Genomic DNA, 140,440 nt, shown 5'->3' with positions numbered 1-140,440 from the left:
TTAAACAAAAAGAAAATTAAGTTGATAACTTGATACTGGCATGCAGTCATGTAAAAATGGCACATATGATTTCTAGTTTTACTAGAAACCTTGTAAGCTATCCAACCATTCATACTCCATATTATTTGATCATAGCCCTGTTCTAAAATGCGGGCGACGCGGCCGCGTTTGCGGCAGTTAAACGCTCTACGTTCTTTCACCGTTGCGATTATGCTAAAATCGCTTAATTCCATGGAGCCGTTTAAAAAACTTAGCTTTTTGTTCTTTTAGAGGTCAAAATTCATTGGTATATGTCAGATCTACATGTTTGAGGTGTAAATAACTCTTTAACATAAGATATTGAAGTATTATGTGAAAGATATTAGTGGCTGCCGCTGAAAAAAATTGCAGTAATCGCTAAACCCTTAAAGAGATTCAGATGAAGAAGAAGATTAATTACCATTATGCCACTCGCCAAAAAAAGAGAGCAAAATTGAATCTTACGCTGATCAAACTTGAGATGGAATAGTCATAACAGATGTATTCAGCCACTGGACCACACTAACTCGCTTGTATTCCAATGCAAACTATCATTAATATATAAAACTAGGCGCCAATTAATCTGCGATTAATCTTCGTTTTATTCATTAGGCGCTAGGCCCGACCCGAGCGCGCGTATAACGCCTAGCGAGTTTCCGATCGAACAGGGGATCATAGTAATAAAATTGAAATGTGATATATAAAATGTGCTTTAACCGTCGTATATATACATGTTTGCGTAACAAACTGAGCGATACATATAAATACTACTCACTGAGTTTGCGTAATTCATATGGCTGAAGTGAAATTGCATCGGATGAAGACATCAAAGAGAGAAGTAACAAATAAGCAATCAACGACACCGCTCCCTTCATTTTTTTCTTCTAGTTTTGCTTTAATTCCTGTTAGAAAGCTAATATATATTTATTTTTAGAGCAACAAAACGTGTGAGCAAGTTTCAGAATGTATTATTAGTATACTACTAAGTAATAGAGCATCCAGCTATCTAATTAACCAGAAATACTTAATTAAATATCAATATCAAATAATTTTCTTTCATATCTATAAAAAATGGATCATATTATTTCAATTATCCAAAAAGGAAAAGATCAATTTTACAACTTAAAAAAATTGAAAAATACGAGCCAGCCGGCTATCAATTTGATGCTTATCATTTTTTTCAATTAAACTATAACACGTTCATACAAAAACAAATGTAAAAATATGTGACGCCGTAGACTGCATTTGGGCCTGGGCTTGAGGCGAGTCACTCCCACCCCATTGGCGATTTACTCCGAGGAGCTCCGATCTTCATTATCTTTCGAATGTGGACTGTCTTCTTCTATAAACTTTTAAATATGAAAAGATGAATTGGTGTATATAAATACTAGCAATAAGATACATGTAAAAGTAGCAAATGTTAGAATGTCTATGTGCTCGGTTTGGAACAAGAATACAAGACTCAACTCAGCCATAATGGAACTGAAGCTCTGTTGTCAAACTTGTTTAAGATTACAAATCAATGTAAATATGTTTTGATTGAAGAAAATTTTACATTCATTCAAAAAAAACAAAAAAAAGTAGCAAATGTTATCATGCTTCTTACTCTCTTTTCTATGGTTTCATTATTAGTAACCAAATTGTTGACATGAAATGATAAATAATAGGCGAAGAGAGTTCAATAGATTTCAAAAGGATTCTGGTAAAAAATATTGTTAAAGTGAACAATAACTCCGTAAACAGTAACTCCGATATCTATTTATACTAATAAAGTTGGGTTTAGTCCCTTTTTTATGCTGCCATATTATCAATATGCATAGGGCATTTTTCGCCACGTGTCACTTCATTAAATCTTCAAAGAAATCATTTTTTTCCATTCTGAAAAACATCTCGAAACCCATTATGGGCTCTACAACACGAAGACTTCTGTTTGGGCATATATCATGTTGTTTTCCTAGGGCCAGGTTTTTATGTGTGAGCTTACGATCCCTCTTCCGCTTCCTGTAATCCAAAATTAGGGTTTTTGTAATCCAAGAGCTTACCATCCCTCTTCCACTTCCTCGGCCAAGTAACGCTCGGGAGTTATGTCATTCAATGAGGAAAACCTAAAAATCCCATGAACTCGTCTTCATTGCTGCCTTTATTTGTTGTTCAGTAGATCTCTTCACCATCTATATATACTTTCGATGTGGCATTCCCGTTTCCCATAGTTTCCGCCTATTACTTTTGGACTGAATCTCTCAGACAAGATTTTCAAAAATGGCAACTTCCAACTACACCTTTCTGAGTTGAAGACACGCCAGTGAAAAGATATTGTTCAGACGAGACTTCTCCATTTTTGGACGTCTCTGAATGTGAAGAAAGGAGGTTAATTGATGAGCGTGGATATGCCACTGCTTGATGCCAAGGTATTTTGTTTAACTGAGATCTTTTTTAATTAACTACATTATTATCGAAGTTGTGTTCAAGATGTTGTTTGGGTAACTTGATTTCTTCTTGGTGACAGTGGTTCAGGGCTTCAGACATCGATAAATGTATACCGGTTGAACATCTTCTAACACTTATTGACTGAAGGGTCTGTTTATGAGCTGGGTGCTTTTGATGTAACAAGAAGCAACCGGGACGCCTTTATGGAGATATCTGAAACAGTTCAAACCAATCCCGATGGAGCACTTTAGATTTATCAGGTTAAATTTAAATTCACACTTTTAATACTTCTCAATATATTATTTTGATATAAAACTTACTAGCTTTGCGTATGTTTCTACCACAGATGTTGTTGGGCAAGTAAAGGGGACTAGAACTTCATACAATAAAAGAGACTCAGAGTACAACGCATCATGATTACCATAAGCATCAAAAGGTATAAACTCATACAGTTTTTTTTTCCTATTAAAGTTTAGCCAACTTTCTTTATCATGCAACTAGCTTCAATTCTTAAATATATAGTATGCCCATCTATACTGAAAAGTAATATTCTAGTTGTCTTCACTATTTCGTGATTTGGTATTACTATATACAAACTGCTTTTGGACCAAAGCAAATCAACATCATATCATATGTATGCTTTATGGATAAACGTGAAACCATCTCTAAATAAAACTCTTAGTCTTACGAATTCAGGTTCCAAATAATTAATGAGCATTATCTCTGTAGAACCCATACATTTGTATAGATTATACGTTCATTTCTTAATAAATAATTTGAGCTGTCATCCTAAATTATAATTTGATCTTATCTTCTCCAATGCTTCAAGCAAATGTAGAAAGCAACTAGGTCCATGTGTTGGCATGTATAAAAATTTTTGTAACTGTCGTTCCAGGAACTCAAATGTATGCATAAGTGTGTTTGAAGGATTGGCAAAAGCCCTTGATGAAATGAAAATTTCTGAGTAGGAGTATTGAACCGAAGGTGGTGGTTGCCACAAACTTCAACCCTAAATTGGGAGTAAGAAATTAACCACCATTTCTTAAGCATGATATAGCTGGTCTTAAAATGTTAATTGACTCAAGTTCTTTTTCAGGTCGGCTCTTCCTGAATACAACCTCTGCAATCCATTTCTATTTTAATAATGAGAGTGGTGCAGGTAAAAGTTATCTTGAGAGGTAATGACTTTCACCACTATTTTCTACATAAGGAGAATACCTTAATAGTCCAAACCCACTGACTGAAAGCAGTTCTTATTTAGGACATGTGGCATTGGCAAAGGCTCGACCTCCGGCCCTACAAAATATGGGGGTGTTAAGAAGATTGAGTGAATGACGGTAGCAGAGCTTAATGACCGTCATGAAATCTCCACTGCAGGTTTGCCGTTAAATCAAACATAATTTATCGTACTGCAACATATCTGACCCGTGTGTGCCTCTAATCAATCAAAATAAATTCAGTCAGAAGAATTCATTTGCACTGGCGTTGTAAGTTGAATCAACACATCAAATGGATGGTGCTACATTTCTTGTTCCAAGTGCTACCAAAAATTGCAGCGTGAGTTTACATCAGCCACATGGGCTTCCTGTAATGAGGTGAATGCTGTTGGAGTCATAAGGTAAGCCATCCTTAACGAGACCACCAATTAAAGTTCCATTTTTCAATTCTCATCCCGTATATGTTTCAAAGTAAGACACCATTCTAGGAAACTATGCTAGGTACCATATGAAAATGACTGTTTGGTGCAACCGACACTCACACATTTGTAGCTTTTGACACTGAAATAACTAAACTAACCAATATCCGGCCTGCAGACGTTTCCCACCATCAGGTTCTTATTTCTGCTGACTAGCACTTTCAGGTTCTTATTTTTTTAGGAAACGGCTACTAATATTTTCACATTCTTTCGCTTATGAAGGCCACAGGTCCACAAGACCCACAGGATTGGGACCTTCCACAATGCTTACAGGAGATTGTTGGGCGAACTTTAACCTTCTATTTAAACCTATCTCACTTCAACTTCACTGCAAAATAACAGAATTTCACTCTTGCATTCTTGACAACAAGTCAACAACCAATGCCCTCCCTAGCATAATTTTGAGGTCCAGTTGGTCAATATAACCAGCACCAAATTATTAACAATTTAAAATAATTGGTTTAATTTTCTTAGTCATTTGTACATTTAATGTTAAACTTAGATCAGTACATAAATTAATTAAAATTTTCCATAAAAAATTTCTTCACACTGAAGATATAATCTGCATATAAAAAACAAGAAAAAAATAAATGATATGGATTCATATAGATCGTTTTGAATACTGATGCAAGATCACGAATATATGTTCTCCCTCGGCCTTCGTATATTCATCATTCGAAATTAAATCAAATCAGTTAACTCATAATCTCAAAAAGTTCTACAATCAGGTGAACCCAAAACGAACAGTTGAATATATAACACATTTTTTCCAGTAAGAACAATTGACCTATTATTATTCTTCACCACACCTCGGGCACCGAGGTTTCAAAGAAACAACTTGAGCACATTAGAGATTCTCAACACCTTCTCTTTCACAACTAACATATTGCAGCTCCTCTCCGTTAAATATTATCAGCCACTTTTGTTGTGTAGGAACACCAGCTATTCCTTGGCAAATGGCAACTGGCTAAGAAGAAACCATCACAAACTGATGAACGTAACACAGAGTCTCTGGTGGGCTCAAATAAGTTAGGAAACACTCTTCGAGTAACAATAACCCAGTTTTACAATCCACTTATAACAGAACAAAGTGACCAATATAGAGCTATCTTGCTACACAGGCAATCTCTATCACAGCTTAATTGTTTTTCCTTAACACAAGTTTCATGAATAAAAAATTCCCAAAACTTCTTCAAAGTTTAAAACATCGACCACCATAGTAAAAACACACAGACTTACTCAAACATGTATGAATTACAAACAAAGAAAAAACAACTTTTACAAAAAGAAAACCAACGATCCATTAAAATAATTTCATATATAATATTTTTTCAAAAAAAAGAAAAATTCATATATAAGAACAACAACATACCACATACACAAACCAGATACCAAACACTAACAATTCTCAAAACATGAAATTTTAACTTCATAACAAATTAGCATACGCACCAACATAGATAGCAAAAACATGACCTCCACTTCAAATAACACAACAAATCAACAACAGAATTTACAAGTTTGAATATCACAAAGGTCAACAACCCGCGCGTAGCGCGGAAACACCACTAGTTTACTTATATATTAGTTTTTAGTCATCATAGTTTGTTTGATTGCTCTAGAAAAATAAACATATTTATAATCTTTTGTAGCAACCATTGTCAAGATTAAGGAAAATCATTTCCTCCTTCATAAACTCTCTCTCTCTCTCTCTCACGAATCTCTCTATTCTCTCTTTTGTTCTTCATATGTTCTTCATCTGATCTTCATGTTCTTAACCTAAATTCTCACTAAATCTCTAATTCTCACACTAATAACTTCTCATCGGACATAAATAGGAAAGAGAATGAAAAATATGAACAATACTTACGGAACTTGTATGATTGAGCTAAAACGGCTAATGAAGAAATCGTCAGATAGAAAATCAAAGCGAAAAAATCAAACATAACCTGCCCTTCATTTTTCTGGTGATACGTTCTATATATTGTGTGAGACAGATTTCAATCAAATATACAACTTCAGTTTTACATAAGCTATTAAATAAAGTTTGCGCGTCAGAAAAGTTCTATTAATTAAGAAACACATGCTACGTATATAATCATACAAGTCAAGATCAAACATTTCTGCTGAGATTAGACTATATATACATGGTATTTTGGATCAAGCAAAATTTAACTAATTTTTAATCCGTATCAAACTTTTGTAAAAGTTGACTAAGTTTTCGAATTTATTAATTATTTAATATGATAGCTTTATTCGAGCTAATTTTCAAAATATCGAACCATATAAAAAATGTTTATATAAGTCAAACAAAAAAACCTTTTTATACCCTGTTTGGACTTTTCTTGACATTAGGGTTAATAACAAATTACATAAAATATAAAAATAAGCGATGTACAATATGCCTTGGCCGGTCGTCTAGACACTTTAGCCGGCGTTTGGGGAACCTCCTTTGTTAGAGTCTGAGCCTTGGCCGGCACGCTTCGTCACACTTCGTCACACTTCTTGTCTTGTGAATATGAATCATTTCTCTTATTTCATCTTATACAAAAATCAATGTACAAAACATATAGCTTAGTAAATACCTTATTTCACTTCAGGCTATTATTATGTTTTGTAGTTTTTATCATCAACCTAAAACCTCTAGATCCTTCTAATGAACTCATGGGGTTTAAATTTGTATATATATTTCTTAATTATTGGCTCTACGAAATGTTGATAACAAAAAGCAAATCGAATGGTAAATATTTGATAGAACTCACTCATTTTGTGAAATTTATATGGCTGAGCTGAGATCGTCTCAAGTGAAAACAGCAAAGATAGAACCAAAAGTGAAGCAATAAACCACAACTTGACCTTTTTTTTTTTTGATAAATATGCGAATTTCATTAAAATGAAGCTAATTTGTACAAACAAAGAGTTATGCGGTCAAGCCTAATGATGCCAAAAAAAGATAGAAACACCAACAGACTTTAAAGTTAGGATTTAACATCGCTAACTAACAATCAAGAATGCTTTAGCCAAACTTGCATTAGTCCTCTGAATTTCCTTCGCTCTTTCCTTGCAAGGATTGAGTTCCGGATTAGCCTGTCAAGGTCTTTGAAGATCCTTTGAGGCGTAGAGGAAGCTGCGTTATGAAGACGGTTATTACGCTCTGTCCAAAGCTGGTATGTAGTTGCATGTGCAGCAAGTCGACGGAGCGTTGTGGGGCAAGTAGAATCCGATGAACTAAGCCAGTCACCAAAGGTTGTCCAGGTATGGAACAGAGTAGGCCGGTAGCCTAGACGTTTGGTTACGAGGTGCCACACTTGTTCACTGAAACTACATCTGAGAAATAAATGATCCCTTGTCTCAACACATCCACCACAAAGAAGGCAAGATGCATCAATACCTGGGTCCCAAGTAGCAAGTCTTGCACGAGTAGGCAACCTGTCCTGCTGAGTAACCCACATATGAAAGGCGTGTCGTGGAGTGTGACCCTTGAACCAGACTAGAGAAGCCCAAACAGCTTGTTCTCCTTTATGCCTTATAGCTTCCCATGTAAGACTGGTTGGAAACTTTGCTAAGTTGAGATCATTAACACACCATTTATAAATATCAGGAGCAAGGGATTAGGCCGGAAGAGGTAACGTGCAGAGTAAGATCTGAAGTTGCTCTGCTTTGGGCGATCTAGCAGGCCGTAGAAGCCAGCCTTCATTTGGACAACTTTCTCTAATCTTGGCATGAAGAAGGACACCAATATGCTGAGGACCATTATAACCAAAGAACTTGATCAATGGACCTAAGGGCAACCAGTTATCGAACCAAAAACTGGCCGAAGTTCCATTTCCCACTTCACATCTTATGAACCGTTCAGCTAAAGGTCTAAGGTGAAGGATGGATTTCCAAATCCAAGATCGCTGTTTTTCCTCATCAATACTCCAAATACTCTCGCCTTTTATCCTATTTCGTTTTGTCCAAGAAGCCCACAAGGATTCATCTTCGCAGTGGAGCAGCCATAGCAGTTTGAGAGAAAGAGTTTGGTTCCATGTAGTAAGGTCTCTCAAACCTAAGCCCCCCTCAGACTGAGGTAAGCATACTGATTTCCAAGAGATTTTAGCCTTAGACCTACCAGTAATGTTACCATTCCAAAGGAACCTTGAGCAAAGGGATTCAATTGCCTTTATGCAACCTTTAGGTAGGATGAAGCTTGAAAACCAGAAATTCAGAGTTCCAGTGATGACAGGGGAGAGAAGCTGCCTTCTTCCAGCATATGAGAGGGCTCTACTTGACCAGGAAGAAAAATGCCTCTTAAGTTGGTCCACTAGCGGTCTGTAATCGCAGATCTGGAGCTTGCGGTGCATTAATGGGAGGCCTAGGTATCGAACAGGAAGGGAGCCAAAAGAGAAGCCAAGGCTAGATAATTCTGAGGCTTCTAACGGGCTCATTCCTGCTACGTAGAGATCAGTTTTTTGACGATTCACCGAGAGGCCTGACCAAGCAGAGAAACTGTCTAGCGTTTCCGCAATCCGTTCGAGAGAGCTATGCTGACCATCAAAGAAAACCATAATATCATCGGCAAAGACAAGGTGCGTCACAGACAAATCAATAGCAAGCGGATGATACCCAATGTGCATGTTTACATAGTCCCTGTTGAGGAGATGTGCTAGGACTTCCATGGCAAGAACAAACAAATATGGGGACAGCGGATCGCCTTGGCGAAGGCTGCGTGTACCCCTAAAGTAACCTCCAAGCTCACCATTGACCGCCACTGAGAAGCGTGTCGTTGTGATGCATTGAGAGATCAGTTGAACGAAGAAGTCTGGGAACTGTAAGGCTCGTAATATAAGCAGAATAAAACTCCAATCAAGAGAATCAAATGCCTTCTTTAGATCAACCTTAAGCATAGATCGCTTAGAGATATTCTTCCAGTTGTAGCCTTGGATTAACTCTGTTGCCAAGAGGACGTTTTCTACCAGCAGTCTTCCCGGAATGAACGCAGATTGCGTGTTGGAGATTACTGATGGCAGTACCTGTTTCAACCTATTAGCGAGAATCTTTGAGATTACTTTGTACGTTGTGTTGCAGCACGATATAGGCCGAAAATCAGAGATTAAGGTAGAGTTTTGCTTCTTTGGGATGAGGGATAAGATCGTTGAATTCCATTGTTGAAGCAGCCTACCCGAAGAGAAAAACTCTTGTACTGCCATAATCTCCTCCAAAAGTTTTCCAATGAGAGGTGAAAAACTCTGCTGGATAACCGTCTGGACAAGGCGCCTTGTTCTTTGGCAGGGAAAAGAAAACTGCTTGAATATCCAGGGGAGAAACAGTGGCTAAAAGAGCTTCAGACACAGCAGGAGGGCATCTATAATCAAGAAGCTGGGAAATATCATCCATGGTGGATGTTGTTGGGGGTGAATATCTGCCAAGCAAATTCTCGTAATACTCCAGAACATGATTCATTATCCCTTCCTTGGTGTCAATGATATGACCGAGATCATCCTTGAGGAACAAAATCTGATTGATAGAATTCCTTGCTCTTACGTAACGGTGATAAAAAGGGGTGTTAGAGTCGCCCTTTTCCAACCAAGTTACATGTGATCTCTGATGGTAGAAAGACTCTTCAGCCTTGGCAAGCAGGGACCATTTTTCATAAGCTTTCCTTTCATCCAAACCGGCTTGAGGTGTAGGAGAAGAGAGTAGAACACGCTGGCAGTGAGCAAGATCATCAAAAGCTTCAGAAGCTCTTTTTTCTATCCCTGAGTAATTTTCTTTGCTGAAAGTTCTGATGATGCTCTTCATTTCTTTTAGTTTCTTAGAAACCCTTAGCATAAATGTCCCTTCAAACGGTAAGGAGTTCCAGCACTCAGAGATGATTGCCTGGAACTCTGGATTGTCATTTAGCATGGTGTAGAACTTAAACGGATGCTTGACTTTGGGCTTGGAGGCATCAAGGAAGATACAACATGGACTGTGATCTGAGATACCCGGGTCTCCAAACACACCAAGAGAATCAGGAAAGGTAGAAAGCCATACGTCATTGACCAGGATTCGATCAAGCTTTTTAGAAATGACCGTGAGACCTTGATTGTTAGACCAGGTGAACGAGTTTCCACAAAAAGGAAGGTCGGACAGAGCAGCTGAGATAGTGCAATTAAGAAAATCCCTCATACCACGAGTTGAATAAGCAGCAGAGGCAGAAGAGTTCTCAGATGAATCCAGAATCTGATTGAAGTCGCCTACCACTGCCCAAGGAGAAGAGGCAATAGGCGCTTGGGCAGATAGGTACGAGAGCTCAGACCATAATTTCCTACGCATTTTCCTACAGTTGGAGCCATAGACCAGAGTGACAGCAAGCTCTAGAGCAACAAAGGGAAGCCTTACTGAGCAAAAAATACTTTGGAGCGACTTGTGCAACACCGAGACAGTAACCGAAGGGTGCCACAGAAGCCAAATCTTTCCTAAATCTGAGAATTCGTAATTACATTCATAACGCCATCCTGGGAAAACTCTGTTTATGATAGACACTGCCTTGATACTACTGACATGTGTCTCCAACAGGCCCCCGAAAATTGGCTTATTTTTCCGCAACCATTTCCGAAAGCCGCTACGCTTTGTTTTACTATTGAAACCCCTTATGTTCCAACAAAAAATATCCATAAAGGGGTTAAAAATCAGAGGTTTAAAGGGCCTCTGCCCCTAGCATTACGCTTCGCTTGCTTCTTTGACCTTTGCGATATAACACGGATGTACTGATCATCCTCATCATCTAGATTGTCTTCGTCGATAGATAACCCTTCTGAGTCAGGATCAGGATCCTCATCTTCAGAGGTACCTTTAGAAGAGGCAATAGGTGACTCATAATTCTCAGGTCGAAGATCAACAAAGAGCTTTCCTAAAGAGACATCATGCTGCTTAAAGTTGGCTATTTGGCGTGATGACCCGATTGGAGGAGGAGTAATGAGAGAGAGATCGACTTGGTCTGAACGCTCCCAGCGTTTCGAGGCAGGAGGCTTTCCTTTTGAGAGGATTGGAACAGATCTCTTCTTATTCTGTATACACGGACCAGAAGATCCAACGATAGGGTATTGGCTGGGAATTGGAGCTTTACCATTATCCTTGCTTGAATTTGTTCTGGTACAAGCAACAGTGGAGTGCTTTACAGATCTACAAATCAAGCAACGAGGAGGAGCAGCTGGACATTTAGAGATGGTGTGCCCAACTTTGGAGCAGTGAGAGCACAGGGAAGGAAGCCAAGGACACGAGACCCCTATTCTCACCACTTCTCCGCACTCGAATTGAGCATTTACTGCCTCCGGTAGCGGCTTCCGCGGATCAATCACAGTATACACCTTGGCCACTTCTATGTTAGTGAGGTTCTTTGTAGCCGGGTGAAGGTACAGGGGATGACCCACGAGGCCTGCTATCTCCTTTAGGGCATCCTTGTTGAAGAATTGCAGAGGTACTCCATGGAAGTCAAGCCAGACCGGAACGGTTGATAAAGCTGGTTTCTCTGGAGTGACACCAGGAGCCCACTTTGCAACAAACATTGTTTGGCCGTCGACTTGCCATAGGCACTGTTTGAGTATCCTGCGCCTAGCATGCGGGCAAGGAACTCGAAAGAGAAAGGCATTTTCATCCATTTTGGATACTGAGATATTACGGCGTTGTTTACTCCACATACCGTTGACGATGGCATGAACTGCACCTCTCGCAGGTGCCTCCTCGTAGAACTGCCCAATGATGAAACTGTCCCAAGCCTTGCGGTTACGCTCGATTACTGAGTTTGGTATTTTAACGCAAGCCTCGCCTGAGTCAATCGTAAAAGGAGTACCCTCTGGATCCATCCTTCCGGAGTTGGGGCTTACTTTTTCTTTCCACAGAGTCGCTTGAGTTTTCACTCCTGACTGAGATGGGGCTGTTTGTTGAGTCGGTGTGGCTGATGGAATCTCAACATCCGACTGAACAGGTGGGTGAGGGTGCTCTCCAGTAATGTAGTTAGTGGAGGTAGCCTCAAGATCTTGATTTTCAGGTACAATTTCAACTGTAGCTGAAGCTTGCGAGTTAGGGATTTCGGCTGAATTGACGATTGGTGCCGGAGAGCCCTGAATCTGTGGCGAAGGTGAGCTAGCTGGGTTAGGGGAAGAACTAGGTTGCTGAGCTTCTTCAGTTGGGGGGGTTGAGGCATCGTCATCTACGGTTGAATTGAGATGTGTAGATGGCGAGACCGGAGCTGCTGACGAACCGGAGCGAGTGGCAGAGCCAGTGGGGCTGCTACCCGGGTAGCGATTCTTCTTCGGCTTCCTCTTCCTTGTCATGGTCGGCGGTGGGGACCGACGTCGAGCCCGACGCCGGTGGAGGGCGAACGATAGAGATCGCGTATCGTCTTTTGGGGAGATAACTTTTTGGGCGCGTGCGGCGCGTGGTAAATAAAGTTCTATCTCTTCCCCACAACTTAACCTTCATTTTTGTGTTTCTATTGTTTTGTTGATTTTTCTGTTGTGTGGTATGAATGTTATATAGAAAAGCTTTATACATATGTGTAGATGACTAGAAGTTTCAGTATGTTATTATATGAAAAAGCTTCCAGTAAATATTTTATCAATTCTCCTAGTTCAAAATGTTGACGACGCGAAGGTTCATCAATAAAATAGTTCCATTCTAAAAGCATAGATAGTACCTTGAAACTACCATTTTTTCTTTTATTTCTTCATAATATATATGGTATTCTTCTTATATAATTTATCGATGGAAACACATTTGTAGGATTGAGCGAAAACACGTATATAAGTCAGACGTATATAAGATTTATAATTTTAGGTCAAATACTTAATGTGCACTAATGCACCCATCTGATCTTTACTGCTAAATTACTGCAAACTTACCCGGACGAGCTAGCTCAACTGAGAGGTCAGGAGTTCGAGTCTCGGGCGGGGAGGAGTGTCCAGGACTGCAATGGTACAGACGCAGACTGGTTCCGGACCTAGGAGGGGATTAGGGCCGAAGGCCCGAACCCCGCCTGGTTAAAAAAAAAAAAAAAAAAAAAAAAAATACTGCGAACACATTAGCAAAAAGAAGGACTAAAAGGGAGCGAGGAGCTGTATGTTTAAATATGGGCCATTTAGGAAATCTACGAAAGCCCACTCTGACCCAGAAAGCCTGACCGGTTATCTCAATTGAACCAAAACCGGATATTTTTTGTTTTTTATTATGAAACGACGTCGTAACACGCTTCTTCTCCCTAAGTCGTCCAGATTTGAGGATCGGAGGGAGGAGGATATGAATCTGTCCTTTAGTTGGATTTGAAAACTTGATTGATCCATCAATCTCCGAGTACTGATCTCGATTCCACAGGTTCATTACTCATCTTTGAAATTCGCAGATTGTTTCGTTGAATAGTTCGATCGCGAATCACGATTGATTTCGTTTCTGTTGATTTCTCAGGTAAAGATTTGTTTCGTTGACGAAGATGATGAAGATGAGAATTGGCGTGCTGGCGCTCTTGGTGGCTCTCTCTGTGGTTGAATTTGGATTGGCTTCTCCTAACACCGTTCCTGCTTTCCTCTGGTCTCCGCATCTCCAGTTACGCCTCTCTATACTTCTCATTGTCGTTATGCAAACCCATCGCGATGAATCTTACAAATGTCTCTGCTTTCTGATGTGATCGGAGATAACTTCGATGCCCATTTGATAAAGTCTGAGACTTGTGAACTTTTTTTTATTTTTGTCTGATCTGTGTTGGAACTAACTCTGCTTGCTCCTTCCTCAACAACCCATTGCGACGAATCTTACAAATGTCTCTGCTTTTGGATGAGTTTGGAGATTATTTCGATTCCCATTTGATAAAGTCTGAGACTTGTGGACTGTTTTTGTGTGATCTGTGTTCGAGTTGTGCCGAAGATTACTGGTTTTGATTGGTTTGGTTTGGCTCTTGAAATCAGGGCTGGTAATGGTGAGTTGGATGAGGCCGTGAATTATCAGGTCATGTCTGCTAAGGATCTAGTAGGTTCTGTGTTCACTCATGGAGGATGGTCAAACTTTCTGGTATGGTGTTCTTCTTATGGTTTCGGTTTGATGTCATTTGGTTTTCTGATTTTATTGCTATCTCGTTTGTTTAGTGCTCGGAGAAGAAAGTTGAGCAGCCTGTTGATGTTGCACTTGTGTTCATTGGCAGAGAGGTAAAGATATCTTCATCTATGAGTCAATGATGTAGGAGCTTCGTTTCTTGCAATATTATAAATGGCCATTTGGATATTTCTTTTCTTGTTTTGGTATTGTGAAGAAATGAATCCTTTCTCTTATGCATCTTGTTTGCTATGCTATGAGTTCTAATATTCGCATCCTCGTTCTCCTGCAGTTATTGTCTTCTGATGTGTCTTCGAAATGGAACTCGGACCCTTCCCTTGTTAACACATTGAATGTAAGTGCAAGTTTCTCCTTTCTTCAAAACATATCTGACAATGTTGTTTTGTTTTAACCTCTGCAATCATTTGAACATCCAAATCTTTGTTTCAACAGAATCTATTTACAGCGTCGAACTTCTCATTGGCATTCCCATACATTGCTGCGCCAGAGGAAGAAAGGATGGAGAGTTTGTTGCTTTCAGGGCTTAAACAAGCTTGCCCTCACAATGTAGGAGTTAGCAATATTGTCTTCTCAGATTCTTGCCTTGTTGAGGATGGAACAATTCAAAAACTATCAGACTTGCAGTCTTTCAAAGTAATGTCCATTGCTCTTTATTTTTTTTCGTTTTCACTAGTTGCCTACTCAACAGTATAAACCCTATCGTTTAGTCCTAATATACTCTTAAAATAATTGACAGGATCATTTGCTTGCTAGAAGAGAAACAAGGAAAGAAGGAGAAACCGACTTGGTTGTGCTCTGTTCTGAGGGTTCTCAATCACATTCAGAGCGTACGTGGAAAGATCAGTATATCAAAAGAATGTTATAATTCGAGAACATTGACGTTAAACAATTTGTATACCTATTCTGCAGGTGAAAGCATCTCCGAACTTGTTAGTTCAGTAGAACAATCTGGCAGCAAATATACAGCTCTTTATGTTTCTGATCCGTACTGGTACACATCTTACAAAACCCTCCAAAGGTTTCTAGCTGAAAGTGCGACCGGAAACAGCAGCTCTGTTGGTGTTTCCACAACCTGTGATGAACTTTGCAAATTCAAGTCATCACTTTTGGAAGGCATACTAGTGGTGAGAAAGTTACTCTTTGTTACGCTTCTGGTTTCTATTTTCATTTGTTAGCAACTCATATCGGACTTACTTTGATTAATGTATAGCAAATATGATTCCATCTGTATTAGGTGATTAAAAGTCTCTTGTTTATGTCTATGCCTCGTTCTGATTTTTTTTTTTTTTTTTGCAGGGAATCGTTTTCCTTCTCATCTTGATCAGTGGACTTTGTTGTATGGCGGGTATTGATACACCAACTAGATTCGAGACTCCTCAAGATTCTTGAGCAGTTGACCCCTTAAAGAGTCATCCCCACCTTTTGCTTTGCTTTGCTTTTTTGCTTGCGACGGATCTTTTCTTCTGCATAGTGCGTACGTACGTTGAAAAGGTATTTCAATGTCGATGGTTACATTACTATATGCCATATAAAGTCCCCTTGTAACATTTATTCATCTTGTATGTGAGTCTTTCCTAAATACTATAACTTAATAATGGAGAACAAGTCAAAACCAGAGAGATCTTTGCTATTTCTTTTATACTGCAATACTACATTCTTTTATATATATACGTTGTCATTTCTTTTATGTGTCTTAATTTATCTTTAATAGCGAATATATAGTTTGTATATGTGATTTTGTACATATTTCTCATATCCAATGTATTTTGTTAATTTTTTCTCTATAATAAAAATGGAGTTTACTCGGATGTATTGTACTCTTTAGAATAAGAAGATATAGAATACTATTTTTTCTTTTTTAAAAAATAACAATTTCTATTTTTTTTTTAAGTGACAATAGATTAGAGTGGAATTATTTTTTCTTTTTGATCAAAAAATGGAATTTTTTTTTTTTTTTTTGGGCGAAAAATGGAATTACTTTTAAATGCTATTATAGAGGGAAAAAATAGCAATACGGAAATGCTCTTAGTCGTATCACATGACATGTTTACTATCTTGTGTTTTGTTTTGGCGGTTAAGAGAAAGTAAATGAGAAGAAATGGTTCAATAGAAATTAGAAATTGCATAGAAATTTTTTTGAATAGCTAATAAAATATTATTGAGTATATTATTTTATATCAAGTAAAATATATTGAAACCCTTCCTTTTGTGCTAAACACAGCTTAAATGGGATGATATAATTATTAATGAACAAAATATTTGAAATGTGAAATGCATTTTTTAAGTTTCTTTTTTGTAAAAAAAGCTTTTAAATTAAAATACTAAAAAACATACAATGTAAAGTTGAAACAACCATAAAGTTTCAGAAAATTTGATGAGACATGCTTCATATTCAACCAAACATTAGCTTACAAAAGGAAGATTTATGATTCATAAGCTTAATGAAACATGAGAAAGATGAAACTAGTAGGAAGAAGGAAGGTAGTTTCCGCGGCCTCGACGACCCTGTTACTTCTTTCTCTTACCGTTTTTCATTCCATATCTTGAAATTTTTGGAATGGTTTTATTGGTTTTCCATTTCGTGACATGTTGAGGTTTGCCGTAGCATCATTTATATATTCTCTTTCATCATCATGCTCATTACAAGCAATTTGAGTGACATGAGAGCTGCCATGTACCGAAGAGTATGGAGAGACCAATGAATTATCCGCTGAAACCAAGCTGGCCTCAAAGACAATAACCGGGGATGGAATTTTTTACGTTTCTTGGAACATCATTTGTTTCACCAAGACATACAACTTATTATATATAAAAAAAACTATTTTGTGTAAAACTACGGTCTGTTCTTTTAACTCTATGATTTGATATTTTGCAAACTCATCACATATGCTTGGGTCCTTATGGTCCCTCCGTCCCTGCATGGACCTGTTGACAAAATCATAAGATCAATCTTTCAGATTCTCTGGTTGACCTATATATCTTTATAAAGAAGAGCATTTGTAAGGAATCTAACCGAAAATGAGTGTTTTATTCATCTTTTTGACATTATCTTTTACTAATATTATATATATTTTTTACTTTACACTTTAGTAGTCGAATTCTTTATTTTTATTCAAACTTTATACTATGGCTTCTAATGGTAATTTCGAATGGTAACGATCCGAAGTGCACTGCACCACAATTAATGATAACAATTCTCTTTTACATATATATACACAAATTTTTTTGAAACAAAACATATATTACACATATATCTAAGACATTTTTGTTACTATTAATTTGCACCGCAGTTATCCGGCATGTTACCATTTAAATTCTACAAAAGTGAATAATAAAGACATTCTATTGTGGAATTAAGAAAATGTTTCATAAGCAGCATCTACTTACAAGGTTAATGCTTAAAATGATACTCCATCTGTTTCATAATAAGTGTCATTGTATCTTTTTTTTGTATACAAAAAATGTCACTTTACAATTTCAATGCAAATTATAGTTAGTTTTAGCTGAAAATTAATTGCAAAATGCATCGGTTTTATAAATAATTTTATTTATCTCAAATACTATTGGTCAGAAAGATATAATTAATAACAATTTACATATATTTCCGTTACTTTTTTAGTTTGTACGAAAAGTGTCAAAGTGACACTTATTCAGAAACGGAAAAAATACTAGTTAACAATAGTGAAGAAAGTGAAATAACAAATTTGATTCATCTCTAGTTTTTTTTCAATACGTAAATCACAGAGCGTTTTTAAATCACAGAGCGTTCTCATTTCTTCGCTTTATATTACAACTATATGTTGCTGTTAACTTATGACATGTTATCATAATAATTAAATCAATATTTTATAAGAATGAAAACTGTAAAAATGTACGGCCACGCAAGCGACATACATACTCGAGCTGGTCCTTTTTTAGCATTTCGATAACTTTAAGATTCCACGTTCTGATCTGAGTGTATAATAAATACTTGTACATACTTACATGTTTATATATTGATGCCCTTTCAAGTACCTGTCGGGTCGGGATAACTAGGGGTACTCGTAAAATGTTAAGACTCCTTTCTTCTTTCAAAAGTGTTTCCGATACTTTATTACTTTCTCTTCTTCTGTTTCATTTTAAATATTGTTTTGGATCTATTCATACAGATTAAAAAATAATTAATTTTATATATTTTTTATATAAAAATACAATTACCTATAGACCTAACTATATTTCAACCAATAGCAAAATAAATTATTGAATAAAATTAATAAATTTTGCATTAAAAGTTTAAAAGGATATTTATTTTGTAACAAAAAAATTTTTCGACGACGACACTTAATATGAAACGGAGGGAGTAAATGTGAAGATTTATTTTGCCAAGGGGTTTACAAATTTGAAAGATGTATTGATATGACTATGTATGTGTCTGGCCAATATAATACACTGGAAAACTATATCTAGTGGCACATCTATGTGTGACTTATCATAAAAAGAAAAACATGTGTGTATGCGTATTGATATGACTATGTATAGTACGTGTATGTGGCCCATATACCTCAATGGCATCTGTGAAAGCTGTAAAGCTTTCGCAGCTTAAGAAAATTAATACAACGAGGATGGAGAAACAAGGAGGAACGTTATCTCTTTTTCGAATCTCTATAATTCTGCAATCTTTATTTTATTACAACTGGTTTTACTTTATTTCATTATAATTTTAGGGTTTTGCATATCTACGGCCTTCAAGGGGGAATAAATAAAAAAGAACGCATCTCAAATCTGCTCTCTTTTTATTTATTTTTAATTCCCTCTCATCTCTCTTCACCATCTTCTATATAAATCGAGAGCGAATGAGTCTTGTAGTATTCATAATCTACCCAAAGAAAGCATATGCATATTCCTCCTCTTTCTTCTATATTGTTTAATTCAGGATAAAAAAACATAGAAAAATATGGCTGCCATATACTCATATATGCATTTCTTGGTATATTGGTTTTCATAAATACATCATACATGTGTGTATAAGAAGGCATATGTGACCAAAGTAGTGTGCAGCCAAGGATGACTTGCCGATTTGAAATATATTTTTAATACTTTACTAAGACATCTTTTCAGTTTCAAATTTGTCTTTGGAGAGGCTATGAAGAAATTACAATTTATTTCGTATTTTAAAGAAAAAATATGATCGGCAAGTTTTCCTTGGCTACATCTTTCTTTGTGTCGCGCAGAGGTGAGTGTGGTAAGATTACAAGAGCTCAAGCTGAGGAACAAAGCCGTATAACGAGGTAAGTACAGTCCACACAACATTTTTTATTTTATTTGTAATAACAACCTTAACAACTTATCTTTATGCTTATAACTGTTGAGATAATGCAATTGAACAATAGTCTCTTGTGTTAGAATGAGGATTATATTAGTGAAACAACAATTGGATCTTGTAGTTATAGTAATAGTATGTTTAATGAAATTAGGAAAGGGTTAATTAGTAACATAATACACTCACTTGTGGAAAGTATATAATTTTACATATTCAATTATAAATACATAAAACTTTGTTGAAGTGAGTTTAATTAAATAGTGTAGGGTGTAGGTAAGGGCAAGCCCTTGACGATGCCGCAAAGGTTGGTGTTGAGTGGGATGTTGTACTCGTCTCTTAGCGATTTTTCAGGTGATAGAACACTGACGTACAGTTGCTGTCCCAAGTATCTTCTCTCCCAGTTCTCTGATCTGATGTTCCACATACCGGCGTTGTCGAATGTCAAGAGGATAGCTGACCACGACTTGGGGTACACTTGCACGGTGTGTCTGCTGACCGCATCGAGCAAGTTGTAGTTCTTCCTCTTCTCTGGTGTCCATTTTCCTGGCTCCGAACTGTTGAATAAACATTAGAGAAAATGTCAGGATCTAAAAGGAATACTACAAAAAAAAACATGTCGGATGGATTCCGATAGACAAAATAAAATTTGTAGAAATTCGTCAAAAATTTAATTAAAATTTTCCGACCAAATTTCTTCAGAAATCTGTCAAAATACTTATTTCGACGATTTGAGACGGATTTAATTCTCAAATCCTACTTGTTTTCTTGTAGTGATAATGCATATTTTTTATTGAGTTTTGAACTAGAATTAAGTATAGGAATGGAGCTTACGCGACGGCGAAGAAGGAGTAACCATCCAAATGGAAGGACTGCATGCTCTTCTCGTGGTTCTCGAAGACAATTTCGACAAAGGTACGGAAAGTGATGTTGAGGACATTAGGCTCAACAGTTAGTGTTGTGACCTTGGCTGCTGGCTCATCCTCGATGACATTGTATTTAAAGACCTTCTCGGACATCTCAAAGTACTCAGCAAGCTTCAAGGGAGTCTCGGTGTCAACGTGTGATACACCGTTGAACCCGAACCTGACCTTTCCGTTCACCACACTCTTGGTGTTGGCTAGCTTGATGGTACGTGTGATGTTGATCTTTCCGTAATGGTAAGATCCTTGCGGGTTAGGTCTAGCCGCGCTTGCGGTTAAGTTCCACCTGAAGGATCTGTACTGGTTAAGAGACCAAGCCCAGCCCACTGGAGCCTTGGGGAGTTCACTTGAAGGCTGAACATTGCTTCCCTCGTAGCTCATCACACCAACAGTGCTCACTTCCTTCTTGAGGAACCTAGTGGATGCAACCATGTAGTAGTTCTTAGCCGCTTGGTCAGCGGTGACAAGAACAGCAAAGCACTGTCCGACGTGGACGTCTAGTGAGTCGTAGTCGTTTTGGAGAACGTGGGAGCCTTCCATCTCAACAAGCTTCATCTTGTGTCCTTGGATCCTGAAGTTAAGAGTGGACTTGAATCCAACGTTACAGATTCTGTACTTGTAAGTCTTTCCTGGCTTCATGGTGAAGAGTGGCTTGTCCTGTCCTCCGACTTTGCCGGACTTACCGTTGATGAGAACGCCGTCAGGGGAGCCAAGAGTACGGCCACTGTCGAGGAAGTTCTTGAGAGCGGTGTGGCTCTTGGTGTACCAGTCGTTGATGAGGACGGTGTAGTCGTCTTCGGGGTCAGCGTAAGGGACGGGGATGAGGAGACGGCTGTTGACACGGAGGCCACCGAAACCACCGGAGAAACGGTGAAGAGCGGTGGATGGGTAGTAGAAGTAACTACCGATTTGGTCCTTTGGCTGGAAGTGGTAAGTGAAGTTGGTGCCAGCTGGGATTGGGCATGAGGTCCCAGTCACACCATCTTGCCATGAGTTCTTCCTGTGCTGGAGACCACTCCTGCCATGTCACCGAACCCATATATAGTCAGGACTCAATATCCAAAGTTACAATGAAAACTAGTCATAAATAGTTGTGGCATAAAACCAAACCTAATGCATAACTGAACCAAATGTGTTTGAAAGTCTTTTTGTTTGTATTATTTTAGTTTTAACCAATTTAATAAAATTAATTAAAATATTAAGTTTTATTCGTAATATAGATGTCATTATGTCAAATTGATATACTTTGTTGTTTCAATTTTCTTAAAAAATCTGAATGGACACCTTAACAGACTTTTCTCAAACCAATTAATTTTAGTAATCCAAAAAGTTGTCGATTTTAATTTGATTATGATTTTCAAACAAAAAAAATATGAAACAAATAAACAAACTAAGACCTATTTTTCATTTTTTTCTAACGAACCTACAACTTTAAAGATTCGAAAAAAATTCATTGTAAATTGCAAAAAGAAAACAACGATTTGAGAACTTGCATTTGGCGTTTGACCTTGGTAAAAATGTATTAAAACATTAATATGTGAAAAGCCTTTTGTCAAAAAAAAAAACATGAAAAATGTGTTTCGTACGTTAAAAATATGTTTTGTTTTGATTAAAAACAATATTCTCATGTAAAACGCCTTCTCCATTTAAAACAATAGAGATATATCAAGAGAACAAAATAAACAAGAAAGTAGAGGAAATGATTACGAACCAGGTCAAGAGGAAAGGCTCGTCAAGGTTGTTAAAGACATTGATGACGACATTGTTGTTAGATGTAGAGTTTAGGTTAGGACCAGGGAACTGTCCGTTGATGAGAATCACCTGTTGAGGGATTCCGAGAGGCGAGGCGGTTCCGTACGTCACGTTCCACGTGTAGTAGAAGTAAGGATCGCCGGCGTTCACCAGCGCCACCGTCGAGACAAGGCACACAAACACCGTTAAAAGCTTACCACCCTGCATTATCTCTTTTCTACTTCTTTTTATATATTTTTATTGATAAATTAACCCTTTCCTACATAAAAATTATTTTTTTTCTCAAAAGCAAGAAGAGACTATGTTCCCTTGCTCTTGACGAGTTTTTTTTGGTGATGTCGTGATTAACTATTTATGCAAGTGAAAGTACCTTGGTTTGCACGGAATCGTTGCCTAATCTTACGCTTCATCTCTAATTCTTTGTTCCTTTTTTGTTTTTGTTTTTTTACTATATGTGTAAGTTCTATTTTTGAATCTCTTTCTTTGGTTCTCATGGATTTGAACGTTTTGAACAAACACACAACTCGGGTCATATTCTAATAATGGAAATATTCTCAAACGATCGATGCTAAATTAACTAACTCACAAAGTGTGTCATGGAGTTATTTTGTTTGTTTTAACATGCTTTAGCTACTGTATACACACGGAAAAATGTTGTGGTCTCCTAACAAAACTACATAAGTTACTACACTTTGTAAGTTTAAGATTAAGGACTCGCATTTTTATTCTTGATATATATATATAATTTTTTTAAAAATAGCTAATGTATTCTAGGAACATTGCGTAGAGACATGTCTCTTCATTCCTACTAGTAATTGGTCTAATTCACATCCAAAATTTAACTCGAAAATAAAAGACTGTCACATTACTTAAATATTATCCAAATCTTCGTTATCCAAACAATGTGAGACATTTAATAGGCCCTATTGAGATCTGAGTTGAAAATGTCTAATGAAAACATGTCAAACCCAACATTTCGGATTACCACAACAGACCACTTATACATGATCCATAAGTAGAAAAATGTTTATATGAGAAATGTCAATAACTCCACATCAGGCTGAACGGCAAGGTGAACTTCCTCCAGTCATGTATTATCATCCGTTGGTATATCACTATATATATGTAAAGATGATCTCCAACACGAGCTATATGTACAAAGTTTAGATGAAAATAAATATATACAAAGTGATATATGTATTTTATCGCTGAATTTCTGTTGGTTTTAAGTACTTAGTTTTTTTACACATTGCACCCTCTGAATAGTATCCGATATCTGTAAATATACTAGTCGAGAACTTATGAATTTGACGGGATTTACCGTCCACTTGGATGCTTTCCATTCACTTCCTGGCTTGGATCAGCCGTTATCTTTTGTGAGAGTAAAATGATCAGTATACTATGATGAATTGATGATAGGTCAACATTAAAAAAAAAACTAAATAAAGATCTCTACTGATCCTAGGTGGTCTATAAAGAGTTATTCTTGGGTTCACGAACCAATAGAATTTCATTGTTTCAAATTCGATATCTTTTAAAAATGAAAACAAAATATTGTCAAGTTATATTATGTTTTTAAAATAAGAAAAAGTAAAAAAAAAATAGTAGTTACAGAAAAAAGAATTAAAAAAAAATATTTTTAACGTCGTCAGCAAAAACCTTAAATCATAATCCCTAAACCCTAAACTCTTAGGTAAACCCTAAACCCTTGGATAAATCATAAACTTTAAATAAAAAACACTAAACACTAAAATCCTAAACCCTAAACCCTTGAGTGTTTCAATGTTTAGTGATTTTGATTTAGAGTTTAGGATTTATCCTACAGTTCAAGCTTTACCCAAGGGTTTATGATTTAGGGTTTAGGGATTAGGATTTAAGATTTAATGTTTTGCTGACGACGTTAAAAATATTTTTTTTGTAATTACTACTGTTTTTTTATTTATTTGTTTTTACCTTTCAATTTAAAAAATATAATATAATTTGACAATATTTTATTTCTTTTTTTAAAAGATATCAAATATGAAATAAGACAATCTTAGAACATCCCCATTAGTGAACTTATGGGGGGTTCACACAGACTCCCAAAAAAAATATTAAAATAATGAACAGTGATGAACCTGTCCCTTCTCAGTTCTCCCCAGTGAACCTGCGTCCGGCGAGTTCATCACTGTTTCGCGGATCCCACGACACTTGGCGACCCGCGATTGGTTCGATTTTTTTTTTAAATCAAACAAAAAAATTAATAATAAAAAATTATAAATTTGAACCCCAAGAAAGGATTCACTAATGAGGATGCTCTTATTGGTTGGTTAACCTATAGGTTCATACTAGGCGGTGAAACCGTCGTCTGTAAACCCGTGGTCATGCAGGTTATGGTGAACGTGCAATCTAACTAGAGATCTCTACGGAAATTGAAAGCTTAAGTGTATACTTGTTTTTATTTATCATTTTAGTATGTGTCAACTTTTATTCAGACTGCTCATCAACTTGCATGTAATATTTATCTCTAGCTAATTGCTTTTTGTTTTGTAAAACTATGATACTGTTATTGGAGGTCTTGGAACAGGGAATTGGCTGTTGATTAGAATGACTTGTATATATATATATAGACTTTTTCTTGGGTTCACCCTCTAGGGTGAACCTTTAGGTTCAACAACCAATAGAAAGTTGTCATTTTAGATCTAGTATCTTTTAATTAAGGAAACAAAATAACTTGTCAAATTATATTATGCTTTTAAAATAAAAAATAAAAAATTAAATAAATAAAAATAACAATAGTTCTAAGAAAAGATTATTTAAAAAAAATATTTATTTTTAAGATTTAGAGTTTTGTATTTAAGATTTATAATTTAGAATTTATCCAAATGTTTAGGGTTTACCCAAAGGTTTAGGGTTTACCCAAGGGTTTAGGGTTTACCCAAGGGTTTAAGATTTTCCCAAGGGTTTAGGGTTTAGGATTAGAGTTTAGGGTTTAGTGTTTTGTTGACAACATGTTTAGTGTTTTTCCAAGGGTTTAGGGGTTTATCCAAGGATTAGGGTTTACCCAAGGATTTAGGGTTTACCCAAGGATTTAGGGTTTAGGATTTGAGTTTAGGGTTTAGTATTAGAGTTTAGGGTTTAGTGTTTTGTTGACAACATTATTTTTTTTTTGAATTCGTTTTTTATATATTATTTTTATTTATTTTTAAATTTTATTTTGAAAAAATAATATAATTTGCCAAGTTATTTGGTTTCCTTAATTAAAAGATACTATATTTAAAATGACAATTTTCTATTGGTTGGTGAACCTAAAGGTTCACCCTAGGGGGTGAACCCAAGAATAACTCATATATATATATATATCTATAACTTTTAAGCTTCATCACATGACTAAAGTTTGTCTCTCTCATAATTTCTTAAAAAAATCCAAAACAGAAAAAGTTTCAAAGACATGGAAACCAAAGCCAAACATAGAAAGAAAAAAAACTAAGAAAAATTTAACACCATAAATAGGGAGAGGTTGACCTTCAATATCCCAAATATGGACAAAAAATAGCGAAATGAGAGGAGACCCAAAGAAGACCAGAAAAACCAGGAGAAAATTCGTCTTACAATCCCTATAAAAATGCTCTCAAACATTTCCTCAACTCGAAATTCAAACCTCAAAGCATAATCAAATAACAGTAAACAATTAATACCCTCCACGAAAAAACATAAAAATTGTATATGCGAGGGGTTAAACTCTTAGCCGCGTGTCTCTACTTGGCCGCAGCTGCAACGGTGGTGGTCCGAGCAGAAGACCCTTACTTCCACCATGTATGGAACGTGACCTATGGAACCGCCTCTCCTCTAGGCGTTCCACAACAAGTCATTCTAATCAACGGCCAGTTCCCTGGTCCTAACATCAACTCTACCTCCAACAACAATGTCATCATCAATGTCTTCAATAACCTAGACGAACCCTTCCTCCTCACTTGGTATATAACCATTAATTTAACCAAAATAATATCTACAAATAGTATTTCTCGATTTATATACATGTGTTTTAATCATTGTTAAGATAATTAAATGTTCTATAGATAATTAGTGCCAAACATTTAAACCGATTTTTTAAACTGATTTAGCTTCCGATCTGATCCTTAGAAAATTTATTATTTTGTTATATGGCGCTAAACCTATTTGTAGAACACTGATTTTAATAATATTTATCTTGCCATGTTTTAGGAATGGGATCCAACACAGGAAGAACTGTTGGCAAGATGGGACACAAGGGACTATGTGTCCGATCATGCCCGGCACCAACTACACATACCATTTCCAGCCTAAGGATCAGATCGGAAGCTATTTCTATTACCCGACCACTGGTATGCACCGTGCTGCTGGTGGATACGGTGGTCTCCGTGTCAACAGCCGTCTCCTCATCCCAGTCCCTTATGCTGATCCAGAAGATGACTACACTGTCCTCATCGGTGACTGGTTCACTAAGAGCCACACTCAGGTAAAGAAATTCCTTGACGGTGGTCGTACTATTGGTCGTCCAGACGGTATTGTCATCAACGGAAAGTCCGGGAAAGGCGATGGATCAGACGCACCACTCTTCACCTTGAAACCTGGAAAGACTTACAGGGTTAGGATCTGTAACGTGGGTATCAAGACATCTCTCAACTTTAGGATTCAGAATCACAAAATGAAGCTCGTTGAAATGGAAGGATCTCACGTTCTTCAAAACGATTACGACTCTTTGGACGTTCACGTTGGCCAGTGCTATGGTACCATCGTTTCTGCTAATCAAGAACCTAAAGATTACTACATGGTTGCTTCCTCTAGGTTCTTGAAGAAGGTTATTACAACAACGGGACTTCTCCGCTACGAAGGAGGCAAAGGACCCGCCTCTTCACAGCTTCCAGCTGGTCCTGTTGGATGGGCTTGGTCGTTGAACCAGTTCCGATCATTCAGGTGGAACTTGACCGCAAGTGCAGCTAGGCCTAACCCTCAGGGATCCTACCACTATGGAAAGATCAACATCACACGCACAATCAAGCTCGTGAACACTCAGGGAAAAATCGATGGTAAGCTTAGGTACGCATTGAACGGAGTCTCCCACACAGAGCCCGAAACTCCGTTGAAGCTCGCCGAGTACTTTGGTATTACCGACAAGGTCTTTAAGTACGATATCATCACCGATGACCCGACCCCGGAACAGATCAAGAACATCAAGATCGAGCCAAACGTTCTTAACATCACTCACCGTACCTTCGTTGAGGTGGTGTTCGAGAATCACGAGAAGAGTGTTCAGTCTTGGCACTTGGATGGTTACTCTTTCTTCGCCGTCGCGTAAGTGAAACAATTAAACAAATACTAACTTGCGTCACAAGTAACATCTCGTTTTAACCTAATTGTTATTTTATAAAGTGTTGAGCCAGGGACTTGGACTCCAGAGAAGAGAAAGAACTACAACCTCTTGGACGCAGTGAGCAGACACACAGTCCAAGTCTACCCGAAGTGTTGGGCAGCGATCTTGCTCACATTTGATAACTGTGGAATGTGGAACATTCGATCTGAGAACAGCGAGAGGCGTTACTTAGGACAGCAGCTTTACGCTAGTATCTTGTCTCCAGAGAAATCACTTAGAGATGAATACAACATGCCTGAGACAAGCCTCCAATGTGGTCTCGTCAAAAACACACCTAAACCTGTCAACCCTTACGCTGGAGCCTAAGTTAACTTTTACAAAACAATGCAACAAAAGAGTTTCGATTATTCTGTTCATTTGATCGATGAGAGGCATTTGCACGATTTACTTTCCTGTTATTTCATTATTTTTACTTTTATCAAATTGATTTTTAAATAGTATCTGGTTTATTCGTATATACATGAAATTGAAATGTATGTACGTCTAGACCTTAAGTAATTTTGTTCTTCTTCATTTAAAAGACGCATTTATCTTTCGTTTTTTGTTCCTCACATTTTGTAACACCTATAAAATTTTATCTAAAATCTTGAATGAAATAAGCACATAGATTTATCTAATTTCCAAACTCCAAAATTCACCAGCTAAAGAGCATCATTATTGATGAATTCATCAAAATGAATTTTAAGCATTAAGATATTAACACACTGAAATAAATTAATCATGTTTAGTAAAATTCGTTTTTTTTTGAAAAAATATACCAATTGAAGAGAGAGAAGTTGTTTTCGAGTTTTTCCTTTTCTTTTTCTCTCATATCTCTTATTTAAAAAAAAAAACTTTGTCAAAACTATTAAATGTTTGATGTCCTAAGAGCATTTTTATCCTACAAACCCATAATGAGTCTCTTAATTGTTTTTTTATAGTATTTAAGGAATAAAATTGATTAAGAAACTTGAGTTTTTTATGTCTCTATTGCAAGTCTTTTATTTTTGGGTTCTTAAAAATAAAATAATATTAAACATATTTAATTAAAATTAAAATTGTTTTATTACATAAAACATAATAAAAGATAACATTTTAAACATAGACTTTTAAATAAAAATATGAAAACAAAGATTATTACAATAAACGAGAATTATTTGAAAGAAGCATAGGAGATCAGTTGTTGTCTTCATCTTCTGAGCCGTCGAGTAGACACCATCGTCGAGTCCGGCTAGGAGAGCCGATCGTCGATTCCTTTCAATTCCGCCGAGAGAGAATCACCGTCGATGCTTTCGAGAGAGATCGAGAAATCGAAGAGGCGGAATGAGAACGAGGAAAGAGAGAGGAAGAGAGAATGAGCAGTATGCCAACACGTGTCTCACAAGACACGGTTCTTGTGTCCCTTAATTAAGGGACTTCTTTTATTAATTACTCAATTTTCATTTAATTTTAAAATCTAAAAACCTTAAAGACCCATTTAACATCCCACGATAAGGATGCTCTAACGCTGTTCCATACAATTGTATTCTAGTCATACGAAGTTCTTAATAAAAATGAACCAAAGGAACAAAAAAACTTCCAAGGAAATTAAAACTACTTAAACGGGCTTGAAAAGAACTTAATAGGCTTAATGGCCCAATATATTGGGATCATAATATAAAATTTGTCTCCCAATACAATTCCGACAACATGTTCTAATCCAGATCGGTCGGCCAGCTGTGCGCAGTGGGTTTATGTCATGTGGATCCCATGTTTGATATTCCTGTAATAATTTTAACTAAACCTCAATAATGTCGGCGGCTTTCTCCGTCGCATGACCATTGATTCTCAAAAGTCTTTTAGCTTCTTCTGTCAACTCTCAAAGGGAAGCCTTCTTTTGTTCAAAGTGGTACGCTCTTCCGCTTTATCCAATTGCATTTTTTTTTTTGTTGCAAGTTTCTGGATGATCGTTGAACTGGAATTGACGTTATATGCCTTTAGGAATGAATCATTCAGTCCCTGAATCTGTGGAAGGTATTGGATCACCTCAACGATCCAACAGCGTTGATAGTTTAAAGGCTGAAACACCGACGAGAAAAGGATTCGGTTTGAAGAAATGGAGAAGGATCAAAAGAGATGGTCCTGTGAAGGCCGAGGCTACTACTACACCTGCTGATGATGAAGGTAGTAAATTGCTGAAGCGTGGGTTGACTGGTTTGGTGAATCCTCCTTTGAAACATGTGGACTTGTCTTCTGTTGAAGCGAGGCAGAGTAGTGAAGGCTCTGTTGGATCTGTGAATATGGCTGTGCATCATCATCATCATCTTCAAGGTGTGGCAAATGGGTTTAGTCCAGATCCGAGTTTTATGTTTAGTGTAGGCCAAGGTTTTGAGAAGAGTGAAGAGGGTAGCGGTAACTCCGTAGCTGCAAAGAATGTTGTAGGAGGGAAGATTGTTTCAGGTAGTGAAGGGAAGATCTGGAGGGATACCATCAAGAATGCAAGCCAGAAGCCTTGTTCAAGCATGGATTCTGACTTGAGAAGTAGTGATTTTGTGTTCTCGAGTGGTGCAGTTTCTGCTGCGAATAACCACGGAGGGAATGATGAGAGGAAGGAAGTCCAAACACATAGCAGAAGCGAGAACGGGGAACAAGATGAAGATGAAGATGGAGATGGTGAGTGTAAGGAGGAAAACCATTACTGGGCAGACAAGGATCAAATTGCAGATTCTATCAGAAACCTTGCAGCTTTGCATGATGCTCTTTGGAAAGGTTTGGCACACAAACCATAATTGCTGATGTTGCATGTCTTATAGGACACATGTTATGCTGTTATATGATGTTTCTAATCTAACTATGTGAGTGAAACATGTGCAGAGCTTAAAAGCTTCCAGGAGCTTGGTAAGGAATCTCTACCATTACCTTCGGACAAGCCAAGAAACGAAAATTGTAGAGAAGAGAAGTCAACCTCCTCAGGATCACAGGTACTGATCTTGAAGCAGAAGGTAAAACATCTCCAACACAAACTCGAGGAAGCCAGAGCTGATCTCAACGAAAAGGAAGCGAGGATCCAAGAACTTGAATACTCAAAGATTGAATCTGAGCTTGAAGGCGTTTTCCGGAGAAGGATGGAAGCTGAAATTAAGCACTTGGTGCTCACAAGATCTCTGAGTTCATCACTACAAGTACTCGAAGAACAACCGAGCAAGGTGCTTTCTCTGACAGAAGATCCTGAACCAAACCGTGGAAACCTCTTGGGGAAAACATGCAAGTCAAGTTTCTATTTCTTGACACAGTTGATCTTGCTCGTCTTCATACTTCGTTTACTGGTCCTCCAATGCTCTCCTGCTTCACGTTTAGTTATACCAACTTGAAAACAATAGATTTCATCGTTCATGTTGTGTCGTCAAAATCATTTTTGTTTTTTTTTTTCATATTTTCAATCAAGTATTCAGAACATATACCATAAGAAACAGTATCGAAATATACATTTCATTTCACTATTGCTATTTACGAGAGAGAGAAAACTTACTACTATTATTAATTTATTAAGGTGTTTCTCGAATTATAAAGGACAAGAGATTCCATAGTAGAGTTAAAGCATCTCCCACATTCTAAACTCAGAACCAGCTCAAAAGGATCTTTAACACTCGAGTTTCTACAACAATCACAAATACAAGAAGAGAAAAGACTCACAAGCGACCAAACAGAGGACCAGGGTCCAGATTCAGCAACATCATCTAGTCTTTGCCACCAAAGAGCCAGCTCTTTCTGTACACATCTTGAACGAGTTTGAAGCTTTAGAAGACCAGACATAAGTATACAACACATCAGCCGGTAAAGTACACAAAAAGACACTAACTACTAGCACTTGCACAACACATCTATGGTTTGCCTCTGTTGTGTTCACCGGTTGCTGTATGAGCTCTCTTTTATTCATTGACTGTATACTTTTCTTCTCGCTTAAAGAAACGAATCAAGATAGGAATAGTTCCTGCGCCGATGATACTCAAGGAGGCTACCGTAAGTGCGGTCCCATACTCCAATGAAGAGCGCCTCTGTGTCAGGGCTGAACGATATTCCGGAGATCTCCCCAAAGAAGTCGATTTCCTGCTCTGTTTCATAACCCTTTGAGACGTCATAGACGTGGACGAAGTCGGCTGGTTCGGCCATGGCCATGTATTTCCCATCGGATGTGTAGCGGATTGACCGGATTGCTCCAAGGTTACCCTTCAAGACAGCAACGGATTGAGATAGGTTACGGATATCCCATACACGGCAGGTCTTGTCCTGGTTTCCAGTTGAGAAAGTGAATCCATCAGGATGCCACGCCGAGGCAAAGGAATAGTCCACATGTCCTGATAGTGTTTCCAGCGTCTGTAGAGTACATTCCAAAGATTTGAGCCATTATCAATCACGTGGTGACCAACCATTTGAGACTAGTTTACACACTTTGAACCAGGATGTACCTTTCCCGTGTTGGGGTCTACTATAAGGCCCTCTGGATTGTCCCCAACAATAGCCAGTAATTTACCATTAGGACTCAAGGATGCGTGCTGTACCAACAAACAGGAAACAAAACAATGTTAGATGATTCAGTTCACATACATTTTATCACTTGGATTTGGTAACTCAAATTATATGTCCTAAGTATAAGAGATCAGAGCTATGCTAATCACAAGCAAAACCATGAAAGAAGCAAGGACTTTACATTCACTGGCCAAGGAAAACGGAAATGCTTAACAAGCTGGTATCTCTCCATGTCGAAATCTCTAACTCCACAGTCATTATTCGAGGCAGTAAAATGAAGGGCGCCACTGTGAAAAGAAGACAAAAACAAAGTTAGAAACAGTGACTCGAATGATTTTATGTGGACCCTCAAGCAAAAAGACGAGCAAAAACCTGGGTTTGTTGTAAATCTCAATAGCATTGGTAATAGCATTATCATCATAAGTCGTACGAGAGCAGAAGCTGACGCCCGGTCTATCAAGATGCTGAAACCAATGTCGAAAGTGGGAACAGATGTAGCTCGTCAATGAGAATGCCCGCAGCCAGTGTGACTAATCCGTAATCAATAAACCTAGAGTCTTACCTTGCAAATAAGTTCTCCTTGAAATCCACCAGCAACTAGAAAGTCGTCTTTTACTGCAAGTGTGCTCACTTGAGTCTGCGTAAATCCTTCCAACAAACTTCCAGGATGTTTCTAATTGCAAGAATCAAGAAAAAGAAGAAAAGCAAATCAGAATCCAAATTATAATAATGTAGTTACATCTATGTGGAACTTCACATTCTGACAAGAACGAACCTCAGATGGTGCAACATGACCGCGAACATTGAGAACTTCCTTCTTTCCGGACGTTAGAGAAGAATAATGTGTCAGCAGGAAATTGGACATCAGATACACGTCGTGCTTGGAAGTTGCCCACACCAGATTCCTCAACTATGAAACACACAGATTGTTGATCAGATGGAACTATTTAACTAGTAGATAAATATAATGTCCTCAACCATGTAAAAGAACAAGACAATCAACTAGTACAAAAAGGCTAAAGAACTCTGAGCACAAAAAAGAAAACCTGGAAATGAAGTATGGTGGATTTAATAGATCTTGAATTCCGCCAAAAGTCATAGAACTGTCCCCCTTTCTGTGTGACCTTGCAAACCTGAATCCATGCGAAAAAACAATGATGCATTAAGTAGCTGTGCTAACAAAAGAAAGTGGAGGATGAGAGAATTAAAAATCCTTACTTTTTCGGATGCTTCCCCGGAATTGGGGACATTTTCATAGTTCTTATACTGCTCTAACCTAGTTTGTCTGTATTTCTCTCTAGAAATACTAAGCCTGTCCCAAGGAATCCCCTGAATATCTTTCCCTTTCCGAGCTTGTTCCGCCGAGGTATCAGCTATTTTATTATTCTGAAAAAAAAAAACACAAAATCAGAAGCTGAAACAGAGACGATAAGGGAGCATAGCCAACCAATTAGATAAGTAACATACAGAGTAGTCAAACTCCTCGACATCAGAATCAGAAGCAGCGAGATCATCATCATCATCGGCACGGAACTCCTCATCCATATCATCTCCCACATCTTCCATCTCATCATCCACGTCTTCGATGTACTCAGCCGGAGCATCCCCTTGGTAATTAGACATTTTCCTTTTAGCAGAGTAGTAAACAAAAGCACCTACGTATATCAAACACATTAGTAAAAATCTCCAATAGAAGAAACCACCATACCAATAAAAAAAAAACTCTACATTCCTAAAATCCAAAACTAGGCATAAAGATACAGACTTTGCACATCAAAGAGTAGTAAACTTTGGCATGTTAACTAAAACAAAAATATTGGATTAAACATGCAACTAATCAATCCTCAATATCTAAAACCTAACCTACAAAATTGAAAAAAAAAATTACATCTGAAACAATTGGATTCGCCCAGTTCATGCGCAATAACACAAACCCCTAACAAAATCACACCATCCAATTTTAGACATACGAGGACGATTCAAGCCTTAATACAGTAACAGCAGATCAAAGAGGGACAAACCCTAGGAGGATTGGGAGGAATCAAATCTAGAACGAATTGTTCAGTTCTTCGAATCGATCTACGGCGACGAGACGGGATCGGCCGCCGGAGAACAGCCCAAGATGGAAACGCGACGAGAGAGAGAGAGAGAGAGAGAGAGAGAGAGAGAGAGCGAGAGCGAGATGAGATTTATCTTCCTTGCTTAATTTTTTATTATTTTATTTTTAATTTTAAAAAGTTATCTGAAATCTAGTGATTGTTCGGGTTAATTAATTAAACCATATCTACAATTTTGATAAGTCTTTTTTTTGGTAAAACAATTTGATAAGTTGATAATAGGATTTGGTTTGAAAATATGTTGTTATGACGCATTCACCCTTGCTTATATCCGGCTACAAGTTTAACAAAAATGTAAATTTGACTTAGATTATGAGGATAGGTATGTCTTTGTTCAAGATATTTTTTGGGTTAACATTATCTTTGGGACATTTATACTGTACACTTGCTTTATATAATCAGCAGAAAAAAAAATCACGTCGTGTTATGGTCCCATCCACTACAATATTCGGGTTTTTTTTCATATGTTTACTCTCAGACAACTCACTATTCCATGTACATTCAATCTCGTTTGAAGACTGCAAACTTTTATGTTGATGCAGCTCCGACAATATCAAATCAACTGCAATAAGATTGATTTGACTATTTAAACAAAACTATCTTATTTTCCGCACATATATACAAACATTCCCACTCGAACCAAACGAAAATAACTCAACACGGCTTGGTTATATTTCACGTTTAGATTCGAAAATGCATAAAGTAGTAAACAAGGCTAATGAAAACCGGTTCTTTCACTGTTGTAGACTCTGACACTGTACGAGTTCCGAAATTTAGCAAAAAAAAAAAAAAAAAACACTTTGAACGAGTTGGGACGTGGCTAGCCGCTAGCCTAACATTTCTGTTGGATTTTTAAAAGCTCTTTTGGTTCATTCTTCCCTGATGTCCCTGGACTTTTTGGATTTATTGGGCATGGGTCACATACATGGGCTTTGAGACTTCAAAACGGCCCAAATCCAGAAAAAAAAGAATGCGCCGTTGCCGGGATCGAACCCGGGTCACCCGCGTGACAGGCGGGAATACTTACCACTATACTACAACGACTTTGCTGTTTTCTTAAGCCATTCAAAATATAAAACGCTCTCTGGAATATAGTGCAGTATCTACTTTCATACATTCTGTTGGATGTTGGCTTTCAATTTTCTATCATCAAACTGTTTTTCTTTGTCAATATCAAGTCCCAATCTAACACAAATAGAAACTGCAATGTGAAATTATGAATGCCATAAATCGTCATCACGAATATATACATGCTTACATGCATCATGGACATGGTAAAATTGTGGAATATGTTAAGTTTGATGAACAATATCGCTGCCCATAAATATCCACCTTTTGACAAAACAAATACTCATCTACGCGTGCATGTCTCCCAGCACGGCCAGAATTAAATTCGAAATTTATTGGGCGCAGTTACTTGGTGCGGATAGTACAACTGACTAGTTTCTCCGCTACCACCCGCAAACGCAGCTTTTGCGGTTGTTGGCGTTTTGCAACAATCGCTCAAACCGCTCCAAACCGCTTCAAATCGCTCTAAACCTCATAAATTCAAAAGCTGGTTTCAGCTAGCGTTTGCGGTTGCGGGCGGTTGCGGACAATTGCGGACGGTTGCGGGAGGATAATTATTTTTCTTTTTTCTTAAACACAATATACAAATACAAAAATAAAAATATTCAATAAAATTTTATATTAGAATTATAAAAATACTAATATATATCTATTATATTTCAATTAATATTATAAAAATTTTAAATAAAATATTTTCTATAATTTTTAAAAAATTTAAACTATAACTTTCTAAATATAATTTTTATATTTATTATAATGTTATGATTTTTGATATTTTTATAATTATATAAAATATAAATATTGTTAATTTATTATTTAACCGATGCTGCATTTGGTAGTTAAACCAGTCATAAGTATCCCGCAAACACAAAAATTTCTAACCGCAGAATCAATCGCACAAATCTCTTAAAATCGCTAGAAACCGCATCCGTAAACTTCCGCAGCCGCAACCGCAACCGCAACGTTTGAACCAGTCAGGCTCTAAATCATTTCGATTTGTAAAAATGACAATGTGACACACATTTCAAAACATATGGGTGCAAATTGAAATACAGGCAAGATTTAAAGGGTCAACAAGAAATATCATTAGTCGGTTCGAGGGAGTGGTATACCTGCCGCGCCAGTTGCCGGTAGCCAGTCAACGCTTAAAGTCAATACAATATATATTATTTCCTTAAAAAAAATGAAAAAAGGAAGCCAAGTTGTTTTCAATCTTTTCTTTGGCTTTTTCCTCCTGTGAGATTTTTCTTGCTTGAAAAGAAAACTAGAGAGAAAAAAAAAAAAATCTAAAATGCAGCTTTAAATTCATCGTCCCAGAAGAAGAAGAGGAAGGAAGAAAATTGAGACGAAGAAGAAGAAGGGATGCATCTGTTCAATGGATGGCTACCGCCGCCTGTAGCGGAGGAGACGAAGAAGGAGAAGGAGTCGTTCGCGCGAGTCGTGAGATGCGTCAAGGAGCTTCACCGACCTGATGATCCAGAGTCTGTTTACGCCACTCTCAAGTGGATCTCCGTTATCGAGCTGTGAGTCTCCTCGATTCGATCGCTAAAACCTCGTGGAGATTTTAGTGTTTTTATCTTAGAGGCTCTATTCCTCGTTTTCGAATTGCGATTTGAATACGTAGATGATGAAATGAAATCAAATCAACAGACGATTAGCTCATTCCCAATGAATCGCAGGGTTTTTTTGAGTGTTCGTGGTTCAGTATGTGTAGACGACTAGGACTGATGTGAAATTTTCAAATGTTGGACTAAGGATTCATACTAAAATCATTATACAAACTGGTTTAACTGGATTGATTGGATTGTAATTTGCTTCTTGTAGATTTTTAGCTTTGTATGTTGGTTCTTATTATGATGCGCTTGGCTATTTTCTGTGGCTGTTTATGGTCTAATGACGCTTTTTCTTTTTTTTCCCTTTGCAGCTATGTTAGAGCGAAAAGTGATTTGTCTGTGGAAGATGTTACTGAACTTGTGGAGATTGGCTTGCAGATTTTTCATTCATCTCAGGATAAGTTGTATGCACAGGTTCGGAAACTAATACCATAATGAGCTCTATATTCCCTTGCCTTTTTACCTTTTTTTTATGCTTACCGTTTGAATGATTGGGTTTTGGTGAAATAGGTTAGATGGGGTAATGTTTTAGTCAGGCTGATGAACAAATACCGTAAGAAGCTGTCTTTGAAAGTTGAGTGGAGGCCCTTGTATGATACCTTGATTCATGCACACTTCAGCAGGTGAGTCCTTTTTGAACACTTGGCGGGGATAGGCATGTGGTGGGTCCATTTTCTTAGATACTCTTGAAAGGGAAATTTTTGCTAGCTTTGTTTTAAACCTCTTGGTTTTTTTTGTTCATGCTAAAATATTTTCGAGCTTTCACTCTTTGTAGGAGCCCGGGCCCTGAAGGTTGGAGGTTAAGACAACGACACTTCGAGGCTGTTACTTCCCTCACTCGTTCCTGTAGGAGATTTTTTCCACAAGGGGCTGCGTCGGATATATGGTCTGAATTCATGTAAGTTGTTAGCATGAGATGTTGAGATGGTAGTAGTGCTCTTTAAGATGTTATGTGTAGCTAAATTGCTCACTGTGATTAGAGACTATTAGGTGCTATTGCTCTATCACCTTTTTTTAATCTTCTTCAACCCACGTTCAGGTCTCTTTTGGAAAATCCTTGGCATAATTCCTCGTTTGAGGGCTCTGGCTTTGTGAGATTATTCCTTCCCACAAACCCCGAAAATCAAGATTTCTTCTCCGAGTAAGGACATATGTTTATTGGTGATCAGTGATACCCCTTGTTCTCTCACATTCGAATGAATCTAAACTCTTTAATATCTTTTCTTCTGACCTTGTAGAAAATGGATAAACAACTGTTTAGAGCTCTGGGATTCAATACCAAATTGTCAATTTTGGAACAGTCAATGGGCAGCTGTGCTAGCTCGTGTGATAAGAAAATGCAGCTCTATCGACTGGGAGTCCTACTTGCCCATGCTTTTTAGTAGATTCTTGAATATGTTCGAGGTGAGTGAAGTTTTCCTAGTGTTGCTAATGGTTAAGTCTTTGGATTTCCAGCCTGAATGACGAGAGATCTTGTGTGGGTTTTACTGTCTAAAAAAAAATATAAATTTTTGCTTTCACAAAATGTATGGAATTTGTTGGAAGGGAAGATATAAAAATTGTTATGCTTCAAAAGGCCACTGGAAATGTAAAGATAACGGAAACTAAATGAGATTGAGATGTGTGTTCCAGATTGGTCTATTCTCTTTTTCTCCATACACAGGATTCTAATTCAATTCAGTTTTTAGGTTCCTGTCGCAAATGGAAGTGGATCATATCCTTTTTCAGTTGATGTTCCCAGAAACACGAGGTTTCTGTTTCCTAATAGGACTATGACTCCATCAAAGTCAATTGCACAGTCTATCGTAAGTTCATTTTAGTACTTCATTTTACTTTTTTCTTCTGCTCTAATAAATCTTTATGGGTTGAGATTCCTGGATTTTGTTTCAGGTATACTTTCTGAAACCTGGAAGTTCGGCACATGAGCAGTTCAAGAAACTTGTCAACCTTTTAGAACAGTTTGTTTTCTTAGATAGTGACCCCTATTGTTTATTTTTTCCTCTTAACTGCAAGGTTTCAACCGTCGTAATTACTATTCTCTATTTGTTTCGTATATAGGTATTATCATCCTTCTAATGGTGGCCGTTGGACTTATTCCTTGGAACGGTTTTTGCTCCACCTGGTAGTAGCATTCCAAAAGCGTTTACAGCGAGAGCAGCAGTAAGAAAATCTATGCACTACTTTTTTTGTATTTAATCATATTGGCATGTGGTAGGCTCTTGCTTAGATCCTATTCCTACAGGAATCCAGATAGTCTATCAAAGGTCTGTTTAGGAAAGCCGGAAAGGATAGCTTTTGTTGAGGTGGTGTTGAAGTTGATCGATCGTGGTCAATATAGCAAGAACGAACATCTTTCGGAGACCGTTGCTGCGGCCACATCCATTCTGTCTTATGTGGAACCCTCTTTGGTCCTTCCTTTTGTGGCGTCTCGGTTCCATTTGGCTTTGGAAACGGTTTGTAGTTTTTATTCACTTCTTTTATATTGCCTGACTTTTTCATCCCTATTTTAGTCTATTTGATTTCCCCGTCAAAGAAAAGTTCTCGTCTATCAGTCTACTCACTTCATAGTAAATGTTTGTGTGTATCAGACGACTGCCACCCACCAGTTAAAAACTGCTATGATGTCTGTTGCATTTGCTGGCCGGTCAATCCTGCAGTCTTACATGTCAACTGCTAAACAAGAGCTTGGTGGTGATATGGACGATAGAATGTTTCTTGATCTTATTGGGATTTCTCTATCTAATGCATTGCTTGGAATGGATGCCAATGACCCCCCTAAAACCTTGGCAACTATGCAGCTGATTGGATCCATTTTTTCCAATGTACGCTCCTTTAACCTTGAAAATCTCCCAAACATTAATTGTTCAAAAAGATTTGTTTTTTTTAATCGGGTTTTATTCTTGTATTCTGTAGGTGGCTGTCTTGGATGATAGTTCTGATGACATATCAATCATGACTATGGCTTCCTTCTCTGAGTGGCTAGATGAGTTTTTGTGCCGTTTGATCGCTTTGTTACAGCACTTGGAACCCAACAGTGTTATGTGAGTAATGCATCAGAGTCAGGATTACTTACAATTCTGCTTCATGATTGTGGTCTTTTCTTCTTTGTTATATAGCATTTGATTTTGACCTCTCGTCTATTATCAGTTACATAAAAGACTTTCTGTTGGTGCAGAAATGAAGGCCTAAGTTCATCTGCAACATCTGGAACGTTTTTGGTTGAGGATGGTCCTTATTACTATTGCATGCTTGAAATCCTACTAGGAAGGCTGTCTGGTTCTCTATATAGTCAGGTTGGTTTGTCGTTGTTACTTTGGAAAACCCGTAATACTTTTCCATGGAAGAGAAGTTTGATTGCTCTATTGCTTTAATCTCTAACTGTCTAACAGGCATTGAAAAAGATATCAAAGTTTGTTCGGACAAATATCCTTCCTGGTGCAATTGCCGAGGTTGGGCTGCTTTGTTGTGCATGTGTTCATTCGAACCCCGAAGAAGCAGTTGTTCAAATTGTTGAACCAATGATCCTCGCTGTTATATCTTCTCTGAAAGACACCCCTGTCACTGGGTTTGGAGGAAAAGGAAGTGCAGACACCCTTGGATCCAATAAGGTATTTCTGCTTGTCAATAGTTTCTGGTCGAAGTTTATGCGTTCTCTTCAGTTTGTAAATTAAAAATATCCCTTCTCTTTTTATCACCCTTTTCAGAAAGACAAACAGACACTTTCTCCAGCGCTTGAGGCAGCTATAGATTATCAGCTGAAAGTATTGTCAGTTGCCATCACTTATGGAGGCAGCTCACTTCTTCGGTATAAAGATCATTTCATCGAAGCTATCTCTTCTGCATTTAATTCCTCATCTTGGAAGGTATTATTTACGGACAAGACATCTCTGGAGTCAAATTTGTCCAATGTGTGCCATTTTTGGTGATGTATACTTTATCTCGCTTGTCTGATGATTTGATGGGTTCCTTTAGGTTAATGGAGCTGGGGATCATCTTCTTCGATCTCTCCTTGGAAGTCTTATTCTTTACTATCCTATGGATCAGTACAAGTGCGTAATAACTCAAGAACGCTTGTCATTAACATCTTGATGTGTGTGGTTTTTGTCTCTTCATATAACAGAATGTTTCTATCCTTGTTAGATGTTTGTCTCGTCACCCTGCTGCTCCTGCTTTGGAGGAATGGATAAGCACCAAAGCTTCTTCTAAGGATGAGCAGGTGGTGCATTCCAGGTGGCATGTTCCCACCAAAGAGGAAATTCAGTTTGCCAATGAGCTCATAGACCTTCATCTTCAGTCAGCATTAGATGATCTTTTGAGAATTTGCCAATCAAACATTCACTCTGATGCAGGTAATTTCAGTCATTCCTTTGTGTGATTCATTCTTACATCAATGATATTTGCATATTTGCAATCGTATGCCGATCTGCTTGGCATGTTTCATGTTAGACTTAAAGGCTTACATTTATATATTGCATTTGTAATATTAACGCAGAATGTATGGTATCATACTTGTTTTCTCCAAAATTTTATACGTGTGCCTGATTGATGCTGTTTGTGGTGCAGGAGATGAAAAAACACACCTAAAAGTGACTCTTTTGCGCATAGATTCTACATTGCAAGGTGTTTTGTCTTGCCTCCCTGATTTCAGGCCATCACCTAAACACGATATGGTCGAAGAGCTGCCGTTCTTTATAGCTGGAGCATCAGGTTCCTCTGTTGGCAGTGCTGAAATACGAGAAAGAACTGCTGAGACCATCCATGCAGCCTGCAAGTAATATGTTTTCAGTAGCTGTTTTACTTGCTTCTCTCCAAAAAGCATATGCGTTCAACTGAAAATATTGTTGTGATGTTTACAGATACTTATTAGAGAAAAAATCAGATGACAGCATCTTGCTGGTATTAATAATCCGCATAATGGACGCTTTAGGAAACTATGGTATTGCAGAAAGCCTTTGGCGCGCTTCCTTTCTGAAGTTGACTAGTTACATGTTTTTCTCTTGATATAACACTTTACTTTGAGTGCTTGCAGGCAGTCTGGAGTATGATGAATGGTATAATCACAGGCAGGCTTGGAAACTGGAATCTGCTGCTATTGTGGAGCCCCCAGCGAACTTTATTACTGAGTTTCATTCTAAGGGCAAGAGAAGGTAATTCTCCCTTTGTCCTAATTGAAAACCTACACGTCATGATTTTAATTTCATGTAAATCTTTTTGTCTCCCAGGCCTAGATGGGCGCTCATTGACAAGGCGTACATGCACAACACATGGAGATCATCACAATCGTCCTATCATCTGTTTCGTACAGATGGGAACTTCTCTCCACCAGCATCCTTGGCACTTTTGGTTGATGATCTTTTGACCCTCTGCCTGCACAATTATGAGACTGTTCGAGTGTGAGTACTTTTGTCCCATCTGTGGTTCAAATATGTAAATAAATAATTGGTTATAGGCTTAAGTTTGGGAAAGGATTTCGTCTGTAAATTTCTTCAACCAGAATTTCGTCTGTATTTTTTTCTACAAGGGCCTTCCTTCAATGCATTAATTGACTAGGCTTTGCATTATTGTGGTATTCAGGATTGCTGGAAAATCTTTGTTGAAGCTGTTAAAGAGATGGCCGCCATTGCTTTCAAAGTGTGTTGGGTCCCTTAGTGAGAACTTGCGAAATCCTGATGCACCAGAGAATGTAGTCCTTGGTTCTTGTGGCATTCTCTCTTCACAGAGTGTTCTCAAGCATTTGACGACGGTAGACATTTAGTGTTAGTTGTTTTTGCTCTATTTTCAATGGTAAAATCTTATGTTTGTTCTGCTACTCCAGGATCCAAAATCATTTTCCTCTTTTCTTCTTGGGATTCTTTCAAGGTAACCTTCTTACATCTCCTAGATCAGTTACTTATATCTCTTGGCAAGGACAAATATGCTTGTAATGTTGGTGTTAAGATTTATTTTCAATCTTTTGTAGTTCTCATCACGAATCTATGAAATCCCAAAAAGCAATTATTGAGGTAAGAGCTCACTCTTTGTTACTAGGGTAAATGCCTTTTTCTTTCTTTGAGTTTTTGCCTGAAGGTTTTTATGCTTGCAGCTTTTTGTCAAATATAACATTCACTTTGCGGGACTGTCTAGAAACATACTTCGCTCGTTGGATAGCCATGTTGAGGGCTCTACTTCCGGAGATCTTGTTTCTCAGATCAGCTCCATGAGTTTTGATTCTTCTAGCTTGCATTGGAGGTAATTCTACTCTACCATTGATAAATTTGTCATTGGAAATAATTTTCATAAACCTATTTAAACTTTGAGTTCCCCATCTCTCAGATTCATAATTTTGAAGGTATGAAATCATTATGCTTTTTTTGTCTTTTTTCTTGTGTCAGGTACAACTTGATGGCTAACAGAGTGCTCCTTCTGTTAGCTATGTCCTGTAGGATGGACCCAGCCTTCTCCTTCAAAATCCTTAATGAAACTGCTGGTACATATATTAGTTGGTCGTAGATATGGGAAGTATTTTCTTCATGTTATTTGAGCTTCTCCTTCTTAACTAAGGTTATGTTTATTATTCCCAGGACACTTCTTGAAAAACTTAAAGAGTCAACTTCCTCAGACGAGAATACTGGCAATTTCAGCTTTAAATACGCTGCTTAAAGAATCACCTCATAAGATGCAAGGGAAGGATCAACCTCCTGTGTCTTCCCAAGAAAATGCCAACTCGTCCCTTGATTTAGCATTGAGCCAAATTTTCCAAGAGGAAGGATTCTTCAAGGAGACTTTCGAAAGTCTTTCTCATATTCATATCACTGACACTGATAGTTCCTCTAGATGTAATCACGGAAGTTCATCCTTCCAGAGCATGGCGGACAAGTCAATCACTCGTTTCTATTTTGAATTTTCGGCTTCATGGCCCAGAACTCCTAGCTGGATATCTTTGTTAGGAAGTGATATATTCTACCCAAGTTTTGCTCGAATCTTCAAGCGTTTAGCACAGGAATGTGGAGTGCCTGTGTTGCTGGCACTTAAAAGTCCCTTAGAGGAGTTTTGTAACGCCAAGGAGAGGCCAAAACAGTGTGTTGCTGCTGAAACATTAGCAGGTTTACTGCACTCTGATGTTAATGGTCTTCAAAGTGAGTGGGATAGCTGGATAATGGTTCAGTTGCAGAATGTTATTCTTGGCCAATCAGTAGAATCCATACCGGAGTGGGCTACTTGCATACGTTATGCTGTCACGGGGAAAGGGAAACAAGGAACGAAAATTCCTATGATGAGACAACAAATTTTAGACTGTATTGTGGCACCATTGCCACCAACTGCAACCACCACTGTTGTTTCAAAGCGGTATGCTTTTCTTTCGGCTGCATTGATAGAACTATCTCCACCAAAGATGCCTGTATCAGAAGTAAAGCTACATATTGCGCTTCTTGATGAATTGATCCGTAATATGTCCCATTCCTCAGCACAAGTAAGACTTCTCACATTCATTTATTCATCTCTGCCCCTCGTTTTCATGCTGAATCATGCATTTGAGTGTTTTTTGACAATCGAAAAGGTGTCAAAATAAAATTCTGAAAGGTCTGTTACTTTTGTGTGACTATGAATAGATAAGGGAAGCTATCGGTGTAATTCTTTCAGTTTTATGCTCCAACATTCGGCTGCGGATGTCATATCAACAAAAACATCCATCTGAAGAAGGTAGAACAGATGTTGATAGCCAACTTAAGGAGGAAAATTGGTTCAAGTTGATTAGTGCAAGAGCGTCTGAAGCTGTTACGAACATTCAACAAGCTAGCATATCAGATAGTATGGACACTTCAGCAGATGTAGATATGGAAAATGGCGATTCTCTAGATGATGTTAAATGGATGGAAACGGTATTGGCTGTCTTAATATCCGGGAGAATTTTCTTTTTCTTCCTTTTAATAAGAAATTTTGATACTAATCTCTCTCTTTTTTTTAATCCTATATATAGCTCTTCCATTTCATCATCTCATCTTTCAAATCTGGGAGGTCTTCATATCTAGGAGATGTAATTGCGGGATTCCTCTATCCGGTGATATCCTTACAGGTATAACCGTTATATTTGTATTACTTTCTTTCTTCTAAGTTTCATTTCCTTGGCTGGGAATCATGGAGTATTTATTTCAAACTATTGAAGGAAACATCGCATAAAGATCTGTCCACATTAGCTAAGGCAGCCTTTGAGCTGCTGAAATGGCGGGTTTTCCCAGGATCTCATCTACAGAAAGTCATTGAAGTTATTCTTTCTTCTGCTGATGACTCTAACTGGCGGATAAGATCTTCAACGTTGACATATCTGAGAACGTTTATGTACAGGTAATATAATTATATGTGATCTATATAGCAAGGTGACAAAAAAAGCGCTGTTGATTAACAAAGCTTATCTACTTTAACCTTTCTTGCTAGGCATACTTTCATACTCGCCCATGAGGAGAAACAGAAGATATGGAAAACAGTGGAAAAGCTCCTTGTTGATAGCCAAGTAGAGGCAAGCTCTAGTTTTGCTTTTCTCCACAAATCTTGTGAATTATACTTGTATCTGGTTAGTTTAAGCGCTTAGGGATTGAAAATAATGAAATCATATAATCTGGTCTTCAGGTACGAGAACATGCTGCAGCAGTTCTAGCAGGTCTAATGAAAGGAGGAGATGAAGATTTTGCTGCAGATTTTCGTGATAGATCCTATGCAGAGGCAAACTCGATCCAAAAGAAAAGAAACCGAAGGTTTCCCTTTATTCCCTCTTAAGCATTTTCATCTTTAAGTTCTCCTCGATTTTGTTTAAGCATATGATCGAAGAAACAAATGGGTGTGTTACAGGAAATCAAGTTCAACTCAGTCCATAGCGACGGTGCATGGAGCCGTTCTTGGTTTGGTAGCTTCAGTTCTGTCTGTTCCTTATGACATGCCCAGGTTCAAACATTTTTCTACATTAAATTGTGTGATGCAGAGCTTAAAAGCTTGGGATACTCTGTGAATAATCTGAAACATCTTGACAAATGTTTCAGCTGGTTACCGGATCATGTGACTTTACTGGCTCGTTTCGCTGGTGAACCTACGCCTGTAAAATCCACTGTGACTAAAGCTGTGGCTGAGTTCCGGCGAACCCATGCAGATACGTGGAACATCCAAAAAGACTCCTTCACTGAAGAACAACTTGAGGTAATGAGTTCGGCATTCGCATTTTTGTCCTTGATTAAATAAATGTATAAACCAGGAAACTTCCACATAATTACTTCACACTATCAAATAAATTTAGATTGAAGAAAATAATGTGATAATCTGTCCCAACATTTGCAGGTCTTGGCTGATACATCATCCTCGTCATCGTACTTTGCTTGATTTATGTTGGAGAAAACTCAGTTTCGTTCAAAAGACTTAAGAATAATACACTTAAGGAGAGACAGTTACACCTTTGTACTCTTATACTTGTGTTATATACTATTTTTCATTTTATGCCCAACAGATGTAATGAATGACCTTTAAAATTAAAACCTTGGTTTCGGTTTATATACTTCAGAACGAATATCAACCAAATGTGTTATAGAACGTACAACGTAAACATGGTGGCTTGTTGGGGTCATAACAGATCAGAGCGGCAAGAACACGAGAAACAAATCTTCAATCTTCTTATAACAGCGTCGCAAATAATCAAAAACGTGCAACCTTCTAAGTGGCTAAGAAGAGTATACATTTTTTTATGGGGGGGGGGGGGAATGCCAAAAGAAATAAGTATATGGAAACCATATTAGAATCAGTTTTACAGCTCTCCTCAAAACTTCGTGTTCGTGAAATCATCAGCTTGTAATGAAGACCCAGCTTGCTTCACACCAGACTCTTCCATAGTATTTATATACCATCTAACCAATACAAAAATAAATAAAAATGAACAAGAGATCAGCATGAAAGATTTCATCACACTGTTCGTGTTAGATGCAATGAAGAGAATGAAAAAATGCTAATGATTGCACACTAAACACTAAATGAACAAACTAACCTTGATGAGGATCTTCGTGTACAAAGAAACTGGCAGCAACTATCAAGTAACAAAGAATGAGCATCAATCCTTTGAAGTAATTCGATGTCCCTTCCTGTGTACATATACATAATCAGTCATTGATTTTTGATGTTTTGGGGCCACTCCAAAAGGTGGTGAGACTTAACCCACCTGGAGGAAAAAAGCTACAACTATAACGGTTATGAACAGCATAGCCGTCTCAAAAAGCTGGAAGTTGAGATCCATCTGTTCACCCATCATCCATCCAATCACCACACAGAACGGTACCTAAACAATACAAACCAGCAACAGAGATCATTGAACTAGCTTTGTTGACCAAAGATGATATATACTGATGTACTCATGTTACATACCACGAACATGGAGATCTGTATAGAGGAACCAATAGCCACACCTAATGACAGATCCTGTAGAGGTAAAAGAAAGAAGTTTAACAGTGTCTCAAGGCAAACTGAGATGTTAAGACTCAAGAACTAATCTGCCTACCAGTTTATCTTTCATGGCAAACATGATAGCTCCTGCATGCTCCGCTGCATTCCCAACGATAGGAAGCAATATGACACTGATGAAAGCTATCGGTATGTTCCAAGAAACCGAGGCACCCTGAAGGAAAACAATTTGCATAAAGACCATATGGCACAAGTTTAAGTAAGTGAATATAACTCTAGCAGTGGACAAGAAAAGGAACGTTGATTACTACCTCTATGGCATCAACAAGATAGCCAGAGAGAAGAGAGACCCAAGCAGTCAAGATTGAGAGCCATATGATAGCTTCCCACTTGGAGATCTCAGGATCTTCATCTTCACCAGAAGCTTCTTCGTTCTGATTTGCTTCCTAGAGTTTCAATCATACATCAAGCAAGAAAATAAGTCCAGGTCGAACACAATTACACAAAACAAATGTTTGAACAACAACAACAAACCTCTTCAAGACGGCTATAAGAACTAGACTGGCTCTTTAACTGGAAGAAAAGGTAAGCAGCATATGCTATAAGCATTATGCAGCTGCTGAATCTTGACAAGGCCAGCTCTGATGATCCGGTATGAACCTCACTATGCGTGTAATAAAGAACAGCTGGGAAGAGTATCCCCATCACAGCCATCAAAAGCAATCCTGAGTTCACAACTGCAATTCCCTGGACGCACAAGTACACGAATATCAATAAAACAAAAACAACAAAGCAGAATACAATGAATGACCTGCTTACTTTGTCAAAGACTTGGTCTTTCTGGTGAAACACTAGCCCACCGCAGAAGAAAGCGCAGCCGAGCACAAGCAGCATGTTAGAGAGAATGGATCCTAACAACGTCTGCTGAACCACACGTATCATTCCGTTTTTCAAAGCGAAAATCGATATGATCAGCTCAGTCACATTCCCAAATGTAGCATTTAGAAGGCCTCCAACTGTAGGACCAGTGTAAAAAGCAAGTTGCCTGTTTCAAAAAAAAAAAGAAAAAGCCACATAAGTCTCACAAAACAGAATGATGGTAAGGGTAAGTTTGTGGCTTACTCTGTGGCATATCCTAGACGTTCAGCCAATGGTGTAATGCCTATTAAGCTCAGCAAGAACACCCACCCCTGAAGCCAGTCAAACAATCATTTCTTGAGAGACTTCAACACTTAAGAGACAAGAAATCAAAACCCTAGTACACTTAACGATTTTACCTTACTATCTACCATGTAGTGGACCAAGATTGCTAGAGGACCGAAAGGTAACAAGAGATTGAGTTTATTAGATAAAATAACGATCTTGATGCTCTTTATAACGCTGTTCTTTGGCGATTTAGTGGCGTGTTCGTGAAAACTTGGAGAAAGAGAGCCTTGCTCCATCAGAGAAGCTGCTTTAGTATGTGTGGAATCGTCTTCTTCTCGTCTAAACAGGCTTTTGTGCTCAAGTTCATTAACCGATCCCATCTGTTTACAGTAAATCATCTTCTCTCATTAAAGAAGCCCCACAAGGATCTCAGTTAAAAATATCAAAGAGTGTGCTGACGTGGACTTACTTCAACTTGTGCTTCGATAAGAGCCGGCACTTTACAATGACTCATTACCCTCTCGTTGGCTACTAAAACATGGACTAGAGGGGATAAACTTCTTCTTGTGATGAGATCTAAGTTGAAAATTCAAAGAAGTTGTCTACTTGAGTCAAATCAAAACTCCTTTTGTTTAAAAGAAATTGCTAAAAACGCCAATCTATAAGAAACTCGACGAATCCGGAAAAAAATCGAGACTATGGTGTAAGAAAGAGAGAAAAGAGGAAACTTTACCTTAAGAGTCAACGAAGGGTCACAAGAAAGCCGACGACTTTGAGGTTTCTTCCTAATATCTTTCTTCTTGTTCTTGGTCTGATCTGGTGAAGAGTGATTTCAGAAAGATGGAATATAATAGAGGAGATTCGTGATCTGGATGTCGGTGTAAGGATTTAGAATCCTTTAGATCTCAGATGATGGTGCTAGTTGAAGAAGAGCACGAGCGAGGAAGTTTCCTTCTCTTTTTTTTCAAAGTTGAATTCTTTTCTTCTATCAGTTTGGAAGACGAAAACCTTTTTTTTTTTTTTTACTAAAGAAGAAACGTAAAATAATAAGAAGAAGAAGAAGAAGAAGAAGAAGACAGAGATAACGGCGACGTTTTACCTTTTACGACGGTGGTCCCCACTCAATAAATCTCGCATCTTTGTCTTAAAAAAGTTACCCGCGAATCTTTTTCTATTTCGGTCAACTGATGGATTAGATATTTGAAAGAGAGCCCATTACAATCGTGTAACGGCCCGATATAAAGCCCAACAACAAATGCGAAGCTTTTATATATCATCAATAAAGACCTAGCCCAACTTTCGCATAACAGTATTAGTTTCTCACAAGGTATGCAACTGAGTGGGTGGTGGTGATCCGTTTGCGAATAAGTCTTCGATAAAAAAAGCATCATAATTCACTTGTTTGTTTTAATTGTCTTCTGGCATTTATCTGTTTATAATAATTTGATTTATGTAATTCTGTAATAATTTTACCGTTTTTTTTTGTAAGCGAGCAATTTTGGCGACGAAGCAAGCGACTCGAATTTCACGATCTCCGCTGTCTCTTGAGGCGGCAGAGATTGTTTCGACGGAGGTTTCAGAGGGTTCTCTGCAGAAGGAGAAGGATTCATGGGTATCAGTGGCTCAGGGAAAGCAGGTGATGAAGCAGTACGATTTTGACCTAGCGATCGCTGATGGGAAGAAGTGGGCAGAGGTTCCGAAGGAAATCATTGAAACAGCTAATCCTCTCTGGGATGATTTCGTCATTGCGAGGTTCCTGGAAACAGCACCTCACATAGCGAAGGTTCACATGATTGTTAACAAGATATGGGCGTATGGTGAGAAGAATCAGAAGCTGGAGGTGTATGCGATGGATTCGAAAACCATGCGAATCCGAATCCCAAAGGAGATGATAAGAAACAAGGTGATAAGGAGAGGTGTATGGAATATTGCAGGAGTCCCGATGATTGTTTCAAAATGGTCACCTAAGGAGGATGATTCAGAGGCTAAAGTGATTCCACTATGGGTTCACTTGAAGGGCGTGCCAATGAGTATGTATTCCTGGGAAGGACTCAGTTTCATCACAAGCACGGTTGGGAAACCGGATAGGCTCCACCCAGAGACAGTGGCTTGTACAAATTTTGAGGAGGCAAAGGTGTTTGTCTTTTCTGATCAAATTAAGGAGCTGCCAACAAGGATAACCTACATGATTGAAGGAGTTGAGACAACTGTGGATTTTACCTATCCTAGTCTCCCTCCGAAATGTATATCCTGCGGTAGATGGGGTCACTTCGAAACATTCTGCAAAGCAAAGATGGTAGCTGAGCAGAAGATTCAAGTGCCGGAGAACATTATCCAAAGTCCAGAGGAGGTATTAGATGATGGAATAAAGGATAATGTTGAGTTTGAGAAGGAGGAAGGAGAGATCATGGAGGTAAATGAAAATGTAGAGAAGAGTTGTATGGGAGAGCAAGATGTGATAGGAGTGGTGGAGGAAAAGAGGAACACAAAAGTAGGAAAAAAGATAGAAAAGAGTAGCAAAGGGGAAGAATGCACAAACGAATGGAAAAGAGTATCTGGGGAGAAAGCAGGAAGAAGTCCGAAGTCTCAAAACCTACAGTTTGGGCAAGTTCAAATTGCAACACCATCAAGGTTTGCAGCACTGAGTAATACTGAAGAAACTGAGAATGAAGAAGAGTTGGAAAAAGAAATGTCTGAATCGGAGGATATGAGAAGTGAAGAAGCTGAGGATGTCTATCAGAGTAAGATGGAAGAGAGTATTGAAGGGAAACAATCTGAAAGCAGGAAAGGAAGGGCTTTGCAAAATCTTGCTAGACTGTCGAAGACAAGACATAAGGTGGTGCAGGAAAGGGTTCTGAGGAAAAACTAATATGCCTAGCTTTTTCTGGAATATAAGAGGATTCAACAAGTCTACTAAGCATGATGTGGTGAGAAGCTGGATGAGAAATCAATCTTTTAATTTTGGATGTATTATTGAAACGAGAGTTAAGGAGAAGAAGGCAGCAGGGATTGTTTCGAGTGTGTTTCACGGGTGGGATTTCATGTCAAACTATGAATTCAATCAGTTGGGGAGGCTTTGGGTGGTTTGGAATTCTACAGTTAGGATGACCCCGGTTTATAAAAGTGCTCAGCTTATAACGTGCTCAGTACTTCTACAAGGGCAGACGAAGGAGTTCTTTTGTTCCTTCGTTTATGCTTTTAACACTGTGGAGGAAAGAAGAAATTTATGGGAGGATCTTCAGAGTCATCATGAAACACCGTTATTCAGAAACAAAAGATGGATTATTATGGGTGATTATAATGAGATACTTAAAGGGGAAGAACATTGAGAGTTTGAGAATTCTCCAAGACACTTAGGGGGTATGAGAGAATTTCAGGAAGTGACAAGGAAGTGTAGATTGATGGATATGGATTATCAAGGCCCGTTATACACATGGTGTAACAAGAGAGATGAGGATTTGATATGTAAAAAATTGGATAGAGTTCTGGTTAATGAAGAATGGTTGCAAAGTTCCAGAGCGTATTGTGTTTTTGAAGCGGGTGGGTGTTCTGATCACTTTCGATGCAGAATTCACTTTGAGGATGAAGAGGGAAGGAAGAGGAAGCCATTTAAATTTACAAATGTCATTGCAAAAATGCCGGAGTTTATCCCATTGATAGAGGATTATTGGAGAGATCAGGAAACTCTTTATCACTCAACTTCGGCCATGTTTCAACTCACAAAGCGTCTTAAAGCTTTGAAACAGCCTTTGCGTTCACTAAGCAAATTAAAGCTGGGGGATTTGTCAAGACGAACCAGAGAAGCATACCAAAGTTTGTGTCTAAGGCAAGGGGAGACGATGGAAAATCCAACTGCAGAAGCTATCAGAACAGAAGTTAAAGCCTATACAACTTGGCAGAGGTTAGCTGAGATAGAAGAAGAAGTTCTTAAACAGAAATCTAAGCTGCACTGGTTGGATGTTGGTGATGGTAACAATCGGGGGTTTCATAATGCAGCAAAGATAAGGGAGATACGGAATGAAATTCATGAGATTCAGTATGCTGATGGTGAGATTGTTAAAACAGATGATGGGATTAAAAGAGAAGCAGAGAGATTCTTTTCGGATTTCATGTCAGTTCAGCCGCAGGACTTTGAGGGTGTAACAGTAGAAAGGCTTAAAGACTTGATGGGGTTTCAATGTAGTAGTCTTGACTGTGAAAAGCTCACGAGAGAGGTATCCAAGAAAGAGATCAAGGTTTGTATCTTTGGATTGATAATAAAAAATGTTTAGCCTTTTATTAGACCCAAGTTGGCCCCATTAGACTGGTGTCGCAGTTTACAACTTTACATGGTTCATCAAATATGAGAGGAAGGGAACCAGCCAACGTCTTTCCCAAAATAGTAAGAACTGGAATTACGCAGACCCGGTTTATGAAGCTTTGGGGTTATTCACCTAACGTTGCTCAAAATATGGATTCAATATTAAAAAAAGATAAAAAAGATGCCATCCCAGTGGATTATATGGGTTTCTATATATAATCGTATTAATTAAATAATTGTTTTAAAAGAAAAATAATAATTCGATAAAAATCAATTTTATAAGAAGTTGAGAAGTACTTTTCAGTGAAGCACATGGCCAGGTAGCTTCATACCGAGTTGTCGCTCCATTATACGCATTATACCGAGTTGTTCAGCTACGTTGTTGTTCAATTATTTATCCACAAACATCTTATTTAAAACAAGCCAAACACTAAATATATCTAAGTTAAGCTGCAAATCAACGACTTCGTGCGAATATAATATGAAACTTGTGCAACATTCACAAAGAGTTGTTGCTATACAGCCAGCAAAACATCCACATACTAATACACAGTAATACACAAAAAAAAAAAAAACACAGTAATCTATTATTACAACTAATCAACTCTTGTATAACTTAGCTGTAGACTAAGAAAGGCAGTTACTTGAATCAATAACTTACAAATAACATTCCTCTTGCATAAGGGACTAAATGCAGTTACTTGTGGACCTGTGGTTATTTTTGTGGTGATCATTTTCAGTGACAAGTTTTACGACGAGTGGAAAAATAGTTGAATATTAGCTGATGGTAGTAACAGAAGTATAGTTGATTAATTGGCATATTAAAAAAGGAATCAAGTAACGTATATAGAGCCAGCGTCTGTGGAACTTGGAGTACACACAAAAAATGACTCGTAAAACAAAGTAGTGGTAGTCCCTATCTTATTGTATATCCATCCTTACTTCATAATTTACTCCAAAAATAGAGTATGAAATAGAGCATGAACAAAAACTAAAAAAATCACTTATTTATGAGGTAAATTTTTATTTTTTGTTCATATTCCATTTTATAGTAAATTATGAAATAGAAACGGAGATACTCTTAACTATATAATCAAACAAAGCACCAATATAATCAACCTTATAGGTTAATCATTTTACTATATTTGTAAAAGAATATACACGTTAACTGTTGCTAGTCAGTCACTCGTCCCACAATTAACTAACAACCCATCCATTACATTTACTACTAAAATAAGTAATATGTCAACCACTAAACCATCTTTCAAACTAAACACATATCAAGGAGTGTGTTACGCACATATTCGCATTGTTTTCTAGAAGTCCATATCCATCTCCCTGGCCTAACCGACACGTCCTTGACAGACACTTTTGTCTCTTTTATCTCTAAACTATTGCGACCATAAATAAATGTATAAACGTAAAAATGCTTCTGCATATAAACATAAAAAAGCTTCTAGAAAGGCATTGATATTTATTTGACGGTGCGTTTATTTTCCTTAGTTGTAAAGATATTTTAATCTGTGCTCGCACAACCGTTGATTTGATGGGAATGATTTCTTCTTCTAGAAGCACATTAGAGCAGGATTATCGGTAAACTTGTTTTTGGGTTTCTTAATTTTTTTTTTTTTTATATGATTAAAAAAAAATTAAAAAAAAAATAACTAATCGCGGATCGCCACGTATATGTGGAGTCCGCAAACAGTACAAAAAACATGCAAAAGTCGATCACTCTTTCACAACTTTTATTATCGGTTTTTTTCTAAAATGGTGGGACTCGCACACTACTTTTCTTCCTAAAACCATCTTAGAAACCTGCGATAATGCTGGTCTTTTGTTTTTTCTTTTTTTGTTTGTTTTGAAAACGAATATATTCTGCAAGTACTTTTATAATCAGTACTGGAGATAACATTTTTTAAATATATTATAGTACTTTACAAACACTAATTTCACATTTAAATTAATGGTTAGAAACTTAGGTTGATTGTTCAAAAACTACATCCTTTAATTTTAAAATCCGATTAAAATTTCACAAAACATGTATAAACAAAGAATAATTATTCTCTTTTTTTTTAAACACTTTTTTTTTGAAACACAGAATAATTATTCTCTAATTATGATAATACGAATAATAAAAATATATGTTCCAAAAAAAAAAAATGGTATACAGCTCTATCTGAGTATCATTTCAATCTTACTGAAGCTGAGCCGAGCCGATAAAGAGATTCTAGAAGGCCAATCTTTTGAACTGGATGACACGTCATCACCATCGAAGTCGAATAAAAGTAAATACTCATATAATATTATTATTTAGCAATTAAAGTATTAGGAAAATAATGAATATTCTAAATTACCAAAACTTTTGGACTCTATAAATAGTGGTTATTTCTCAATCCATCTCCTCTTATTACTGATACTTATCTTCTGCTTCTCAGAGGAACTCTCTCTGCTTAATCCAATCTTAACGCGTTCTTTCGAATTTGCCCCTCCAATTTTAATTTAATTACGTAAATGTCCGGAACTCTAATCTACTCTGCCGTTAACTCCCTTCGATCCTCGCCGGGAAATAGCCTTCGTCAACCGAAGCCAACCAGACTCCACAACGGAAACGCGCGGTTTCCCACCGGAGCTACGTCGTTTAGAGCTTCGGCAGCGCAGACTCTCAACGCCGAGCCAGCCGTAACGGAATCCGTTCGCCGGCGAGCGTCGAGCCTCTACGAACTGCTGAGAGTCGACGAAACGGCGTCGTTGACGGAGATTAAGACGGCGTATCGGAGCTTAGCTAAGGTTCACCATCCTGATGCGTCGTCGGAATCGGACGGACGAGATTTCATGGAGATCCACAAAGCTTACGCGACGCTGGCGGATCCGACGACCAGAGCGATCTACGATTCGACGCTGGGAGCACGAGGGAGGCGAATGCACGCTGGAGCTACGGGTCGGACGAGTCGGGTTTACCCAATGACCCGGAGATGGGAGACGGATCAGTGTTGGTAGTTTAGTCTTTAGGTTTCCGATTACTTTTTTTTACTCTATTTCCCCCTTTCATTATTTTTTTTAACTAAGGGGTAAATAAGTTTTTACCAGCCTTTTTTTTTTTTTTAACTTAAAGAAGGTAACAATGTGTCACAGATGGTTAATGAATAGAGAGATGTACATTTTTACTGATCTACAACAAAATCAAAAAGTGAAAACAGAAACAAAATGAATTTTTAGTTCACAGTTTATGCATACCTTTGGAATTGTAGTTACTTGTATTCAGTTTATCAGTCCCAGTGCTGTAAGCTTTCTAATTAACAATTTTCATAGATCTAATATTCGGAATCTCGTTTTATGAATCTCCTCTTTTAAACTCGATCTTTAGAGATATTATGCTCTTGCATTCTATAATAATGCATTTCACAATGGAATATTTAAGAGAAATTGCATCCCCTTCCCTATGCACACATAACCATCATATTTGCAAAAATGAAAAACTCACTTTTATGCTGAGCTGTTTTTCTTTAATAGCCATTATACCCCTATTCATTTGAAGCAAAACCTATTATCTCTTTCTTCCTACTTTCCGTGTATCTTTTATCTTTTATTTTTACTGATATTTTATTTTTATGTTTTTTTGTCTATCGACATCCTTCTCTCTTCTCTATACGAAATTCATTTTATACCCAAAATCCAAGCTTTCATCTTCAGAAAAATCGCTCAATCGGTCTCAACTGGTTTTTGTAAGTTCACAGTTCGTCTTTAGTTTATTCTTTGACAGAAAAAGAAAATGCTTTTTCTTTTCTTTTTTGTTTCATCCAATCTTTTTAAAAATTTTATACTCTCGGTTTTTTCTCCTTGTGCGTTTCGTGGAATCAAGCCTCGCCGTCGTGCTCATCCTTGCCGTCGCCATCAAGCTCTAGGTCCAGCAAAGAGAAAGGTTGACCTCTCCAATAGTGACATTAAATGTTTTTGCACGACAGGTCTCTGACGTTCTGGTTCTTTTCAATTTGACCCCAAACATTTTAGATTTACAGAAACATCCTAGCGAATCAATCCCAAATCTTTAAGTCTTACGATCTAGCCCTTCTTGTATTTTCACAATAGTACCTCGTTTCTTGATGTCTTTCAAATTGGCCACAACATTAATTACTCAATATATCTTTTGTTTTGGGTTTGTAGTGTTAGCCGGCCATTAATTAGTGTAGATTACCGGCTAACTATAACAATGTCAAGATACTTAATACATATTACCGGGTAACTATAACAAAAGAAGTCAAGTAAAATCTTAACCGGCTAAACAAACTATTTGATCATATGTATTGTGATTTGTTAATGAGTTAATTATATGTTTAGCCGAACATGTAAATCTAATCATATGTTTTGTGATTTATTAGAGAGTTAATTTTTTGTTTAGCCGAATTGATACATAATAACAACCATCATCTGATCAAATAGCCGGTAAATATAAATTATATACCAGCTAAAATTTAAAGTACTCGGGTAAATTAGAATATAACAATGTGAATTTAAAAATGATAGGTATAAGCTATTTGTATAGCTGGTCACTGTTCGCCTTGTTTACAGCATCTCAATTACTCCTTCACGCGAACCATCGCCGCTGCTAACTCCGGTTTCTAAAACCTTGCAAAGTTGGCCACCACCAACACAGTATCCGTAATCTTCTGGTGGTGTACCGTCGCTGCGTCAGAGCTCTATCTTCTGTTTCATCACCACTTTACCATGAATCGCAGCTTGTATCTCTTGGCTCAAATCAGAGCTCCAAAACAGGTCTTTTAATTAGATATCTATTACCAAAGGTTGTTCTTTTATCCCTCTGTGGTCTCATCCTCTCTCTCAAGGCGTATGAAGTACTAATTAAAGGATAAAGTAGCAGAGGTAGATGTTTTTTTGTTTCTCTCTCCTGAAAACCTTCATACGTAAAAAAGAAAAAGGGTATAGGGTCACTACAATCTTTTCTCGTAGATAAAATATGAGCTTTATGTTTGGGCCATCAGTTTTTCCATTTTTGCAAATTATTTGATATTTATCTATTTTGTGTGCAAATGGCTCAATATTTAATAAATTTTTGGGGAACCTTTTACTACAGTCAAACTCCAAACACTGGCTTGGTTTTTTACGTACAGATATACTTGAGTACAACCAGATTTAAATTTTTAAAGAAAAAAATGAAATACAAAAAACAGAAATGAAAAGATAAATAAAAATCTATAATATAACGAGGAAGTTCCTTCTTTCCTGAGGCGACACGTTAGCATTTTGGTGGATCCCACTTTTAAAAAATGTGAAAAAATGTCAAGTCTATGGCTCGAACCTGGGTTATTGAGATATAAACACCAACATTTATACCGCTAAACTAAAGGATATTTTGTACATTGATTGCCGAAACTAATATATATTTATGAAGGTCAGAAACCTTTTCTTCTTCGGTTTTCTCTGTGGGCCGGGCCTACAAGTGTATTATGAGTTTCATTTTTAAATGAGGTTCATCACGTTATATGAAAAAACAACAATTATAGTTTTTCCATATTGTAAATTGTCTTCGTTTAACATGAGTTAGGGTTCTTTTCATCATTGTCTCAGACAAGTCTGAGTTACAGAGTTGCGCCGTGTGTCTGTTCGTAATCTATTTTTTCACCGGTGAACTCTTCATCTCCCCATCTTAAATCGTTTGATCTTAAATGTTCTTGATTTGTAGCCTTTCTGTAAACCCTATATATATGATTCTCTTCTTTGATGAACCCAATCTGCATCTCCACAAAACTCATTGATTCCTCTTAGCTTTAACGATCTTCTAGAAAATGTCTCACTGCCTCTCCAGTTCCTCAAACCGGGGTTTCCGGCATCCGTCACTCAACCTTCGAGCCTCTCCGTGTTGGTCGTAGTAGTCAGAGCATACCCTCTAACCTCCTCACTTATGGGATTCCCTGAACTTCAAGAAAAACAGTGAGTTTATGGGAATCACGGTTCTCTTTCTTGATGAAAAGGTAAGTTAATCTTCGATTTATCACACTTATTTAGTATAATTGTTTTTAATTGATTTCCTGATTATTTGTTAAATAATATTATTTGCAGATTCCGTGATTCATGGGTTTATTCCCGCCGGACGTGCTAATCATTACATGCCATCTTTGAAAGCCGGTTCCATTGTGAAAGTCGATGGTTTTGAGGTTGTTAGGTGCTCAAGCATGTACAAGATAATTGATCATCCATTTCTCATTCGTTTCATCTCACCAACTATTATTGATAAAGTCATCACGGGTGCTCCTGAGATCAATCTCCAATCATAATTAGACCGTTTGACAATTTCCAAGTGATTGCGAACACAAACCTAGAACTCCCAGGTATATTATCATATTGCATCTGGGTTTATAATATGTTTCGTTATCATAACTGATATTTAAACTCCCAGATGTGGTTGGGCAAATCCGTTATGTCCAAAGCTCTGACCTTAGCAAAGAAACAACTCGAGTCGTTATCTGTCTCCTCATTGATCCGTAAGAAACAATCAACACACAATTCTCTTTATATTATTATCTATATTGTGCTAACATCAATAATCAAAAATATTTCCTACCCAAATTCTGTGGTCGTCGATTTATCTCTCTTACTTATCAAACTAATTTTACACAAACTTTTATTTTACAGTTTAAAAGAAACCACAACAACCCAAACAATCAAAACCCCAAAAACTAGAATTCCAAAAAAAGACGAATCATTAATGATCATCTCTTTTTTTTTGTCTAATCTTAGAAATAAACTTCAAAACAAATATACCAAACCAATCACCTCAACTAAAACATTGAGTCAGCTAAACAAATACAAACTACACGGCCAGCTATTTAACAATTTACAAACTTACTTTCGCAACGACACATACATCAATTCAGCTAAACAAATACAAACTACACGGCCAGCTATTTAACAATTTACAAACTTACTTTCACAACAAAGAAGAAGAAGACGACAACCAAGATCAGTGAAATTACCTAAACAAAAAAAGCAGAGTAAGTTATGAACTCTGATAAATACAACTAACAATGATTTTTGTTTACATATTACCCATCAAATAAAAGATAAATAAACACAACCACAACATGAGATACAAGAGACAATCCCGACAGACACAAGGCGGCAACAACTTCTCCACCTGCTCACTCCTCTTGTCTTATAAAAATAGCTTACATGCTCAATGTCAACATGCCAATGCTATTGTCTTCTTATGAGAAATACATATATTCGTTTAAAACTCATTAAAGCCCAAATACTCAGAACTGTCAATCATTTTATAGTTATTTCTATATGTCTTCATGTATTTGTTTTAAAGGTCCGGTAAGAGTAACAAGTTTAAAAATAAAATAAAAACATATAACAAACATAATAAGGATAATAAAAATTATTACTTAATACACACAACTTACATAACTAAACTGGAGAAAAATATTCAGAAACAAAAGGTACTCTCAACAACTTTAGTATAATTTATGTACTCTTAACACTACAAGAAACAAATTAAAAAGACTAACAAACAATAAGTCTCAGTGACACAGCAAATAACAACACGAACTATATCAATCACATTACTAACACAATTTAGTCCTTCATAAATGAAGAACAATGCATACACAGTTCATCATCACAACTCTAACCATATAACAATTAAAAAAACTTGAAAAATAACTTAAAACGCAAATTCACAACTACAATAACCCTATCAAATATTGAGATGAAACAAGAACTTTGTTCAGCGCGGGGGAAATGCCCCTAGTTAAATAAAAGAGGAGAGACTAACAAGACGAGAGATTAGTGTTGTTCGTTTGGCTGCCGCAGGTACCTGCGGCTGCGGCCATTTTTCTCAAAAATCTTGTTCGTTTGATTGACGCAGATACTTGCGTCTAACCGCCGCGTAGGAGACCTGCGTTTGACGGTCGCGACATAAGTTATGCGTTTACTTAACATGTTTACAATTTTATCTTTAACTTAATTTATTATTACAAAAACCTAATCTAATTGACGCAGTCGTAGCTCCTTCTCCCATCAACGCAGTCTTCCTTAAGCTCTCCTCATCTCTCGGTCTCCATCTCTCTCCATCACGAGCCTTCTATCCATCTCAAGCTCTCTCTCTATCTCGACCTCTCTCTCCATCTCTCTGCTACGAGTTCTCTCTCCATCTGCAAGTGTGAGATGACTTGATGGTTGAATGCGAGGATCAGTTGGTAGTTTAAGTCTTTAGGTTTCCGATGACATTTTTTAACTTAATTTCCCACTTTCATTATTTTTTTTAACTAAGCGGTAAATAAGTTTCTTTTTACCTCAGATAGCTAATGAATAGAGATACGTACATTTTTTTTAAGTATTCTAAGTATAGTCATAATAATCTTTTTAACTGACTCAAAATCATCTAAAATTTCATGGAAATCAAATCATTTCATACTATCTCAAATACATAATTCAATACATTGGTCTTTGCTAATGTTCTAGGAGAAATTGCTTAAAATACTATGAGTTAGTATTGTTTACATCAAAAATACATTCAATCAAAAATATTTAATATTTGGATTAATGATTTAGTGAATATTGTTTAAGGTTTAGTAATAGGGGATGAAGTTGAGTTCATAAACTTTCATAAATGTTTGATAAACTATTCGTAAACATTTACAATAATTTAAAAAGTTAATTTATTTTGATCGTAAATTTAAATTATTTATATAGGTAAATTTAAAAAAAAGATATCAAAGTTGTGGTAAAATTGAAAATTTTTCTTCTAATACTAGAATTCTACCCTTTATGAGTATGCATCTACCCTTTTAATCTTGATTTAGAGATATCTAATTTATGAGAATATATTAGTATGCATCTCCCCTTTTAATCTTGATTTAGAGATATTATGTTTTTGTATTCTATAATTATGCATTTCACAATGGAATATTTAATATATTTTTTCAGTCTAACTCCAAACATTGGCTTGTTGTTTTTCTCCTACGATATTCTTGAGATACAACCAGATTTTACATTTAAAAGAAAGGCTCATTTAGGTGAATATACAAAACGTATACGGTAATTAGATAGTCATGCAGATTTTAAAAGTATTTGCAAATGTGGGTATTTGTTGAGGGTTTAGTGACCATTCTATCCAGTACGTTTGAGATGCATAGATATTCCCTATGTAAAATCAGATTTCTTCCGAAACTCTCTCTAGATCAGGGAAGACAAACTCCCTTCCCGAGGACTGACTTGCAGTTTCGTGACGGCGTCTCCGTCGAGCCACCAGAGCAAAGAGTTTTCCTAGGGGTCCTTCGTACATAAGACCCAACCGAAACGCGAGGGGGAGAGGGAATATCACCTATCACCTATCACCTATCACCGGCGAGAACCATTCCGTCACATTGATCGGTATCCGGGAGGAGAAGGTCACCACGAACGCCGGCTAGATACCGGACAGTGGCAGTTTCCTCCACCCTCGGTGATTAGACGATGAAAAAGTTGAGAGAATTCTAGATCTGGCGCGTGTTGTGCATTTGCTGCTCAAAGGCTTATACCAACCTTTTAAGACATCAATTTCTTCTACTAGATCTTCAAGAAACTTAACGATTCGGAAGCAACCATTTTGATTTCGATAATAAACTTGATTGTAGAGAACTGAGAAACTGAGAAAGAGATAAAATATATTGAAACAAGAGATACGTTCAATGGATGCTTTTGGTTTTTGCATTAACTGAAAGTATTGTAGGTTGTGATTTCAAAGAATGTCATTATTATTACGGAAGGTGTTTGTGTGAATAGCAAAAGGTTGTATCCGTGATGTGAGGTTGAATAGGGTTAGTTTCGGTATTAATAAACGATACACTGTGCCATATCTATCTTATATAATAAAGGAGAGTTGAGTCTCTCATTAACCTGCCACCTCATCTTTGAGCATTGGGCAAAAGAGGACACCTGGCAAGCCGAAAGTAGCAGCTCTTTGCGTGTTTTTTTTCTTCTTATGGTATTTGGGTTTGACGGCCCATTTTAAAATTGGCTTCGTTAACTCCTAATTGGAAAGTCAATCATCTGATTCCCGTCTTGGCTCGCTCCACCTCCCATCGTCGCTGCTGTAACGCATGCCCTAAATAGCACCTCCCAAAACCGCCATTGTTAGTAGGATTGTAATTAAGTTCACAGTGCCGAACAAAATAAAGGTATGCAAGGATGATGGAAAGTCGTTTCTTACTCCTCTTTTTCAAAGTTTCCTATCTATTTATCTACGTTTCTTCTCTGATCATCTCACGATGTTCCGTTTTCATAGTTTCCGTATCCGTAAGCTATGCGTTTGATCAAGATCTCGAATTAGTATGTTTTTTTCTTTTCTTCTTGCTTTCAATTATTGTAAGACTTTTGCGGGTTAGTGTTTTGAATGGGCAAAGTGTGGATCTTAGGAATTGTTTTATGTGGGATGAGTACTTATATATCTGGTTGTGTTTAAGAAGTGATCTGATGTTTTGGATTTTTGGATTTTTCACTAAGGAGTATGCGTCAGTGGTGAAGCCGAAAGAACAAGTTCTAGCGGGGAGGATGCATCATCTGACCCCGGAGATCATTGAGTCTTGGAAGAAGAAGCTGTATGAAGCAAAAGTGAGCGTGTTGAACTTCAAGGAGTTTCAAGAAGCTCCTATGATCTCAGATTGAATGGATCAAACAGTGTCAGTCTTAACCCCAAACATGCCCTTTTTTGTCATAACCTTAAACATGTTTTTATAGTTTTGATCTGCGGTTTGTTCTGACATAACTGGCTGCAGGAACTACAGGATAACTGGCCGCAAAACGCTTTACCCGCACAACGAGTGTTCGTAGATGTTGCATAGGCTATCTCAAAATTCGAACTTATGACAGTTTGTGCAAGACCGCTTAGGTATGTTTAGAATCGTATCTGGTATGTAAAAGAAGTTCCCTTCGGGTTTATATGAAAAGTCGTGCTAATTAGTTTGGCTTCCATGAAGTTAGTGGGAAAATGCAAGGAAACAACTACCAGAGGATATCAGAGTTGCTGAGATGAGTATGAATGATTCTTGGTTCTTCGAATCTGGACCAACTGTAAGTTCTTTATCTTCCACATAGCATCTTACTACCATCTGTTCTGAACAGTGGTTGCTTCTTTGTCTTTATTTTACAGGTTTTTAGTGGAAATGACAATTTTACTACTCTGAGCATTTCTTACATCAAAAACGCTAACCAATAGAAAACGAAAAAGAGATGACTGAGTTACATTGTTATGGCGCCACATCTATGAGCTTCTACCAACTCATCTAGAGCAGACACCTTTAGCGTCAGAATTTCATCTACGACTGAGTCCAATTTCAATCTCAAGTTGCATTGTTGCGGCGCCACACCATTGAAATGGGACTCCTTTTCTGCTTGGAATGAAGAATTACAGAATTTTCTGGTGTTAACTTTGACAAAAAGGTACTCAACAATGATTTATTATTATTATATTTTGGCCAGTAACACAACCAGACACCAATACACTAACAAAGTTGGTTCTGTTGTTATAAACAATAATAGGTTCATAGTGTGTATTGGTGAGAAGGACATGATGATTCTGAGCTTGTCACGAAATCTCATCATCAGATATTGTGGTCACTTCTTGGAAGGTATATAACAGCAGTTTCTCTTTCCAAGTTTATATTAATGTCTCAACTGTTACTCAGATTCATGTGTTTTTTTGTTCCCATGATTATAGTACTCAGGTTTTGCAGCGAAGCTTACCAAGTCCCAAGCCAAGCAAATCGCAGGTACTTTGTCTCATGTCTCATATATTCTTGGCTTTCTTGGAAACAAACACCTAAGTCATGCATTTACACAACATCTTCATTTGTCTCAAACACATCTGATGTGTTTCTCATTGCTAATGCTTTGTGCCAACAGATTTACCTGATGTGTTGTTCTTAGCTTTTTTTGCAGCCAGTCTGAATATGGTAAAGAAGTTATCATTGGCATTGTCGACACAGGTACGTCTGTGTATTTGTACATACATGTCATGTTGCTTCTGGTTCCTCTATCTTAGGTCTCAGTCAATTAAAAAATATTTTGATATTCCAGGAGTGTGGCAAGACATTGGGATCGGACCAGCGCCAATACGCTGGGAAGAAGGTTGTGAATTTGGAGAGGATTTCAACTACTGACACTGCAACAAAAAGCTCATAAGAGTCAAATATGGGGTTTCTTGCGGAGAACGAAAGCTTCAACAAGTCTTGAAGTAAAAAAATATATACACAAGGGATGTTTGTAACAAAGTAATAACTTCCAAAATTATTTATATATAAAAATCATATTAATCAACTTCAGCTTTGTTGAATAAATCTCCATCACATCTTGTGAATTAATACATCAAAAGGTAATATTTAAACCCAAAAAACGAACACTGATCACGAAAATCCATTAACAAACTGCCGAGAAAACATGATATTAGAAAAAGTATTCAGGCTTCCACACTACTACATACTTCAGCTCCAAATAAAGATTTGCGTAACTACACCATTCATAATATAAAACAACCTAATTAGACAAACAAGTGTTACAAAACTGTGTTGTGTTCAAGTTAAATACAATTCTCCACACCGAATAGAACACAATAGTTTTACTTAAAAACAAATACTGTACTACATATAAAATTAACCATCCAGTAACAATCCACATAGATTATGGACAGCCAAATAAACCAATACAACACCAACCCTCATCGAGCTGTATCTCAAATGATAATATATAAAAGCTACTTAAAAACACTATTAATAAAAAGAACAGTCAATTCAACAAAAAAACATTTACTCGACGTGAGTAGTCCTTAAAACAAACTGATAGAACAAGAAACCCCCACCCCCCAACATATATATGACATAGCTACGACCCGTAACCCTCATATTTTACTAGATATCAAACTTATCTTCACCGATCTTGAAGGAACTAATAGACCTCCAATCCAACTGTAGAAGAAGAAAGTGATACGTGCACTGAATGCTTCGAGAATTACAATTATGGAATTTGCTAATAATTTTGACATTTGCTAATAATTTTGGAAAATAATTGTTTTCCATAGCTCGAAAATATATTCTTTCTCACAACGTCATACACACATATTAAAATAGATCAAATGCATCATTTCTATACTACTACCACTAACCTTTATCAAATGGATCAAACAAACCCTCTTCAACTTATTAGATACCAAAATATACGAACCCGGCGCGTAGCGCCGGAATGCCCCTAGTTTAGGTAATAAAATTTGTTCCTATGTAAAGGAAATACAAAATAAAATAAAATAAAATAAAATAAAGCGAAACTCGTACAATATGAGTTACATTTATGTCGGGGCTGGTGGTGTAGATTAGGACTTATAACTAAAATAATAGGCCATGTAATCTTGAATCGTTAATGGGCCTACACGCTTAGCCCAGTAGAGACTCATAGTCAACTAGCTAATGATAGAGCAAGGAAACCGTTGTCAAAATAACTGTTAGGAATTGGATTAGCTTTAAAAGGCAAGAAATAGGTGCAACGTCCACACGCACAATCTCTCCTTTTCATCTCCCACTACATTTATCCTCTCTTTCTCTCTGTCTCCACGTTTCTCGCCAACAAACAAACTCTCTCTTTCTGATCTTATATTATTAACCTAAACCGAAGACGAATCTCTGAATCTCCTGCGACAAAGCGGAAGAGAATCGGAGGAAGAAGAACAAAGAAGATGTGTTGTGGACGTGTTTGCATGCTGTGCACGTGTTTGCTTTTGGTTGTGATCGCGGTTGGGGTCCTATTCGGGTTCGGAGTGTTCAAGGATGGTTTCCACAAGATCCAAGAGACCGTCCATCTCGAATGCGATCCGAGGTTCGGCTGCGGCGGGGACGTTGGGCGTCGCGGTTATGGTTTCCCAGCTCCCTCCGGTCATAACTAGCTGTCTTCTCATATTGAATTCTTTCGAACCAGCTTCATTCATTGTCTTTGAATGTGTTCGGTTCGGTCGGATTTGGATATATATCGATTTATTAGGATTTAGTTTTTTCGTTATTATTTTAAATTCTCTTCCATAATATACGTTACATTGATTCTTCTTTGTGTATTCTAATGTTTCGTAATCATCTGGTTTAGTTGTTATTATCATTGATTGTTTCTTACATTTAGATACATTTCGACTGAATTACGTTACGTAACGTCTATAATTCGTATCAGCTTTTAAGCAAAAAAAGTTTAAACCATATTCTATTTCAGATAACCCCAAATAAAAGATGCCTAATGCATAATTCTATTAGAGAAAAAAAATTGATGGGAGAATATAGGAAGAACAAACAATTACATTTCTTATCTACAATAAAGTGATCTGCTCATAGATATAACAAGACAAGTAAAACCTCATTACTGGGTAAAACCTCATTACTGGGTAAAACCTCTTCCTAATGACATCAATTTTATAACCAGGTAGGTATGTGCGCTTGATAGTTGATTACTTTTTAAAAAGAAAGTTCGTAAAACATGTTTATTAGGTAACTAGTGGTATTCCGGCGCTACGCGAATATACAATTCATGTTATGGTCGTAGTAAAGAATATATGTTCAAAAATATGAAAATATGCTAAAAGAAAATGATATTTTTTGATCCTTTTTGACAGTAGTTAACGACTATTGTGTATTACTTTATTTTTTAGTTGGTTTAGTTCAAAGTGGAATAGCATAAATGATTGTGACTAACCGATTCAATAAAAGTAGAATAAAACGCCGATAGTCGTAACAAAGTTAATTTACTTGGAATTTAAACATATAGTAAAGTGGATGTTTTATTTAGAGAACATATTTATATTGTTAAGTACCATGTGGACAGTATATAGAAGGAACAACATTTGCAATTTTATTTTAGAGACGAATATGAACTTTTTTACCAAAAAGTAAGGTAGTTAGGCTCATTTTTATCAGTAATCTGTAATGGAAAGCTTTCTGAAATTTATTATTTGTAACTTTGATTTTGTTCTCCATATTGGATTCAAACAACAAAGCAAGTTCAAATGTATCATCCGAAGAACAACAACACAAAGACACATATGAGAGATACTAAGTATAATTTATTAACACATTTTTTTAACTATACCACTATTTAATTAGTATAACTGTTTACTTTTGGGGACAATCGGCCATTTGAAAATGTAATTGTGGTAGTAGCAATCCATTTTAAGGAAAAGCAAAAACAAAATTAAGAATTTTAAAAACATACTTTAAACGCCGTTTCTAAATATGTGAAGGTAATAGTAAAATTAAAATCAGTAGTTATGTTATTGTTTCTGGATGTTAGTTCGTTTTGTTTGATCAAATGTATGATTTCTATTATCTATGTAATTCGTTTTATATATATTTACGCGTTTTCATTTGCATCACCAAGGTTTTTATATTTTATTTTATTTTAAATGATATTTTTGGCCCATCATATCTTCAGATGAAAGTAGAGAACCATGAGGTTCTAGAGATTGGATGTGGATAGCAGACTTTGGCTATAGAAGTTGTGAGAAAACTGGATGCAACTACACTGACATCACAGTATCTAATATGCACAAGAAAAAAAAAACTGAAGGAAGCTGGACTTGAGGTCTTGTTTCTTATTTGTATATCTTTGGTATAATGGATCTGGTTTCTTAATTCCAAGACGATGTCTAATGATATAATGGTAGGACCGGATTACGTTTAGGCTATGTAGAAGTATAAATTTTAAATATACGAAGATTTGATTTTACAATAGACCCATGATCCTTGTTTTTAGTTGTTTTAACAAATTAATAATTAGACCCTGAGCGCGGGTATGAATTTTCAGTTTTTAATTATTTATTTTATTAAATGTTGTATTTGTAATATTCGTTCATATTATATTCATTAAGTAAATATTTTTTTTTTTGCATCTTAAACTATCTATTTTTTTACGAATGTGTGATATCATATAAAAAATATAAAAAAAATGAGTATATAGTTAATTAGATAATTTTAAAAACAGAAATTTTTCTTTCGTGTGCGATATCATATAAATAATGATCCGTCCAGTTAACAAAAATCATGATTATTTTATGTGTAATTTTTTTTTGACCATTTCCTTAAAATTATATTAAATTTTACATATTTTAATTAGAATATTTTTAATATCTTTACCTTTTTATTTGAAATGCAACTCAATATTTTTTTAACAATTATAACAAAATATTTAAAAAATAGTTTTAGAATTTGTTTGAAAAATATGAAAATTACATTTTAAATTAAAATTATCCTAAAATATGATAAGTTTTGATGTAAACGAAAACTCAAATTATGTCAAAAATAATGATATTCAATGATAATAACAATTTTAATTGGTTATTTTTAAAAAAATACATTTACAAAAATATTGTTTGAAAGAAAATTCATTTATCTTTCAAATATAAAATGAAAATATTAGAATTAAATAATAAAAAATATAAATAAAAACCATAAATTTAGCAAATGACAACTGAGTTATATTATGCTAAAAAATTTTTCTAACAATTTATCAAATGACAAATGAGTTATGAGCAAATAATACCATATAATTTTTCAAAACATAGCCATTCTTAAATATTTTTTGAATAAATAATTATTTTTAAATTTAATCAACTGAAAATAATATCCGTACAATTGTGTGAGTCAAATTCTAGTTTTATTGATGCATGTTATATATTAGTGCTGCATGTTTTAGGTAACATTTTAATGATGCACGTTTTTAAAAATATCTATTATTAAAATTATGCACGTAAGGATAACTCATGAGTTTTTTTGGTTGATTAAATGACATTATGTCCAAATTTATTTAAGGAGATTTCATTAAGGTAAGTGAAAAAAACAAACAATAAAATAGGAAGTTTAAATTCATTTAAGCATATTTCATTAATGTAACTGAAAAAACAAATAATAAATTAGGCAGTTTTATTCGTTTTAGGATATTTCATAAATGGAACTGAAAAATGCAAGCAAAGAAAATAGAGTTTAATTAATGAAATAAGAACATTTTCAAATGGGTACTTCTCTTTTAATAATACAGATGTGCTGACTCAGTGAAGAGATGAAGAAACTTAGGAATACAAATTAAGAGCTTGCTAAAAACGATAGAAACTACAAAAGCACAACTTTCTCGGACTATTTATATAAAGGTCAAACATTAATACAAAGTTTACACTTCTTCCTTCACGCTTGCTTTCTTGGGATAGTTGTTGGCATTGTAAAACCGTCCAAATCCTTTGAAGGTTTTATTAGCTTCACAAGGTTAGGCCTCGCAATTACCAAATGCATATTCCCAATTGAGAACTTCAGTGTCTGTAAGCAACACAGTTGCTGCTAATCAATTCCATCATCATCGTCTTCCTCTTCCACTACTACTTCCATCTTCTCTATGCTCTTTGTTTTCATCATAATCGACTTCTTTGTATTTTTCTTCTTCCTCTCCTTGTTCTTCTCTTCTTAGGTTTGCTTCTTCTCTGATTGGTCTCGTAAGATCCCACCATAGGTTTATTGTTATGATATATTTTCTTTGTGAACGAGGTAGTATGTTGCAGAACTTATAAATTACAATCTCGAGGTATATTTTTCTTCAACCATTAAAATAGAGCACTAACCTGAAAAGAACTCCAACTCCATAACTGACTGCACTCTGTTTCGATAAAACAATATTTCTTTAAACACACAGTTTCTCATGAATAATTAAATGATGGAGCAAAGTTAAGCCATTGTATAGACTGGTTAGAGCTTTTGAGTGTTGGGGAGTGAAAAAACACTATCCAACCGTTCATAGCACAGTTAGCTACTCTTTATTATACAAAACAAATTGATTATATTGTCCCATTGAGGAGATGCAGAAGGAAAAAAGTTTTGTTTTGCAAGAAAATAATAAAAATGAGGCAGAAAGTGTTGTCTGACTTACAATGACAACTATAATCAGTATGGTATACTATGGATGGGTTAAGCCAAAACTGATCACCTCTGGCCAACTTCGTATCTATATTCATCTTTATTTGCAATATATTCTTAATCTTAATAATTGACTTTAAGAAGAAAAACAATCATTACATGGGGTGATAAAGCTAGTAAGCAATATCCGCTGCACCCAGTTCCGATAACAATTGATAGGTACATCAGTTCACGCTTCAGCTGCAAAAGAAAAAGACACAAAGCAATCATTCAGAGGTGACCGCAAGAAAAATATTCTTTTCTGCCAACAATGCCTAGAAAAATTCAAAGCATAAAGACCTTAACAGAGTTGACTGAACCTAATGGCTATAGTTTTATGCGGAAGAGAAGAGATATACATGGTAGTGGTCTGTTCGTATTAGCCAATGCTCATAGCTGCTCGTGGCTGCGGAATCGAAAAAGCTCAGTGGGAATATCCTTCTTCGAGTTTGTCGTTTCTGCGAAGGACGTTCTATCGTTGGAACGAATGGAGACTGGGGAGTCAGAGAGTGGGAAATTATTGTTGCTCCGTGTGACCTCAAATCCACTAAGCGAATACACAGAACCTTCACTGAGACGACGCCTGAAAGTATTGAGGCGGCTGGCATGGATCGTCTCTTGGATAAGAGTTGACTGCAAGAGAAGAACATACCAAAAATTAACACAATCTGGGGGTCGCAAAATACGTATATAACAATCATAAGTCGACAAGATTACCTTCTCGTCAAGCAGGATCATGTCCACAATCATTAACTCTCGCGCCTTCTGTGCTCTCTCTCTATATCCTGAAGAATAAACACACAAAGAGTGGCCAATATTAAGCTGAATTTAGCATTTACAGTTTACATTAGTCACACTTTAGAAGCTAAAAAGAAGAAATTTCTAACCTCAGATCACACCGTTCGACATGAGACTTGCCAGAGGGCTGAGCATGTTTCATGGCCATAGCTTTATATTCTTCGACTGAGGTTTTCGATTATGGTTGGACTGAAGGTTTATGAAGGGGGAGACAAAGGGATATCGAACGATACCATATCTCATTAAATAAGGAGTTAAGAACCGAATTGAATGATTTAGAGTGGATCAACCGTAACGCCGAGTTGCAGAGACCGATGAATTTCCAGATGGGACGATGAAGGTGATGGAGGAGTCGTTGCTCGACTGCGACGACCAAGCTAGGTTTGGAAGTTGTAGTGGGCTGTTGTTACAACGGGCCATTGAAATTATTTTAGGCCCAATCTAATTGGTCTAATACCAAACGGCATCACCACGCGCGAGACGTGGTGAGAAGGAAGAGAGAGCGTGGGATACACAGACGCATTACCGAAGTGACACGTGTCGGCAAAAAACCCACCCTATTTTGTGTCGTGGAGGACTGTGCTTTGAGCACAATTCAACTTTATATATATATATAAGATAAGATATAAGTTGATTAATAAAACTGAATTAATTTTCTTTTTTTTTTGCTAAAAAAGCTTCTACTAATCGAAAATATAAATTTTAATATGCATGGTTTTCAACTTTTTATAAATCCGTCGCAATAAAAAATTAAAACGATCCAGGGGTAGTTTCGAGTTTTAACGAGAACCATGGCCCATTGGGTTTAGAGCTTCTTTTTGAAAGAGCGGGTTTAGGAATATTTAATACGACCATGGTTTGACTTCTCTCCTACAGGAGTCCAGGAAGGAAAGCCAAGTTGAGAAGTCTGAGAGATACCAAAGAGAGAAGACGATTACAAGATGAGGATCACTGTCATGACCACCGGTGAACAAATCATCACTCTCGACGTCGATTCCCAAGAAACCGTAAGTTCATTTCCCCACTCAGAAGCCCTAACTTTCCTGATTCTCCGCTTCTCAAAACCACAATGTACTACTTCTCTAATTGATCGATCGAGATTCATGGGTTTGATCTAACTTACTCCTTGGTTACTCCACGTTTTTGATCGCTACGGTTTTGTTTTCTCGTAGGTTGAGAATGTTAAAGCCTTACTCGAAGTTGAGGTAAGAGGGATCTTCAGATCTCTTTTCTCGATTGGGTTTATGAGAACAAAGTTCGAAGCAGTTTGAATTCTACTTAAAGCTTCGATCTTTAAGCTTAAACTACTTTTGTTTTTTTTTGCATCATTGAGCAGGCGAATGTTCCCATTCAGCAGCAGCAGCTCTTGTACAACGGAAACGAGATGAGGAACTCAGATAAATTGAGTGCCTTGGGTGTTAAGGATGATGATTTGTTGATGATGATGGTTTCCAATGCCTCATCTGGGTATGGCCTCTTGCTACTACTCTATTTTTAAAAAATTGCAGTTTGATCATGGTTTGTCTTGCTTGTTTTGTTCAGTAGTAATGCTGCAAGGAGTGATTTGGGGTTGAATCCTGATGGGTCAGCTTTGAATCCTGCAGCTTTTCAACAGCACATCCGGGGTGATGCTAATCTTATGGGACAGTTATTTCAGGTGTGAATTGATGATTACTAGACCTTTAGTTTGGAAGTTGGAACTATGATATTATTCTTCTTGGCCTTCATTTTATGACTCTGTTGTTACCTTGGATTTGATGTTGTTAATTGTAGACAGATCCTGAGCTTGCGCAAGTGATTACTGGGAGCGATTTAAATAAGTTACAGGATGTTCTGCGTTCAAGGCATCAGCAGCGATCTGTAGTACAGCGTCAGAAGGAGGAGGAACTCGTAAGCCTTTTTTTTTTTGCTTTGAAAGAGTTGATAGATTCTCAGTTATATCTACCACTATTGAATGATGCTGCTTATGCATTCTCCCATTGCAGGCTCTTCTGTATGCAGATCCTTTTGATGTTGAAGCACAGAAGAAAATCGAAGCTGCAATTCGACAGGTCAATTGTTCCTTACTTAAATTTTACATGTACTGAACTCTAGTATGTGTTTTGTGATTCCTGATGCAAACGTTCACTTTGGTTTGGTTGTTTTGTTCTTCTAGTTACCTTGTTATCTTTTCGTGTCATGTCTGACTTTTGGGTGCTGTCTTGATACTTGTGAGCAGAAAGGGATTGATGAGAACTGGGAAGCTGCCCTAGAACATAATCCTGAAGGTTTTGCTAGGGTGGTATGTATTCTCGTCTTTTAGTTTATGCATTCCTTAACTTGAAAACTTTCTTGTACACAGACTTGAGCTTTCCTTTTCTCACTTCCTTAGATAATGCTGTATGTGGATATGGAGGTCAATGGGGTTCCTCTAAAGGTAAAAATTTGGCAACTACCAGAATATAACCTCTTTTCTGGCTGGAGTCTCTGTTTTCAATTATTCTCGGTTCCTCAGTGCGCTTAGGGATCTGTAATTGAACACTCCGTAGATCATATGTATGTTCTAAACCTATATTTGACACCATCTCCAGGCTTTTGTTGATAGTGGTGCACAATCGACAATTATATCCAAGAGTTGTGCTGAGAGATGCGGGTAATTCTTACAGTTTTATGTTTATAGTACATGTTTGAATATAGAATGATGGAATGATAACTCACGAGTCTTTTTAAACTGTTACTTTCAGGTTGCTGAGACTCATGGATCAACGGTATAAAGGTATTGCTCAGGGTGTTGGCGAAACAGAGATATTAGGCCGCATTCATGTCGCTCCAATCAAGGTAAGCACCGCAAAAGTGTCCCTTATACAATGATGTGATCCCCCTTTGTGTTCTTATGTTTTTTGCAAAAGAAATTGAAAGTCATTTAACTTGCAGATTGGGAATAACTTTTATCCGTGTTCATTCGTGGTACTGGACTCACCTAACATGGAGTTCCTTTTTGGCCTGGATATGTTGCGTAAGCATCAGGTAAAACATCTTCATCATTTGATTTTGCATTTAGTTTTATGTGTTTCAACCAAATGGTAAACCGTTTCTCTGTGTAGTGCACTATTGATTTGAAGGATAACGTCCTGACTGTTGGAGGAGGAGAGGTCTCGGTTCCCTTTTTGCAAGGCTAGTTCTCTACTACCATCTTAATCTTGAACCCTTTATTATGTTTGTTATCTTTATCCTCGATTAACCTGAAAAAGAGCAAACTTCCTTCAGAGAAAGACCTCCCTTCTAGATTCTTGGATGAAGAACGTGTACCGAATCAAGCATCTAGCTCTGGAGCAGCGGTAATAAAATTTTGCATTTGTCTATTATCTTTGTGGAAATAAGTTATTATGATCAAATTGTTTTGGTCCTATAGGTTCCTTCTGGGTCCGCAGAGAAGAAGAATAGCACTGTTGCAAGCCCAACGAGCCAACCTTCAAGACAAAACACATCAGAGGTACATGTCTTTTAGTTTAAAGCTTTAGTCTCTCACTCCTTTTGATTTTCTTTCCAGTCACAGTTAAATCATTTCATCATGTAAAACCCACAGGGACCTGAATTTGAAGCAAAGATTGCAAAGCTTGTGGAGTTAGGCTTCTCCAGGGAAGCAGTGGTACAAGCTCTCAGATTGTTTGCAGGAAACGAAGAACAAGCTGCTGGGTTTCTCTTTGGCGGCTGAACGATTAAAACAATAATCAATTTGGTCACATATACCAACCCAAATTGCCAACAAACTGTGATTTAAAGACTCTTTTCAATTGCCTTTTCTTGTATCTTAATAGCTCTTGTTTACAGAACATAGAATGGTGTAACTGCAACACCATGTCTTCAGGACATATCTCGGGTTGTTGTTTATGCCGTCTGAGTAAGACTCAGGGTTTTCATAGAAATGGAATTGTGTTTTTTGACTTATCATTCCTTAGAAATCGTTCAAGTATAGAAGACTCTGCTTACACTTCTTTCAATCATGCATGTGCCTGATGCTTGTGTTCTTGTTGCTCTGTTGACGTCTCTAGATTTTAAGTACTCAAGCCAATCAAGAAACTTTGTGCTTTATGCTACAAATACAAGTGAATTCTCGAACAAAAATCAAGTTGGAATGTTTCCGAATTTTGCCATTTTGAAAAACTCTAACATACATCTCATCAAATCTTTTTTTTTTTGGGACACTGATTGTATTCATAATTCAGAAGTACCAAACCTCCAAAACAAACGTTCACACACCTCAAGAAAAAGAGGATTGGGAGGGATCAAAAGAATAAGTACGATAGGAGAAAGCCAAAGCAAAGCTTAATAGTATTAGAAAACTAAAAGGGTCACCAATAGGTGATGAGAGTAGGAAGAAAACCGGCTGATCCAAGTAGATAGTTCAGACACGGTCACGACTCAAGTGCACGACGCCTTCTCATCAAATCTCAGAAGAGAGATAATATATTTGCTTCAATAACTAGACTTGCGTTTATCATATAAACCAAAAATATTTATCTTCCTGAGGTCATATTTACCTTCTCTGGATTGTGTGCTTAAACTGATTTAAGCACAATAGATAGGTTGATAAATAGAATATTCTCTTTATAACATCTCTGCTTATGTTACTAAAGATAGGTAAGGTCACAAGCTATTTGTGGTTGTGACTCAGGAAGATCTAAACTTAGAAACTTTCTCTAGAAAGAAGCCGATTTATTCATAACAAATCACAAAGAAACAAAAAGAAAAAAGAAAGATTTGTTTAGTTCGTTTCACCAAACATTTTCAGGTCATTAAAAAAAAAAACTTTCTCAATTCTCAAAGATCTCAAGAATGAACATGAGACCAAACCTCTAGCTTTTCAGGCATTAAGGTTCAAGAAACAACAACAACACATAAGAGTTTCCTCCAAAAAATGATTAACCAATTCAGCTCTGTCTCATTACTCTACGCCATTGAGATCGCAGACGCTACGCAAAACATAGACTTCACATGGTCAAGAACCATCTCTTCACATTCGTTAACCATCAAAACAGAGAATATCAAGAACGAAGAACATGACCATCATCATCAACAGGTGAAGATAGATCTTGCAGGCTCTTCCTTTTGGGGTAAGAAAGGTCTAAAGAGCTTAGAAGCTAACCACACAAAGGTCGATGTATACTGGGACTTTCGCAAAGCCAAGTTCTCAACCTTCCCTGAACCTTCTTCAGGCTTCTACGTCTCTCTCGTGTCCCAAAACGCTGTGGTTTTAACCATAGGAGACTTAAAGAACGAGGCTATGCAAAGAACCAAGAAAAAACCCTCGGCTACAGAAGCTGCCTTGGTGTCCAAGCAAGAGCATGTTCACGGGAAACGTGTGTTTTACACAAGGACAGCGTTTGGTGGAGAGTCCTCAAGACGCGAGAACGAGGTGGTGATAGAGACTTCTCTCTCTGGTCCTAACGACCCTGAGATGTTTATCACCGTTGACGGTGTGCCGGCGATAAGGATCATGAACTTGAACTGGAGGTTTAGAGGGAATGAAGTTGTGACTGTGAGTGATGGTGTTTCTGTTGAAATCTTTTGGGACGTTCATGATTGGTTGTTTGAAACGTCTGGTTCGTCTAGTGGGTTGTTTGTGTTCAAGCCTAAGGTTGGAGATGAATCTAGAACTCTTAGCTTCAATGGTGGGTATGATGGTGAGAATGATGATGGTAATAGTGGTGGTGATAATGATAATGGTGATGATGGTGGTGATGATGGTGATGAGTCGCCAAAGTATTGTCATGTTTTGTATGCTGTGAAAGTTTGATTCAGCGTTTTGTGTAATTTTCTTTTATGTAATTTGAATATTTAGGAGATTCATATATTTTTTATTTTGTGTATGGACATTCCATGTATATGATGTGTAAAGAAGACTGGCAGACTCAGAGGCTTTTAAGATGCTATGGACAAAAAATAATGATGTCCTAGACCAAAAGCAACAACAGACATGCATTGTGTCAAGCCCAAGATGTGGAGCATCTTCTTGGTAAAGAGCAAGCTCCTGCATTGGATGCATCAGATAAGCACAAGGATAGTTGAGCTGCCAAATTCATTTCAATTCTTAGATTTCGAGTGTGTCACCTGATGATACCATATGTTCTAGCCATTAGGGTTTTGGCTTATATGTATAAATACAATGTTAGCACCATTGTAAAAGAAAGAGATAAGCGATAAGAAATGAAAGAATATTCATTGACTTCATTATTATTTTCTACAGTTCATCTTTGCTAACATATAATTCTTAAATGAATTTTAAGATTGTAAATTACTTACAATCAATTTTTTTTTTTTTTTACTTACAATCAAATTTCTTGGTGAGAGTAACAATATTGTCTGATACTTGAAGTAAAATGGGTATTTTGTGTGTGGGACCAGACATTGTTTAAGAAAGGCATAAGCAACAAAGACTCAGGACGACCATAAAAGTTTGTTCTCAGAAAGGCCAATGCAAGGAAGATGATGGAGAATCAGAACATAATATAAATTAAGAGAAAATTATTTACCAACATAATATAAAGAAAAGAAAATCAAAGCCTGTCTCAATATTTTATATACAAAACACACATTTGAGAAATTTAGTATTGAGAAGAAACACATTCATTTATATTTTATTTAATCGTGGGACGACTTCAGGACTTGGGAGAGCCAGAGGTAGAATTAGAGCCTCCTCCTCCTCCAGCCAACATTGAAAGGTTAGTCGGAACAGATATGCCACGTGACATTCCGAGTCCAGCGTTACGACGGTGGTAACGGCACCTGAAGGAGCCAGGGTGTGTGGTTGGTGCACATAAACAGCTTAGCCTCACGCTCGATGACTTCACCATACCCGCTGGCCCACCACCACCACGTACACGTGGGGACATGTTGTAAGCTTCTTGTCTTTTGACGTCTTCTTGGCTTATCTCTTGTTGTGTCTCCTTAAGTTTGATCTTATTCATCATCGTCCTCCTCTTCGCTTCTTCTTTCTCTTTCCCTTCCATTTTTTTTGTTCTTTCCTTCCTTCTTTGTTTCTCTTTACCTTCTTACGAATAGAGAAACCTCTAAAAATAGACGACAATGAAATTGTGGAACTGAAAAAAGGCTTTTGAAAATTAGAGAAAATCAAGTTAAATGTAAAAAAAAATGTACATCTAAAAATAGTGGTTTTTCTATATACCATTTCTTTTGTGGTTCTGAATATCAGAAGAGATTATCGTTTTCTCTGCCGTAAATAGATGTTTGCTTTTTGTTAAGAAGTTCTCTGATGAAAGAAAACTCTTAGGTGTAGCTACAAGTTAGGGATCTTTAAACTCATCAAATTTATTTTAAATCCCTTTTAACCATAACAATTACCATATACTTCTAGAACAACAAAATCTATATAAACAGTTGACAAAAAAAAACTACTTACACATGCACTAGCTCAAAATCTAACCAGAGTTCAAAATTCAAATCTATAGGCATAAGAAGAGACCGCAGGAAGCATTCAACATGAGGGCTAAAGATTGATGGGTTCACCTTAAGCAGAGATTCTTAAGCAAGGTAGGATAGGAACTAAAAAAGAGTCATGGAAACGAGAGAGACTCTACCAAATGATTATTCTTATGGCAGTGAAACAAAACAAACTCCAAAACCCAAATACGCTAAAGTCTACATAACATAGTCTAAGTTAGAGATAAAAAGCCACGCTTAAATTAGACAAACACACACTAAAAGATGTCTACAATATGGCAATAAAACTTATTTGATGCTCTTTCTGTCCTTAGCAAATCCTTCCTTTTTCTCCCACTGGTGTCCTTTTCTATTTTAAATGACAGAAAACAAAAAAGCAAAAGATGATGTTGACAGTGGGATTTGAACCCACGCCCTTTCGGACCAGAACCTTAATCTGGCGCCTTAGACCAACTCGGCCATATCAACATTTGATGACCGTATTTCCATCATATGTGTGTTAATCTATGTGATGTCAACGTAATGACCAACAAAGCCTGAAGAATAAGAAAGAATAAGAAAGAATAGAAATCTGAGGGAATAGCAATAGAGTCAAAACGTTATAAACCATATAACAATCATTGATTGGTTCAGTTTTAGTACAAGAGACAGAATCTAAAAGCCTTAATTCATTCATCAATACAGACAAGGACCAAGTAACGCTCTTGTTCAATCACTTCATGTATCTGTGCAGGAACTTTCTGTGGAAGTCATTCCTGATTGTATCATTGATGAACCGCTTGGGTGCTTTCATTTCCCCACGTGCTTGATTCTTGAATACCACATCATCATCCCACCTGCAAAAGAGTAGAAAACAATTATTATATGATCCCAAGATTGATTCATGAATAAACAAAGATATTAAAAGGTGCTAACCTCCTTTTGACACTAAACGAAGTTGGAGTGTTGTTAAGCAGTGGGTTTCCTTTGAGAAGCTCTTCCTCTTTGGCGTTTAGCTCTTCCATCTGCTGCTGTTTTTCCTGGAAAATGTGCATGATATTGATAGATTCATTAGAACACATTGTCAAAAGACAAATCTTCCTTATGTCAAATGTGATTAGAGAAAAAACAATAATCCTAGCCATTTTAAAATAGTAATCTGCGCAGAATCATCACAAAAGAGGAGCAACTTTACCTTCCTGAGCCTCTCCTCCACCCTTTCTTTCTTTATCTGGTCGAGTTCAGCCATAAGAGCTTCAGTGTCGTCCTCGTCATCATCATCACTTTCTTCATCACTAACGAAAACAAAAGAAATCGTAAGATAGTTTCCAAGAAAACAAATAATTATGAGTCAAACATTTTCCCCGGAATTTGCCACATAATCAAATTGCATTTATCCAAACCAAGTCTCAGATGAGAAGCAATGACTTACAGCTATGCCTAGTTACCAGCCCCAACCTTGATTCTTAGCCAAACTTAAAGAACAAGAAACAAAGAACCGCAAAGAAGAAGACAAGAGTAGGTACCTATCATCATCGCTTTTGATATCAACATCAGAGTCATCAGCATCTACACTGCGAGGAACAATCCGATCTAAAAGCAGTATATCAAAGTTAGAAAACATATGATCAAACTACACGTATTCTGTGACATCCAATCAAAAAAAAGAAGAAGACATTCTCTAACCTTACAGTAATAGCTGATTCCCTCTCCTGTGGTCTCTATCATCTACTAACAAAAACGATACCTCATTAGTGAAATAAAGGAAGAAGCTTAACAAAATCGTAGTAAAAAAAACAAAGCTTTGAGATTTATAAACTTAACATACCACTGTAAGACTTGTCTTTGGAAGAGAAGTGTCTCCTCTCACGCTCTTCAAGCTCATCACGAAGATTCTTCTTCTCCACTTCCTCTTTAGTGTGTTGCCCTTCCCTCCTGCCAACAAATAAGAATCAAGACACGTTATGATCATCAAACACAAATAAAATCCCCAGAAGATCAAAATCTCTTCCACTATCGATCCTCAAATCAACAACAAGAGTCAATAAACCAAACAAGACACGAGGCTACGGATCTTAGGGCAATCAACCCTAGCTATCTGGAGAACCTCATCAATCAAAGATAAAATTCGATGTAATTCACATGTGATTGGATCTGCCTCGAATCGAATCGAGGAAAGGAACCAGCTTTAAGCAAATCTCACCTTGGCTTTAAAGTTGTGTGAGCAGCGACATCACGGGACGAGTACTTCTGAGACGCGCCGAAAATACGAGCACCGCCTTGCTCGTTGCCTCCCTTGGCCGGAGCCCATGTCGGCCGAGCTGCGGTCGTCATCTTCGGAAAAAAATAAAACCCTAATTCCCATTTTAGAGAGACGATCAAATCAAAATCGAGATGAGTGACGAGATGACTCGGCCGTGTTACGAGAGGGATGAAGTGAAAAAGGAAAACAAGTCTGCTATTTATACACGGTTTTTTTTTGTAATGTGAACGCTTCGCCGTTTGAACGTCTACAGAACGGCGTGTTGTGTGCAGTTGTATAAGACTACTGAGAGCATCGGCATTAGTGAACCCCTACAAAGTATTTTTTTATTATTATTTTTTTTCTGTTTGATTTTTGTTTTAAAAAAAAAAAAATTATTAATCCAATCGCGGGCCACCACGTGTCGTGGGGCCCGCGTTACAGTAATGATCCGGGTTCAGTGCAGTGAACTCCCAAGAGGCATGTTCATTGCTTTTGTTTATTTTAATCTTTTTTTTTTTCCGAAAACCGTGTGAACTTCTCTTGGAGTTCACTGATGTTGATGCTCTGATCATATTCATTAGAAGTTTAGAAAAACTATCCAAAAAGACACTCTATTTTTTAAAGATTCCAAAATTTTAAATTTTAAATTTAAAAGTGTTATTCTAGAAAGCAAAACTTCAAAATTATTTTTATTTTATACAATGGTTCTTATATTTATCATAATTAATTAAAATTCATAAAACTTTTATAAATAACTAACACATATATATAAAAATATTATAACAATATTAATTAACAAAAATTTATATTAAAATAAAAATAACATAATCTTAAGTGATTTTACAAAACCACCACATAATTTTGATCGGATTCGGTTCGGTTCTTTGTACAAAATAAAACATGGTTCATTTACTCTCTCCAATGTTGCAAATAGGGCTGGGCAAAAAATTTGGAACATGGCTGGGAAAAAACCCGAATCCGAAGAACCGAACCGAGTCTGATCCAAAAGAGTAGTATCGAACCCGAACCGAAATTCATTAAATATTCGAACGGGCTAAAAAATTTGCTATCTAGAGAATCGAAACCAAACCCGATCTGAACCGAAGTATTTCGGGTACCCGAATGTGTTCGAAATAGATTTATATACCTAAATATATTATTTACTATAGATTTAATGTATATTAGAAACATTCAAAATATATAAGATACTTTTTAAGTTGTCCAAAATAATTGAAAATATATATAAATAGTCAAAAGTAAATGTCTAAAATATACTCAAAACACCAAAAAAATTTGAAATATCTATTGTTCTCTATCCAAATATTCAAATCAAACCAATTTATATGTTAATTTGATATATTTTGACATATGTTATTCAAATCTATTTGTAATTTATTATTTTGTTTATAGATTTTGAGAAATTTTAAGCATATAATAAATTAAAATTTTTTTAAAATAATTTAAATGAGTTATCTGAACCCAAACCGAAATTTAAAAATACTCGAATGAGATTAAAATCTTTGAACCCGAAATCCGAATAGACCGAATGGTTACCCGAATGCGCGCCCCTACTTGCAAACCTCTTAAGTACCGAAGCCGTTGTTCCTCCTAAAACCCCTTGAAACGTTGAACGCTCCGACTAAAGATAAAACCATCCAATCACCAAAAACGATGTCGTTTCTTTCTCGCCTTCTCCTCCGTAGCACTAACAGCTTCAACACCACCACCACCACGAACATCCGCTTTTCCTCCGCCGTCGCCGCAACCTCGCAACGAACACCGTCCCTAATCACCCTCGTGAACGACGAAAACGACCCAAAACACATCACAGAGAAGTTCAAAAAGGCTTGCCAAACCGAATGGTTCCGCAAAAACAAACCCGTCTACGAGAGAACCGTCCGCCGCCTCGCCGCCGCCAAGAAATTCGAATGGGTCGAGGAGATCCTGGAGGAGCAGAACAAGTACCCGAACATGTCAAAGGAAGGATTCGTCGCGAGAATCATCAACCTCTACGGCCGCGCCGGTATGTTCGAGAACGCGCAGAAGGTGTTCGACGAAATGCCTCAGAGAAATTGCAAAAGATCAGTATTGTCTTTCAACGCTTTGCTGAACGCGTGTGTGAACTCCAAGAAGTTTGATTTGGTTGAAGGGATCTTCAACGAGTTGCCAGCTAAGCTCTCGATCGTACCGGACATTGCTTCTTACAATACCTTGATCAAAGGGTTGTGTGGAAAGGGTTCTTTGTCCGAAGCTGTTGCGTTGATTGATGAGATTGAGAACAAGGGTTTGAAGCCTGATCATTTCAGCTACAACTTGCTGTTACATGAGTCTTATACAAAGGGGCATTTTGATCAGGGGGAAGAGCTATGGAGTAGAATGGTTGAGAAGGATGTTGCTAGAGATATACGTAGTTACAATGCTCGGTTGTTAGGATTAGCTTTGGAGATGAAGTCGGAAGAGATGGTTAGTCTATTTGAGGAACTTAAGGGTAATGGGATCAAGCCTGATGTGTTCACATTCACTGCCTTGGTTAGAGGATGTGCAGGTGAAGGCAAAGTTGATGAAGCCTAGATGTGGTACAGGGAGTTAGAGAAGAACGGTTTTCGACCGATGAAATTGATTTTTTCGTCTTTGCTTCCTGCAATGTGTAAGGCTGGGGATTTAGAGTCAGCTTTTGAGCTCTGTAAAGAGATATTCACTAAGCGTCTACTTGTGGATGGGGACATCATGCAAGAGGTGGTTGATGAGTTGGTGAAAGGGTCAAAGCGAGAAGAAGCTGAGGAGATTGTTGAACTTGCGGAGAAGAATGAGTATTTACAGTTCAAGCTACGTTTCTCTTCTGAAGAGTAAAGTAGTAGTTCATTTGCAAGCTTATCAACGAGTTTCTAGTCTATGTTTTTCTCTCTTCAAGTGTCTTGTTGTTTGCACTTGAATAACTGAACTACCTGATGTTTTGTGCTCATGTGCCTTCTTTGACATTTGAGAGTTGGTACTTGAATTTGGTGTTGATGCCATAAAAAAACGCTATGCAGTTCCCAACATCTGCAAGAAAGGAGATCTTGATAGAGCGGTTGAGATGTCCGAAGAAGCCATCAAACTCAATGTCCTGTGTCGGCCCAATATGTACAAACCCGTGACTGATCCACCTACCAGGATTTTTCTACTGGCAAGAAGAGTGATTGATAAGCGTGTAGCAACTCCCTTAACGAAGGCGTCATAATGGTGGCTTCCTATCTTGTTATCACTCGTTTAGATTTGTCATCCAGTTGACTCCACTTGCAAGGCAACAAGGTTATATTGGTGTCTCTTGTGATTTTGTTTTTCACTTTTTTTTTTAATTTCCGGAGGTTCAGAGTTTCCTCGTTAAATGTTATAGATTCTATTATGAAGATGGAACATTGAACACGCATGCCATAGCACAAATTATATAATATAATCCTAATTTCGTAATCTTTGGTGGAAATAATTTGTCGTCATTTCACATAATTCACTCTAGATGTTCTTTTGAGCTTGTGTCGTGTACCATTGCAAGCTATGCGCCAGGCCCCCACGCCTGTAAATTTAAATTCAAAAGTTGCCTAGTTTGATGGTACACAATTAACTTATCCGACTCGACAACATAGCCATAGTCTCGTAGGAGCACCCACATGCCCCAAGAGATTGATCCAAAGCTCGGTATGGCTTAATCAAGAAAATTTGAAACCGGCGATTAGACCTAGCTGAAAAGATTCATTTTTGGTAGTATTGGACTTACCTCTAACTATCTATATAACTATATATTGACACTCTTTAATCAGTTCTTTTTTTAATGATAAAAAAATCATGGGTTTGAAAGTCGGTACATCTCCATACCACGATGCCTAAACTATGTTAGATTAACTCTTATTAAGAAAGTAAACCACTTCTAATGAGAATCAAACATGTGATAATTTATACATTTAATAGGTGATCAGTTCCAAGATTAGTTTGAGTATCAGGAATGTTGGGTCCATCATCCTTCCAGTTCACAGCACCCACAGGCTTCAAGGAACAAAGTACTGATTACTCTTACCTCAAAATTGACCTCTCATTCTCTCATCATTTGCTTTTTGTGGTTGTCCAACTTCACCACCTCCCTTAAACCCCTTTCACCAAAACTGTTTGTTTTATAATTTTCAGTTAAAAAATAAGACAAAAGTTGAGCTATGTTTACATACTTGAAAACAAGTGCATATATTTACTTTTTCATCCATCTTTCCATATAAACACAAACAATAGCATCTGAATGCATGATCTTTCCCAAAAATACTGATTTGTTTTACACGTTTACGAGTCTTGTGACTTCTTTTACGAATATATATTTCCCGGCATTTTACAAATATTGTTATGGTCTTTGGCTTTAGCTGTCTGAGAATTATTATAAGCATATGATTGTATTTGTTGAATTTGATCATTTTTCTATCAATATTAATTGGACCCACGCTTAATTCTATAAGAGAGTCTGATTGTTTATATTATTACAACTTGATTCTATTTTTTTTTTGTTTGGTTTCGTTATCCACTGATTGAGTTTACTGTTCTTCTCCATGGATTCTTTCAGTGTTATTTTATTTTTAATTTGGATTTTTGGTAATGTGTAAATAGATCCATGATTGATTGATACATTCCCTCATTCATTCCTTGTTAGAAATTATACAATCATGCAAACCCATATGCATAAAGTCGTTTGTTCGGGGTACTTACAAACATGTTGCAATCACAGCCTAATATTAACATGTATATAACTTGAGATAAATTGACCCGTTTATATAATCATCTCATTTTCTTTCTCATACATGTACGATCACGAGTGGACCTGTTATGTTGTGTCAAGATCGTATAGTCTATTACTAGTCGATGGATCTTCCGCTCTAAGTCATTTTCGTAAACTTAATTATTATAAGCAAAAGAATGTACATATTGTATAATATTTATATTTGTAACTAATCATATATAATTGAGTATCTAATATTCATTATACATACACTTCAAATATACCATCCTTGCTTGTTTGGCACATGTAACATAACTAAACCTTCTTTCCGATTTGCTCACTTTCTGTTGATTAATGGGTTTGATCAATTAAAATTAGTTAAATACTTATATCACATGTTTTCGTTTTAGGTACCAACCTATCGAGATGAATAGAGTTGATATCACATAAATAGAACGTGTTGCTATGTACATGTACTTAAACTTGTTTTGGGAAAAGGTTAAAACCTACTGACTAGAAGATTGTAATCAAAGCTTCAATGTAGCACAAATTAATTATTATTTTTTGAGACTTGTGGTGGATATGTGGGATAGTGGGAAACTGAAAAAAAAGTAAAGCATGGAACTCTAAAAACTAAAAGCGAAGATGAGAGAATCTATCGAGTCTTTAAGCAAAAATATATCCGCTTTTTAGTTTAGATTCGATTATTCGTTGATAATTGTTCCACTTGGATAGATGGATCATGTGATTATATGCGCGCACACACACACACACTGACTCAACATTTGACGTTAACTTAACATTATTGATTATAAACAGTAGTGAGTACCTAAGTTTATGAAACTATGATTTTAGAGTTCGATACTACCATATTCAATAAAATAAATGTAGTAATATAGTGATACATTTTATTCAGGGGCAGAGCTATGCCTTGAGTGGGCGGGGCAGCTGCCCACCCCGAAATTTTTTAATGGTGTAAATTTGTACTGAATTTAAATTATGCTCCTGTTGAATTTTTTTTTTAAATGTATTAATTTTGTTTTAAATCTTTGCTCCGGATAAAAATTATTTCTAGATCTGCTACTTATTTTATATATCTTTCAGAGCAATGGTAACATAATCGTAAGATGTTCCCCTAGTTGTACAGTTTCATACGGTTCAGGCTATGGCATCATCGCATCAGCTGTTTTTATACGACATTAATTTTCTTATGTTTCATTTGATGGATGTAAAAGTTCTCAGATCAAGAAATCAAATATTTTAATTAAACAATCGACGGCCAAAAGATCAGAAATTCCTGGATAAAGCCATCAAATATCATATCTTTTAATTTAAAAATTCATAATATGCAAAAATACACGTGTGCGTAGCAGCATTGTTTCCGGATACTATCGAGTGTGGACAACGCATAGCTAATAATGTATATTGTACATCACTCTAGGATATAGAATTAATAATAGAGATCGATATGATACGTGTATGGACTATTTATATGTGCATATAGTCATACGTTGATCATGATCAATCGTACGTACTAAATTGTTCTCTAGTTGTATTGCATGCATTTCTCTAATGATGAGCTCCTTTTTTGCATAACATAAAGAGTAATACCACTAAATGACATTTTCACAAATATAACTATTGCATGCTTTTTTTTTCAAATAGAGTAGATTTTATGTGTGGTTTCAAAACGTTTTATGTTTATTTACTCGATGACACATTGTTTTGAACAGTTATGTGATATCAAATACACCAATATTTACAACGCAACGTTTTCGTGTCTACCATTAAACATCGTTTTATAAGAAATAGTGTAACGCGAGTTGCATATAAGAAAGATTCCATTAAAAGAGATACTCAAAGTACAGATGACATGAAGAAGAGTCTAGAAAACTCGCTCTATATGACCTTATTGCATGCGTTTAAACTTAAACATAACTAACTTAACTAGAAATCAAACAACGATCAAGTGCCGTTTAGCTTCGATTCTAAGCTCTTCCTTCATCTTTCTAATGAACTCATCGAATCTCTTGTTCATCTCTTCCTCCGTCACCACTCCCACATTATCCTCCTCTTCTTTGAATCCGCCATGAATATCACATTCTTCCTCTAGATCACCATTATCTGTTAATGGCTCAGCATACTCTTCTTTTTCTTTCTCTTCTTCGGTTTCTTGATCTTCTTTTTCTTCTTTGGTTTCTTGATCTTCTTTCTTTTCTTCGGTTTCTTGATCATTTGTACTAACTTCCTCTGCAAGAAAAGAATATCTTTCTTTTTCATGCACATGGTAATACTCTAGCTCCAATATGGCATCGTAACTCTCGAAATCTCGGTAATCAAAGGTTTTATCAGTCTTGCTCCAACCTTCCTCTACTGGTTTTGACGTAGCGATGCCCTTAGCGACAAACGCTAAGAGAGCACTGGAGAGTAGGAACATGTAGTTCTTATCTACCGCGTGTGTTACAAGGTGAATTGTGAACCTATATAGATGGGAGTTGAGAGTGATTAAAAGAGATGAAACCCATATTAAAATTACTATGAACTTGGCAAGTTTCTTCAGAAACTCCTGTTTTATATGATCCATCTCTCTCTGGATTGTTCGTTGCTTTTGTGAGTGAGTGATGAAAGATAAAAAAGATAGAAAAGGAATCCTCAGCTTTAAGACTTAAGTGTGGTTGTGTAAAGGTTTACACTCATCGGCTTTGGTATATATAGAAGTTATTGAGACAGTTGTGCCAATAGGAATCTTGGAATGATTTTACCAAATTGCCCTTTTCTGATTCTGGCACCGGTGTTTTTTTTCATTTTCTATGGGATAATTCAATTAATTTATCGAATACTGATTTATAGAATTTCTATAGTATACTATATATTCATGTATACTATATATTCAGGTGATAGTTGCTCTAGTAGGAAAATATTGAGAAATTCTTGGGTTCACCCCCTTTAGGAAAATAGGGTGAACCTCTAGATTCACCGACCAATAGTATTTGAGTATTTGATATTTGATATCTTTTAAAAAAAGAAACAAAATTGAATTTCTAAATAAGATTATATTTTTAAAATAAAACAATAAAAATACATAAAAATAGTTACAAAAAATAAATAAATAAATATTGATAAACTTTTAGCAAAATACTAAATCCTATACCCTAAATCCTAAACTCCAAACCCTAAATTATAAACCTTAAATCTTGGATAAACCGTAAACCATTGGAAAATTTTAAACCCTAAATCATACATTAAAAACTAAATCTTAATAACACTAAACCCTAAACCCTAATCGCTAAACCCTAAACCCTTGGATAAACCATGAACCCTTGGATAAATCATAAACTCTAAATCAAAAATATTTAAAATTAAACCCTAGAGTTTATGATTTATCCAAGGGTTCAGAGTTTACCCAAGGGTTTAGGGTTTACCCAAGGGTTTAGGGTTTAGTGATTAGGATTTAGGGTTTAGTGTTAGTAAAATTTAGTTTTTAATGTATGATTTAGGGTTTAAGATTTTCTAACGGTTTAGAGTTTATCCAAAGTTTAAGGTTTAACGTTTAGGGTTTAGGGTTTAGGATTTAGGGTATAGGGTTTAGTATTTTGCTGAAGATTTAACAATATTAATTTATTTATATTTGTAACTATTTTTATGTATTTTTATTATTTTATTTTAAAAATATAATCTAATTTGGATATTCAATTTTATTTCCTTTTTTAAAAGGTATCAAATATCAAATACTCAAACAATATTGGTTGGTGAAACCTAGAGGTTCACCCTAGGGGGTGAACCCAAGAATTTCTCTTGTTATGCCTCTATTTTTGATAAAGTTATTCTTGGGTTCACCCCATAGGGTGAACTTCTAGGTTCACCAGCCAATAGGATTTCATTATTTCATATTCGATATCTTTTAAAATAAGAATTAAAAAAATCTTTTTAACGTCGTCAGCAAAACACTAAACCCTAAATCCTAATCCCTAAACCCTAGATCCTAAACTCTAAACCCTTGGATAAACCTAAACCCTTGGGTAAACCCTAAACCCTTGGATAAACTCTAAACTCTTGGGTAAATCCTAAACTCTAAATAAAAACACTAAACCCTAAAACTCTAAACCCTAAATCCTAAACCCTAAATCCTAAACCCTTGAGTGTTTTAGTGTTTATTGATTTTGATTTATAGTTTAAGATTTATCCTAGAGTTTAAGATTTATCCTAGAGTTTAGGGTTTACCCAAGGGTTTAGGGTTTAGGATTTAGGGTTTAGGGATTAGGATTTAGGGTTTAATGTTTTGCTGATGACGTTAAAAATATTTTTTTTTTGTAATTACTACTATTTTTTATTTATTTCTTTTTACCTTTTAATTTTAAAAAAATAATATAATTTGACAATATTTTGTTTCTTTTTTTAAAAGATATCGAATATGAAATAACACAATCCTATTGGTTGGTGAACCCAAGAATAAGTCGAAAATATTTATATCGTTGTGTTTGTAGCCATATATTTAAGTTTGGCAGAATGTATTTCAATCTATATTATTAAAAGAAAAGTATCAATTTGAAAATGTTTTTACTTCATTAATTAAACTCCTTTTTTTTTTTGTCTTTTTCAGTTGCATTTATGAAATATCCTAAAACGATTAAAACTGTCTAATTTATTACTTGTCTTTTCAGTTACATTAATGAAATATGCTTAAATGAATTTAAACTTCCTATTTTATTGTTTGTCTTTTTCAGTTAACTTAATGAAATATCCTTAATAAATTTGGACATAATGTCATATAATCAACCAAAAAAACTCATGAGTTATCCTTGCGTGCATAATTTTAATAATGGAGATTTTTAAAAACGTGCATCATTAAAATGTTACCTAAAACATGCAGCACTAATATATAACATGCATCAATAAAACTAGAATTTGACTCACACAATTGTACGGATATTATTTTCAGTTGATTAAATTTAAAAATAATTATTTATTCAAAAAATATTTAAGAATGGCTATGGTTTTAAAAATTATATGGTATTATTTGCTCATAACTCATTTGTCATTTGATAAATTGTTAGAAAGAAAATTTTAGCATAATATAACTCAGTTGTCATTTGCTAAATTTATGGTTTTTATTTATATTTTTTATTATTTAATTATAATATTTTCATTTTATATTTGAAAGATAAATGAATTTTCTTTCAAACAATATTTTTGTAAATGTATTTTTTTAAAAATAATCAATTAAAATTGTTATTATCATTAAATATCATTATTTTTGACATAATATGAGTTTTCGTTTACATCAAAACTTATCATATTTTAGGATAGTTTTAATTTAAAATGTAATTTTCATTTTTTTAAACAAATTCTAAAAATATTTTTTAAATATTTCGTTATAATTGTTAAAAAAATATTGAGTTGCATTTCAAATAAAAAGGTAAAGATATTAAAAATATTCTAATTAAAATATGTAAAATTTAATATAGTTTTAAGGAAATGGTCAAAATAAAAAAATTACACATAAAATAATCATGATTTTTGTTAACTGGGCGGATCATTATTTATATGATATCGCACACGAAAGAAAATTTTTTGTTTTTAAAATTATCTAATTAACTCTATACTCATTTTTTTTATATTTTTTATATGATATCACATATTCCTAAAAAAATAGATAGTTTAAGATGCAAAAAAAAGAATATTTATTTAATGAATATAATATGAACGAATATTACAAATACATCATTTAATAAAATAAATAATTAAAAACTGAAAATTTATACCAGGTCTAGTACAAAATTAAACAAAATGAAATAGAAGCGACTTCAAAGGATGATTGGTCTTTCAAGTTTCGATAGGGAGTGAGGTCGTGTAACATATGTCATTGTCCTTTCTACTTGACTAACTAAAACATAATCGTGTAATACGAAATGATTGTGGATAAAATGGACAATACAAACGTGAAGGTAAAATCGATAAAATTATATTAAACCAAAAAAATCATGTCAACATAAAGCCAAAAGACAATAAGAGGAAATCATATGTGTTCGTTAAAGATTTGGTTCACATTCACTTCACCTTATATGTAATACTCTTGTGTTTATGGCCTACAGCCTACTTAATGTGTAAACAACAAACACCTGTAATATTTTGTTTTCATGTTTTAAATATAAAAATACTTTAGGCAAAAAATAAAATAAAAGAGAAAATTATCACCTAAATCCTAACCAGATTAGCGGATAGGATACATAAAAAAAGAAAAAAAGGGAAAATTATTCTAAATTATGTTTATGATCTTTATGCATGGACATGACTTATAACTTAAAGTCAAACACAAAACTAACCTTTTTTTTTTTTGAAAATTGGTTTTGCCCCATTCACCCCACAAGTTCATATAATTTACGAAAATGCCATCAATTTTGTTTTTCTTTTTTTTTTTGAAAAAGACATTTTTACTCTCTCACCCTCGTCATCTTCAAGTAATTACAAGATTGCCATTGTCATCAATACCACAACCACCATGAACAACCAATTTGAAGCTCTTAATGCTCCCAAAATCGATTTACCCTTCTTCTTTTTCCATTCTTGTGAACTAAACACAACATATCTCTCACTTTCTCTTCACAATGAGCTAAAAAAACCCAAGATTTTGATTCTAAATTTTTTATGGTTCATAGAGTCATAGAAGCTAGCGATTCTGGGTGGGTTACTTTCGTTTGTGATTCTGTGTGCTTGGAGAAGCCTTATGTATGCTAAGGAACTTATCTCACCAATTTAAGGTATGACATCGAGTTTTTTTCCAGATCTGTTCGTCAGACGACTTACTTGGGAAGTCGTCTGGCTGTAGACAACTTACCTGGAAGTCGTCTGGTCAACGCAGAGGTTATTTTTGCAATTGACTTTGAAATCTGTAACCTGAGACGACTGAAAGTTAAGTCGTCTGTTTTTGTTTGGTTTCAAAAAAATTTCCAAAGAACCTAGACGACTTACATTTCAGTCGTCATAGGTTAGTTTTGCATTTGACTGGATAATTTCAGAAGTTTGACTTCCCCAGACGACTTACATTTCAGTCGTCTGGCGAAAATTAAAATAACAATATTTTTTTAAAAGTAGACGACTTACAGTTAAGTCGTCATAGGTTAGTTTTGCAATTGAAAAAAAAACTTCAAAATTTAATTATACACAGACGACTTATAATTCAGTCGTTCACGAGACGACTTACTTGTAAGTCGTCCAGGATTTTTTTTCCGAGATTCTGGTCAAACCTCGTAAATCCTGGACGACTTACATTTCAGTCGTCTCGTGGACGACTGAATTATAAGTCGTCTGTATATAATTAAATCTTGAAGTTTTTTTTTTCAATTGCAAAACTAACCTATGACGACTTAACTGTAAGTCGTCTACTTTTAAAAAAATATTATTATTTTAATTTTCACTTGACGACTGAAATGTAAGTCGTCCAGAAAAGTCAAACTTCTGAAATAATCCAGTCAAATGCAAAACTAACCTATGACGACTGAAATGTAAGTCGTCTAGCTTTTATGGAGTTTTTTTTTTAGCCAAACAATAGTAGACGACTTATTTTTCAGTCGTCCGAAATAACAGATTTCAAAGTCAATTGCAAAAATAACCTCTGCGTAGACCAGACGACGTATAGTTTAGTCGTCTGGACAACTTAGATTGAGGTCGTCCGCGTCTTCTCCGCTAGTTTTTAAGTCTTCTACGTTAGTTTTTGAATAACTTGTATTTTTAAGAGTGATAAGTAACTTCAAGATATGTAAAACTCATATTTACAAAATATGTTCTCTCCCTTAGTTTTACTAAATTTGACTAAGTTTTTCAACGCAAACTTATAATAAAATATGATATGTTTTGACTAGTTACTATTGTTTGTTTCCATCTCTTAAGTATTATTGTTATAGACAATAATGATGACTATTGTTATGAGTTGGAAGAAGGGTTAAAATGCTTCTTAAAATGTTGTATCAATATAAAGCTACCAACATTCTTGTTTATTAAGATGGGAAAAAGGCCATTGGAGTTTATTATTGCATATGAGAGATCCAAAGATAAGAAAAAGGCTACTGAAGTCTATTATTTCATTGATTTGTAAATGTGTAAACACATTGTTAGCACATTTAATACATCTTGGAAAACATTATTACTGATTTTACAAAAAAGTCACAACTAAAAGAGTAGACATGCAATTCACAAAACAGACCACAAACAAAACTATTATAGATCATTCCTCTACAAAGACAAGCTTGGATTCCACTTGAGTAGACAAGACCACATGACTTTTAAGAAGTCCAGACGACTTCTAAGAAGTCCAGACGACTTCCAGGAAGTTCAGACGACTTTGTCAGAAGAATTTTAGGAAGTTCAGACGACTTCCAGACGACTTTACAGGAAGTCCAGACGACTTTACAGGAAGTCCAGACGATTTTAAGTCCAGACGACTTTGTCAGAAGACTTCCAAGAAGTCCAGACGACTTCCAGACGACTTCCAGATAACTTCCAGACGACTAACAGGTAAGTCATCCCAGAAGTCTTCCAGATCTGAAAAACCTGCATATTAAATCCAGATCTGAAAAACCTGCATATCCAAAAACGTTCAAATGGCTTAAAAACAGAAAAAATGAGTGAAAGATTAGATAAATCTACCTTTACAGAACACACAAAAATACATATCTAAAAATAATAGACCTACCTTTAAATTAGTGGAAGATGAGTACCATCTAATTAAAAACCTGCAAAAAAGATAGATTAGCAAGAAAGACATGAGACAAAACTGGAAAATTCATATAAAGTTTGGTGTTTTCAAGTCAAAGAGATTAGAGTGGGTTTGGAGAGTTTTAGTTTGGGAAAAAAGTAAGAACTTTATACAACAAGAAGTTACCAAATGAAGAAAAATCAGACATAAGAACTTACCAAAACGCTCAAATCTTTTATGAAAGGGAGACTTCGTCAAATGACTTCCATGAAGTCCAGACGACTTCCTGGAAGTCCAGACGACTTCCTGGAAGTCCAGACGACTTCCTGGAAGTCCAGACGACTTCCTGGAAGTCCAGACGACTTTCTAGAAGTCCAGACGACTTTGTCAGAAGACTTCCAAGAAGTCCAGACGACTTCCAGACGACTAACAAGTAAGTCGTCTCAGAAGTCTTCCAGATCTGAAAAACCTGCATATCAAATCCAGATCTGAAAAACCTGCATATCCAAAAACGTTCAAATGACTTAAAAATAGAGAAAATGAGTGGAAGATTAGATAAATCTACATTTATAGAACACACAAAAATACATATCTAAAATTAATAGATTTACCATTAAATTAGTGGAAGATGAGTACCATTTGATTAAAAACCTGCAAAAGAGATAGATTAGTAAGAAATACATGAGACAAAACTGAAAAATTCATATAAAGTTTGGTGTTTTCAAGTCAAAGAGATTAGAGAGAGGTTGGAGAGTTTTAGAATGATGAACATTACATTTTTGTTGCAGCCATTTGAGAGGAGGAGAGAGAATGTGTAAATTTTTCTTTATATAGGGAGACAAAAAATTCAATTAGGTTAAATATTTTTGACTCAGACGACGTCCTGGACGACTTACATTTCAGTTGTCTGGTGAAGAAATTAAAACAGACGACTTACATGTAAGTCGTCCAGAAGAGTTTAATATTTTTAGCGGGAAATTAAATATTTTTAGCGGGAAACTAAAATAGAAGACTTTCCAGACGACTTACAAGTAAGTCGTCTGGTTTAAATTATTTAAGCGGGAAAATAATTTTTTTAAAAAATTTTAGGCGGGAATATTTGGACGACTTACATGTAAGTCGTCTGTTTTAATTTCTTCACCAGACGACTGAAATGTAAGTCGTCCGAGTAAAATGATCCGGTTACGTTAAAAAGTACATTGGTAAAATTAAAGATTCGGTACGATGTGGACGACTGAAATATACGTCGTCCGAGTAAATTATTCAACAGACGACTGAAATATAAGTCGTCCACACCCTAAACATAACCCCTAAACTTAATTATCTAATTAAAGACTTCATAAAATCAAATCAAACTTGAAAAGTGTTTCCTATACACATAAATAAACACATATAGGTGAAAACTAATTTTTGAAAAAACATTTTAGTTTTCCAAAATCTAACCCTAACAATACATACAATACTACAACATATGTTTGCCAAACTCCTAAACCAAAGTATTTCATGATTCACTACTTCCACTCATCTATTTTCAAAACAAATCAATTTTATCATATCTTAATTTATATCACTTAAAACTGTTTATAATTATTTGATTTTTATTTTTCACGCATCAAAATATTTTTTTACAAGATTTATAAATTATTTTTAAAATAAACCGGTACCAGACGACTTACACTTCAGTCGTCCAGACGACTTCCAACATCTCAGACGACTCAGACGATTTACTAGGGCTATATTCGTAAAAATGGCTTCTGTTTTTTTGTTTGGTCACAAGGGGCTGAACTGTAATTTTACTAGGCTTTTAGGTTAATTTTGCATTTGATTCAAGTTTTGGTATAGGTTTGGGGTTAAAATCAAGTTGTGAGTTAGTTTTGGTAAAAACCCCTATTTTTTATTCTTATTAATTATTCCCTCCGTTTAAAAAAATACATATTTTAGATTTTTCACACATTAAGAAAACACATTAAAACTTGATTGTAAATGGATTGTTTTTTGTGAATAACAATTTTCCATAACTTTTTTAGCCAAAAGAAATCCAATAAATACCATTAACTTTTTTGAAATTTACAATTTTTCATTAAATAATACATTGAAAAAATAAAAAAATTATCTTTTTGAAACAATTTGTGGAACTTTATGAAACGGAGGGAACATAAAACGGAGGGAGTACTTAATAGTATAGCTTGAAGTAACCTTATATGGTAAATTGAAGAGAATTTAATATATATAATCAGTTTAGATTAATAATGATTATAGTTTATAATTGATAATGATCATCCCTTATTACTTAGAGAATCAAATTCAGACTGAAGCTCATGTTTTCCCTAGGTTCTTTTCTTCATTAATCTATATAATTTATTTTTTCCGAAACTCAAACCTAAAATATTCTAATGTAAAAATATCAATGAAGCATCTGTTCAACCAGTTTCCACATTTGAGACTTGAGAACAAGTTCAATCAGAAGAATGAAACAGCATTGTTTGCATAAATTTGAAGTAACGATGCAGAATCATCGGTTATTTGGCTTAGAACATTACAAGATAAAACTAAAAACAAAATCTTTTAAAACAAAACTATGGTAAGTGTTTTTTCATCGTCATCATATCACCAAGAAAGTAGAGGTTTAATCAAAACTGGAACTTGATCTTGCAGTGTACTCAGCCACTAGTTTAGAAAAAGAAGAAGACTTGTTCTCCAGCAACTTCACCGGCGAATCATACTCCTCAATGATCCCTACACATATAACAAAAAACAACTCACTCCCTCAATGATTTCTTCATAAAAAGACATGTTCTATCAAATGATTTGAAATAGTTTCATGAGACAAACCATTGCTAAGAAGCAGAACCATGTCACTGTCAATAACCGAGGATATCCTGTGTGCAATGGTTATCACTGTACAATCTGAAAAGTGTTCTCTTAACGTTTTCTGAATCAGATTGTCAGTTGCAGTGTCAACAGAAGCAGTAGCTTCATCAAGAACCAAGATCTTGCTTCTCTTGAGAAGAACTCTACCAAGACACACAAGCTGTCTCTGACCCATGCTCCAGTTCTCTCCATTCTCACTCACTGACGAGTCCAGCTTTAGATCCTTCTTCCTCACCTCATCTCCTAGTTGGCACTTGTCAAGAGCCTAAGAACACAAATGAATCATTACTCAAGACTGAACAGTTTCTTACTAGTTAAAGAAAGACAGAAAGAAACTAAGCCAACACACCTCCCATATTTGATCATCAGTGTACTCTTCAAGAGGATCCAAGTTACTTCTCACAGTTCCTTCAAACATGGTTGGATCTTGAGGTATAATACTAAGTCTCAAACGCAAGTCATGCAACCCAATGTTCAATATATTCACTCCATCTATCTTTATTTCTCCAGCTGAAGGCTCAACAATGCGGAAAAGAGTTTGAATCAAAGTCGATTTCCCACTTCCTGTCCTTCCAACAATACCTGTTCTTAACCCTCCTTTGAATGTGCATGTTATTCCTCGCAACACTAGTGGCATATGTGGAGCATAACGGACCTAACAATGTGTCACATATGGTTAAGAATGCATGAAATTTTATATAATATTTCTTATAGTTTGTAATAGCATTAAAAAAAAATGTAGCAAGTTACCTGAAGATCATGGATGTCCACTTGTCCACGTGAAGGCCATGATTGTTCAGGCCGGTTTGATTCTATCACAAGAGGTGGTTCACTAGGAACACTAGCATACTGAAGAATCCTCTCTACAGATATGATCTTGTTCTCAAGATTACAGAGAGTCCATATCAGCCAAGCTTGCAGGGTATTCAAACTGAGTCCATAAGTCACTGCTAGTCCCGCTAGGCTTGGATCAATCACTCCAGTAGGTATAGATATCAAGAAAACAAGTGAGAACGCAAATGTGAGCGAAGATAACATATCAAGGCGGAAGCAAAGCCATTCCATTGCTCCAGCTGAATAGAATTTGGGCCTAGAGTAACCATCACTAAGCCTCATGTTGTCGCCACGGAATCTTGATTCTTGATTGAAACTCCTGATGGTTGTTGAGCCTGATATGGTTTCAGCAAAGTGCTGAATCAGTGGGGCTTTGCATACTCCAACTAAACGTGAAAGCTCTCTTGCTGCAGCTATGTAATATCTCTGCAAAGTTGAAAGATTATTATTTACAGAATCAATCTTTATTGACTACTAGATTAGAATGAGAAAGTACCTGATACCATATGGAGGCAGCAACCACAGGAATGAAGACAAGAAAAACAAGCCAAGAAACTTGAGACATAACCCCAATGATTCCTATAAGCTGAATGACTGTGATAGCAACTGATCCGAACTGATATGGTATGTCCAAATCCACTGCAGACTGGTCTGTAGAAGCCTGTAACACAAAAGAAATGATCACTAAATAAAATAGAGATATATAAAAAATTATAATATAACTAGTGTCCAGAGACGTACTCTATTCATGATTCTTCCACTTGGAGTTGAATCAAAGAAAGACATCGGCGAGCGGAAGATACAGTGGTGCATCTTATGAAACAGTTCAGTAGCAGTCTTGTAACCAGCGGTGACAAGAAGCGTGGCTCTAACGAGAATGCATACGGAACTTCCAACGGCTAAAGCAACATAAACGATCATTAACGTTGAGATGTTCACAGGAGCTTCCACATCTTTAGAAACAGGAGTAGCCCAAGCCATCCAGTAGTTGCTTCCAATCTGTAGAAGCTGAAACAGAACCTGTGCCAACACTATGAAAGGCACAAGAGCTCCTCCATAGGCTAGTGTGATATATTTCCAGTATACATCCAAAGCAACGCTACCTTTCTCCCTCTCTTCCTCTTGCACAAGCTGTCTTTTGGTCTCCTCAGTGTCTGGCTTATCGTTCTTCACATCTTGACTTTCTTGTTTCCCATCAAGACCAATAGCATCTTCTTGGCCGCCTAAAGCTGGTTTCTCAGAGACAGAACTGGCATCAACAGAGCTAACTACTGCAAGAGCCTCCTGATGAGCACCTATAAGCTCCATGAAATCAGTTCCAGAGCTGAGGATGTCATTGTATTTTCCAGCTTGGCTGATCCTTCCATCTTTCATGACCTGATGAGACACAAGACAAATGATTCCAGATGATTTCACTTATCCTCAGTGACACAATATTGAAAAGATTGAAAAACTAATACATTTCATAAAAAGTGTCATTTTGATATATTTTCCACAAACTAATAAAATGGTCAAAATGCATTTATGTTCTTAATAAATTACATAGTGTTTTTGGTATAAATAAAATTATGTATAAGATCAATACATTTTACAATTAATTATCAATTACATTTGAAATTTTAAAATAACATGAAAAAAATGTCAAAATGAAACTGTTTACGAAACGGAGAGAGTACTATTAATTATTCACATACCAGTATAAGATCAGCAGCAGGTAAGAACTCAACTTGATGAGTTACATAAATAACTGATTTGGAAGACAAAAGCCCCAGCAAAACTTCCTGTAAAGACAATAATAATGAAACTCAGTAAGCTGCAGTTAAGAAAGATAAAGACACACACTAATGACTAAGTACCTTAAAGAGATGTGACCCTGTGTGAGCATCCACGGCACTAAAAGGATCATCAAACAAGTAGATATCTGCATCTTGGTATAGCGCACGTGCAATCTGTATCCTTTGCTTCTGTCCACCACTCAGATTAATGCCACGTTCTCCTATAACAGTCTGATCACCAAATGAGAGTATCTCCAGATCCTTACTCAAAGAACATGCTTCAAGCACCTTCTCATATCTCTCTCTTTCCATTGGCTTACCAAACAAGATGTTGTCCTCAATTTTACCACTCTGAATCCAAGGAGATTGAGCCACGTAGGCCTTTGTCCCACAAACCTTAAGACTTCCAGATACTTTTGGTACTTCTCCAAGTATAGATGAAAGCAAGCTTGACTTCCCAGAGCCAACAGTACCACAAACTGCAACCTTCATCCCAGGAAGGACCTTGAAGCTGATGTCTTTTAAAGTTGGGCTTTCAGAAGAAACATCCCATGATAAAGTGCTGTTTCTCACTTCCACAGCTATGTCTGAACCTCCTTGAGGAAGCGTCTCCACAACGTCTGGCTGTAAGTTGTCTAGACAGAGATAAGACGCAATCCTATCAAGAGAGACTTTGGTCTGCACAACCATGGAGATAGTGTCTGGAAGATTGTAGATAGGCTCTTGCAAGATCCTGAACGTTGCAAGCGCTGAGAGTATCTTACCAGACTCAAGTGGGATGCCAAGAAGTATACAAGCACCAAAAGTGGACACTGAGACCAAAGTAGGAGCTCCCCAGAAGACAAAGCTTATAACAGCTGAGTTATACACATACTTCTTCAACCAACCTTCCTCAGACTTCCTCAGATCAAATATCTTTGACAGAAACTTCATCTCCCATCCTTGAAGTTTGAGTATCCTCATGTTCCTCAAGATCTCAGATGTTGACTTCATCCTGTTGTCCTTAGCTTCCATTAACTTCTCCTGGAACCTCTCTTGCATCCTCCCAAACGGGAAGTTCACTAGCATTACTAGAATGGTTGCGATCAAAGCTGCTACCGAAGCTAATCCAAGATTCCTATACAATATCCACAGAGCTAGACCGACTTGTAGCAAAACCATCCATGGATCATGCATGTACCAACTAAAATTACCAATCCTCTCAGCATCCACAGTCATTAAGTTTATAATCTCACCGCTTGTGCGTCCTTGTTTCGAATGGCATGAAAGAGTCAGACCCTTCTCGTATATCATCGCCACCAATGAAGATCTCATCCTGATACCAACCTTCTGTAGCCTAAAGAACCAATGTCTCTGAGAGAGACACTCCACAAGCTTAGCGAGAAAGAAAGTGATCACCAGCACATACCCTTCGTTGTTGTACTGCCTGCGTCCGTTGAGGTATTGGACGAACGTGTCGATGAGCGCTGGTCCAACGTATGACGCCACCGTGTAGATGAAAGCAAAGAACGCAGTCACTAGAATCTCCCACTGAGATGAAAAGAACAAAGCTTTCATGAGCTTGAAGGTTGTCACACCACCACCATCTGATGATGATTCAAGCATGGTCCTGAACTTCGGAGCTAACCCAACTACACTGTCGCTATCATGAAGCTGAGGAACGTCTTCAAGGTCAAGGGGTTTCTTGTTTCCGATCTCTATCAATGGACCCATCCAAGAGAAAGTCATGAGACTGAGAAGACCAGCTCTAGAGTAAGGAGTAGCCTCATCACTCCCCACACCACCACCAACGGTTGAATCTCCATTCAAGAGAGGCTCTTCCAAAACTCCATTGCTGTTGTTGCCTCCTCTAGCTTTCTTGAAGAAAGCTACATAGCAGAGAAGCAAAGCGCCGCTAAAAGAAACTATGTCGCACACTAGAAGAAGAACTTGACTCTTGTCTACCACCACAAGAGAGTAGCAAGAAACCGCGAGATAGAAAACTAACCAGATCCTAAGCAAAAGTGGAGACTTTCTCATCTCATAATCACTGCAACGATGCAAGGACAGCGACAAAACTCCCCAAGAAACCGTTGGTAATAGAAACATGAGGAGAGACACTAGCTGCTCTTCATCTAACCAATCACTCTCGTACCAGTAGAAAACACTCAAGGACGTCAACACGAGGTTAAGGAGAGACAGAACTAAACTACAAAACAGAACCGACTTGAACCCGAACCCTCTCTTATCTTTTAACCTCTCCGTAACAGAACCAAAACCATTGTTTCTTCCCCTAACCCATGAACAAAACAGAACCAGCAACAACACTCCGTGCAAGAAACCAGAGACACATCTAACGAAAATAGGTTCCATAAGAAAAGACTTAGACCCCGAGAGTGACAAGAACGTTGTTAGCATACCGTTAGCCTTCGTGGAACCAAGAAAGCCCATAACTTTGCTCTTCTCTCTCTGTGTTTCAAATGATTTGGTTTCAACGAAGGAGTAAGTACTTATACAAGAGTTGATGTAGACAGTAAAGCTTGGAGAGCACGCTCAAGAAACTACGAAGAAAGGAAGCCAAAACGTTCCTCTCTTTCTCAAACCCCACTAGAGAGGAGAGGAGAGGATACGGCCACTTTGGTGGCGAAAAGGGTTCTTCTTTCTTTTATTTCATCGCTTTTCACGGATCTTTATTTATAAACTTTCACATTTTATTTGTATTTAAAGTCATTCACATGTTTGTATAATCAATTCTTGTTGCAATTGTTAGCCTATAACAGGATTTGTTTTATTTTTCTTTTTTTTCCCTATTTTAATGACGTGACATGATTTGTTCCGAATTTTGTTAAAATAAAATTTTCTAAAGTATACACATTTATTAAAAATTTAATAAATGTTTATAATTTAATTTATTTTTTATTTTATTATACACTTTTCAATAACTTTACACCAATGAAATTTAATCAATTCAAATATTCTCAATTAATGTTTCTCAAAAGTATAAAAAATACCTCATCAATATAGAAAATCTATCTTTGTGGAACAAGAAAAAAATCTAAAACATCTTACTTTCGGAAACGGAGGTAGTAATAATTAACTTTATTATTTACCTAATAATCCATTTTTTTCCGAACTATTATGGTGACTTTTCAACTACGTTGTTATATTTGTGTGACACGTAAGTTTTGCTTATTTTATAAACGAAGTTGTCGGGGAAAGTGCCAATTTCGACCCCAACAATTTCAATCGTGCCAAATACGACCTGAATAATTGATCAGTGCCAAATACGACCTCAACTCAATTATAATTCAAAAAAACTACCCGAACTTCTTAAAACGTGCCTAAATATACATTGACTCTAACAAAAGTTAGTCAACCGTTAACAAGATAAAACGACGTCGTTTTGATATACGTGGAAAAATGCCAATTTCGACCCCAACACTCTCAGTCGTGCCAAATAGGACCCGAACAAATGGTTAGTGTCAAAACCGACCTCAATTTAATTATAATTTAAGAAAAACTACCTGAACTTCTTAAAACGTTCATAAATCTACATTGACTCTAACAGAAGTTAGTCAACCGTTAACAAGATAAGACGACGCCGTTTTGATATATATATATATATATATATTTATATTTAAAAAAATATGTTCATTCTGGAACTCAAACTGTGTTGTGATACCCTTTTAAATGGGCACACTAGCAACTAGATAAAAGTAACTTTTTGAAATACTATTACAAATTTGAAATTATATAAACTATTATTATTCTTCATCTTATCCAATTTAAAATTTTGGTGACAATTTTTTCTGATTTATATAAATACAGTAACATGTTTTTTATTTATCATATCTTTAATAAACTTATATCTTACTAAAATATAAATAATAAAATATTTATTATTATACGATCTTAAATATACTTAAAACTTTGAATTTATTTATAAAATTTTCTTATATAAATTATTTGTAATTTTTAAACTTAAGTTGAATTTTTTTTATTTTTCAAAGGTAATATTATATATTTTGATATTTTGTTCAATAATATTAAGAGGCATTTTACCTTTCTTTCACTAAGATATGTTATACAAAATATTAGAAATATTAAACAATAACTAGAATATATAAAGTAATCACCAAAGTTTTAAATTGGATAAGATGAAGAATAATAGTAGTTTATGGGGAATTTCAAATTGTAATAATATTTCAAAAAATTATTTTAGTTTAGCTGTTAGTGTGCCCCTTTAAAAGGATATCCCGGCACGGATTTGAGTCCCGAAATGAACATATTTTAAAATATATATATATATATATATATATATATCAAAACGACGTCGTCTTATCTTGTTCTTATCTTGTTAACGGCTGACTAACTTCTGTTAGAGTCAATGTAGATTTAGGCACGTTTTAAAAAGTTTGGGTATTTTTTCTTAAACTATAATTGAGTTGAGGTCGTTTTTGGCACTGGCCATTTGTTTGGGTCTTATTTGACACGACCGAGAGTGTTGTGATCGAAATTGACACTTTTTCTCATATATCAAAACGACGTTTTATTTTGTTAACTGTTGACTAACTTCTGTTAGAGTCAATGTATATTTAGGCACGTTTTAAGAAGTTCAGGTAGTTTTTTTGAATTATAATTGAGTTGAGGTTGTATTTGGCACTGATCAATTGTTTGGGTCGTATTTGGCACGATTGAAATTGTTGGGGTCGAAATTGGCACTTTTCCCCGAAGTTGTCCTTCATGTGGTTGGAAATTTTATGATTCAAGCTTTAATGTTCTTCATCTGTCATGTACACTGTTTAGTCTGCCTTCTTTACTCTTTCACCCTCATCAATTTTGTTTTTCTTTTTTTTTTTGAAAAAGACATTTTTACTCTCTCACCCTCATCATCTTCAAGTAATTACAAGATTGCCATTGTCATCAATACCACAACCACCATGAACAACCAATTTGAAGCTCTTAATGCTCCCAAAATCGATTTACCCTTCTTCTTTTTCCATTCTTGTGAACTAAACACAACATATCTCTCACTTTCTCTTCACAATGAGCTAAAAAAACCCAAGATTTTGATTCTAAATTTTTTATGGTTCATAGAGTCATAGAAGCTAGCGATTCTGGGTGGGTTACTTTCGTTTGTGATTCTGTGTGCTTGGAGAAGCCTTATGTATGCTAAGGAACTTATCTCACCAATTTAAGGTATGACATCGAGTTTTTTTCCAGATCTGTTCGTCAGACGACTTACTTGGGAAGTCGTCTGGCTGTAGACAACTTACCTGGAAGTCGTCTGGTCAACGCAGAGGTTATTTTTGCAATTGACTTTGAAATCTGTAACCTGAGACGACTGAAAGTTAAGTCGTCTGTTTTTGTTTGGTTTCAAAAAAATTTCCAAAGAACCTAGACGACTTACATTTCAGTCGTCATAGGTTAGTTTTGCATTTGACTGGATAATTTCAGAAGTTTGACTTCCCCAGACGACTTACATTTCAGTCGTCTGGCGAAAATTAAAATAACAATATTTTTTTAAAAGTAGACGACTTACAGTTAAGTCGTCATAGGTTAGTTTTGCAATTGAAAAAAAAACTTCAAAATTTAATTATACACAGACGACTTATAATTCAGTCGTTCACGAGACGACTTACTTGTAAGTCGTCCAGGATTTTTTTTCCGAGATTCTGGTCAAACCTCGTAAATCCTGGACGACTTACATTTCAGTCGTCTCGTGGACGACTGAATTATAAGTCGTCTGTATATAATTAAATCTTGAAGTTTTTTTTTTCAATTGCAAAACTAACCTATGACGACTTAACTGTAAGTCGTCTACTTTTAAAAAAATATTATTATTTTAATTTTCACTTGACGACTGAAATGTAAGTCGTCCAGAAAAGTCAAACTTCTGAAATAATCCAGTCAAATGCAAAACTAACCTATGACGACTGAAATGTAAGTCGTCTAGCTTTTATGGAGTTTTTTTTTAGCCAAACAATAGTAGACGACTTATTTTTCAGTCGTCCGAAATAACAGATTTCAAAGTCAATTGCAAAAATAACCTCTGCGTAGACCAGACGACGTATAGTTTAGTCGTCTGGACAACTTAGATTGAGGTCGTCCGCGTCTTCTCCGCTAGTTTTTAAGTCTTCTACGTTAGTTTTTGAATAACTTGTATTTTTAAGAGTGATAAGTAACTTCAAGATATGTAAAACTCATATTTACAAAATATGTTCTCTCCCTTAGTTTTACTAAATTTGACTAAGTTTTTCAACGCAAACTTATAATAAAATATGATATGCTTTGACTAGTTACTATTGTTTGTTTCCATCTCTTAAGTATTATTGTTATAGACAATAATGATGACTATTGTTATGAGTTGGAAGAAGGGTTAAAATGCTTCTTAAAATGTTGTATCAATATAAAGCTACCAACATTCTTGTTTATTAAGATGGGAAAAAGGCCATTGGAGTTTATTATTGCATATGAGAGATCCAAAGATAAGAAAAAGGCTACTGAAGTCTATTATTTCATTGATTTGTAAATGTGTAAACACATTGTTAGCACATTTAATACATCTTGGAAAACATTATTACTGATTTTACAAAAAAGTCACAACTAAAAGAGTAGACATGCAATTCACAAAACAGACCACAAACAAAACTATTATAGATCATTCCTCTACAAAGACAAGCTTGGATTCCACTTGAGTAGACAAGACCACATGACTTTTAAGAAGTCCAGACGACTTCTAAGAAGTCCAGACGACTTCCAGGAAGTTCAGACGACTTTGTCAGAAGAATTTTAGGAAGTTCAGACGACTTCCAGACGACTTTACAGGAAGTCCAGACGACTTTACAGGAAGTCCAGACGATTTTAAGTCCAGACGACTTTGTCAGAAGACTTCCAAGAAGTCCAGACGACTTCCAGACGACTTCCAGATAACTTCCAGACGACTAACAGGTAAGTCATCCCAGAAGTCTTCCAGATCTGAAAAACCTGCATATTAAATCCAGATCTGAAAAACCTGCATATCCAAAAACGTTCAAATGGCTTAAAAACAGAAAAAATGAGTGAAAGATTAGACAAATCTACCTTTACAGAACACACAAAAATACATATCTAAAAATAATAGATCTACCTTTAAATTAGTGGAAGATGAGTACCATCTAATTAAAAACCTGCAAAAAAGATAGATTAGCAAGAAAGACATGAGACAAAACTGGAAAATTCATATAAAGTTTGGTGTTTTCAAGTCAAAGAGATTAGAGTGGGTTTGGAGAGTTTTAGTTTGGGAAAAAAGTAAGAACTTTATACAACAAGAAGTTACCAAATGAAGAAAAATCAGACATAAGAACTTACCAAAACGCTCAAATCTTTTATGAAAGGGAGACTTCGTCAAATGACTTCCATGAAGTCCAGACGACTTCCTGGAAGTCCAGACGACTTCCTGGAAGTCCAGACGACTTCCTGGAAGTCCAGACGACTTCCTGGAAGTCCAGACGACTTTCTAGAAGTCCAGACGACTTTGTCAGAAGACTTCCAAGAAGTCCAGACGACTTCCAGACGACTAACAAGTAAGTCGTCTCAGAAGTCTTCCAGATCTGAAAAACCTGCATATCAAATCCAGATCTGAAAAACCTGCATATCCAAAAACGTTCAAATGACTTAAAAATAGAGAAAATGAGTGGAAGATTAGATAAATCTACATTTATAGAACACACAAAAATACATATCTAAAATTAATAGATTTACCATTAAATTAGTGGAAGATGAGTACCATTTGATTAAAAACCTGCAAAAGAGATAGATTAGTAAGAAATACATGAGACAAAACTGAAAAATTCATATAAAGTTTGGTGTTTTCAAGTCAAAGAGATTAGAGAGAGGTTGGAGAGTTTTAGAATGATGAACATTACATTTTTGTTGCAGCCATTTGAGAGGAGGAGAGAGAATGTGTAAATTTTTCTTTATATAGGGAGACAAAAAATTCAATTAGGTTAAATATTTTTGACTCAGACGACGTCCTGGACGACTTACATTTCAGTTGTCTGGTGAAGAAATTAAAACAGACGACTTACATGTAAGTCGTCCAGAAGAGTTTAATATTTTTAGCGGGAAATTAAATATTTTTAGCGGGAAACTAAAATAGAAGACTTTCCAGACGACTTACAAGTAAGTCGTCTGGTTTAAATTATTTAAGCGGGAAAATAATTTTTTTAAAAAATTTTAGGCGGGAATATTTGGACGACTTACATGTAAGTCGTCTGTTTTAATTTCTTCACCAGACGACTGAAATGTAAGTCGTCCGAGTAAAATGATCCGGTTAGGTTAAAAAGTACATTGGTAAAATTAAAGATTCGGTACGATGTGGACGACTGAAATATACGTCGTCCGAGTAAATTATTCAACAGACGACTGAAATATAAGTCGTCCACACCCTAAACATAACCCCTAAACTTAATTATCTAATTAAAGACTTCATAAAATCAAATCAAACTTGAAAAGTGTTTCCTATACACATAAATAAACACATATAGGTGAAAACTAATTTTTGAAAAAACATTTTAGTTTTCCAAAATCTAACCCTAACAATACATACAATACTACAACATATGTTTGCCAAACTCCTAAACCAAAGTATTTCATGATTCACTACTTCCACTCATCTATTTTCAAAACAAATCAATTTTATCATATCTTAATTTATATCACTTAAAACTGTTTATAATTATTTGATTTTTATTTTTCACGCATCAAAATATTTTTTTACAAGATTTATAAATTATTTTTAAAATAAACCGGTACCAGACGACTTACACTTCAGTCGTCCAGACGACTTCCAACATCTCAGACGACTCAGACGATTTACTAGGGCTATATTCGTAAAAATGGCTTCTGTTTTTTTGTTTGGTCACAAGGGGCTGAACTGTAATTTTACTAGGCTTTTAGGTTAATTTTGCATTTGATTCAAGTTTTGGTATAGGTTTGGGGTTAAAATCAAGTTGTGAGTTAGTTTTGGTAAAAACCCCTATTTTTTATTCTTATTAATTATTCCCTCCGTTTAAAAAAATACATATTTTAGATTTTTCACACATTAAGAAAACACATTAAAACTTGATTGTAAATGGATTGTTTTTTGTGAATAACAATTTTCCATAACTTTTTTAGCCAAAAGAAATCCAATAAATACCATTAACTTTTTTGAAATTTACAATTTTTCATTAAATAATACATTGAAAAAATAAAAAAATTATCTTTTTGAAACAATTTGTGGAACTTTATGAAACGGAGGGAACATAAAACGGAGGGAGTACTTAATAGTATAGCTTGAAGTAACCTTATATGGTAAATTGAAGAGAATTTAATATATATAATCAGTTTAGATTAATAATGATTATAGTTTATAATTGATAATGATCATCCCTTATTACTTAGAGAATCAAATTCAGACTGAAGCTCATGTTTTCCCTAGGTTCTTTTCTTCATTAATCTATATAATTTATTTTTTCCGAAACTCAAACCTAAAATATTCTAATGTAAAAATATCAATGAAGCATCTGTTCAACCAGTTTCCACATTTGAGACTTGAGAACAAGTTCAATCAGAAGAATGAAACAGCATTGTTTGCATAAATTTGAAGTAACGATGCAGAATCATCGGTTATTTGGCTTAGAACATTACAAGATAAAACTAAAAACAAAATCTTTTAAAACAAAACTATGGTAAGTGTTTTTTCATCGTCATCATATCACCAAGAAAGTAGAGGTTTAATCAAAACTGGAACTTGATCTTGCAGTGTACTCAGCCACTAGTTTAGAAAAAGAAGAAGACTTGTTCTCCAGCAACTTCACCGGCGAATCATACTCCTCAATGATCCCTACACATATAACAAAAAACAACTCACTCCCTCAATGATTTCTTCATAAAAAGACATGTTCTATCAAATGATTTGAAATAGTTTCATGAGACAAACCATTGCTAAGAAGCAGAACCATGTCACTGTCAATAACCGAGGATATCCTGTGTGCAATGGTTATCACTGTACAATCTGAAAAGTGTTCTCTTAACGTTTTCTGAATCAGATTGTCAGTTGCAGTGTCAACAGAAGCAGTAGCTTCATCAAGAACCAAGATCTTGCTTCTCTTGAGAAGAACTCTACCAAGACACACAAGCTGTCTCTGACCCATGCTCCAGTTCTCTCCATTCTCACTCACTGACGAGTCCAGCTTTAGATCCTTCTTCCTCACCTCATCTCCTAGTTGGCACTTGTCAAGAGCCTAAGAACACAAATGAATCATTACTCAAGACTGAACAGTTTCTTACTAGTTAAAGAAAGACAGAAAGAAACTAAGCCAACACACCTCCCATATTTGATCATCAGTGTACTCTTCAAGAGGATCCAAGTTACTTCTCACAGTTCCTTCAAACATGGTTGGATCTTGAGGTATAATACTAAGTCTCAAACGCAAGTCATGCAACCCAATGTTCAATATATTCACTCCATCTATCTTTATTTCTCCAGCTGAAGGCTCAACAATGCGGAAAAGAGTTTGAATCAAAGTCGATTTCCCACTTCCTGTCCTTCCAACAATACCTGTTCTTAACCCTCCTTTGAATGTGCATGTTATTCCTCGCAACACTAGTGGCATATGTGGAGCATAACGGACCTAACAATGTGTCACATATGGTTAAGAATGCATGAAATTTTATATAATATTTCTTATAGTTTGTAATAGCATTAAAAAAAAATGTAGCAAGTTACCTGAAGATCATGGATGTCCACTTGTCCACGTGAAGGCCATGATTGTTCAGGCCGGTTTGATTCTATCACAAGAGGTGGTTCACTAGGAACACTAGCATACTGAAGAATCCTCTCTACAGATATGATCTTGTTCTCAAGATTACAGAGAGTCCATATCAGCCAAGCTTGCAGGGTATTCAAACTGAGTCCATAAGTCACTGCTAGTCCCGCTAGGCTTGGATCAATCACTCCAGTAGGTATAGATATCAAGAAAACAAGTGAGAACGCAAATGTGAGCGAAGATAACATATCAAGGCGGAAGCAAAGCCATTCCATTGCTCCAGCTGAATAGAATTTGGGCCTAGAGTAACCATCACTAAGCCTCATGTTGTCGCCACGGAATCTTGATTCTTGATTGAAACTCCTGATGGTTGTTGAGCCTGATATGGTTTCAGCAAAGTGCTGAATCAGTGGGGCTTTGCATACTCCAACTAAACGTGAAAGCTCTCTTGCTGCAGCTATGTAATATCTCTGCAAAGTTGAAAGATTATTATTTACAGAATCAATCTTTATTGACTACTAGATTAGAATGAGAAAGTACCTGATACCATATGGAGGCAGCAACCACAGGAATGAAGACAAGAAAAACAAGCCAAGAAACTTGAGACATAACCCCAATGATTCCTATAAGCTGAATGACTGTGATAGCAACTGATCCGAACTGATATGGTATGTCCAAATCCACTGCAGACTGGTCTGTAGAAGCCTGTAACACAAAAGAAATGATCACTAAATAAAATAGAGATATATAAAAAATTATAATATAACTAGTGTCCAGAGACGTACTCTATTCATGATTCTTCCACTTGGAGTTGAATCAAAGAAAGACATCGGCGAGCGGAAGATACAGTGGTGCATCTTATGAAACAGTTCAGTAGCAGTCTTGTAACCAGCGGTGACAAGAAGCGTGGCTCTAACGAGAATGCATACGGAACTTCCAACGGCTAAAGCAACATAAACGATCATTAACGTTGAGATGTTCACAGGAGCTTCCACATCTTTAGAAACAGGAGTAGCCCAAGCCATCCAGTAGTTGCTTCCAATCTGTAGAAGCTGAAACAGAACCTGTGCCAACACTATGAAAGGCACAAGAGCTCCTCCATAGGCTAGTGTGATATATTTCCAGTATACATCCAAAGCAACGCTACCTTTCTCCCTCTCTTCCTCTTGCACAAGCTGTCTTTTGGTCTCCTCAGTGTCTGGCTTATCGTTCTTCACATCTTGACTTTCTTGTTTCCCATCAAGACCAATAGCATCTTCTTGGCCGCCTAAAGCTGGTTTCTCAGAGACAGAACTGGCATCAACAGAGCTAACTACTGCAAGAGCCTCCTGATGAGCACCTATAAGCTCCATGAAATCAGTTCCAGAGCTGAGGATGTCATTGTATTTTCCAGCTTGGCTGATCCTTCCATCTTTCATGACCTGATGAGACACAAGACAAATGATTCCAGATGATTTCACTTATCCTCAGTGACACAATATTGAAAAGATTGAAAAACTAATACATTTCATAAAAAGTGTCATTTTGATATATTTTCCACAAACTAATAAAATGGTCAAAATGCATTTATGTTCTTAATAAATTACATAGTGTTTTTGGTATAAATAAAATTATGTATAAGATCAATACATTTTACAATTAATTATTAATTACATTTGAAATTTTAAAATAACATGAAAAAAATGTCAAAATGAAACTGTTTACGAAACGGAGAGAGTACTATTAATTATTCACATACCAGTATAAGATCAGCAGCAGGTAAGAACTCAACTTGATGAGTTACATAAATAACTGATTTGGAAGACAAAAGCCCCAGCAAAACTTCCTGTAAAGACAATAATAATGAAACTCAGTAAGCTGCAGTTAAGAAAGATAAAGACACACACTAATGACTAAGTACCTTAAAGAGATGTGACCCTGTGTGAGCATCCACGGCACTAAAAGGATCATCAAACAAGTAGATATCTGCATCTTGGTATAGCGCACGTGCAATCTGTATCCTTTGCTTCTGTCCACCACTCAGATTAATGCCACGTTCTCCTATAACAGTCTGATCACCAAATGAGAGTATCTCCAGATCCTTACTCAAAGAACATGCTTCAAGCACCTTCTCATATCTCTCTCTTTCCATTGGCTTACCAAACAAGATGTTGTCCTCAATTTTACCACTCTGAATCCAAGGAGATTGAGCCACGTAGGCCTTTGTCCCACAAACCTTAAGACTTCCAGATACTTTTGGTACTTCTCCAAGTATAGATGAAAGCAAGCTTGACTTCCCAGAGCCAACAGTACCACAAACTGCAACCTTCATCCCAGGAAGGACCTTGAAGCTGATGTCTTTTAAAGTTGGGCTTTCAGAAGAAACATCCCATGATAAAGTGCTGTTTCTCACTTCCACAGCTATGTCTGAACCTCCTTGAGGAAGCGTCTCCACAACGTCTGGCTGTAAGTTGTCTAGACAGAGATAAGACGCAATCCTATCAAGAGAGACTTTGGTCTGCACAACCATGGAGATAGTGTCTGGAAGATTGTAGATAGGCTCTTGCAAGATCCTGAACGTTGCAAGCGCTGAGAGTATCTTACCAGACTCAAGTGGGATGCCAAGAAGTATACAAGCACCAAAAGTGGACACTGAGACCAAAGTAGGAGCTCCCCAGAAGACAAAGCTTATAACAGCTGAGTTATACACATACTTCTTCAACCAACCTTCCTCAGACTTCCTCAGATCAAATATCTTTGACAGAAACTTCATCTCCCATCCTTGAAGTTTGAGTATCCTCATGTTCCTCAAGATCTCAGATGTTGACTTCATCCTGTTGTCCTTAGCTTCCATTAACTTCTCCTGGAACCTCTCTTGCATCCTCCCAAACGGGAAGTTCACTAGCATTACTAGAATGGTTGCGATCAAAGCTGCTACCGAAGCTAATCCAAGATTCCTATACAATATCCACAGAGCTAGACCGACTTGTAGCAAAACCATCCATGGATCATGCATGTACCAACTAAAATTACCAATCCTCTCAGCATCCACAGTCATTAAGTTTATAATCTCACCGCTTGTGCGTCCTTGTTTCGAATGGCATGAAAGAGTCAGACCCTTCTCGTATATCATCGCCACCAATGAAGATCTCATCCTGATACCAACCTTCTGTAGCCTAAAGAACCAATGTCTCTGAGAGAGACACTCCACAAGCTTAGCGAGAAAGAAAGTGATCACCAGCACATACCCTTCGTTGTTGTACTGCCTGCGTCCGTTGAGGTATTGGACGAACGTGTCGATGAGCGCTGGTCCAACGTATGACGCCACCGTGTAGATGAAAGCAAAGAACGCAGTCACTAGAATCTCCCACTGAGATGAAAAGAACAAAGCTTTCATGAGCTTGAAGGTTGTCACACCACCACCATCTGATGATGATTCAAGCATGGTCCTGAACTTCGGAGCTAACCCAACTACACTGTCGCTATCATGAAGCTGAGGAACGTCTTCAAGGTCAAGGGGTTTCTTGTTTCCGATCTCTATCAATGGACCCATCCAAGAGAAAGTCATGAGACTGAGAAGACCAGCTCTAGAGTAAGGAGTAGCCTCATCACTCCCCACACCACCACCAACGGTTGAATCTCCATTCAAGAGAGGCTCTTCCAAAACTCCATTGCTGTTGTTGCCTCCTCTAGCTTTCTTGAAGAAAGCTACATAGCAGAGAAGCAAAGCGCCGCTAAAAGAAACTATGTCGCACACTAGAAGAAGAACTTGACTCTTGTCTACCACCACAAGAGAGTAGCAAGAAACCGCGAGATAGAAAACTAACCAGATCCTAAGCAAAAGTGGAGACTTTCTCATCTCATAATCACTGCAACGATGCAAGGACAGCGACAAAACTCCCCAAGAAACCGTTGGTAATAGAAACATGAGGAGAGACACTAGCTGCTCTTCATCTAACCAATCACTCTCGTACCAGTAGAAAACACTCAAGGACGTCAACACGAGGTTAAGGAGAGACAGAACTAAACTACAAAACAGAACCGACTTGAACCCGAACCCTCTCTTATCTTTTAACCTCTCCGTAACAGAACCAAAACCATTGTTTCTTCCCCTAACCCATGAACAAAACAGAACCAGCAACAACACTCCGTGCAAGAAACCAGAGACACATCTAACGAAAATAGGTTCCATAAGAAAAGACTTAGACCCCGAGAGTGACAAGAACGTTGTTAGCATACCGTTAGCCTTCGTGGAACCAAGAAAGCCCATAACTTTGCTCTTCTCTCTCTGTGTTTCAAATGATTTGGTTTCAACGAAGGAGTAAGTACTTATACAAGAGTTGATGTAGACAGTAAAGCTTGGAGAGCACGCTCAAGAAACTACGAAGAAAGGAAGCCAAAACGTTCCTCTCTTTCTCAAACCCCACTAGAGAGGAGAGGAGAGGATACGGCCACTTTGGTGGCGAAAAGGGTTCTTCTTTCTTTTATTTCATCGCTTTTCACGGATCTTTATTTATAAACTTTCACATTTTATTTGTATTTAAAGTCATTCACATGTTTGTATAATCAATTCTTGTTGCAATTGTTAGCCTATAACAGGATTTGTTTTATTTTTCTTTTTTTTCCCTATTTTAATGACGTGACATGATTTGTTCCGAATTTTGTTAAAATAAAATTTTCTAAAGTATACACATTTATTAAAAATTTAATAAATGTTTATAATTTAATTTATTTTTTATTTTATTATACACTTTTCAATAACTTTACACCAATGAAATTTAATCAATTCAAATATTCTCAATTAATGTTTCTCAAAAGTATAAAAAAATACCTCATCAATATAGAAAATCTATCTTTGTGGAACAAGAAAAAAATCTAAAACATCTTACTTTCGGAAACGGAGGTAGTAATAATTAACTTTATTATTTACCTAATAATCCATTTTTTTCCGAACTATTATGTTGACTTTTCAACTACGTTGTTATATTTGTGTGACACGTAAGTTTTGCTTATTTTATAAACGAAGTTGTCGGGGAAAGTGCCAATTTCGACCCCAACAATTTCAATCGTGCCAAATACGACCTGAATAATTGATCAGTGCCAAATACGACCTCAACTCAATTATAATTCAAAAAAACTACCCGAACTTCTTAAAACGTGCCTAAATATACATTGACTCTAACAAAAGTTAGTCAACCGTTAACAAGATAAAACGACGTCGTTTTGATATACGTGGAAAAATGCCAATTTCGACCCCAACACTCTCAGTCGTGCCAAATAGGACCCGAACAAATGGTTAGTGTCAAAACCGACCTCAATTTAATTATAATTTAAGAAAAACTACCTGAACTTCTTAAAACGTTCATAAATCTACATTGACTCTAACAGAAGTTAGTCAACCGTTAACAAGATAAGACGACGCCGTTTTGATATATATATATATATATATATATATTTATATTTAAAAAAATATGTTCATTCTGGAACTCAAACTGTGTTGTGATACCCTTTTAAATGGGCACACTAGCAACTAGATAAAAGTAACTTTTTGAAATACTATTACAAATTTGAAATTATATAAACTATTATTATTCTTCATCTTATCCAATTTAAAATTTTGGTGACAATTTTTTCTGATTTATATAAATACAGTAACATGTTTTTTATTTATCATATCTTTAATAAACTTATATCTTACTAAAATATAAATAATAAAATATTTATTATTATACGATCTTAAATATACTTAAAACTTTGAATTTATTTATAAAATTTTCTTATATAAATTATTTGTAATTTTTAAACTTAAGTTGAATTTTTTTTATTTTTCAAAGGTAATATTATATATTTTGATATTTTGTTCAATAATATTAAGAGGCATTTTACCTTTCTTTCACTAAGATATGTTATACAAAATATTAGAAATATTAAACAATAACTAGAATATATAAAGTAATCACCAAAGTTTTAAATTGGATAAGATGAAGAATAATAGTAGTTTATGGGGAATTTCAAATTGTAATAATATTTCAAAAAATTATTTTAGTTTAGCTGTTAGTGTGCCCCTTTAAAAGGATATCCCGGCACGGATTTGAGTCCCGAAATGAACATATTTTAAAATATATATATATATATATATATATATCAAAACGACGTCGTCTTATCTTGTTCTTATCTTGTTAACGGCTGACTAACTTCTGTTAGAGTCAATGTAGATTTAGGCACGTTTTAAAAAGTTTGGGTATTTTTTCTTAAACTATAATTGAGTTGAGGTCGTTTTTGGCACTGGCCATTTGTTTGGGTCTTATTTGACACGACCGAGAGTGTTGTGATCGAAATTGACACTTTTTCTCATATATCAAAACGACGTTTTATTTTGTTAACTGTTGACTAACTTCTGTTAGAGTCAATGTATATTTAGGCACGTTTTAAGAAGTTCAGGTAGTTTTTTTGAATTATAATTGAGTTGAGGTTGTATTTGGCACTGATCAATTGTTTGGGTCGTATTTGGCACGATTGAAATTGTTGGGGTCGAAATTGGCACTTTTCCCCGAAGTTGTCCTTCATGTGGTTGGAAATTTTATGATTCAAGCTTTAATGTTCTTCATCTGTCATGTACACTGTTTAGTCTGCCTTCTTTATGTCACATTTATATATATATGTTTTTAGTTAGAATTCTGACGCACTAATAATAACATAGTACTAACAATACTATCCATTAACTAGGCCTGGGACTTATTATCCGAGATCCGGATTCGATCCGAGATCCGCTCCGGATCCGCTCCGAAAATAGGATATCCGGGGTGCCCGGATCCGAATCCGGATAGTAAAATCTTGGATCCGTGCAAACCGAATCCGGATCCGGATATCGTAATTTTTAGGTCTGGATATCCGGATCCGGATCCGTATTTTTAAAATACATTAAATTTTTAAATTTTATTAATATTTATATTTGATATATTAATATTTATACATGAATTAATCTTATAATATTATATTTTAGTTTTACAATATTATAAACATATATAAATATATTTATAAATATTTAATTTATGTATTATATTAAAAAAATTAGTATTTTTTGTTAAAAAAATTAATATTTTTTTGTTAAAAAATTAATATTTTTTGTTAAAAAATTATTTTTAATTATTTTGACGGATCCGGATCCGGATCCGGATATCCGCGGATAATAGAATATCGAGACGGATATCCGAAACCCGGATATCCGGAAACCACGAATCCGGATCCTGATATTAAATCCACGGATCCGACGGATCCGGATCCGAATCCGGATACCCTAAATTTCCCGGATATCCGGATCCGTCCCAGGGATACCATTAACAATCGTCAATCGGCATCGTTACTATCATATGGTAATCATTGTGTACAAACTAGTTCTTGATCTGTAAAAGGGAAGAATAAAATGAAAAAAGTACGGTTTTTACGGAATAATAATTAACATTTTGTTATAAATTAAGCATTGAAATGATCATCCACTTCTTTACCAAACTCAAGCACTATGATCATCCACTCCTTTACCAACTCAAGCACTATGATCATCTACTCATCAAACACTATGATCACCCACTCATTTACCAAATTAAGCACCATCTTTGTTATTTTATGTATTGTTGTTCACTATAAATACCATCACTCATCTCACTCTTTTGTACACCATAAACAAGAACAAGAGTTTATAATCAAAGAACCATTACATCTTCTTCTTCTTCCTTATAATAAACTCTCTCCCTTATACTAGTGTTATTTGCTTCCTACGGGTATCAAATTCTACTCTTATTTAAATTTCTCGATACTATAAATTATAAGTTATTTCTTAACACGTTATCAGCACGATCACTCTGCGATTCGGTAAAATTTATTTGTATCATTTATACCCTGTTATAATGGTCGGTATACCGCCTCTACTATTATTTATATCATGTTATAATGGCCGGAATACCGCCTATATTATTTACTAGTAATTTAATTTATTTATTGGTCGGCCGAGCCGCCTTATATCCTGTTTATTATTTATTGGTCGGCCGAGCCGCCTTATATCCTGTTTATTATTTATTGGTCGGCTGAGCCGCCTTATATTCTGTTTATTATTAATTGGTCGGCCGAGCCGCCGTATAATTTATTTATTATTCTGCATTGATCGGCTGAGCCGTCGCATGATTTGTTGTCATATAACATAAATATTTCATTGTCATAATTTTTCACTTTTATGAAATTTTATAGATTTGATTGACCGTTTAATACGATATTTTCAGACTAATTTTTGGTGCACTCGATTTAACCCCAACGGTCACAAAGAAAATTTTTCAAAAATTTCCCCTTTCTCCAACGGTCATGAACAGTAATTTTCATCTATAAATACAACTCATTTTCACTCCATTTCATCATCCAAAACATTTCATCTTCTCTCAAAAATTTCAAATCGCTCTCCTCCGATTTTTCATTTCAAGAAAGATGATTCGCGCACTTTTGTTTTTATGTGCCATTTTTATTTGTGTTTCTATTTATGGTTTATTCGTTGGAGAATTTACTCCGAGTGAATTTAAGATGAATATCGGTTTAATTTTATTTACATCGCTTCTCCTTGTAATTTCTTGTATGATTAATGTAAACGGTTTTTAAATTATGAAGTTCATAATAAATGATTCATTTTAAAATTGCGAAATTCTAAAAAAAAAAAAAAAAATATATATATATATATATATATATATATATATATATATATATATCAACGCTTGTCTATATGTAAGAATAATAGTTATTTTATGAATTAAATTTTGCTTATTATACTTTAATATGCTTCATGATTTAATGGTATTAAGGAAACATACTTTATGATTCATGGTCTAACATCATAAAAGAAATTATTTGTAATCGGTTAGTTTTGTTGTCGATTAGTCTTTGGTCTAATATCATAAAAGAATTTGGATTATATGTTGATATTTACTAATGTAATGGCCATGTTTATATGAGCAAAAATTAAAGTTTTCAGGATTGTGTATTCTCTCGGAAAGATATGTACAAGTTATCAGCCAATTCAGAAACGTGAACAGCTGAAACTTTCATCGCCGATATACTTCTGTTTATAAGATAAGTATTTTTATGCTTTATACACAAGTTTAACAAACTTGATTAGATAAATCAATTTGCATGAAGTTGGCAGTGATATAAATTTGTTCATTAAATTGATTGATAGGTTAAACTTTGTTAAAAAGCATGAGAGTAATAATATAGTTTATATAATAATTACTATGAAAGTTTTATTTATTTTCTGATATAATAAGACACCTTTGTTAATACATATTTATATATATTTGAAATATTTTGATTTTATTACCATTTATATTGAGGATTTTAAGTTTAAAGCTTGACTCTAAAAGATCCATAAGTTTTGGAAGATAATATATATAAAAAAGGTATTATCACCTGAAGTGATTACCTAAAGCTCATTTTGTATTTTGCATTTAAAGATTACAAGACCTGAAGTCGGTAAATAAAGCCAACTATGTTGGATGTTAAGTTTAAAAGTAAAATTTCTTCAAGAAATTGTTTTATGATGCATATATATTGAAAAAATATCTATTGATAAATCACGTCTAGTTGATTATGATTCATTCTCCTGAAGAGAATATGACATTTAAAAACTCATAAATTGTGGTTTTAGACGTGAGCATAAATGAGGTCAAGGTCCAAAGAGTTTCTTTATAGAACTCATACTCTCACTTAAAGTTGAGAAAATAAACATGGTAATAAAGAAAAGAAATTATGAATTCATCTGAAGATGAAAGAAAATTTATTGTGTGTACAATACAAGGTAGTAAAACTTATAGAATGCTTAAAAAGAGGATATATATGATGCTCCAGAAGTATACATAGTATTACTGCACATAAAAATTTAATTTAAAGTTCTTAAGAATGCAATTTAAAGTTCTTAAGGTATTGTATTTTTATAAGTATCAAAAGTTAAAAGGATCTACGAAAAATACATAACCCATGTAGGATATGTTGTTGATTAAGAAAATGAGATACATTCGAGATTGATAAACCTGTAGTATTATACTCTCGAGGGGAAGAGTTAAAGAATCTCACTTTTTATGATAAGTCAAACATCCAGAAGATTATGTTTACACTAAAACTAAGATTAATGAATTTTTCTCAAAGTAAATCCGTAAGATTTTGAGACACTTATGTTGAGACAATAAGCAAACGAAATGATATATACATTTCAATCAGAAATAATTCTCAAAGCAGTATAAGTATTTTAGAGAAAATATCTACAGCCTCTTATATATTGTACTACACAAAGATTAGTATAATGAAGATAAATGTATAGTAAACTAGAAGTTTACATTTGGCATGAATCAGTTAGACCATTTTGGTTCATTAATAATGCGAATATATACTTAAAGGTCATATGCATAGTCATATAAGAACCAGAAGATTCTTCCGAATGATTTGACATATGTTGCTTACCCATAAGATAAAAGGGTAATATGGTTTTCACCAGCCAAAATAAGATATTGGCATAAATAACGAAGATGTTAGTGGACTGATCACCCACTATGCATTTTTATAATATTGGTGAATTCACTTCTTAAAGTCTTTAACGACTATAGCACATTCACTGAGATAAGTGCTAAACATTTTGAGCAACATTGGATCGCATCAAGCCAATAAATTTTCACTAGTTCTCCCCATCATTGGTATAGAATCAGAAACCAATCATTTTCATCTAAGAATGTTGGATGTTGCTCCGCCACAGAGCTTCAAATGAAGATGTGTTTTCAAATGAGGTTGGAAATATATGTTGGATATAAATCTCTATTGACACTTAAGAATCCAGAGCCATCCCCGAAAACTATAAGTAAGGCTATACATGAATTCTAAAAGTGAGTTAGTACTTCCAACATAAGGGGGAGAAAATAAACAGCTGGAAAAGAAAATAAGTTGAAATGAATTATCATTGATCCTCGGGCTAAACACAATGTGAAATAGAAGTCCAAAAGATAATTCATTTCAAAACTTACTAAAGCAGTTGCCAGACACGACCCATATAAATATAGTGATCAAGTCACATATACCAGCTGTAAATGCTCCAATAAGAATAAATGTTCTACAAGAACAATATCAAACTGCTAGTCACGCCTGCAGGTGGTAGACAGATTGGTTCCAAAGATAAATCCTCGTAAATGAAAAAGGAGCATATATTGATAATGGTCAAAACGAGGCAATATAGTTTTGTATGATCTCCAGAAGAGAAATTAAACATGACTGACGAAAATTCAGGTACCTGAGACAAATGAAGAGATCTCAATAAGTTATGTCATGTATGAAACAAAATGGAACCGATAAGAAAATTGACGTCGATGATATTATACATGCAAAGTAGCAGTTGATATAATAAATGAGAAAGAGGATCATGAAAGAAAGTCTATTGAAAAGTGTACACAAAGAAATGATTGGCCAAATCAGAAAGATGCAATAGACAAAGATATAAACTTCTTGTGAAATAGAGAAGTATTTGGACCAGTAGTCCATACACTAAAAGGTGTAAAACAAGTGAGATGTAAATGAACCGTTGCACACAAAGAATGATCAATATGAAATTAATTGTGAAGAGACATAATTTCATGTGGTAGATGCAACTAGTTTCAAGTTCCTTATAGTCTGGTAATAAAGGAAGAACTTGAATGAAACAATCCACTTGAAAAATGTTAATCCCTGAAAGTATAATCCATGAAGGATTGATGATATCAAAATCATGTTCCCGGGAACTCTGCATATTCGATCGAATTGAAACAAACTATTTTATGGGATATATGAAATATTATAAGGTTAACAAATGTATCCATTTGTATTTATCAAGAGATTATAAATCAATAGAATCATGATTTGAATATAATCAAAACTCCTGAAGAGTTATAGAAAAATTATATTTTGGAAGAAAACTCTTGACAATACTATATTGTTTTATGTATTCTAAACTGGAGATCTAAAACTAAGATGTTATCATAAAGATCCTTAAAGTATTTTATTTAAGACGCTCGTATATGTTTGGTCCTGAAATACCATACGTAAGAGTGTTATTTAAGAAAATTATTAATCTTTTTCATTACTGAAAGATGTAATTTCATATGAAAAGAAAGAAAATCATAATAGTAACTTCTATAGTTACAAATGAATAATTCGTATGTACGAGACGAATTTCTATACGATTATATGTAAGAAATTTGGTTTGAAATCCAAATAGACCAATAAACTATTGTCTAAGTCAAAAGAGAATTATGGACAAGAAGTCTAAAGGACCTAGATATCATAATAGAAATGAATAGAGTTTATTCTCTTAAGCTTAATTCTCTGAAGAGAGTTGATTGGAATGCATATCCTGAAGATATTGTTTCCAGAGAAAGAAATATGATAGTAAGTGTGGTTGTACTCTTTTTCTTTATCATGGTTTTTTTTTTATCCCATTGGGTTTTTCCATGACAAGGTTTTAACGAGGCAACAAAGAACATACAAAAGATAGACAACCAAAGAGAATGTTACAATTTGAGAGATGAAAATCTATCATTGTTCTAAAGGTTCTATGACTACTCATTCGAGGGGGAGCTTACGTAGTTGTACTCTTTTTACTTTTACTACGTAGTTGTACTGTTTTTCGCATTGGGTTTTCCATGACTAGGTTTTTAACGAGGCACCACGTAATACAAGATGGATGATCAAGGGGAAGTGTTATAAATTAAGCATTGAAATGATCATCCACTTCTTTACCAAACTCAAGCACTATGATCATCCACTCCTTTACCAACTCAAGCACTATGATCATCTACTCATCAAACACTATGATCACCCACTCATTTACCAAATTAAGCACCATCTTTGTTATTTTATGTATTGTTGTTCACTATAAATACCATCACTCATCTCACTCTTTTGTACACCATAAACAAGAACAAGAGTTTATAATCAAAGAACCATTACATCTTCTTCTTCTTCCTTATAATAAACTCTCTCCCTTATACTAGTGTTATTTGCTTCCTACGGGTATCAAATTCTACTCTTATTTAAATTTCTCGATACTATAAATTATAAGTTATTTCTTAACACATTTGACATATATTTTTGCCATTTTTCATGTAAAACGAATTATCATCCTCTTTAATGTAATTCGACAAAAGAAAAAGTGAAACAGTTTACAAAAGTATAATACTTTTTTGACAAATTTTGAAAGTATCATGCTATACTTTAAAAGTAAAGTTACTAGATCGATTATTTTGAAGACTTTATCAATAGTCACCACAAATTAGTCCACCACTTTAATTAAAAGTTTAGAATATTTGGGAACTTGTCTCATAGTGCTAAGTGCACAAATTTCTTGGGGAGAAAACCAAAGAGATACCTAGAAGATTGGGCTGCACGTAAGTAGAAAAGTCTCTGTGTTTTGTCAGTCAATGAATCAAATACTATATGCTCTCCTTTCCTATTCATAATGACATTTATTACATGGTCAGTGACCAAAGATACCACCAAGTCCACTAGTTTAATCATATAAGGGCATCTTCCTCAGGAAAATGAATTCTCAAAATCAACACGATAATAGCACTACTATCTAGGCCTAGGCATCCGGATCTTCGGATCGGATTCGGGTCGGGTATTGTCGGATCCGGGTCCTAACAATTTAGACCCATATAGGTACCTATAACTTTTCGGATCGGTTCCGGGTCGGGTTTTGTCGGGTCCGGGTCGGTTCGGGTCTATAATTTCAATACCCGTAAAATACTCAAAATTTTCGGGTATATTTCGGATCCGGGTCGGTTCGGGTATTTAGGACCCGAAATAGACCCGAAGTACCCGAACTGGACCCAAAAACTCTAAAAATACCCGAAGAGCCGCAAAAATACCCAAAAATTTATCAAAAATCAGACCCGAAAACCCAAAACATACCCGAAATTTATCCGAATACCCAGATTATATTTTCTAAAAATCTAAAATTTCACCAAAAACCTACAATTATACCCGAAAATCCAAATCCGAAACTTTTAAAAAAATCCGAAATACCAAAAATATACCCAATTACCTAAATATACCTAGTATATATAATTATTTGCGGGTACTTCGGATACCCGAACGAGTCTCAGGTAGGATCCGGACCCGAACCGAGACCCGCAGATCCAAAAAAAAAAGACTCAATAGGTACATCAGCTTTTTAAAACATTGAGAAGTTACTATCTCAATTAATGAAAAAATTGAAGTACCAATCAAAACATTTTATTCATACACATCATAAAATTGTTATTGTCCACCTGTTTTTCCATATTCTTTATTTCGTCAAAAAATATGTGTTTAATAATGCTGATGATCCCAAAGCGCTATCTTCCTCTCATGCAAGCGAAGACGGAGTCATTAAGGCGACACAAATCAAAGCAAAGATCTTTAAAGAACTATGATGGGTCTTAGGATCATTAAGTGAATTTGTTATATCTTCTACTAGTGGTATTCCGGCGCTGCGCGCCAGATTCGTATGTGGTTAATGATAGTAGTGATAGTGGTTACGTTTTATTCGCGCTGAATGTTTGTTAAGTTTATGACATAACATTTAATGTATATATTGTAAATGAACATTTGTGCTATAGGGTAACAAATGAACCTATGCAAACTTCATTTCAGGTATTTCAATTCGTCTTGTTGTCAAAACCATACCTTCAGTTGCATAAATCATCTACATCGCTATTTTCTTAATATATTTATATAATATAAAATATTTTAAACTGTAATGAAAATATTTAAATTATTAAATTGATGTATTGAAAGAGATAACTAATCATACCTACTAAAAGACTTTTTTGGCAAAAAGGTACTAAAAAATTCCTAACTTATAACATTTTTTTTCTATGTATTTTAGTTTTTTTGTGGACCCTGCATCATGAAGTTAACTTTCTCTAGCTCCATCCACTCTCTTTTTCTGCAAAAAATAACATTTGTGAACTCCTATCCTCCTGGTCTTTTGAACATGTATTTGATATGCCTCATCAATTAGCTTCATAAGCTTAGGCTGTTTTTACTTTCCTCAAGTTCCATCAAACGAAGAGAGAAGAAATTTGGTCAAGTGGCCCAAATAGATATTGCCAAAAGAAAGTAGCATTCGAACATATTTGTGAAATCCCTACGAACTAATTGCAAACCTATCAAGATAAAAACATGTGTGCTAATAGTAAGGGTATGATGAGAAATCTTCTCTTTTTTTCCATACGCTTAAATCATAATAATCACACATCACAAGCTTTTCTAAAACTGTGAGTCAAAGATTATGCGAGCATCAATAAATCTACATCTAGAAGCTCAAAACTGAAAATAATACAAACCTCTATGAGAAGCAATTTTTTGTCCTCCAGTCTAGAGACATCATTCAGTGTAATTTCCACTGATTTGTTAGTCTCTCGAACGATCATTTAAAATGACACCCATAAACGAAACACATGTCTACATTAAGACAACACTTCGAAGTTTGAAGTTTATCCTGTGAAGAAGATGACTGGTTTATATTGAAAAAAGAACTCGGCGCTGATATATAAGTGTTTAGTTCATGATTTCTTGAGCAATTTTTACATTTCCACTCTGTGTTTAAACCACATGATCACGCTTTCATAAGTTCTTTGAACTGATCGACGCGACGACGCATGTGATGAATTTTCTCTGCTTTACGGGGCTGGGTACTCACTGCAATCTGTTTCTTGGGAAATATAAGCTGAACCAATACAACACCTCCCCGCAACCAGCTTCTTTCAATTGAAGGAATGTAAGCCTACGTAAGCCTAGACATAATGAGCAAACCAACTCTTTTAATTATCTTATTAGTATTTCTAAGCTACAAACAATATAAAGAAGTGTGAGTTTTTCTTACCTGGTCTGAAGACGTGAAGCATCTAATCATGTTTCAACCAATACGTGTGATTCCCTTATCACCAAGCGGCTGCAAAATCACAACCTAGCAGAGAGAAAACTAATATATCTTGTCACACAGTCCACAAAGTGTCATTGATTCTACAACCTATGAAGTATAGCACTCAATCCTCAACAGACCTGTGTATTTGCATGTAGAAAAGGTAGCTCTGATCTCCCATGATATAAAGAGAAATACTGGCCAAATAACCTTTTGACAAAACAACCAATTTTTTTGTTCATGTTAGATAAATGCATATTTTCGCAGAAATATAAACTGGAAATTGGTACTACTTACATGCTTTAGATTTCATTACGCCTTCTTACATCGATCCTTTGATCAGCTTATCTAGCAACCATCCCGATTTGCATAAGGCACATACCATTGTAGACAACAACCAGAGACTTGCAACATGTTGCTGCCTTAAGATATTTCCAGGCCCTGAGAGCTTGGAGAAGAAGCGCTCGGCTTGCGCGACGGACACATCGCCGTGGTAGTCACGCCGGACGCGAACACGGCCTTTGATATCGAGCACAATCAGCTCCTGCCATGGTTTTCTTCTATTTCTTCTCAAAACGCCACAAACACAATCCAAAAAAGGGGCTGCAACTGCAAAAGATGAAGGAGGGAGAGTTGAGGGCCCAAAAAGTGCAGATAAGTGACGGATGTAATGATTCACACAAACCTAACATAAATGAAACTGAATCATATCAATCCTAGAGGGGTGAACCGAAAACATTACTTTCTCACTGTCCCATCCTTTATGATGACTAATATCACAACATTAGAAGAACCAAATACGTAATATTCAAAAGAACAACTCACAACTCAACGAAATAACACTGTTTTTATAATGGGATGACAACTTGAGTTTCTATCTATATTTTGTGAAAAAAAAGTATCTGTCATTTTCTGGATCTACGTTGACTTCACTATTCATGTTTCCAATATACCACTTATTAATTAAAGGGCACAATGCCTTTTCAAGAAGCTCCTTTGCAGCAGACTGTTTCTCATTTGATTGGTATTTCCTATCTTTCATAGTTGTTTCCTGATATAAAATCCTTGATTTCTCTCTTCTACTAAGGTTTTGCATTTGGGCAACATTCGTTTACCAACGATTGGAAAAAATTAGGATATAAAGGGGAAAAATTAAAAAAAAATTGTATAAATACTTACCAGATTTAAGATGAGGTAGGGAGTGTTCGATGATAGGAGGTGCTCCATGGCGGTTTAAGACAGTAGTCAAACGATACGATAGCAAAGACAAACGTATAAGAGATATAACAGTTTCCATTTTTACTTACTTGATTCGACTTTACAGAATCTGACATGTGAAACTTCCAAGCGTCCTTGTTGAAGTAAATCATGTAAGTATATTGTATGGTGAAAAGCTTTGATTGACTTTGATTGATGTCTCGGAATCTCCTCCAAAGCTCTCCGAAACCAAACCGAGAACCATTGCTACAAATCGAACGGTTAGTTTCAATCCATAAGAGCCGAAAGCTCCAAGCACCTATTTCCAGAGATCGTCGACTGAATCTGAGGGAGATGATCTACAGAATCGTCATAGAATTGAGGCATGATTCGGATCTTAGAGGGCATATGAATACGTTTTTATATCAGGTAGAGGACATTGGAAAGGCATGTGAATACATTTTGGTATTGATCTCAAGTGAGCTGAAGATTCAGGAGGAGTTGCCAGGTGTCTAAAGAAAGCGTTACTCGCCGTCGCCGTTGAAAGCCGAAGAAGGGAATCTTCAATCATCCCTCTGGGTCACGATAAGCAATCCTGAGGAAGAATGTCACAAAAGCTATATGGGCTTTTCTAAAATAATAACTAAACCCAATAGTCCCGCATAGTGCGATTTAATAAGACAGCGAAGTTCTGCGTTTTGTTTAGAAAGGAAGAGAACAAAGTCTGGTTTTTTTTTCCAGGAGAAACTGATGACGTGACAACAAAGCCGCCCTTTCCAGAGTGATGTGGACAACCTAAAAAGGCAGATACTTCAACTTTATAGTTATAGATTTATCTTTCATCTTCATTGTTTTAGGCTGAGAATGGGGAGCGTAAAAAACAGTGGGAGATACGCAGGTGGGGGCCGCCCGCTTTTTTTATCCATTCACAAACAAAACTTGCAAAGATAAAAATGATGGGTGAAACACAAGTGGTCCAATATTATTTTGTCTTTTAGCCAAATAGATGGAGGAACCATCATTATCAGATAAAGGGAGTGGGTTGAGTGGAGTATAGCATGGGTTTATTCACACGATTCAAGATTCAAGATATAACAAAAAAATAATATTTGTTTTCTATAAATACACTGCTCTAATACATGTAACATTTGCATATCATACAAAAAATAGACTTTACTTCTATCGCTAGAGTTCTATCACCGCAAAGCTTATTGCGTAAAGTCTCTTCTCCAAAGATCAAAGATCATAAGGTTTATCCTCCAAAGTTTATGAGGTATATATTCATATTATATTATTTATGTGCACTTGTAATTAGTTATATTTATAGAAAAGAACATTAGTTGCATATTTATTGGTAGCAAAGTTTTATAGTAATATTTATAATTTAAAATAGAAATAATTAAGTAAGTTAATTATAATTATATGATAAAAGACTATTAAGGTTTATTCATTACTACATTGCTAGTGTAATATACTCAACCATATAATAACATTAGATTTTATATTTTATGGTGATTCTTGTTTAAAATTTGTTATAAATTTATTTATCGTTGTGTTACGTATAGAATCTAAGCATTTCAAAATAATGAATTAACGAGATTCAATTAACAAAATCTGATTTGTACATATTAATAAAAAGAACTAATAAAAATGATTGTCTTAAACGTTAGGCCATTTATTTTCTTTTTGGAAATTTGTTTTACAATTGCCCTCAACATAGTTGTAATAACATAGTAACTATTATATTAAAATCAATTAAAACTGTTGTTCAAAATAAAAGCAATTAAAATCTGACTTTATAATCTGACCATTAAAGATCAATTTTTTAAAGAAATTTAAAATATTATATTGTCAATAAAATTTCAAAATACACGTGAAGAAATGATAGTTTTTAGTTTTGATTTAAAAATTATATGTACGAATGATTCATAGTAATGTTAGTATAATAACTTTTTATTTTAATTTAGTTAAGTCAATAACTAAATTAAATATATTAAATATTAAAGTAAATATATGATTAGAAATTTATGTAAATAATGTAAAACCTAAATTTATTTAAATTGTGTGTAGTTATGTCGTCATCCAATCGGAGGCAAAGTTTAAATTCTTCAAGACAAGCAGACATCAATCTTCCTAGTGAAACATCAGCTCGGGTAAATGGACAATGGGATCAACAACCACGTGCTCCGCAATGGGGTACACCACCAACTGCTCAACAATGGGGTACACCTCCAACTGCTCAACAATGGGGTGCACCACCAAGTATGCAACAATGGGGTACACCTCCAACTTCTCATCAATGGGGTACACCACCAACTTCTAATCAATGGGGTACAACATCGAATGCTCAACAATGGAGTTCACCATCAGTGGCTCCACAATGGGGTACAACTTCAACTACTCAACCATGGAATTCTCCACCAGTGGCTCCACAATGGGGTTCATCATCAAATGATCAACAATGGAGTTCACCTCCAAATAACGTGCAGTATGGATTTTCACTTGAAACTCAGACCAAAAGTACAAGAACTGATGAAGAAAGAGTTGCAACTGAAACATCACCTAGAAACATATCGCGCACACGTAAATCAGGGGGATTGTTCAATATTTGGGGCACCCAACGGGGGCCTAATTTAAATGAAACCCATCAAACTGATTCAGAAGATGAAGCTTAATACAATATTTTATGATTCTAGTAATATATATGTCTTCTTTTTATTTGAGTTTTTGTAATATCATTTACTTATGTGTAATCCAATAATGTCATTTACTTTCATATTCATCTAATTTTTTTTAAATGAAATTTAGGTTTTTCGTATATGCCAACTACGGTCCCAAGGAGTTCAGTTTCTAAATTACGAAGAAAGAGTTGAGTTGTGGAATTTGGAAAATGAACAATTTGAAGAGTTAATTATTCAACCGGCATTGAGTTACTACAATAGACATTTTGTAAGAGGACCAGCCCAAACTGATAATGGATTAGGGTGGAAAAATATTTGGCATCGATTACAAGAAGATCATGGCACTTGTCTTCAATTACTGCGAATGTCACTTGATTGCTTTAGAACATTGTGTCATCAACTGGAAGCAACTTATGGATTACAACCAACACTGAATGCAAGCATTGAAGAGAGTGTAGCTATGTTTCTACGTATATGTGGGCACAATGAAGTTCAGCGAGATGTTGGATTACGATTTGGTCGAACTCAAGAAACCGTGAAGAGGAAATTTTTTGATGTTCTTAAAGCAACAGAGTTACTTGCTTGTGACTATATCCACACTCCAACACGGCAAGAACTCCATAGGATTCCCGAAAGACTTATGGATGGAAAATATTGGCCATTTTTAAGTGGATTTGTTGGAGCGATGGACGGGGTTCATGTGTGTGCGAAGGTCAAGCCAGAGTTACAAGGAATGTATTGGAATCGACATGATAGAACATTATTTAATATCATGGCCATTTGTGATATAAATATGTTGTTCACATATGTTTGGAATGGAGCCCCAGGATCTTGTCATGATACATCAGTTCTTACGATGGCGCAAAACAATGATCCTGAATTTCCGTTACCACCACCGGATAAGTATTATGTTGTTGACTCTGGCTATCCAAATAAACAAGGTTTTCTTGCTCCATATAGATCTTCACGAAACATGGTCGTTCGATATCATATGTCACAATTCGAAAATGCTCCTCCTCCTCGGAACAAGCAGAATTTTTTTAATCGTTGGCATGCATCTCTGCGTTCAGTTATTGAAAGGACATTTGGAGTTTGAAAAAAGAAATGGAGGATTCTTTGTGATTTTCCAAGATATAATATTGAAGTGCAAAAAAGAGTGGTATTGGCTACAATGGTTCTGCATAATTTTATTAGAATTTCGAATTTTGTGGATGATGATTTTGCAGAAATAATGGGACAAACACATATTGGAAACACCGAAGCAGAGATTGATACAAATGAGATGGAAACACCAGATATAGCTAATGGGGATTTGATGGATAATATCAGAGAACAAATTGCAAATTTACTATGGGCAAATAAAAATACTATGTGATATGTTTTACAAATGTTGTATTTAAATTTATGTTATTTTTTTATAATATATTATGTATTTGTTGCATTAATTTTTTTTAATAAAAGACAGTATCTGAAAATTAAATAAATTTTTTTACATTTTAAATTATAATTTGAACCACCTTTTATCTGCTTTCACCATTCAAACAAATATTTTAAACCATTAGATTCGCTAGATCCGCTCTTGTTCCGCTAGATCCGCTCTCGTTCCGCTAAATCCGCTAGATCCGCTAGATCCGCAACGCTTGATCCGCTTTTTCCATTCGGAGCCTTACTTATCATCTTCCATCTTCTCCAATTATTTAATATCCAACTGAAATCTGAGGATTTATACGATACTTTTCAAAAATGCATCATTGTAGCGATCCCTAAAATATGGTCTTCTCAAGAACAAGAAGAAAGCTCATGAAAAAATGGTTTCCACTTTCTAGGTAACATGAGATCACTTCTTCATGAGCAAAAGCCAATGAAAGAAATAGCTTTGTTCTTAACGGAACAAAAAGTTGCTTGGTTTGTCTCATTTCGCCTCTGTTATAGTGGTTGCGATGACAGTGAAATAAAAGTGTTTTTTTTTCCTGTATGGAATCGAATGACAGGTAACTGAAGGCATTAGAAACAATACAACTAAAAGGAAAATGGTTGTCACTATTTTTTTTTGCGTTGCTTCACCAGATCCGTTTGATTTTCTACGTCGATGTTTCTCTATTAAACCTTCCGGCAACAATGCTGAGGAAATTTGGAAAACGAATTTTTTTTTCCATCTGATCAGGCTTGATTGTATCCGGTAGCACTTATTGTTGGATAATTCCAATTAACTTGCTCCATTAAAGTGAAGTTTGATGGGTTAAAGGAAAAAGAACTAGTAGGAGTTGTAAATTCAACACGGGATTTCAGAAAACCAAAGCGGTTCGATGATTACATCCTACTCGCTGAAGTTGAAAGTGGCAGACTCTTGCTCACCATCGATGGTGAACCAGAAAGTTACATCGAAGCTGCAGTGATACAAGCTTGGATCGATGCAATGAAGGCAGAGATCGAATCTATCATCAAAAATAAGACCTGGAAGCTCGTCAAGAAGCCGGCAGGTGTGAAACCGATAGGTTTGAAGTGGATCTATAAGATCAAGAGGAATGCAGATGGAACGGTGATCAAATACAAAGCAAGGCTAGTTGCAAAAGGTTACGTGCAACAACAAGGCATAGACTTCGACGAAGTATTTGCACCAGTTGCTCGGATAGAAACCATACGACTACTCTTGGCGTTAGCAGCAACTAATGGATGGGAGATCCATCACTTAGATGTGAAAAGTGCGTTCCTGAATGGAGACTTAAATGAGGATGTATACGTTACTCAACCAGAAGGCTTTGTGGAGAAAGGAAAGGAGGATCATGTGTACAAACTTAGCAAAGCACTATACGGTTTGCGTCAAGCTCCGAGAGCTTGGAACATCAAACTTGACCCTGTTCTCAAGGAGATGGAGTTCACGAAGTGCACCAAGGAACCTGCGGTATATCAAAAGAAACAGAAGGGGGAGCTTCTGATCATAGCTATATACGTTGATGATTTGTTTGTAACAGGGACTTCTCTCAATGTTATCAAGCAATTCAAAGATGATATGTCAAGAAGATTTGAGATGTCAGACCTCGAGATGCTTACATACTATCTTGGTATAGAAGTAACGCAAGGAGCTGATGGCATTAGAATCAAGCAAGGAGGATGCGCGCAAGGTATACTTGTCAAGACGAAGATGGAGTCATGTAACTATACTCACGTTCTGATGCACACGAGTTTGAAAGTATCAAAGGCAGAGGAGGAGCCTGAGATTGACGCAACATCGTATCGAAGCACCATAGGATGCTTAAGAGAGAGTCATAGAGAAGCAGTGAAGCATTTATACTCACGTTCTGATGCAACATCGTATCGAAGAAATGCGATGCACCTATTAACGGTCTATGGAAGTTCATCGGAGTTCAGAAGATCAACATACCCGAGATTCGAGTTGGAATTAAGGGGGAGAATGTTGGATAATTCCAATTAACTTGAGGAGCAAGTTAACTCATTAAAGTGAAGTTTGATGGGTTAAAGGAAAAAGTAAAACATATCGAGCTTAGGAATGTTTCCATATTATTATAAGGAAAAGAGGTAGCTTCGCCTTTAGGAAAAGATGTAGCTTCTTCCCATATAAAGAGTTCTCATGGAGAGATGTTCCATCAAGAGAAACACATTGAGAGATTTAGTTTTGAGAGAGTTTCTAAATCTAATAAGAAGTGCTAGTTCTTATAATCTTTGTGTTTGTGCAATTTTAATTGGTATCAGAGCTCCAGGTTTCGAAGGTCGTTTACAAGAGGAGTTGTAACTTCGATCAAAACATGGGAGACGATTCTCAAGCACGTGATAAAGGTCTTGAGATGAAGAAGGACATACGATGTCCGATGCTAACATCGACCAACTACACCGTATGGTCGATGCGAATGAAAGTGATGCTTCGTTTATACGAAGTTTGGGATACAATTGATCCAGGGAGTAACGATGCAAAGAAGAACAATATGGCGATTGCTCTAATCTTTCAATCAGTCCCGGAGGCGCTAATACTTCAGATTGGAGAACATGATACATCGAAGAAGATTTGGGAAGCTATCAAATCCCGTAACCTAGGTGCTGATCGCGTGAGAGAAGCAAGGTTACAAACTTTGATGTCTGAGTTCGACAAACTAAAGATGACAGACACAGACACGGTGGATGACTACGCAGGAAAACTTTCAGGCTTAGCATCGAGAGCAGCCGCGTTAGGAGAGATAATGGAAGAATCAAAGCTGGTAAAGAAGTTTCTGAAGGGACTTCCAAGAACGAAGTTCATTCACATCGTAGCTTCGTTAGAACAAGTGTTGGATCTAAATTCAACGGGATTAAAAGACATTGTTGGGAGATTGAAGGCTTTCGAAGAACACATCAAAGAAGAAACCCAAGATGAAGATCAATCGAAGCTAATGTTTGGAAAGAATGATATGCAAGGTAGTGGAAGCCATAGCAACTCGCGAGGAAGAGGCATAGGTAGAGGTTATGGTGGAAGAGGAAGAGGACGAGGAAGGTCTAATGGTTCTGATGGTCATAACAAAGGAGGAGAAGCTTCAGACAAGACCAATAAGGACTACTCTAAGGTTAGATGTTGGCCATGCGACAATATGGGGCACTTCGTGTCACATTGTCCTACACGACCAAGAGAAGAAGCTAACCTAACGGAAACACAAGAAGCAGATGCATTATATATGCATGAAGTAGTATTCCTCAACGAAGAGAGAGTGTTTCCTAAGAGGTTTGATGAATGCGATGGAAACACGAGTATATGGTACCTTGACAATGGTGCAAGTAACCATATGACAGGCAAGAGAGAGTTCTTCTCAAACCTAGATGAGAGCATCAAAGGCAAAGTCAAATTCGGTGATGGATCAAACGTCGAGATTGTTGGGAAAGGTTCGATCACGTTCATCGGAAAAACAGGGGAGAGAAAAGCACTCAAAGATATCTACTACATCCCAAGTCTTAAACACAATATCATAAGTCTTGGACAAGCAACCGAGATGGGTTGTGAGGTTAATATGAAAGAAGACTTACTGATGCTGAAAGATCCCCGTGGAAGGCTATTAGTACAAGTCGCAAGGCAACCAAACCGATTGCACAAAACACCAATAGAGGTTGAATATCCGAAGTGTCTTCAAATACAAGAAACTGAGGTTACATGGACGTGGCATGCACGGCTAGGACATGTGAACTTTGGAGTCATGAAGAATATGGTAGACAAAGAGATGGTAGTAGGGATGCCTCAGGTGATACACGAGAAAGTTGTGTGCAACGCCTGCTTAGTTGGGAAGCAAACTCGGAAGTCTTTCCCGCCTAAAGCAAAGTATCGAGCATCACACGCATTGGAATTGGTACATGGTGACTTGTGCGGTCCGATATCACCATCAACACCAGCAAACAATAGATATGTATTTGTCTTAATTGATGATTACTCAAGATATATGTGGACAATGCTGCTAAGAGAGAAGAGTGAAGCGTTCGATCGGTTCAAAAAGTTCAAGGAGTACATGGAGAATCAAACGAAGCTACAACTCAAGACTTTTCGCACCGATAGAGGAGGAGAGTTCACATCTTCGGGTTTCATTCGTTTTTGTGAAGAAAACGATGTAACTAGACATCTCACCGTATCGTACACACTATCAACAAACGTGGACGAAGAACCAGGATCATTCAAGCTTCCTCATATTGATGTTACAGAAGAAGGAGATGGTGATGAGCATCAAGATCACCAACACCACGAAGAGCAAAATAATAATGAAGAAGAAGAAGCTGTAGACACAGATGAACAAGAGCAAGTAGTAGAGAACAACGATGCAAACCAAGACCCGCATGTAACATCAAGATATGGTCGTAACATCAGAAAACCAAAGATTAGAGCAATCGCCATATTGTTCTTCTTTGCATCGTTACTCCCTGGATCAATTGTATCCCAAACTTCGTATAAACGAAGCATCACTTTCATTCGCATCGACCATACGGTGTAGTTGGTCGATGTTAGCATCGGACATCGTATGTCCTTCTTCATCTCAAGACCTTTATCACGTGCTTGAGAATCGTCTCCCATGTTTTGATCGAAGTTACAACACCTCTTGTAAACGACCTTCGAAACCTGGAGCTTAGGAACATTTCAATTAAGGATCACATTCATCTCCTTTTAACTCATTGAGCGAAGTCCCTGTTACAAACAAGTCATCGATGTATATAGCTATGATCAGAAGCTCCCCCTTCTGTTTCTTTTGATATACCGCAGGTTCCTTGGTGCACTTCGTGAACTCCATCTCCTTGAGAACACGGTCGAGTTTGATGTTCCAAGCTCTTAGAGCAACTGGTGCAAATACGTCGTCGAAGTCTATGCCTTGTTGTTGCACGTAGCCTTTTGCGACTAGCCTTGCTTTGTATTTGATCACCGTTCCATCTGCATTCCTCTTGATCTTATAGATACACTTCAAACCTATCAGTTTCACACCTGCCGGCTTCTTGACGAGCTTCCAGGTCTTATTTTTGATGATAGATTCGATCTCTGCCTTCATTGCATCGATCCACGCTTGTATCACTGCAGTTTCGATGTAACTTTCTGGTTCACCATCGATGGTGAGCAAGAGTCTGCCACCTTCAAATTCAGCAAGTAGTATGTAATCATCGAACCGCTTCGGTTTTATGATGTTACGACCATATCTTGATGTTACATGCTGGTCTTGGTTTGCATCGTTGTTCTCTGCTACTTGCTCTTGTTCACCTGCGTCTACAGCTTCTTCTTCTTCATTATTGTTTTGCTCTTCGTGGTGTTGGTGATCTTGATGCTCATCACCATCTCCTTCTTCTGTAACATCAATATGAGGAAGCTTGAATGATCCTGGTTCTTCATCCACGTTTCTTGATAGTGTATAAGATGCGGTGAGATGTCTAGTTACACCGTTTTCTTCACAAAAACGAATGAAATCAGAAGATGTGAACTCTCCTCCTCTATCGGTGCGAAAATTCTTGAGTTGTAGCTTCGTTTGATTCTCCACGTACTCCTTAAACTTTTTGAACCGATCTAACGCTTCACTCTTCTCTCTTAGCAGCATCGTCCACATAAATCTTGAGTAATAATCAATTAAGACAAATACATATCTATTGTTTTCTGGTGTTGATGGTGATATCGGACAGCACATGTCACCATGTACCAACTCCAATGCGTGTGATGCTCGATACTTTGCTTTAGGCGGGAAAGACTTCCGAGTTTGCTTCCCAACTAAGCAGGCACTGCATACATCTTTCTCGTGTATCACCTGAGGCATCTCTACTACCATCTCTTTGTCTACCATATTCTTCATGACTCCAAAGTTCACATGTCCTAGCCGTGCATGCCACGTCCATGTAACATCAGTTTCTTGTATTTGAAGACACTTCGGATATTCAACCTCTATTGGCGTTTTGTACAATCGGTTTGGTTGCCTTGCGACTTGTACTAATAGCCTTCCACGGGGATCTTTCAGCATCAGTAAGTCTTCTTTAATATTAACCTCACAACCCATCTCGGTTGCTTGTCCAAGACTTATGATATTGTGATTAAGACTTGGGATGTAGTAGATATCTTTGAGTGCTCTTCTCTCCCCTATTTTTCCGATGAACGTGATCAAACCTTTCCCAACAATCTCAACTTTTGATCCATCACCGAATTTGACTTTGCCTGTGATGCTCTCATCTAGGTTTGAGAAGAACTCTCTCTTGCCTGTCATATGGTTACTTGCACCATTGTCAAGGTACCATATACTCGTATTTCCATCGCATTCATCAAACCTCTTAGGAAACACTCTCTCTTCGTTGAGGAATACTACTTCATGCATATATAATGCATCTGCTTCTTGTGTTTCCGTTAGGTTAGCTTCTTCTCTTGGTCGTGTAGGACAATGTGACACGAAGTGCCACATCTTGTCGCATCGCCAACATCTAACCTTAGAGTAGTCCTTATTGGTCTTGTCTGAAGCTTCTCCTCCTTTGTTATGACCATCAGAACCATTAGACCTTCCTCGTCCTCTTCCTCTTCCACCATAACCTCTACCTATGCCTCTTCCTTGCGAGTTGCTATGGCTTCCACTACCTTGCATATCATTCTTTCCAAACATTAGCTTCGATTGATCTTCATCTTGGGTTTCTTCTTTGATGCGTTCTTCGAAAGCCTTCAATCTCCCAACAATGTCTTCGAATCCCGTTGAATTTAGATCCAACACTTGTTCTAACGAAGCTGCGATGTGAATGAACTTCGTTCTTGGAAGTCCCTTCAGAAACTTCTTTACCAGCTTTGATGCTTCCATTATCTCTCCTAATGCGGCTGCTCTCGATGCTAAGCCTGAAAGTTTTCCTGCGTAGTCATCCACCGTGTCTGTGTCTGTCATCTTCAGTTTGTCGAACTCAGACATCAAAGTTTGTAACCTTGTTTCTCTCACGCGATCAGCACCTAGGTTACGGGATTTGATAGCTTCCCAAATCTTCTTTGATGTATCATGTTCTCCAATCTGAAGTATTAGCGCCTCCGGGACTGATTGAAAGATTAGAGCAATCGCCATATTGTTCTTCTTTGCATCGTTACTCCCTGGATCAATCGTATCCCAAACTTCGTATAAACGAAGCATCACTTTCATTCGCATCGACCATACGGTGTAGTTGGTCGATGTTAGCATCGGACATCGTATGTCCTTCTTCATCTCAAGACCTTTATCATGTGCTTGAGAATCGTCTCCCATGTTTTGATCGAAGTTACAACTCCTCTTGTAAACGACCTTCGAAACCTGGAGCTCTGATACCAATTAAAATTGCACAAACACAAAGATTATAAGAACTTCTCTTGATGGAGCAATTGTTGGAATTTATTAACAAACACATATATGTTTACATTTCAATTGTTGGAATTTATGAAATCCCGTGTCCAACTCTTTATTCTCTGATTAGTACGATATTGTCCACTTTGGCCCTTAGAGGCAAGCCCGCATGGATTTACTTTTTGGTTTCCTTCCCAAAAGGCCTCGTACTAATTAGAGTTGGACATCTCTTTATATATTAGACACTCATTGTCTAATTCTCCAATGTGGGACTTAGTTTGTTATCTCACATTCTCCTCCTCAAACTAAGGATCACATTCATCTCCTGTCCCACAACTGACTTTCGGGATCTTTTGACTTGATCTCTGCCACACACACCTCCCAATCATAACTCGATGGGTCCCGTTCCTACTCGAAGGGTATTTTGGTCTTCTTGCAGATTTCTCGTCAACCGCTCTGATACCAATTGTTGTAATTTATGAAATCCCGTGTCCAACTCTTTATTCTCTGATTAGTACGATGTTGTCCACTTTGGGCCTTAGAGACAAGCCCGCATGGATTTACTTTTTGGTTTCCTTTCCAAAAAACCTTGTACTAATTAGAGTTGAACATCTCTTTATATATTAGACACTCATTTATATATTAGACACTCATTATCTAATTCTCTAATGTGGTACTTAGTTATCTCACACTTATTGGTGACTGTTTACGTTGGTGGCTATATTTATGTTGATTATGAGTTTACCATTTAGCTAAAGTGGACTTGAATCTAATTTTGACCAGACCCTTGAAATATCGTTGGTGGATATCGACTATGTATATGGGTTTTCACTCCGCTATGTTACACGAAATTGACATTTGGGATCGTGAAAGATGGCTGAAGAATATGTTTAAAAATAGCTGATGTTTATCTCTAAGACTTCCAACAGATGTTCCTAATAGTCATCAGCAAGAGTTTATGATTGCTTTATTTATAAGCGTGATGAGTTTATATGAATCTGCGAAGTTGATATTATTTGCTCTTTTTAAGTACTTTGTGACTTAGATT

The 140,440-nt window shown here is 36.1% G+C and overlaps 16 protein-coding genes, 2 long non-coding RNA genes, 1 other non-coding gene and 2 pseudogenes across 24 annotated transcripts; 9 read left to right on the top strand and 12 right to left on the bottom strand.

Annotated features, from left to right (window-relative positions):
• Positions 1–7,146: 7,146 nt before the first annotated feature.
• Positions 7,147–10,438, bottom strand: LOC106384296. The gene is made up of 3 exons (XM_013824284.1): positions 9,382–10,438; positions 7,772–9,323; positions 7,147–7,687 (listed from the first exon to the last, which is right to left on the bottom strand). The coding sequence occupies exons 1-3, from the start codon at positions 10,436–10,438 to the stop codon at positions 7,147–7,149; spliced, it is 3,150 nt and encodes a 1,049-aa protein (XP_013679738.1).
• A 2,885-nt stretch (positions 10,439–13,323) lies between these two features.
• Positions 13,324–15,888, top strand: BNAC03G37920D. Its single transcript, XM_013829310.3, has 9 exons — positions 13,324–13,474; positions 13,565–13,702; positions 14,062–14,164; positions 14,239–14,298; positions 14,478–14,540; positions 14,639–14,839; positions 14,943–15,033; positions 15,116–15,330; positions 15,503–15,888. The coding sequence occupies exons 2-9, from the start codon at positions 13,590–13,592 to the stop codon at positions 15,593–15,595; spliced, it is 939 nt and encodes a 312-aa protein (XP_013684764.1). The 5' UTR covers positions 13,324–13,474; positions 13,565–13,589; the 3' UTR covers positions 15,596–15,888.
• A 2,887-nt stretch (positions 15,889–18,775) lies between these two features.
• On the bottom strand, positions 18,776–22,511 carry LOC106389117 (L-ascorbate oxidase homolog). The gene is made up of 3 exons (XM_048753022.1): positions 22,137–22,511; positions 20,337–21,443; positions 18,776–20,059 (listed from the first exon to the last, which is right to left on the bottom strand). The coding sequence occupies exons 1-3, from the start codon at positions 22,382–22,384 to the stop codon at positions 19,759–19,761; spliced, it is 1,656 nt and encodes a 551-aa protein (XP_048608979.1). The 5' UTR covers positions 22,385–22,511; the 3' UTR covers positions 18,776–19,758.
• Positions 22,512–25,834: 3,323 nt separating this feature from the next.
• Positions 25,835–28,176, top strand: LOC106386012 (L-ascorbate oxidase homolog). The gene is given in 3 exon segments (NM_001315895.1): positions 25,835–26,133; positions 26,381–27,490; positions 27,569–28,176. Coding segments are annotated over 3 exon segments (1,668 nt in total). The 5' UTR covers positions 25,835–25,882; the 3' UTR covers positions 27,876–28,176.
• A 1,032-nt stretch (positions 28,177–29,208) lies between these two features.
• On the top strand, positions 29,209–31,027 carry LOC106389116 (WPP domain-interacting protein 3). 2 transcript variants are annotated; one of them, XM_013829308.3, is made up of 3 exons: positions 29,209–29,436; positions 29,529–30,296; positions 30,402–31,027. In XM_013829308.3, the coding sequence occupies exons 2-3, from the start codon at positions 29,531–29,533 to the stop codon at positions 30,896–30,898; spliced, it is 1,263 nt and encodes a 420-aa protein (XP_013684762.1). In that variant the 5' UTR covers positions 29,209–29,436; positions 29,529–29,530; the 3' UTR covers positions 30,899–31,027. The 2 variants fall into 2 exon arrangements, with proteins under 2 accessions (XP_013684762.1, XP_013684761.1); XM_013829307.2 differs by having other exon boundaries at positions 29,286–30,296.
• A 14-nt stretch (positions 31,028–31,041) lies between these two features.
• Positions 31,042–34,299, bottom strand: BNAC03G37880D (uncharacterized WD repeat-containing protein C2A9.03). The gene is made up of 10 exons (XM_013829306.3): positions 34,076–34,299; positions 33,522–33,709; positions 33,273–33,440; positions 33,101–33,187; positions 32,830–32,964; positions 32,617–32,727; positions 32,427–32,518; positions 32,236–32,341; positions 31,994–32,080; positions 31,042–31,901 (listed from the first exon to the last, which is right to left on the bottom strand). Exons 2-10 carry the CDS (start codon positions 33,675–33,677, stop codon positions 31,488–31,490), a joined length of 1,356 nt encoding a protein of 451 aa, XP_013684760.1. The 5' UTR covers positions 33,678–33,709; positions 34,076–34,299; the 3' UTR covers positions 31,042–31,487.
• A 2,137-nt stretch (positions 34,300–36,436) lies between these two features.
• LOC106389112 (proteasome activator subunit 4-like) lies at positions 36,437–46,365 on the top strand. The gene is made up of 35 exons (XM_013829304.3): positions 36,437–36,762; positions 37,164–37,266; positions 37,363–37,475; positions 37,628–37,750; positions 37,892–37,993; positions 38,091–38,256; positions 38,541–38,657; positions 38,743–38,810; positions 38,911–39,012; positions 39,095–39,305; positions 39,441–39,674; positions 39,766–39,893; positions 40,028–40,145; positions 40,242–40,460; positions 40,557–40,715; positions 40,825–40,901; positions 40,993–41,201; positions 41,416–41,623; positions 41,709–41,788; positions 41,882–41,999; positions 42,075–42,245; positions 42,427–42,595; positions 42,668–42,711; positions 42,812–42,854; positions 42,935–43,080; positions 43,224–43,318; positions 43,413–44,302; positions 44,442–44,711; positions 44,810–44,905; positions 44,996–45,174; positions 45,265–45,346; positions 45,457–45,581; positions 45,676–45,768; positions 45,864–46,017; positions 46,156–46,365. Exons 1-35 carry the CDS (start codon positions 36,602–36,604, stop codon positions 46,195–46,197), a joined length of 5,415 nt encoding a protein of 1,804 aa, XP_013684758.1. The 5' UTR covers positions 36,437–36,601; the 3' UTR covers positions 46,198–46,365.
• Positions 46,337–49,462, bottom strand: LOC106389113 (vacuolar cation/proton exchanger 2). The gene is made up of 12 exons (XM_013829305.3): positions 49,142–49,462; positions 48,878–48,984; positions 48,540–48,788; positions 48,385–48,452; positions 48,082–48,307; positions 47,797–48,009; positions 47,574–47,708; positions 47,360–47,476; positions 47,227–47,280; positions 47,024–47,140; positions 46,853–46,946; positions 46,337–46,715 (listed from the first exon to the last, which is right to left on the bottom strand). Exons 2-12 carry the CDS (start codon positions 48,920–48,922, stop codon positions 46,705–46,707), a joined length of 1,329 nt encoding a protein of 442 aa, XP_013684759.1. The 5' UTR covers positions 48,923–48,984; positions 49,142–49,462; the 3' UTR covers positions 46,337–46,704.
• A 5,641-nt stretch (positions 49,463–55,103) lies between these two features.
• Positions 55,104–55,878, top strand: LOC106385759 (chaperone protein dnaJ 11, chloroplastic). Its single transcript, XM_013825660.3, has one exon. It carries the CDS (start codon positions 55,220–55,222, stop codon positions 55,703–55,705), a length of 486 nt encoding a protein of 161 aa, XP_013681114.1. The 5' UTR covers positions 55,104–55,219; the 3' UTR covers positions 55,706–55,878.
• Positions 55,879–62,960: 7,082 nt separating this feature from the next.
• Positions 62,961–66,855, top strand: BNACNNG70720D. Its single transcript, XM_048753020.1, has 2 exons — positions 62,961–64,147; positions 64,247–66,855. Exon 2 carries the CDS (start codon positions 66,429–66,431, stop codon positions 66,633–66,635), a length of 207 nt encoding a protein of 68 aa, XP_048608977.1. The 5' UTR covers positions 62,961–64,147; positions 64,247–66,428; the 3' UTR covers positions 66,636–66,855.
• Positions 66,856–69,687: 2,832 nt separating this feature from the next.
• On the bottom strand, positions 69,688–71,946 carry LOC106385757. Its single transcript, XR_002656436.2, has 4 exons — positions 71,553–71,946; positions 71,383–71,450; positions 71,025–71,298; positions 69,688–70,866 (listed from the first exon to the last, which is right to left on the bottom strand). It is a non-coding gene; the product is annotated as an uncharacterized LOC106385757 (long non-coding RNA).
• Positions 71,947–72,301: 355 nt separating this feature from the next.
• Positions 72,302–75,390, top strand: LOC106389111 (protein DNA-DAMAGE INDUCIBLE 1). 2 transcript variants are annotated; one of them, XM_013829303.3, is made up of 15 exons: positions 72,302–72,470; positions 72,636–72,668; positions 72,800–72,930; positions 73,009–73,120; positions 73,237–73,353; positions 73,449–73,514; positions 73,682–73,744; positions 73,835–73,879; positions 74,034–74,095; positions 74,187–74,280; positions 74,377–74,469; positions 74,547–74,616; positions 74,710–74,780; positions 74,855–74,935; positions 75,029–75,390. In XM_013829303.3, exons 1-15 carry the CDS (start codon positions 72,405–72,407, stop codon positions 75,155–75,157), a joined length of 1,233 nt encoding a protein of 410 aa, XP_013684757.1. In that variant the 5' UTR covers positions 72,302–72,404; the 3' UTR covers positions 75,158–75,390. The 2 variants fall into 2 exon arrangements, with proteins under 2 accessions (XP_013684757.1, XP_013684756.1); XM_013829302.3 differs by having other exon boundaries at positions 73,006–73,120.
• Positions 75,391–75,610: 220 nt separating this feature from the next.
• On the top strand, positions 75,611–77,723 carry LOC106384295. Its single transcript, XM_013824283.3, has one exon. It carries the CDS (start codon positions 76,361–76,363, stop codon positions 77,237–77,239), a length of 879 nt encoding a protein of 292 aa, XP_013679737.1. The 5' UTR covers positions 75,611–76,360; the 3' UTR covers positions 77,240–77,723.
• Positions 77,724–77,939: 216 nt separating this feature from the next.
• LOC125584492 lies at positions 77,940–78,729 on the bottom strand. Its single transcript, XM_048753019.1, has 2 exons — positions 78,629–78,729; positions 77,940–78,542 (listed from the first exon to the last, which is right to left on the bottom strand). The coding sequence occupies exon 2, from the start codon at positions 78,450–78,452 to the stop codon at positions 78,102–78,104; it is 351 nt and encodes a 116-aa protein (XP_048608976.1). The 5' UTR covers positions 78,453–78,542; positions 78,629–78,729; the 3' UTR covers positions 77,940–78,101.
• Positions 78,730–79,290: 561 nt separating this feature from the next.
• TRNAL-AAG lies at positions 79,291–79,371 on the bottom strand. The gene has a single exon. It is a non-coding gene; the product is annotated as a tRNA-Leu (tRNA).
• Positions 79,372–79,489: 118 nt separating this feature from the next.
• On the bottom strand, positions 79,490–81,342 carry LOC106385756 (annotated as a pseudogene).
• Positions 81,343–82,557: 1,215 nt separating this feature from the next.
• LOC106389110 lies at positions 82,558–84,168 on the top strand (annotated as a pseudogene).
• Positions 84,169–87,689: 3,521 nt separating this feature from the next.
• On the bottom strand, positions 87,690–88,805 carry LOC106386005. The gene has a single exon (XM_013825904.2). The coding sequence runs from the start codon at positions 88,441–88,443 to the stop codon at positions 87,814–87,816; it is 630 nt and encodes a 209-aa protein (XP_013681358.1). The 5' UTR covers positions 88,444–88,805; the 3' UTR covers positions 87,690–87,813.
• Positions 88,806–97,011: 8,206 nt separating this feature from the next.
• LOC106389109 (ABC transporter C family member 3) lies at positions 97,012–102,692 on the bottom strand. The gene is made up of 8 exons (XM_013829301.3): positions 100,113–102,692; positions 99,951–100,037; positions 98,998–99,633; positions 98,753–98,917; positions 98,173–98,682; positions 97,772–98,077; positions 97,384–97,687; positions 97,012–97,287 (listed from the first exon to the last, which is right to left on the bottom strand). Exons 1-8 carry the CDS (start codon positions 102,459–102,461, stop codon positions 97,178–97,180), a joined length of 4,467 nt encoding a protein of 1,488 aa, XP_013684755.1. The 5' UTR covers positions 102,462–102,692; the 3' UTR covers positions 97,012–97,177.
• A 6,910-nt stretch (positions 102,693–109,602) lies between these two features.
• LOC125584490 (ABC transporter C family member 3) lies at positions 109,603–115,284 on the bottom strand. Its single transcript, XM_048753018.1, has 8 exons — positions 112,704–115,284; positions 112,542–112,628; positions 111,589–112,224; positions 111,344–111,508; positions 110,764–111,273; positions 110,363–110,668; positions 109,975–110,278; positions 109,603–109,878 (listed from the first exon to the last, which is right to left on the bottom strand). Exons 1-8 carry the CDS (start codon positions 115,050–115,052, stop codon positions 109,769–109,771), a joined length of 4,467 nt encoding a protein of 1,488 aa, XP_048608975.1. The 5' UTR covers positions 115,053–115,284; the 3' UTR covers positions 109,603–109,768.
• An 11,036-nt stretch (positions 115,285–126,320) lies between these two features.
• On the bottom strand, positions 126,321–130,063 carry LOC106401456. Of its 4 annotated transcripts, none has more exons than XR_001280471.3 (6): positions 127,920–128,935; positions 127,694–127,822; positions 127,038–127,349; positions 126,881–126,950; positions 126,702–126,785; positions 126,321–126,612 (listed from the first exon to the last, which is right to left on the bottom strand). It is a non-coding gene; the product is annotated as an uncharacterized LOC106401456 (long non-coding RNA). The 4 variants fall into 4 exon arrangements; XR_007321416.1 differs by lacking the exon at positions 127,694–127,822 and having other exon boundaries at positions 127,920–128,296; positions 128,397–128,930; XR_001280469.3 differs by lacking the exon at positions 127,694–127,822 and having other exon boundaries at positions 127,920–130,063.
• Between the last annotated feature and the right edge of the window lie 10,377 nt (positions 130,064–140,440).

This window comes from Brassica napus, chromosome C3 (genome assembly GCF_020379485.1).
Source record: "Brassica napus cultivar Da-Ae chromosome C3, Da-Ae, whole genome shotgun sequence".
NCBI lineage: Eukaryota > Viridiplantae > Streptophyta > Magnoliopsida > Brassicales > Brassicaceae > Brassica > Brassica napus.
Note: the sequence above shows the minus strand (reverse complement) of the source record. Positions and strands in the feature narration are given on the sequence as shown.

Excerpts from the sequence above, each read along its gene's own strand:
- BNAC03G37920D (XM_013829310.3), top strand. The coding sequence starts at position 13,590 with ATGATGAAGATGAGAATTGGCGTGCTGGCGCTCTTGGTGGCTCTCTCT. Across the intron at positions 13,703-14,061 it reads CTCTGGTCTCCGCATCTCCA|GGCTGGTAATGGTGAGTTGG; the intron begins GTTACGCCTCTC and ends TCTTGAAATCAG. Across the intron at positions 15,034-15,115 it reads TTCTCAATCACATTCAGAGC|GTGAAAGCATCTCCGAACTT; the intron begins GTACGTGGAAAG and ends CCTATTCTGCAG.
- LOC106389113 (XM_013829305.3), bottom strand. The coding sequence starts at position 48,922 with ATGAGTCATTGTAAAGTGCCGGCTCTTATCGAAGCACAAGTTGAA. Across the intron at positions 48,453-48,539 it reads ACTACATGGTAGATAGTAAG|GGGTGGGTGTTCTTGCTGAG; the intron begins GTAAAATCGTTA and ends GACTGGCTTCAG. Across the intron at positions 48,308-48,384 it reads CGTCTAGGATATGCCACAGA|GCAACTTGCTTTTTACACTG; the intron begins GTAAGCCACAAA and ends TTTTTGAAACAG.
- LOC106389117 (XM_048753022.1), bottom strand. The coding sequence starts at position 22,384 with ATGCAGGGTGGTAAGCTTTTAACGGTGTTTGTGTGCCTTGTCTCGACG. Across the intron at positions 21,444-22,136 it reads GAGCCTTTCCTCTTGACCTG|GAGTGGTCTCCAGCACAGGA; the intron begins GTTCGTAATCAT and ends GTGACATGGCAG. Across the intron at positions 20,060-20,336 it reads TACTCCTTCTTCGCCGTCGC|TTCGGAGCCAGGAAAATGGA; the intron begins GTAAGCTCCATT and ends TTTATTCAACAG.
- BNACNNG70720D (XM_048753020.1), top strand. The coding sequence starts at position 66,429 with ATGTGTTGTGGACGTGTTTGCATGCTGTGCACGTGTTTGCTTTTGGTT.
- LOC106389111 (XM_013829302.3), top strand. The coding sequence starts at position 72,405 with ATGAGGATCACTGTCATGACCACCGGTGAACAAATCATCACTCTCGAC. Across the intron at positions 73,515-73,681 it reads TCGAAGCTGCAATTCGACAG|AAAGGGATTGATGAGAACTG; the intron begins GTCAATTGTTCC and ends ACTTGTGAGCAG. Across the intron at positions 74,096-74,186 it reads AGTTGTGCTGAGAGATGCGG|GTTGCTGAGACTCATGGATC; the intron begins GTAATTCTTACA and ends TGTTACTTTCAG.
- LOC106384295 (XM_013824283.3), top strand. The coding sequence starts at position 76,361 with ATGATTAACCAATTCAGCTCTGTCTCATTACTCTACGCCATTGAGATC.
- LOC106389112 (XM_013829304.3), top strand. The coding sequence starts at position 36,602 with ATGCATCTGTTCAATGGATGGCTACCGCCGCCTGTAGCGGAGGAGACG. Across the intron at positions 41,202-41,415 it reads AAACATTCACTCTGATGCAG|GAGATGAAAAAACACACCTA; the intron begins GTAATTTCAGTC and ends TTTGTGGTGCAG. Across the intron at positions 45,175-45,264 it reads CTGAGAACGTTTATGTACAG|GCATACTTTCATACTCGCCC; the intron begins GTAATATAATTA and ends CTTTCTTGCTAG.
- LOC106386005 (XM_013825904.2), bottom strand. The coding sequence starts at position 88,443 with ATGGATCATATAAAACAGGAGTTTCTGAAGAAACTTGCCAAGTTCATA.
- LOC125584490 (XM_048753018.1), bottom strand. The coding sequence starts at position 115,052 with ATGGGCTTTCTTGGTTCCACGAAGGCTAACGGTATGCTAACAACGTTC. Across the intron at positions 110,669-110,763 it reads TGGACATCCATGATCTTCAG|GTCCGTTATGCTCCACATAT; the intron begins GTAACTTGCTAC and ends ACACATTGTTAG. Across the intron at positions 110,279-110,362 it reads CTGATGATCAAATATGGGAG|GCTCTTGACAAGTGCCAACT; the intron begins GTGTGTTGGCTT and ends TTGTGTTCTTAG.
- BNAC03G37880D (XM_013829306.3), bottom strand. The coding sequence starts at position 33,677 with ATGTCTAATTACCAAGGGGATGCTCCGGCTGAGTACATCGAAGACGTG. Across the intron at positions 33,188-33,272 it reads CCGGGGAAGCATCCGAAAAA|GTTTGCAAGGTCACACAGAA; the intron begins GTAAGGATTTTT and ends GCATGGATTCAG. Across the intron at positions 32,081-32,235 it reads GTTTTCCTTGGCCAGTGAAT|CACGCATCCTTGAGTCCTAA; the intron begins GTAAAGTCCTTG and ends TTGTTGGTACAG.
- LOC106385759 (XM_013825660.3), top strand. The coding sequence starts at position 55,220 with ATGTCCGGAACTCTAATCTACTCTGCCGTTAACTCCCTTCGATCCTCG.
- LOC106389109 (XM_013829301.3), bottom strand. The coding sequence starts at position 102,461 with ATGGGCTTTCTTGGTTCCACGAAGGCTAACGGTATGCTAACAACGTTC. Across the intron at positions 98,078-98,172 it reads TGGACATCCATGATCTTCAG|GTCCGTTATGCTCCACATAT; the intron begins GTAACTTGCTAC and ends ACACATTGTTAG. Across the intron at positions 97,688-97,771 it reads CTGATGATCAAATATGGGAG|GCTCTTGACAAGTGCCAACT; the intron begins GTGTGTTGGCTT and ends TTGTGTTCTTAG.
- LOC106389116 (XM_013829307.2), top strand. The coding sequence starts at position 29,519 with ATGCCTTTAGGAATGAATCATTCAGTCCCTGAATCTGTGGAAGGTATT. Across the intron at positions 30,297-30,401 it reads GCATGATGCTCTTTGGAAAG|AGCTTAAAAGCTTCCAGGAG; the intron begins GTTTGGCACACA and ends AAACATGTGCAG.
- LOC125584492 (XM_048753019.1), bottom strand. The coding sequence starts at position 78,452 with ATGGAAGGGAAAGAGAAAGAAGAAGCGAAGAGGAGGACGATGATGAAT.
- LOC106384296 (XM_013824284.1), bottom strand. The coding sequence starts at position 10,438 with ATGCGTAGGAAATTATGGTCTGAGCTCTCGTACCTATCTGCCCAAGCG. Across the intron at positions 9,324-9,381 it reads CAAGGCGCCTTGTCCAGACG|TACAAGAGTTTTTCTCTTCG; the intron begins GTTATCCAGCAG and ends AGATTATGGCAG. Across the intron at positions 7,688-7,771 it reads CTTCAGATCTTACTCTGCAC|TCTTACATGGGAAGCTATAA; the intron begins GTTACCTCTTCC and ends GTTTCCAACCAG.